Raw genomic sequence first — 116,571 nt, 5'->3', positions numbered from 1 at the left:
TAAGTTAATTCGAACTAGATTAGAGTTAGACAATAGATAGTTAGCCCTTAGGGGCTTAGGGCTCAACCAGGTTTAAGGCCCGTGTTGCCTGCGGCAAGGCTTTCCCTGTGAGCGACCCTCACGACCGCTGCCTCCGTTGTCTCGGGGAGCAGCACCGTAAGGACAAGTGCCGAATTTGCAAGGCCTTCAAGCCCCGGACTCAGAAAGAGAGGGAAGCCCGCTTGAAGGCCATGCTGATGGAGTCTGCGCTCCGGCTGGACTCCAAACCGACTCGATCCCCTGTGGCACCGAGTGTATCCTCGGTGCGGAGTGCACCACCGGCACCGGGACTGTCCCGACAGCAGTCTGCGGTACCGAAAAGGAAGAAGCGGCAGGAGGCCGCTCACAAGGACTCCCCTGTGCCACCGGGACAGCCGGGGGTTACTCAGGAGATGCCCCAGCCACGTAGCGTGGAGACTACTCTGGCACCGGCATCTCCTCGCAGGGAGCCTCCCCCGACTCCTGGGGGTGAGGGAGCGCCCCTGCAGGGGCCGTCGACACCGGAGGTGTTCGCTGCGGCACGCGCCTTGATGGGCCTGCCCGTGCTTCCGTCCCCCCCTCGGCTGAGGTGTCTCGGGGTAAACCCGCGCTGGGTTGCCCCGGTGGGTGGTCAAGGCAGGAATCCAAGTCTCCCCCCAGACGGTCACGGAGGGTGGAGAGTGTGGGCTCCCCTCTGGGCTCTGACACCGAGTTGTCGAGCTCCTTGACACCGTGACACCGAGGGCAGCCTCGAGGCTCCAGCGCGAGGCAAAGTCGCTTCAGTTCCGCCTCACGGGAGGATCGATCTTCGGGATCCCGTACCACAGCACCCAGCCCAGCATGGCACCGGTGCCAATCCCAAGCCCTCAGTCCAGCGTGGATCCCGGCAGCCGAAAAGACTGGGTACGCTCGGCGCCGGTCCCAATCCCCGGAGTGTAGTCCGGCGCAGACGCGAGCACCTGACCGGAAACATACCCAGCACCGATCCAGCTCACCAACGGCCGACAGAGTAGAGCGTCACCGGTCTCAATCCCCAGCACGCAGCCCGGTGCGTATCCTGGTGGCCGAGGACTCACGGCACGCTAGACACCGGTCACGATCCCCGGCGTGCAGCCGGCCGGCCAAAGTGACCCAACACGCTCAGCGCCGGTCCCAATCCCTGGCACGCAGCCTGGCGCGGATCCTGGCGGCTGACAAGACCGGGCAAGCCTGACGCCGATCCTGATCTCCGGTGCGCAGTCCATTGCGGATCCCGGTGGCCGAAGAGACCCAGCCCCCTCAGCACCGGTCCAGATCCCCAGCCCGCAGCCCAGCGCGGATCCCGGCTCCTATTGATACCTGGCATGCCCGGCACCGATTCTGGTCCTGGACCCACAGCCCACTTAGGGACTTGAAACGGGCTCAGCACTTGTCCAGATCCCTGGCACACAGTTCAGAATGGATCCCGGTGTCTGACGATGAACGCAGACCCCGTCGCTCTTCATCCGGGGCGGGAAAACACCAGCACCGATCCCGATCTCCAGACCGTAGCCCGGCACGGGGCCCAGAACCGAAAGACTTGGCGCCGAGGGAGCCCTCAGCACCGCGTCACCGCTCTCGGTCTTCGGAGTCGGAGTCGGAGCCGGTGCAGAGTTGTCACAGTCAGCACCGCTCCAGATCTCCACATGGCAAGTGCCGTTACAAGACCTCAGTGCCTAGAAAGCGGTCGTCCAGCTCCTCCAGCTGCTCGCCCCCCTCCCGGCACTACGGGTACTGCCGAGACCACTCCTCTTCTTCTCGGAGCAGGTCATCAGCGAGAGCCGGACAGGACCACAAGTCCAGGCGGCACCGGTCCAGTGGCTCCGGACCCCATACTCACTGGGGCGCTTCCCAGTCAGCACCAGTGCCGGTCCCAGCATGGCCTCAGGGACCATGGCAATGGCCCTACTGGAAGTCCTGGTGAACACAGACAGTCCAGGGTACAGTGTTGGTCCCCTCTTCGATGGCCCAGTCGCCGCCTCCCCCTCCGAACCGGCCAGACAAGGGCCATTCCTCCAAGGTGGAATCCAACCCTCAGGAGGGACCCTCTGCGGGGCCCCTCCCACAGTCCTTCTCGTCCTCCCCTGACGATGTGGCCGCCAGGGACCGTAGGACACCCCTGCCTGATTTTAAAGCTCACCAAGAGCTACTTAAGAGGGTGGCGAACAACTTGAACCTCAAGCTCAAAGAGCTCTCAGAGGAGGAGGACCCCCTCTTTGGAGTATCGGGGTCAGCGGGGCCATCCAGGGTCGCCCTCCCCGTGCACGAGAGGGTCTTAAAACTCGCTAAGGCCCTCTGGCAGACCCCCGCCTCGGTTGCTCCTACTTCCAAGGGCGCCGAGAGGAAATATTACATGCCAGCAGAGGGTTTTGAGTTCCTTTATAATCATCCCGCTCTGGGGATGCTAGTGGTGGATGCCGCCAACCAGCGGGACAGGCAGGAGGCTCAGGCAAATACCCCCAAAAATAAAGAGAACAAAAAATTAGACCTTTTCGGCTGCAAGGTCTACTCTACGGGGGCCCTGCAGCTGAGGATCACCAACCACCAGGCGCTCCTCGGCAGGTACAATCTGAACCTCTGGTCCTCCCCCCAGAGGTTCACGCAGGGTTTGCCTCATGACCAGGTAGCAGATTTTGCCACCCTCATTGAGGAGGGCACTACAGTGGCGGGAGCCGCCCTTCAGTCAGCCAGTAATGCAGTGGACGCCGCTAGCAGAGCGATGGTGTCGGGCATCGTAATGCGACGGTGCTCCAGGCTGCAGTCGACAGGGCTGTCGCAAGAGGTCCAGCAGTTGATCCAGGACCTACTGTTCGACGGTGGTGGCCTCTTCTCAAACCACACAGACGACAAGCTGCATGCCCTGAAAGACTCTAGGGTTACGCTCAAGTCTTTAGGGCTGTACATGCCGCAGGCCTCAAGGCGTCAGGCTTGGCCGCATCTTCAGCGACAGCCTCAGCCTGCACCCAGACCACCTCCCCAACCCGATCAACCCAGGAGGGGTCGGGATAGATGCAGGGCATCTAACCGCCGGGACCGCCAAGGCCTCTCGGCAGGTCCCCAGCAAGGGCCGCCCAAGGGGAATAACAAGTGACAGTTTTGATGATGCGCCCGAGGGTGGCACCTCCCCCATCTCCCTGGATCTAAACCTCCCATTTTCTCACAGACTGCAGCTGTACTTTGCAGAGTGGCAGAGCATTACCTCAGACCGTTGGGTGCTGGGTGTAGTTCGCAGAGGTTATGCCCTGCATCTCTCGGCCTTCCCCCCGGACTCTCCCCCTACCCCGTCCCTCTTCAGGGACCCCCCTCACAAGCGTCTCCTCATTCAAGAGGTGAATTCTCTTTTCCTCCTCGGGGTAGTGGAAGAGGTTCCTCCTTAGGAAAGGGGAAAGGGGTTCTACTCCCAATATTTCCTCATTCCCAAGGCAAAGGGGGGCCTGAGGTCCATTTTGGACCTTTGCTGTCTGAACAAATTCATCAGGCGCCTCTGGTTCCGTATGGTTTCTCTAGCCTCCATCATTCCTGCTCTAGATCCAGGGGACTGGTAGGCTGCCCTCGACCTGAAGGACGCTTATTTTCATATTACTATCCTCCCTGGTCATAGAAGATTCCTCCGGTTTGTTGTAGCTAGCTACCACTACCAGTTCTTGGCCCTGCCCTTTGGCCTCTCGTCCACCCCCAGGGTCTTTACGAAATTCATGGCGGTGGTGGCAGCCCACCTGTGCCGCAGAAGGGTTCAGATCTTCCCCTACCTGGACGACTGGCTGATCCGGGGCAGGTCCACAGCCCATGTGAGGAACAGCCTGGTACTCACCTGCGGCACATGCACCAGACTGGGGCTGCTCATCAATGAGCAGAAGTCTACTCTCACCCCAGTGCAGTGCATAGACTTCATCGGGGCCACCCTGGATGCCATCCAGGCCAAAGCCTTCCTCCCACAGCCTCGCTTCGAGGCAATGGCCACCATAATCAGCGATCTCCACAGGTCCCCCACAACGACAGCCAGGCACTGCCTTCAGCTGTTGGGACACATGGCAGCATGCATGTATGTGGTGAGGTTGGCTCGCCTTAAGCTCAGGCCTCTCCAGGGGTGGCTGGCCTCGGTTTATGTACCAGCCAGGCACTCGTTGAGCAGAGTGGTTACGCTCCCCACTAAGGTACTGTCCTCCCTGGATTGGTGGAGGGACCCAGGGGAGGTAATCAGGGGTGTTCCCTTCAGAGACTTGACACCCTCGATAACTCTCATCACGGACACCTCGGATGTGGGTTGGGGGGCCCACATCGGCAGCGACCTCATCACCCAGGGGCTCTGGTCGACGCAGGAGCAGTGTCTCCACATCAACATCTGGGAGCTCAGGGCAGTCCGTCTGGCCTGCAAGGTGTTCCTCAGATTCCTGTGGGGCAGGATGGTACAGGTCCTGACAGACAACACAGCAGCCATGTTTTACATAAACAAGCCGGGGGGGGGGGGCGGTGGAACGCTCCTCGGTCCTTTGCCAGGAGGCCATTTGACTTTGGGACCTTGCGGTGAGGCACGACTTCCACATATCTGCCTCTCACCTCCTGGGTGTCAGGAACGATGAGGCGGACCGCCTCAGCAGGTTGTTTCTATCCTGCCACGACTGGTCACTGCACCCGGAGGTGGCGACTTCCATTTTCCACAAGTGGGGTGTTCCCCAACTGGACCTGTTCGCGTCGTCCTGGAACAAGAAGTGCCCAAGGTTCTGCTTGCTCCGGGGTCGTGAGCCGGGCTCCATCTCTGACGTGTTCCTCATAGACTGGACGGGGCCCCTGATGTATGCGTTTCCCCTCATTCCGCTGATGCCCAAAGTCCTCTTGAAGACCCAGAGGGACAAAGCAGACATCATTCTGGTCGCCGCGGCCTGGCTGAGACAGCACTGGTTCAGCATGTGGCTGGACCTGTCCATCGCCACGCTGATACTGCTCCCGAGGCGTTACGACCTGCTCTCCCAGGACTGGGGTCACCTGCTGCACCTGGACCTGGACTCCCTCCACCTGACAGCATGGAGACTCTGTGGCTGATGGAGGGAGAGAGAGCCTGCTCGGTGCAGGTCCAACAGGTTCTGCTGGGCAGTGTACCGGGCCAAGTGCTTTACCTGTTGGGCGGAGTCCCGGGGTATCCCACCGAGCTGCTCGCCCATACAGGTGATCTTGGAGTATCTTCTCCATCTAAAGCTCCAGGGTCTAGCTCTGGCCTCCCTGAGGGTGCACCTGGCGGCCATCTCAGTCTTCCACAAGCTGTTGGAAGGGAGGTTGCTGTTTTTGCACCCTATGTCTCTCAGGTTCCTCAAAGGGGTAGAGAGGCTGTATCCACAGGTCCATGACCCGGAGTCTTCCTGGGATTTGAACCTGGTCCTCGCCGCACTGACAGGACCCTCCTTCGAGCCCATGGCTACATGCCCGCTGCTTGTCTCTCCTGGAAGGTAGCCTTCCTGGTGGCCATTACATCGGCTAGGAGGGTCTCTGAGATTAGGGCCTTGACCTCAGAGCCCCCCTACACTGTCTTTTATAAAGACAAGGTGCGGCTGAAACCCCACCCGGTGTTTCTGCCTAAGGTGGTGTCGCAATTTAATTATAACCAGAATATCTTCCTTCCCGTGTTCTTTCCTAAACCGCACAATTTGGAGGAGGACCAGAGATGGCACTCACTGGACGTGAGACGAGCCCTGGCCTACTACATCGAGCGGACGAGGCCATTCCAGAAGTCAACACAGCTGTTCGTGGCAGTGGCGGACCGGATGAAAGACTCACCTGTCTCCACCCAACGCATCTCCACCTGGATCACTGCCTGCATCAGGACCTGCTACGAGTGGGCGAAGGTGCTGCTTCCAGGACCCGTGTCAGCGCACTCAACCCGAGCCCAAGTCTCGTCGTCGGCCTTCCTGGAAAGAGTGCCCCTGCAAGGCAGCGACCTGGTCATCAGTCCACACCTTCATGGCCCACTACGCCATCGTGCAACAGGCAAGAGAGGATGCAGGCTTCGGCAGAGCTGTGCTCATGAGAGCTCGACGCTGACTTCTACCCACCTCCAAGGTATGGCTATTTAATCACCTATATTGGAATGGATATGAGCAATCACTCGAAGTAGAAAACAGGGTTACTTACCAGTAACTGTTGTTCTTCGAGATGTGTTGCTCATATCCATTCCACACTCACCTTCAGTCCCCGCTGTTGGAGTCGGCAGAAAGAAGGGACTGAGGGCCCTCAGGGCCGGCAGCACCTGATATACCGGGGCATGAGTGCGGCACTCCAGGGGGCGCTGGAGCCGGCCCTACGGGGCTTGCTAAGGGCAAAAAAGTTCCGGGAACCAGTGCACGGGGCACACACTCACCTATGTTGGAATGGATATGAGCAACACATCTCGAAGAACAACAGTTACTGGTAAGTAACCCTGTTTTTTGGTTGAACTGAAACTGGAATTTTTCTGGTTTCTCACCAAAGCCAGACCTCCCCTCTCCCCATTTCGTTTTGGAAACAGCATATGAAATTTACTCAATAGCACCAGCAGCTGCCTTGGATTTGCTGAAAGTTCAATGAACCCGAGATATTTCAGGTTCGATGAGTCGGCACTGCACAACTAAACTTTCTAACAAGTTCTATTAAAGTGCTCAATCTGTTTAGTTTATTACAAAGAAGACTGAGAAGGGATCGGTTACAGAATACAACTACCTTCATAGAGAGAAAATACTGGGGAATAAAGGGTTCTTTAATCTAGCAGAGAAAGGCATAAGAAGAACCTATGGCTGGAAGATGAGGCGAGACAAATTCAAATGAAAAATAAGGCAAAGCTTTTTAACACTAAGGGTAATTAACCCTTGGGACAAACTACCAAGAAGAGGTGGATCCTCTATCTCTTGATGTCTTCAGTGCAAGAATGGATACTTTCTGGAAGATACTTTAGTTGAACATAACTTAAGTTCAATACCTGGGTAAACTGGGTGAAATTCTCAGGCTTCTGGTAGACAGAATGGTCCCCGCTGGCCTTAAATTCAATTACTCAATGAATGTGCAGTGCCGGCATGTGGAGTCGGTGTGCAGTCAGTGACAAAGCGCTACGGATCCCAGTAGCACTTTTGCAGAGCTGCGTGAGAGGCACTGAAGGAAAGGGGCTGAGGAATGCCGAGAAGGGAGAGGCGACGAATGGGAGGAGAAAAAGCTAAGGAGGTGGGCTATAGCACTAGGCATGAAGGCACGAGAGAGTCAATGCTGCCTGGAGCCGGTGTCCAAGAGAAGAACTCCTAAGGGGAGGCCGGTGACGAGGGGGCCATGAAGCTAACGGGGGCAAAGGGAGTAGGGGATGGTGCCAACAGTCCCTGGCACTCAGCTGCCCTGTTGCGGTGCTGGCATGAGTTGGAGGGGAACTCCCAGCTTTGCCTGGAGCGGGCGTTTCTCCTGCCAGGCGCTCTCCTCCCTGCTTTCTGGAGCTGCTGCAGGCAGGGGCACCAGCTGAAGCTGCTGAATGAGTGGCAGCAGGAGGCAGAGGCTTAGAGGGCAGTGCTGGCACAGCAGGGCCCGGAGAGGGGCCTTGGGGACACAGGTGGGAGCAGAGACCCTGGGGAAGCGTTGCTGCAGGTGGTCACCACGGGCCTCTCTTCCCCTCCCCTGCCCACTGGCTTTCAGATAATCAGGCTCTGTTGACAAAGTAGGCGCTGTCCCCGCTGTCTGGGGCTGCTTTTCCTGGAAGTGGCTGCGGAGAGCAGGCGGAGGCTCATTTAGCTCGTTACCGCTGCTAGGGAAGTGCGTCGAGCGGACGTTTCTCCTGCAGATTAAAAAGCTCTCAGTGCAGCTCCGGGGCCGCCTTCCTCATTACTGCATTAATGTCTTCCCCGAACCCACTCCTCCCTGCAGCACATCCACTGCAGGGGCTGAAAACATCCCTAATGAGCTGGAGACAAAGGGGCCACACAGGGCAGGGCAGGAATTAGCCCAGCTCAGGACTGCAGAGAAACTGTGGAAGTCGCAGGCACTCTGTGTTCTTGGATGACACCCGGCTCTTGCTCATCGACCCACTGGTGTTAAGGCCACATCACATGGGCTGGGCCCCTACACACACAGGCCAGAGTCCACCTGGCAATTCCCACCTTGGGGAACTGGCCACCCTGCTCCCCTGGGACACTAGCAGGCCTAGTAGGTGGGGCTTGAAAGGGGAGTATCTGAACTTGAGTGGCCAGGGCTTCCCTGTGGGCATGGGGGGTTCCCAGAAGTCCCTTCTCCCTCGTGGGGATAGAACCCTTACTTCTCCTACCTACTGAATACTTTCTTTCCTCACAGAAACAGCTGCCCTGGCACATCACCTGGTTGCTACAGCAGAGCAGGGTGGCCCCTGTCATGATGCAGGGAATCTCTGTCCTCCTTAAACACAAGGAAAATAGCCACCAGCTATAAACACAAACAGGCTTTTTTCCTGCTTGGGATTTATCATTGTTTCTTCTATTTAGCAGGGTCCACACCCCCTCTGGAACTCAGTGCAGCAAACCGAGCAGTGCAGGCTGAGATTTTCCAAGCCACTGAAGGAATTCAGTTGCCTAATTTTTATTAATAGAATCATAGATGTTAAGGCCCAATGAACCCATCTAGACTGACCTCCTGCATCACCCAGGCTCGACAATTTCATCCAGTGATTCCTGCACTGTAACCTCTAATATATTAAGAGCAGATCTTATAGGGAGAGAGAGATAATCTTGATTTTAAAAGAGGTCACACGATAAAGAACCCTCTGAGTCCCAGGTCACTTGTTCTAATGGTTAATTGTTTTTACTGTTAAAACTTTGCACCCCATTTCCAGTTTGAATTTGTCTGGCATAAACTTCCAGCCACAGCTCTCATTCTGCCTTTGTCTGCTAGAGTAGAGAGCCTTCTGCTATCAGAAATTTTCTCCGACACAGGTACTACACTGTGATCAAGTCACTTCTTAAACTTCTATTACACAAGCTAAACGGATGAAACTTCTTACGTCCCTCACCATAAGGCAGGTTTTCCAGACCTCAGATCATTCTTGTAGGTCTTCCCTGAACCCTTTCTGATTTTTAACATCCTTTTTGAAGTGTGGACACCAGAAGTGTAGACACTTTTCAGTGACTGTCTCACCAATGCTGTGTGCAGCGGTAACACTACTGCTCGACTCCCACTTGACATTCCTGTTAATACATGCAAACATTGCATTTGTCCTCTTACTACAGTGTCATCTTGGGAGCTCATATTTTGGTGGTTCTGCACCATGTCCCCTTAGTCCTTGTCAGAATCACTGTGTTGCAGGACAGGATATATTGCCCCATTCTGTGATGCGTGACTGAACTACATGTTTTGCTCTTAGATGTATGACTTTGCATTTGGCTGTATTAAAATCCATATTTTGGGAATAAACCCAGTTTATCAAATGATTCCGATTGCAAACTTTACTAGCAGTGATTTTATATTTTCTTCTAGATCATTGATAAAGGTGTTGAATAGAGTTGTAGTGACCTTACTCAATCCCTCCCCGTACTTGATGGTGATTCCCATTAAACAATTACTTTCTGAGATCTACCCAATCTCTGATCCACTTCATATGGGCTACATTGATTTTGTATAGTGCTAATTTTTAAAACGGTAAAATGACATTCCCTATGTAGCTTTGAAAAGATCTACCCTACTGGCTCAGTAAAATACTGAGAGCAAAGATCTCACATCTCCCGCCTTTGTGGTTTGAAGTCACTACAGATACTATGGTGACTGATGTGCCTTAGTGAGAGAGACACTGAGGTAATATCATTTATTGGACCAACTTCTGCTGGTGGAAGATACAAAATTTCAAGCTGCACAGAGCTCTTGAAGGTGGGGAAGGAAGCAGTGTCTGAGCTAAATACAAGTTGGGAATGATGTTAAGCAGAGGGGGGGTACATGTGGGAGATGGTCATTTGACATGAACTGAGCAATTGGGAGTTAGATTGTTATACTTAAAGGATTTGAAGTGGGCAGTTAAGGGTAGCAGGGCTATGGGGTGTGTTACAAATTGTTGTCGTGAGCTATAAAACCAGTGTCTTTGTTAAGTCCATGGCTGTTGGTGTCTAGTAAAGTTATGAATTTAAGTTCCCAAGCTCTCCTTTGGAAGGTGTTATGCAGTTTCCCTTGAAGACAAGTATTGAAAAATCAGATATGGAGTGATCACTTTGTGAAAAGCGTCTGTGCATGGGTGGTATGCTGTGTTTGTCTTATCATTTTTTGGTGTGAGTTCATTCAAGAGCACGGTGATTGTCTGGTTTCACCCACATAGTTGTTGTTGGCAGTTGATACACTGGATGAGGTACACCACATGTTGTGATAAGCATCTGTAGGACCCATGAATTGGGAAAGGTGTGTTGTGGGGTGTATTGATCATTGTAGCAATGGAGATACATCTGCAGGTTTTGCATCTGATGAGCTTAACAGGGACACTGGTTTTATGGCTCATGACAACTTGTAACACACCCCACAGCCTGCTACTTTTAATTGCTCACTTCAAACCCTTTATGCATAACAATCTCACCCCCAAGTGCTCACTTCATTTCAAGTGACCGTCTCCCACGTGTTTCCCCTTCTGCTTAGCAATCGGTCCCAATGTGTGTTTAGCTCAGACAATCTGCTTGCTTCACCAGAACTGAAGAAGAGCTCTGAGTAGCTCAAAAGCTTGTATGTCTCACCAACAAAAGTTGGTCCAATAAAAGATATTACTTCACCCACTTTACTTTGTCTCTCTCATATCCTGGGACCTTCACAGCTACAACACAACTGCAAACAAGATGCCTTAGTAACAGCCTCGGATCACGCAACCCTTTTCCAGGGTTACTGTCCTGTGTGACACAGTTGCTTCTGTGCCATTCATGTTCCCGTATAGTTCTTCCACATGCAATGTCTATAGTTAGGTCAGAGGCTGCACAGCCACAAATGCTCTCTGGCTGCTGGGATCCATCTGCGCTGGGTGTAGGCACCAGGACAGCTGGCTGTCACCAGATCAGGGCCAGTTTTTGCTCATTGCTCAGTCTGGATATCTTCAGATCTCCGTGAGGAAGAAGACTTACATATCTCCAATCCTGCCTTACAGTGCTCTTGTCCCTCTCTACCCAGCGGGATCTCACTGAAATACTCTTTTCTCCCACTGCAGCTGAACTCACCCATCTTTTCAATCCTCCCACTTCAGCTTTTACTGCCTCTTCCAGATCCAGCTCCCCTTCAGTGCAGGAACTGGAGCCCTCATCTGTCTGCCCATCACCATTGAGATGGGGCGCAGTCAGAATAGCTCTGCAGCTTAATAAAGCTAAGACACAATCTTCCTGATGCAGGATTCCCTTTGCTTCCTGCACGGCTTCCAGTGTCTCCTGGTGCCCGAGGGCAGTGAGGTGAGCAGCGATGTGACTTGACTGTATCTTTTCAGGAAAGCCTCCCAAGTCTGATGTGAGGTGTGGAACAGTATCTGGGACGTGCTCCTCCTGGATCCTCCAAGGAACGAACACAGACTTTACCTTCCCAGTGACATGCTGGCAAATGTGCAGGCTCGAAGTAGGTCAAGTAATAGTCGATGGCCATGGGCTATTGGTGACTAAGCCACACAGACCGGCACCTGTCCTCTTCTGGGGCTGGTCAGGTATAAGTGCTTGCGACGTGGTGTACAGGCCCTGCATGGGCCATACCTGCAAGGCATACCAGGCCTGGAAGGCGGGACTAAGAGAGGCAAAGCCCAGCTCAGTTAGCAGCAGCCCTGGGAGGAGAACAGAGGAGAAGGAGGAGAACCTCCATTCCTCAGCGTCCAGAGGAGAGCGTGGCTGAGAACAGGGACAGCCTGGCTGAGCCCTCTGAGGGGAAGGTGGGCCAGAGTCTGGAGAATTGTTTTGGAATTCTTACCAGACCCACCAGTGTGTGCTGGGCAGGACCACAGCTTGACAGAGGCTCCGGGAAGGAATGGAGGGAGGCCCGCAGTGGACTTGCATCAGTTTGTTTGTTTTCAGGTGGACTCCTGCTGGACTCAGCTGAAGGGCTGAGTCTCCCAAGCCTGGACCTGCTCAGCTGTCTGCCCAGACACCGAGGACTGAAGGCAGAGTGAGTAGAAGGCCCTGTCCTATCACAGGCCGCTCTCCAAGGGTGCTGCAATAGGCTGGCAGGACGCAGGCAGTCCCTGCTTTCTGAGTGGCACTGCTTATTCCTGACCAGCATCCTGTCAGCCTAGCTCCTTCATTGCATTGGCAAATGCCCTGGTGACCATTGTGTGTTCTATTCAAACACTGTCTCTTGCTGCTAAACTTTGTCTTTTGGTCAGTCTTTTGGTCAGGCCCAAGTTGCAGTGAGGAGACGAGTAGCGGGGTGGGGTTGAACCGGGTAAGGAAACCAGGGAGTCAGGGTCAGGCACCAGGTTACAGACGGCAGGCAAGTAGCAGAGTCAGGGACAAGCCAGGGTCAGGAGCCGGAGTCTAGGGTCCACAGCAAGGCAAGGTCTGGGGGGAAGCAAGTACAGACGTCCATTGGGAATCGAGGCTGGCATGCACTTTGTACTCCTTGTGACCCTGAATTTCAGCTGATGGAAGTGATGGTGTGGTTCAGTCAGGGAAGGGGTTCTCAGCATAGGGCTTCAGAAGGGAAACATGAAAAGAGACAGGGGAAACTGTAGTTTGAAGATAACGGGGTTGATCTGCTGGCATATTGTATCAACAATCCAATTTCTAAGAGGGTTGACTACTTTGGAGATGCCTGGCAGTGAGCCACATCTTCTGGCCTACTGTGAACACAGAAGCTTCTTGTAACTGACGGTCTGCATGCTTCTCATAAGCCTTCTTTGCCGCTTCTAGGATCTGTTGGACCCAAGAGTGGCTGCTGGGTTTGGGGAGGCTGCTGGCAGCTGCAGGTGAAAGTTGGCATGGAACCCATAATTAGCAAAGGGGCTCTGACCTGGAGAGGCCTGTGGCAGGAGCGTGGACAAGTTACCTGGGTGATAATTTATGAAACTTAAGTCACCGCTCCAGTACTAGTGTACTTCTCTGCCTGCAGACAGGTGATTTGGTACTGCAGGTGCCAGGCCCTGGGGAGCTGTGGGTTGGAGGGTGGCCCTCCTCTTCCATCACGTGTGGAGGAGTTGGATAGGGTGGGGTGAAGGTCATCTGAGCAAACTGTCAGAGGTGGGCCATGGATGGCCTGTGTGCACCGGTCTGTTACCAAGTTGCAGTCAGACGACGAGTAGTGGGGTTGGGGTTGAGCCGTGTCCGGATACCAGGAAGTCAGGTCAGGCACCAGGTTACAGACAGCAGACAAATAGCAGGGTTGGGGACAAACGAGGGACAGAAGCTAGATTCTAGAGTCCACAGCAAGGGAAGGTCTGGAGCGGAAGCGAGCAGGCTGTCTGTGCAGAAGAAGTAGAAGCTCATGTATGATCACAGATTAATGCATGAGCTTCTCCTTCACCCTGCGGAGGGGTGTGGCAATTGCTATGTGGAAGCCGATAACTCCTGATTGTTGCAAGTTTGTTGGCAACTAGTTTGAGGTCAGTAGGGCCACTGTGGTTGACATGCTGGTGGAGATTTGTGAGGCCATAAATGCTGTACTTAGAACTGGTCAAAAAATTTTCAATGAAGCAGTTTTCTGTCAGAAAATGCAGTTTCATTGCAAATATTTTATATTATAAGACAAAATATCACACTATTTCTAAAGCCTAAACTTAATCATCTGTCTAAAAAAGCTTCTCTTGCCCAAATGTCCTTTGCAGCATTTCAACCTGGCTGCTGTCCCATTTTCAAGAATGTAAATGTACTGCTCGATTACTGCATAGGTGCATTCCTTGCCTGCTCTTTATATTCCCCTCAGTTTGTTGTCTGTACCTCAGGGTCAGGGTGACCCCCTGTAGTTTATTCTCTGGTGTGCAGTCTCCTTGCTGACTTGATATCCCCCTGCTGACTTCCTATCTACACGACTCCTTAGTGCATTATTAACTTACAATGCTTAACTTACATGCAGACCGACAGAGACAGGTGAATAAACAGCCTTTGTCTGGCAGAAACCTGGTTGTTTGCCTTGATACAGACTTAAGGAATATATTTCCAGTACATACGTAACTCCATATATGGTATTTGTTCAGTATAGTACATTTCACGACTATCAATGACCCATGTGACAGTGGCTGTCATTGAAGACCTCCCATGACATTCTTTGGTGAACCAGAATGTACAGACCAGAATGTACAGACCAGGAGATTCCTGTAACCCCCTTGCCAATTGGCACTGAGCGGTTGGTAGGGTCACAGAAGGCTTTGGTTCAGAGCCCTGACACAATAGCCTGTCCACAAACACAAGGCCTCACCATAGCTTCCTCCAGCTTGGTTACTCCTGGCAGGGTGACACTAACAGCCCTTCCAGTTCTGTGTCTCCCCAACTCTGTGCTCCCCAAGTTCTTAGCTACCAAAAGATTCAGACTGTTCCCCTCTGGTTCATTGCCCCAAAGGAGTGAAACTAGGCTGGTGGAAGCCAGGTTGAGACTTTGTGCTTGCAGGTAGTCTGTTGGTGTCAGGTATCTGAAACAACGGTGTCCAGCACAAAGATCACACGGCAGGTGGTGACAGAACCTCTTCCTGGTCTGGGTGATCAACAAAATGTCCTGGTGGTGAAGTTAGTAGGATTCTGGCATAATTCAAACCTTATCAATACAGCTTCCTTCTATTTACCATAGTTCACAGCTTCTCCCTGGTCCATGCCAGTAAAGACTTGGAAAGTTTTGTCCAACAGACATTTGTTTGCCTTTTGGGGCACCATTGGCCTGGGATATTCTTTCACAAGAAGTTAAATAGTCTTCTATACAGCCGGAGTATTTAAAACTTGGGCACAGCCTGTCCCAGATGGGTTAGCTCTGGGGGGATTTCCTGTGGGCTGAGAGACTCCTTTCTGTTGCTCCAGTACTTTGAATTCTAACGCCTTCTCCCCTCTCCATTGTTGGTGGATTTGCTCCTCTGCCGCCTTATAGGCCTTGGCTGCCTGGATCACCTTCATTCATTGTCGGCGGGCCCACACCTCTCTCTCCTCTCTGGCTTTCTTCCCTTGTATTCTCAGCTCAGCCATCTGCGCCTGGTGTTTGTGTTCATCTTTGTCCATCTCCCTCCTCCTCCTCTGCCTGCTGCTGCTCAGTGAACCAGATTCTCAAACCCTCTGCTGATTTCCCCTGGGCAGAGGGTAAACCATGCTGCACACAGAAACTCCCAAGCTGCTATCTGTGCATCATGCCCAAGTACTACCTGGCTGTAGGAAGGTGCTGTGGCCTCCCCGGAAGCCAGAACCCGAGGGAGGGCCCCAGCAGCCTGAGTGGACCAACCCAGACCCAGCAGACAAATCTGCCCGGCAACAGAGGGACTAGGCCACGATAGGACCACCTGGCCAGCCCAACCAGAGGCGGCGGGGTGGAGCCCCTACAGGAAGGGGCGGTATAAAGGACAGGCCCCAGAGCTCAGTCTGGGAGAGACCGCTGCTGGAGACAGACGTGCTGCCCTGCCGGCAGAGGCCTAGGCCAGAGCAGCGCGATAGACTACATGCTTGCTCATCCTGCCTGAGGGTCAGAATGATAGACTGCTTGCTTGCCTGCCGCCGGAGGGCTGGGCTAAGCCCACGAGAGAGCTAACAGTTCCTCTTTGTTTTGGAAGGCACTGTGGCCTCCCCTGGAGCCAGAACACGAGGGAGGGCCCCAGCGACCGGGCTGGAAAGGACAGTCTGCCACATGTGGTGGAGAATGCGGGCAACCCACCCTGATGCATAGGGACCCTGTGGGTACTGACCCTCCAGCAACCGACAGGCATCTATAGGCCCAACCATGGAGGCGGAGAAACTGATAAAGTGGTGGGCAGAAGCCCAACAGCAACAGCAAGCTGCCCAGCTGCAGCAGCAGCAGCAACTGTTGCAGACTCTGGGCACGCAGCAGCAGCAATGGATTAGGGACCTAGGGGCCCAGCAGCAGGAATTACAGAGACAGTTTGTACAGCAGCTGGGTGACCGTGCGGAGTCAGCGACCCCAGATCCTGAGGAAGCCCTGGGCCGGGACTGGACGGCAGCCAGGCCCCAGCCGGGCCTTACAAAGTTGGGGCCTGCTGACGACCCCAAATCATATCTGGTGACTTTTGAGCATGTCGCAACCACCGCTGGGTGGGACCAGACCCTATGGGCGACACTCCTAGCCCCCTACTTGACGGGGGCTCCTCAGGCGGCCTATCGGGCCTTGGGGGATGAGGAGGCCTGGGACTACCCAACCATAAAAGTGGCGATCCTGGACACACTAGAGATTTGCCCCGAGATGTTCTGCCGGTGGTTCCGGTAAAAGACGTACCCTCCCGGGGCCGGTCCACGGGCCATAGCCCAAGAGCTCCGGGACACCGGTTGGCGTTGGCTCCAACCGGAGGAAAACACTGCGGCAGCCATAGTGGAGCAGGTGATACTGGAAAAATTCCTCCAGATACTGCCGGCCCAAGGAAGAACCTGGGTGCTATGACACCACCCCACTACCTTGGCCGGGGCCCTCTGCCTGATGGAGGACTTTCTGGCCGCCGAAAGAGCCATCGGGCCCAGGTATGCCACCGCTGGATGAAGCGGGCCGGTGGGACCCGTACCACAGCCGCTGGGCCCCACGACCCGACCCCATGGGAGCTCCGGCACGGGTACTAGTTGGGCTCTGACGAGGGTGACCTACAAGCCCACCAATGAGACGTGGCCCCGAGACCCCGCTGGACAGAGCGGGCCCCGACCAGGACCCGGGAGCCCGGGCCCCTGCTTCGCCTGTGGCCAGCTGGGCTACCTCTGATGTCAGTGCCCGACCCTGTTATGCACATACGGCACTGTGCACGCCGGCAAAGGGCATGCCCGGTGCCGGTCCAGCCCCGCAATGACCATCATCGTTGCCCTCACTGGGCGACAGCATGAGGCCTTAGTGGACTCCGGGTGCGGACAGACCCTGGTCCTGTGGGGCCTAGTCCCTGAGGATGAGAGGACCCTAGGCCAGGTGGGCCTCTGCTGAACTTAAGGTTCTATCCAACCTTGGCAGTCCCTCTGATGGCTGGGGCAGAGACCCAAGTCCTGACGGTAGGCCTGGCACCACGGCTACCATACCGGTGATCCTCGGACGGGACTGGACGAACCTCGCCGGAATCATACAGCGGAGCAACAACCGATCGGACCCCGACACCGGAGACTTGGAGGACAGAACCCCAGGGGACCCAGACCAACCAGGGGGCGGGGACCCACCAACAAGCGAGGACCCACGGGGAGCCCCACCTGACCCAGCCGCCGAGATGGAGGAACCTGAGGACAAGACTCGGCCAACCGAGGGGGACACGCCAAACCCTGACGGGGCCTTGGCTGATTTTTGCCGGGAGCAACAGGAGGACCCCACCCTTGGCTGGCCCTATGAGCAGCTGGCCTCCGTGGATGGGGTGGTGATTGATCCCCAAAGTGCTGCCCAGTGGCCCCGATTCGAGGTCTGACGGGACTGGCTCTACCGACTCGAGCGGGACCCCCAGACACAGGAGCCCCACTCCCAGCTCGTGGTACCCCGGCTGCACCGGATGGCGGTCATGAAGCTGGCCCATGACATATCGGCCACCGGACAGCTTAGTGCAGATAAGACCCTTGCCTGGGTTCTCTCCCAATTCTACTGGCCAGGAGTCCACCCGGAGATCCGGGACTATTGTGCCTCCTGCCCCGAGTGCCAGCGGGTAGCCCCTGCCGGAGTTCCACATGCCCCCTGGTGCCCCTCCCGGTGGTCGGGAACCCATTCAACCGAGTGGCCATAGAGTTGGTGGGGCCGTTGGAGAGAAGCATAGCTGGCTTCCGGTACCTCCTCATCATGGTGGATTATGCCACCCGCTTCCCTGAGGCCATCCCCCTAAAGAACGCCACCGCCTGCACCGTGGCGGGCGAGCTGGCCAAAGTGTTCGCTTGCGTAGGCCTGCCCTAAGAGTTACTGACAGACCAGGGCACGAACTTTACCTCGCGACTAATGAGGGAAGTTTGTACCATCCTCGGGGATAAACAACTCTGGACCTCAGTGTACCACCCACAAACCGATAGCCTCATCGAGCGCTTCAATCGGACCCTCAAACATATGTTGTGTAAATTTCCTCCTGAGGATCTGCGGCGGTGGGACCAGCTGATCCCATCCTTGCTCCTGGCCATCTGGGAAGTCCCGCAGGCCTCCACGCAATTCTCCCCCTTCGAGTTACTGTATGGCCGACAATCCCGCAGGATCCTAGACCTGACAAGGGAGCACTGGGAGCAGGCTACATCCCCTGCCAAGGGGATGCTTCAGTACATCCTCAAGCTGCAGGAACGCCTGCGGCGGGCGGGAACCCTGGCCAAGGACCATCTTCAGACCGCTCAGAAAACCCAGGCCTGGACCTACAATCAGGGGGCCAGGGCCCGTTCCTTCGAACCCGGGGATCGGGTCTTTGTATTATTACCCTCGACTGAATCCAAGCTATTGGCTAAATGGCAGGGGCCCTACGAGGTCCTACAACCAGTGGGACCTGTGAATTACGAAATCCACCAGCCCAACTGAAGGAAGAAGAGGCAAATTTACCATGTTAACTTACTGAAGCCCTGGAAGGACCGAGAGGGGTTATTAATCAACCCACACCCACCGGACCCCGAATTAGGCCCAGGGGTCCCAGACCCAGAGGAAGAGGGGACACCCCAGCTCGGGGAGGACTTGACTGATGTCCAGCAGTGACAAGTCTGGCATCTCGTAGACACGTTCACCGCCACCTTCACCACGGCCCCCGGGAAGACCACCAAAGTCTATCATGGTATCAATACTCTACCCGGGGAGGTGGTGCGGACAGGCGCCTGCTCGCTGCCCCGCCACTTGCAAGCTGCCATAGAGGAGGAGGTCCAGGCTATGCTCCAATTGGGCATGATCGAGCCCTCAATGAGTGAGTGGCAGAGCCTGGTCGTGCTTGTTCCCAAGCCTGACAGATCGTGTCGATTCTGCATTGACTTCCGGAGGGTCAACAGCATCTCGAAGTTCGACGCTTATCCCATGCCCCGCATCGAAGAGCTGCTAGATCGGCTTGGGGAGGCCCGCTACTTCTCCACCTTAGACCTCACAAAGGGATACTGGCAGATCCCCTTGGAAGCTCGCTCCCGGGAGAAGACGGCCTTTGCCACCCCCAGCAGCTTTTTACCACTTTGTCCGCATGCCGTTCGGACTACACGGGGCCCCCGCGACCTTCCAGTGCTTCATGGACCAGCTCCTGGTGCCACACACTTGCACTACGCCGTCGCTTATCTCAACGACGTCATCATTTACAGCCAGGGCTGGGACAACCACATGAACCAGGTAGCGGTGGTGTTGTGAACACTTTGGGACGCCGGGCTCACTGCCAATCCCTGAAAATGCCGCATTGGGTGGCGAGAGACGACGTACCTGGGATACACCTTGGGCCACGGGACCCTTCGTCCTCTGATTAGTAAGGTACAGGCCTTACAAGAGTACCCCTGGCCGGCCACCAAGAAATAGGTGCGACAGTTTCTGGGCCTGGCAGGGTACTACCAACGGTTTGTTCCAAACTTCGCCTTGCTCGCCGCTCCACTGACTGATACTTTGCAGAAGGACCAGCCACTCCACATTCGATAGACCCCAGAGCGGGACCAGGTGTTCCGGACCCTGCAACAACCTTATACAGCCCAGACTTCTGCTGGCCCTTCGTAGTGCAGACTGACGCCTCGGCCATCGGACTAGGGGCCGTACTGACCCAAGTCCTCGAGGGAGAAGAACACCCCATCCTCTACCTCAGCTGCCGGCTGTTCCCCCGCGAGGAGAGATACGCCATCGTGGAAAAGGAAGCGTTGGCCATGAAATGGGCCCTGGAGGTGTTACATTATTACCTCCTAGGAAGCCCCTTTACCGTTGTCACCGACCACGCCCCCCTCCGCTGGCTCCAGACTATGAAGGACAACAACGCACGGGTCATGAGATGGTACCTCGCCCTGCAACCATTTGCATTTACCATCCAGCTCCGGGCAGGGCATGACCATGCGAATGCTGACGCCCTGTCCCGGATCGAAGGAGCGAGACCCGCTGGCCCCAGAGACTGGGAGCCGGACTTAAGTGGGGGGTGTAGGAAGGCGCTGTGGCCTCCCCTGGAGCCAGAACCTGAGGGAGGGCCCAAGCAGCCTGAGTGGACCAACCCCGGCCCAGCAGACAAATCTGCCCGGCAACAGAGGGATCAGGCTGCGATAGGACCACCTGGACAGCCCAACCAGCAGCGGCGGGGCAGAGCCCCTACAGGAAGGGGCGGTATAAAGGACAGGCCCCAGAGCTCAGTCTGGGAGAGACCGCTGCCAGAGACAGACGTGCTGCCCCGCTGGCAGAGGCCAGAGCAGAGCGATAGACTACTGGCTTCCTTGCCCTGCTTGAGGGTCAGAGCGATAGACTACTGGCTTGCTCACCCTGCCTGAGGGTCAGAGCGATAGATTGCTTGCTTGCCTGCCGCCAGAGGGCTGGGCTAAGCCCACGAGAGAGCTAACATTTCCCCTTTTTTTTGGAAGGTGCTGTGGCCTCCCCCGGAGCCAGAACCTGAGGGAGGGCCCCAGCGACCGGGCCGGAAAGGACAGTCTGCCACACTGGCTCTTTCCCCCTTTCCTTGCTGTATTCTCCTTACATGGAAACAAACAAAAGAAAATTAAAAAACCACAAGCTTGTACTTTACTCTCTCAGTTTTGAATTGGTTAAGGGCTGTTTTGCAAGTGTTTGGAACGTGAACCTCAGGTCACTGATATTGGGGTACAACTCCTCTAAGGATTATGACACCTGGAGCCCTCACACCAGTAGCCAGTCCACAAGCACAAGAGGATACACTGGGAAACTGTGCAGAGACAAGAGGGTTTATCTAATTTGCCTGTGTAAAGCCGGTAGTCGTATCTTTATGGTTATTTTCTGTGTAACTTGTATCAGTTTGCTGCCTTCCTATTTTATCTTTGAACCTGTGATTTTTCTGTGAAATAAACCTTTTATTTATTTTTACCCCAAGTGGGACTCTGTTGTGCCAACTGTATGACGTGTGTGTGCCCAACAGAACTGATAACTGGGGGCAGGCTTCATTTCTCTGGATGGTAAATCAGATGAGACAAGTCTGAGTGTCTCTTAGTTAAGGACTCAGGAAGGACAAATTTTGGGAGACTTGGGACTGGAAGTGCTGTTTGTGTTGCCCTGCAAGGAGTAACCAGGCTGATGGAAATCAGGGTGAAACCTTGTATTTGTGGGCAGGCTACTGGTGCTTGGGATCTGAACCAAAGTTGGACAGCATAAAGGTACCCAAGGTTACAGGGCAGGTGGTGAGAAACCCCTTACTGCTCTGGGAGATCCCCAAAATGTCACAGAAGGAACATAGGCCAAACTAGGGAAAGCAGAGGTTAAAGAATATTTAGATAATTGGATGTAATCAAGTCAGCATGGCCTGATGAAATTAATTCTGGACCTACTGTGCTTAAGGAACTAACTGAAGCAATCTCAGAACTGTTAGCAATTGTCTTCAAGAACTCATGGAGGACAGATGAGGTCCCAGAGGACTGGAGAAGGGCAATCATAGCAACAGTCTTTAAAAAGGGGAACAAAGAGGACCCAGCAAATTATACACCAGTCAGTCTTACTTCAGTTCCTGGAAAGATACTGGAACAAATTATTAAACAATCAATTGATGAGGGTCTTGAGGGTAATAGGGTTATAAGGAACAGCCAGTGTGGATTTGTCAAGAACAAATCATGCCAAACCAACCTAAATTCCTTCTTTCACAGGTTTTCTGACCTAGTAGCTGGGGGAAGCTGTAGACATATATAACTCATTTGGAAGGAGTGCTCCTGAAATACCACACTGATCATCTAGAGGACTTGCCTCTGGACTACAGCCGCAATAGTGCAGAGGTTCAGGACTCCATTTCCCAGATGACCTAGGGTCCAGGACAAAGATAGAACTAGCTAGCAATACTACCAGAACCAATCATAAGCTGGAACCCAGAGACAAATGGGTTTGATTTTACTTTCAGTTTTGGCTGTTTGGAGCATAACAAGGAGAGAAGAATCACAGCCAGAGAGGACCGGTCTACCCTCCACACCAGGGAGACCAAGGGAAGATTCTGGGTCCCTTGGGGATTTCTGGGACATTGAACAGTGTCATTTTAGTAGAGACCAGAAACCTGGAGGCTGAGGAGAGTAACAGTCAGGATACCAAGAACCAGCCTCACTGCATATTGAAATCCAGACCAGAGAGCCACAAGGACAATCTAACCATCTTTGGCAAGAATATTTTGTAAGAACACACTTTTTTCTTTTTTTTTTTAATTTGGTTTCAAGCCTGCCACAAACATTAGTGCTGCACCACCCAACAAAGATGGAGCCTAAGCCCACTATTTGCCTAGGCAGGTTCTAGGAGGGAGACAGCGTGGTTGGTACTGGCTGTGATTGTTGGGAGGGATAAAGTTTATGTATTGTTTTTATCTTTTGTTGTCCTGATTCTTTTTTCCCATTGTCCTCTATCCTGAATTCCCCATACCTAAAAAAGCCCTGGATACTGTTTTATTACTCTGGCAATTATGACAGCTATTTTATTCATGTGTGCTTTGCCTGCCATTTCTCTGTATGAGATTGTATGTTAAATATTTTCGCAAGGGACAAGCCCTTTGTGTCCTATGCACTAGGAGGGGTTTCCTTGGGTGGAGGCACCAGGCGCTTTTATAGGTGAACTCAGGACCCATACCCCTGAGGAGAAAAGGGGATAAGGCTGCAGCTATGCTCAGGAGTGGGGTTACATTGATATATCGTGATTTTTAGTAAGACTTTTGACACAGTCCCATATTACATTCTCATAAGCAAACTAGGGAAATGTGGTGTAGATGCTATTACTATAAGGTGAGTGCGCATCTAGTTGAAAGACTGAACACAAAGAGTGATTATCAATGGTTCAATATCAGACTGGGAGGATGAATCTAGTGGGGTGCTACAGGGGTCACTCCTGGGTCTGGTACTATTCCATATTTTCATTAATGACTTGGATAATGGAGCACAGAGTACGCTTATAAAATTTGTGGATGACATCAAGCTGGGAGGGGTTGCAAATGCTTTGGAGGATAGGATTAGAATTCAAAATGACCCTGACAAATTAAAGAATTGGTCTGAAATCAACAAGATGAAATTCAGTAAAGACAAACTGGAACAAGTGCAGAGAAGGTATACTAGAATGATCAGAAACAACAAGAGTCCTGTACCACTTTAAAGAATAACAAATTTAATTTCTGCAGGCATAAGCTTTCGTGGGCTGTAACCCACTTCGTCAGATGTCAGATGTAAGATGATCAGAGGAATGGAGACCCTGCCTTATGAGTGGAGACTTAAGGATCTTGGTTTGTTTAGCCTAACAAAATGAAGGCTGAGGGGAGACGTAACTGCGCTCTAAAAATACATCACAAAGATAAACACAAGGCAGGGAGAGGAGTTATTTAAGTTAAGGGCCAGGCTGGCACAAGAACAAATGGATATAAATTGGCCATCAACAAGGTTAGGCTTGAAATTAGATGAAGGTTTCTAACCATGAGAGGAGTGAAGTTCAGGAACAGCCTTCCAAGGGGAGTAGTGGGGGCAAAAAACCTAACTGGTTTCAAGACTGGGCTTGATAAGGTTATGGAGGGGATGGTGTGATAAGACTGCTTACAATGGCACGTAGCCGATCTGTGACTGCTAGTAGCAAATATCTCCAATGGCCAGAGATGGGACACTAGATGTGGAGGGCTCTGAGTTACTACAGAGAATCTTTTCCCAGGTGTCTGGGTCTTGCCTACATGCTCAGGGTATAACTGATCACCGTAGTTTGGATCGGGAAGGAACTTCCCCCCAAGTCAGATTGGCAGAGACTCTGGCCATTTTTCACCTTCTTCAGCATGGGGCAAGAGTCACTTTCTGGTTTGAACTAGTGTAAATGGTAGATTCCCTGTAACTTGAAGATTTGAGGACTTCAGTAACTCAGCCAGAGATTGTGGTTCTATTACAGAAGTGGGTGGGTGAAGGTCTGTGGCCTGCAATGTGCAGGAGTCAGACTAGATGATCACGATGGTTCCTTCTGGCCTTAAAGTCTTGGAGTCTCAGTGCCAGATTCCTAGCCAGTGTAAATTGGGGTCTCTCCATTGGAGTCAATGGGGCCAGTCACCATTGGAGTTAGAGGAGCGCTACTGATTATACCAGTTGAGGGTCTGGCCCATAGCTCTTTAGATGTTCCCTCCCACTGCCCATTTCTGTTGCTCTTTTATTAACTCCCCCTGGGGATCTTGTATTTCAGGGTCATGGCAGTGATAATACCTGCCTTTGGCATTGTGTAGACCTGCTTCTGAGACTGCAACATATCCATACACCACAGCACCTGGGAACTAAATGGGGCTTGTTGGAATCAATGTGTCTATAATTGAGTGTGGTGCGTATGGCAGTGAGGGAGCCAGAGCCCGGCAGGGTGTAGTGAAGCAAAGTATACAATTCTCTCTCTCCTCCCTCCCTCCCTCTCTCCCTCCCTGCAGCTGTAGAAAGATATGGACAGAGATCTATTTACAGAGAAGCTCACCTACCTGGGAGTTAGTATAGTCATGTGACTGGAGTGCTTAATTACAGAAAGCCAATATAAACCCCATTCAACTAGCAGAGGGGAAATCTAGACTCAAAGGCACAGCGTCTTTCCCAGAGAGATCAGCAGAGCGGAGTGCGGTAAGCCCCGCTGTGTTGTCCTATGTCTAGGATTTGTGGCATGTGAGAATGATGTGTGAAGGTGTATGCAAACGCATGGTGGCTGTGCTGTGGGTGCGGTGGCGTTACACTCCTGGGGAGATGGAGCGCAGGTGTGTGTTGGATTTCGCAGGGTTTGCGTACTGGCATCTGACGGTGACTTTACACAGACCAACCCTAGCGTGGAGGTTTCTAGAAGCATTTCAGGGCTCTGGGAGGTCTACAGTGAGTGGAGTGAGGAACTGGGGCTACTGGGACTGGAAACATTACAAGTGAAGAGGTGAATCTGCTCACAGGCAGCTGGACTGCAGAGAGCTGGGGGCTCCATGTGATTGACACTGCTGATTACACAGCTTTCAAAACCTTCCCAATCTGCCACAGCAACAGAGAATTAGTTCCATGACATTTGGATGCAGGCATCAAAGAACTGAACGAGAGGTGGGATGGCCCTGCTTGGGGCCTTTTAATCCTCCCAGGGGCCAGCCCAAGGTTTTGCCACCCAATGGACTTTGTGGTGTTCTCTTTGCATAGCAGTAGTGCCCAAAGGGACCAGTCTAGGAGCTGGAGCCCATTGTGCTGGGTGCAACACAGACACGCAGGGAAAAGCCAGTTCCTGCCCCAAAGAGCCCGTGCTCTAGATCACAACATAATGCAACAGGTGACTGAGATGCACCCACAGGTGGGGGACGGAGATGAGAGGAGAAGGAGGAAGGCTTTGCCTGGGCTTGTTTTAAATATGCCAAGCAACTGGACTTCCACTGCTTCCTTGAGGAGATGATTTGATGGCTTAATACGATGCCCTGTATTCATGTTTCCCCACATTCAGTGTCTATTTTGTTCATCTTCACTCCATCCCATTTCTCCCAAGTATAGCAAGTCTCACTTTCTGCCATTCTACTTCTTTCTTTTCTCACTTCCACCACAGTATATGTTAGAAATTCCTCCTCCACCCCTGGGCTGATTACCCCATCCCTAGCACTCGGTAACCCACACTGCCGATAGTTACTTGGTTTCCTCTATAAACAAATCCCTTCAGACCCCTCATCATGGCTTTACTTCCCTCAGACCTTTCTCCACATTGTTTATGACGCTCAGACACAGAGGCAAGCCCAGCCTCACCTGCACAGAGTGAATCAGACTTTTTGACCTGCTTTGCCCCAGTGTAAGTGACTATGTGAGGGGTGAGCCGTGGGGAATCAGGGACAACATGAGGGGTGAACCATGGGGAATCAGGGACAATGTTAGGGATGGGCCGCAGGGAATCAGGGATGTTGTGAGGGGCAGGCGGTGAGGAATTGGGGATAAGGTGGGGGGGCCATGGGGAATCAGGGACAACATGAGGGGTGGGCCGTGGGGAATCAGGGATGATGTGGGGGCGAGCCGCGGGGAATTGGGGATGATGTGGGCTGTGTGTGTGGGGAATGAGTTCCCGTATTCTAAGTGGGGTCTCATCTGGCACATGTGGAAAGAGACTCTCTCCTTCTCCATGACATGATGCCTCTTTGTGTGCAGCCTGAAACAACACTCATCTATCTTTGCTGCCATGCTGCGTTGCAAACTCTTATCCAGTTAGCCCCGTTTTGCCCTCCTATCCAGTTTTGTCTTACTCTCAGCACTAGCTGTTTGTCGAATTACAGCTCTCCACATTTATTCCCCACACTGAAAATCTGCATTTTGGATTCATTTTTCCTAATTTTTATTTTTCCAAACTGAATCTCATGTTATTTCCTTCCTACGTCTCTAACACTCCACGGTCCCCAGGTATCATTTCTCTGTCCTCTCTGGAGTTTTGGTCTCTGCACTGTTTAGTTGCTGATCCTGCAAACATTTGAGCACAGAAGTGATTTTATACATGATAATGGTCCCACTGAATTCAGCGAGACTATTCTTGTGTGTAAAGTTATTCCTATGCCGCAGAGTTTTAGGGTCTGGGCCTCAGAGTCCTCCAGAAATATCACTGCTGTGCTGATCACCCCTTTGCCAGATTGGTACTGAAGATCGTTACAGTGCTGACTGTGCTCTCTGTGGCAGCCCATGAAAAACTGCTTCCAACCCAATACCGTAACTTTTAAAATTAAAATCAGCCAAATGTGCCTGGCTTTCTTTGTTCTTTACAAATCCTGTGGGGGTGTTCCTCCTAGATCTGCTGTTGTCACAGCCTGCAATGGGAGCGTTACCTACATTGGGATTGCATTAGGCCCACAGAATTTGGCCTGACATATTTACAGATTTTTCTCTTGCTATGGTTCCAGCATTTTACTAGCCATAGCAATTAGACTGAGAAGGCAGGAATATTCAGAACTGCATTTCAGTTCTGTCTTGCTAATTGGTGCCACATTTGCTTCTTTTCTTTTGTTCTTTTCTTTTCTTCTGGTAATTTATCCCAGGTTCCACTGGCTTCAGTGGCTCATTATCCAGTTCTTTTAACACATTAAAATCCATGACTAACGAAGGCTAATATGCAGATTTGCTGATTTTCCAGATATTCAGTCTGAACCTGCAGTTCATCGCAGGTTATTTTTAACTATTATTTAATTTTCTGGTTAAAGATGGATGTTAAAAAGCAGTTCAGTATCTCACAGCCATTTCAGACTGTCCACCAACCTGATCCCTTTCCTGGTTTGCTGTAGGCTCTCTTTACGCTCGTATTTTTTTTCTTCTGTTACACTGATGCCTTGTGCACTCACCAGGCTGTTGTGAAATCTCCACACACGGCATCCCTGTAACCGCTGGAGTCTGACCAGAGCCCTGGTACTGGGGGTCTCTAGCCCAGTCTCAGGGTGCAGATCTTGAGTGGGAGAGTATGGCATGTAGCACATTCTGCACTGACAGCTAACCACTTTGGTTTGACAAAAGCTTCCTGATGCAGTGACATTTGGCGCATCCAAGAGCTGTGATGGTTAGAGCAGGGTTCAACTCTCATGCTCACAGCCACACATTGTCCCATATCCCCACTCAACTGCAGTCATTTAGGCCAGGGCTGAGCTCCGGAGGCCTCAGGCACAGCACAATGGGGCCTGACCGAGGCCCTCTCGTCATGCTGGGGATTAATAGGAGCTGCACTGCCCCAGGGCGAGTGCAATTCACAGCTGATCAGCAGGCAACACTCACGCTTTGTCTGGTGCCACCACACCAGGCCCCACCCTACAGCCTGCCCCATACTCCTCCCTGCCTTGCCCCCCAGCCTGCCCCTGGAAGAGGATGCGTCTGAAGGGTCAGCACTGACTTAGGGCTTGTCTTCACTTACTTCCAAGATTCGGTGGCAGTCGATCGGAGTTATGTAAGCTACGCAAAAATTCCCGTCAACTTTTCTGCTTCTCTTCTGCGCGCTGTCTTCACTGCACTGATGCAGCGCTATGCTACTTGAGGAGGTGGTCTTAATATGTCGATTTCTGGATCGACTGAGCGGGTCTTCACTGACCGCTTAGTCGATCCAGAAAAGTTGATTTGACGGTGGCGAATTTGCCGCTGTCAGTGAAGACATAGCCTCAGTCCTGAAAACACCAGCCAGGTTCTTTTTATCTGTCTTCTAGTTTCTGAGCCTCTAGGGGCAGTGGCTTCATATTTCCAAGCTGTTCTTTGCCACCAGGAAGGCTGGGAAGCTTCCTTTTGTGTTTGTTTTTTGAATGAAGGCTAATATTCTCATGCCATCAGCTGACTCCAGCAGCTGGGGCTTTAAGAAATGCACCAAAAATCACGAGACTCATGATAAATCAGGAGAGTCATCACTACTGAGTACAGGTGCTGTACCCAGCGTCCCTTCCACGAGCTCTGACCAACTCAGCTCAGGGTCTTCTCCTTTCGCTCAAGGGGATAAACATGTTGGGAGACTCTAGGCCTTGCCTGTTTGCAGTGCAGACAGACAGACAGACAGCCCAGTGCCCCTCCCCCTCAGCATGGTGTGCTCCTGAGATGATCAGTTCAGTGACCTGCTCACCAGGGAATGGTGCTTTTGTTTAATCCATGTCATGTCATTCAGCCTGCAGAGGGGACGTTTGAACTTCAGCCTTTGTGACCAGCCCTGATCTTCCTCCTGTTGGGCAGGCTCCGGGGAATCATGCTGAACATGCTATTGCTGTGCTGGGGGATGCTGCAGGGAATTCAAGCCATCCTCACCTCGGACCTCAGCAACAGTCACCTGCAAGAGATGCGCCCCAGCCTGGATGGGGCAGACAGGTCCGGCTACCCCAGCCTTCTGCAGAAGATCAAGGAGGCACCCGTGGGGCTCGCAGGTGAGTGTTTCCCTCCCACAGGCTGCTCTGTCTCCCCGAGGAGAATGATGACCAGTGAGCTAATTGGCACACCAGAGGGGCTACAAGCAGCGCCGCCAATGTGTACCAGTTCACAAGCAGGAGGTCAGACTAGATGATCGCAATGGCCCCTTCTGACTGTAAGGTCTATGAGACTGTGAAAAGAGAAACCATTTAAAGAAATGCAGCCCCTTGTTCTGGGAGCATCCAGCTTCCCCTCAAGGGTGTGATGGTCCATACCACACCCGGGGTAGGCTGTGGCAGGAGAAGGCTCACCCTCCACTCCTGCCCCAGCAAGGGCAATGTCTCACTCCCACAGAGCAGGAACACAGTCCATCCCTTGTTGGCACAGGCAGCATCCCTCACAAGTTTAGTCATTCCCATGGTAACATTGTATTCCCTAATTAGCATAGCCACGCCCAGGCATGTAACTTGATACCTGTCTGACTCTGAGCCAATTTGTTATCCTCCTATTAGATAAATACAGACCCACCTACCCTGCAGGATCTCCCTTATCTTCCGTGCACAGGGATCTGCAGGAAGCACTGGTGGTGATGGAGATCCTCTCCTGCCCTGCAGAATCTCCTCATTGTGGCTGTAACTGACAGTGTGAATGTAACAATATTGGACTCTTTCTCCCTTGTTTGGATCTGTCAGTCCTGAGCCTGGGTTCTGAGATGTTGGTCAGGAGGGGTGCCACAGGCTCCCAGCCAGCACTGGAAAAGGCATGGTACAGATCTCAGGGGCTTCTTTCTCATGGGACTCAGCCTGGAGCACTGAGATTTGCAGGCCCCACCCAGTGAAGATGGCGGGCAGATGGGAGCTGTTCTGTGTGTATTTACATGGCTTAGATTGGTGAGTCCTTTGCCCCTCTGAGGCACATCATTGTTTAGTTATATTTTGACCATTTAATCTCCCCCATCCCCCTTTACTCTGGATTGTAAAGAAGGGGGGAGAGGTGAGGAGCCGAGTGGAGCTCAGACTCAGCCAGTACCCAGGAGCCAATAAGCAGCATCCTTCACCCTGTCTGTGTTCCACAGGGACTCTACCAAGGCCTGGCTTTGACAGGATGGCTATGGAGCTCCGTGTAGCTGATGAGGACCTCATGCAGGAAGCCAGTGTACTGGAGCCAGAGGTAACTTGCTATCACCTCTGGGGGTTACTAACATCATCTCACTGACCAGACGTACTCTGAGACAGGTCACAGATTCATGGAGTCTAAGGCCAGAAGCGACCACTGTGATCATCTAGTCTGACCTGGAAAACACACGCTAGAGAAATTTCCCAAAATAATTCCTAGAGCTGAGCTTTTAGAAAAACATCCAGTCTTGATTTTAAAATTGCTAGTGATGGAGAATCCACCATGCCCTTTGGTAAATTGTTCCAGTGGTTAATTACGCTCACTGTTAAAAATTTACTCATTTCCTGTCTGAATGTGTCTAGCTTCAGCTTCCAGCCAGTGGCTCGTGTTAGACCTTTCTCTGCTAGACTGAAGAGCCCATTATTAAATACTGTTGCCCATGCAGGTACTTACAGGCTGCAGTCAAGCCACCCCTTATCCTTCTCTTTGTTAAGCTAAATAGATTGAGCTCCCTGAGTCTATCACTGTAAGGCAGGTTTTCCAATCCTTTAATGATTCATAAAGAGTCCTGACAATGGTATTGGTCCATTACTAGATGGAAATAGTGGAATTATCAATAATAATCTAGCTCTCCCACACCTGGCAGCTGCTGAGATGTGTTATAGGTTGTCAGTACAAAAATCCGCAGCATACTGAAAACTAATATGTGAGGACAGTGTAAAATAAATTGAAATCAATAACAAGTTAACCAGTCCAGAGGCTACTGCTTGAATTGTGTCACTATAGTCTGTTTACACAGTTAATTTATTACAAACCTCACTATTATCTGAAGTTACCACAGAAAGTCACCAGAAGCACCAGAGTCCAGGGACCTTGCCACAGAGGACACAGGGCCCGGACTTTCAGCCCAAACTGTCCAGGTTTGTGTACCTTCACCTGGAGATGTGGGGGCAGTGCCCTGACAGAGTGTGCCCTGGTGCAGGTGTATTTCAGACCCTCTGAAAATGGATATCATGTCAGGGCATTCTCTTCATTCACAGAGTTCTTGGGTGTGGGTCTCAAAAACACACTGCTCTTCCCTGAGTGGTTCACTGCTCATGTGCTTTGTTGTGCTGAATGAAACCCTTTTCTTGTGCTCCTCCTGCAGGTGTTGTCTGCTGCATTAGAGGCTCAGGGCCGGGAGGAGCGCTCTCCACGCAGATGCGTCCGCCTGCTGGAATCCTGCCTTGGGCACCAGCTCCCCTGCTGTGATCCTTGCGCCACCTGCTACTGCCGCTTCTTCAATGCCTTTTGCTATTGCAGGAAAATCAATGCCACATTCCCATGTGGCAAGAACTAGCTTCGTCTCTTTCCCCTTCACTCCCTTTTTTTGCTTCTTGGATTAGTAACTGGTTTTCCTTATGCCCATGTGCCCTTTAAACAATCCCTTCCAATAAACAATCTACTAGTAAATACTGTCACCAAGTTCAGTTGTTCCATCCCTGGCTTTTTCTTTGCCTCTCACAAGGGTATTCTCCTTTAGCAAGAAACAGCAACTATCTTCATGTCCGTTACCAAGACACACCTTACAGAGACCTTCCTGTGTCTGATTTAGGGAGTATTATCTCAGAGAGGTGACTGCTGGGGAAAGAAGGGGCTATCACTCTTGTGACAGTGCTGAGAGCCCTGTCGTCTGTGTCCTGTTACCACCAGATCGCCTGTGGCATGAAAGTCTATGGAATTTCACAAAGTGCTCTCCCTACATTGGAGATGGCACGGCTGGAAAGCAGAAGTGGTTCCAGTTTGGGGGGGAGCAGCAATCCTCCATGGCACACAGATGGTCTCATACAATAATGGTTGAAATCAGGTGACCCCAAGAAAATCCTCACAAGTCCACCATGGTGATATAGAGCAGACCAGTAGGGCTCATAGACTCATAGCCTTTAAAGCCAGAAGGGAACATCATGATCATCTAGTCTGAGCTCCTGCACTGTGCAGGCCATAAAACCTCCGCCCCCCTCCCCTGAAATAGACCCCTCACCTCTGGCTGAGTTACTGAAGTCTTCAAATCATGATTTAAAGATGTCAAGTTACAAGGATCCACCATTTACACTAGTGTAAACCTGCAAGTGACTTGTGCCCCATGCTGCAAAGGAAGGTGAAAACCCCCCGAGTCTTTGCCAATCTGACTCAGGGGAAAATTCCTTCTCAACCCCCAAGAGGGTGATCAGTTAGACCATGAGCATGTGGGCAAGACCCAGCAGCCAGACACCTGGAAAAGAAATCTCTGTAATAACTCAGAACCCTCCCCATCTAGTGTCCCATCACCGGCCATTGGAGATATTTGCTACTAGCAGTCACAGATCGGCTACATGCCATTGTAGGCAGTCTCATCATACCATTCCCTCCATAACCTTATCAAGCTCTGTCTTGAAACAAGTTAGGTTTTCTGTGCCCACTGTTCCCCTGGGGAGGCTGTTCCTGAACTTCATGCCTCATGGTTAGAAACCTTCATCTAATTTCAAGCCTAAACTTGCTGATGGCCAGTTTATATCCATTTGTTCTTGTGCCAGCATTGCCCCTTAACTTAAATAACTCCTCTCCCTTCCTGGTATTTATCCCTTTGATGTATTTATAGCAAGAAGTCTCATCTCCCCTCAGCCTTCTTTTGGCTGTTAAACAAGTCAAGCTCTTTGAGTCTCCTCTCTTAAGGCAGGTTTTCCATTCTGTGGATCATCCTAGTTACCCTTTTCTGCACCTGCTCCAGTTTGAATTCATCTTTCTTAAACATGAGAGACCAGAATTGCGCACACTATTCCAGATGAGATCTCACCAGTGCCTAATGTTACTAATACTCCCCTATGTCTACTGGAAGTATCTCACCTGATGCATCCAAGGAATGCATTACTCTTTTTCATGGCCATGTTGGTGGCCCATAGGCATCATGTGATCAACCAATACACCTGTCTTTCTCCTCCTCTGTCACTTCCAAATGATAAGTCCCCAGCTTATAGCAAAAATTCTTGTTGTTTGTCCCTAGGTGCATGACCTTGCACCTTCCACTATTAAATTTCATCCCATCTCTATTACTACAGTTTTCACGGTTGTCCACATCTTCTTGTACGATATTCTGGTCCTCCTCTGTATTGGCACTACCTCACAACTTTGTGTCATCTGCAGATTTTATCAGCAAAATCCCACTTTTTGTGCCAAGGTCAGTAATAAATATGTTAAATAAGTTGGTCCCAAGACCGATCCCTGAGGAACTCCACTAGCAACCTCCCTCCAGCCTGACAGTCACCTTTCAGTATAACCTGCTGTAGTTGCCCCTTTAGCCAGTTCCTTATGCACCTTTCAATTCTTATATTAATTCCCATCTTCTCCAATTTAAATAATAATTTCCCATGTGGAACTGTATCAAATGCCTTACTGAAATCCAGATAGATTAGATCTACTGCATTTCTTTTGTCTAAAAAATCAGTTATGGTCTCAAAGAAGGAGATCAGATTGGTCTGGCATGATTTACCCTTTGTAAAATCATGTTGTATTTTATCCCAGTTATTGTTCACTTCTATGTCCTTAACTACTTTCTTTTTCAAAATTTGTTCCAAGACCTTGCAAACAATTGAAGTCAAACTAATAGGCCTGTAGTTTCCCGGATCACTTTTTTTCCCTTTCTTAAGAACAGGAACTATATTAGCTTCTTGAAACTTAGCCCAGAAGCCATAAAATCAATCTACCAACAGGACTCATTATACAAAGAGAGGATACTGATGTAAGCACCTTTAGACTAGTGACTATTTCCACAGTAGGGAATTGTGCCAATTTAACTACATTGGTTTCTAAAATGATAGTTAAAGTGGTACAAATGATGTGCCAGGAACAGACCTGCTGTGAAATACCCCTCTCTCCTTCCTGCATCTGCCATTGCATCCAAGGCTAATTCTGCCAGGAAGAAAGAACTGGTTAGCATAGGTATGATATGAGCCAATGGTGCCAGGGACAAATACTAATGTGCCTAACATATTCATGCATAGATTAAGCTACAATGAAGTGAAAACGAACTTAGTGTCTTTCTCATCCTACTGCCCGTTTTTGTAGTAAAAAAAAGTCAGAGTAGGCTTAAGAGAGGACCAGACCTGGAATGGAAAGTGCAGAGTGTACTCATAGGGGCACAGAAAGGGCTACAGCATGGGAGGGAAGTCTATTTATTATTCATTGTTGTTATTATTATTAGAGCTGGTTGGAAACACTTCAGGCCAACCATTTTCCATTGGAGAAGGCAGCTCTGTTGAAACTGAAACGCTTTGTGAACCTGTGTTGATCTCATAAACATTTTGGAGAAAAACGAGGGGAAAGGGGGAGTTCTAACAATGTTGAAACATCCTCTTCTGACATTTTTGGAACAAAATGTTTTCATTTTTTGTCCGAAATCATTTTTTGTTTCAATTTTTATTTTGTTTTACATTATATAAACCCCCTCAACACAGAAACGAAACAGCTCCATTTGCCCAAACTGAATTTTTTGTTTGGCATTTTCTGTTGCAAGGGATTTCATTCAGAATGATGCCACATTGTTCTGAAATCTGGCAATCACTCGTTAGTGGGAATTTCCACCTTCTGCACAGCTCCATGAATGGGTAGCTGCAGGCCCTCCAGGATGGGAGCTAGTGTAGTCGTGCTGTACCTAGGAGTACCTGGTCCCTGCCTCAAAGTGCTTAAATACCCAGGGAACCAGACAGGGAAAGCCTCGACCCAACAGATGCAAAACAGGCAAAGTGATCAGGGAAATGGGGGGTGCAGGGAGGTTTTTCCTTTGCTTATTTATTACCAGTGCCTAGGGCACAGAGACATCCACCCCCCGCATTACACCCCTCACCCCTGCCTGCCAGCCAGCCAGCCACCGCCCAGCCCTCCTGTCCCACCAGGGCCACCACCTCAGCCTGAGCCAACCCTCCACCTAAATCCGCGCCTCCGGCCATCGACTCCCCCAGCCCAGCCCAAGCCAAGCCAAGCCAACAACAGCCGCACTCCCCCCCCCCCGCCTGCTCGGCCAATGACTCTCCCCCAACTCCCCGCTTCTCTAAGTGGTCAATAGCAACGGGGGCGGGGGAAGAAGGCCGCGCGCGGGGCGTGCCGGGATTTCCTTCCCCACGTGTCCCGCCCCTATCACGTGAGTACAACGGGTGGTCACGTGACGTGGTTCGCAGCCGGCTCGCCGGTCTCCCACCGCACAGCCCCGCTGCTCGTCGCTGTCGCCGGGAGCCAGCCGCCGCCTGCGCCCTGTGGGAGCCGGGTCCGTGCGGCCGTCGCCATGTCGTGCTTCCCCGAGCTCTACTTCAACGTGGACAGCGGCTACCTGGAGGGGCTGGTGCGGGGCTTCAAGGCGGGCGTGCTGAGCCAGGGCGACTACGTGAACCTGGTGCAGTGCGAGAGCCTGGAGGGTGAGACCCAGCCCCCCCCCGCCCCCGGCTCGGTCCGGCCCGGGCCCCGGCTGCTCCCCAACCCCCCTCAGCTCGGCCCGGCTCTGCCTGGCCTCTCCCGCAGCCCGTTCCGCGCTGCTGGTTTCCGGGCCCCGAGTCGCTGGGGCGGGGGCTCCTGGGAAAGCAGCTGCCGTCGTCCTGGCGGGTCCCGGCGGGTGGGAGGCTGTGGAGACAGGCCCGAGAGCTGCGCGACCCGGACGGGGGCTAGTTCCCAGTGAAGCTCGGGCCTGCCCCGGAGCTGTGGTTGCTTGACAGGGGAGTGACAGCGTATGGGCGATCCGGGCCGCGATCCGGACGCTACGCTAGGGCTGTTACATAAGCCAGCTGGGCTCCCTCCCTCCGTCCGTCCCCGGCACTGCAGGCGGGTCTGGCCGCCCCCTCCAAAGGCCTAGCAGAGAGGTGGGCTCAGGGATGGGTGAGGGGCACTTTGAGGCTGTCCCCTGGGGAGTGCGGGATTCAGGCTGAAAGGAGTAGGACTCAGCCTGAGAGAGGCGGTAAGCAGGGGTGGCCTTCACCCCTGCAGCAGTGACTGGGGTCGAGAAGGCGGATCAGGTGCTGCTCTTCACCTTTCTCCTAAGGGAAGAACAAGGGGGCATTAAATGAAACTGAAAGGGGCAAATTTATGACTCAGGAAAGAAAATACTTGTCTGTATGATTAACCACTGGAATTGGCTGCTCCTAGATATCAAAGACCAAGAGCTTAACAGGAGATTAAAAGCACAGGCTATTTAGATGGCTAGTGAGACTATCTACAGGAGTTAATAGTAAATAGTTTTAAAAAAACCCAAAACACGGAGAGTTTTGGGATTGATGTGAATTTGTCTAGTTCAGGGCACGAACAATATCTAAGGGCTTGTCTGAATGGGGACATTATTCTGGAATTTGGTAGCATGTGATTTCAAAGCACTATAGCTATTCCAGAAGTAGAGCAGAGTAGTTTATTGCGGTCAGTTTCTTATGTAGACAAAACCTAACTGAGAAATTAAGAAGAACCTTTCTGTGGGAGCAGGTTATCCCACAGCTGCCTTTGGCTGGATGTTTGCTGCTTCGGAGGAAGGAGTATAGTTCGGTCACTGTTGGAGGCAGAATGGAGTAGATGGACCACTGGTTGGATCTAGTCTGGCAATTCCTATGTTCATGTGAAGCTCCAAGAGCTGGAAAGAGCATTCTCTGAGTTGCTAGTATGTAGTGCTCCTCATGTTGACATCTTACTGCCTTGGGTGCTCTATAGGCCTGATCTCCCAAATATGTCTTCCAACATTTCACATGCTTCCATCCTGTTTCTTTTTCCTCGTAAGTGGGGGTTCTGTTCACTTTGTGTGCGCCTGATTTAAATGTTAAGATTAATATTAGAATTATTTAATGTAACCTTAGTTGTGATTTGCTCAGATTTTAATAAAAACGAGAGTTCTGTAGCACTTTAAAGACTAACAAATTTAATTTCAGTAGGCATAAGCTTTCATGGGCTTCAGCCCATTTCCTCAGATGCAGTTGGTAGAAATAATGCAGCAAATATTGGCAACATATATAGGAGGCAACATATACATACCCCATTGTTGTCCATGCCTTTGGGTATGTGGATTGAAGCCCTGTACTTGAGGCCTAATGACAACCATTGAGTAGGAGGTGAGAATGGGTGATCAGAGCAAATTACTTCTTGTAATGTGTCAAGTTTGCATATAATTTCTAACTCTGCAGTTTTTCTTTGAAGTCTGTTTTTGAAATTTTTTTGTAGAAGTATAGCAACTTTCAGGTCAGAGACAGAGTGTCCTGGGAGATTGAAGTGTTCTCCGACTGGTTTATGGATGTTGTTATTTTTTATGTCTGATTTGTGTCCATTTATCCTTTTGCGAAGTGATAGTCCAGTTTGGCCAATGAACGTGGCAGAGGGGCATTGCTGGCACATGATGGCATATATAACGTTAGTGGATGTGCAGGTGAATGAGCCCCTTATGGTGTGATTGATGTGGTTAGGACCAGTGATGCTGTCACTAGAGTCGATGTGTGGGCAGAGCTGGCAACGGGGTTTATTGCAGGGATAGGTTCCTGGATTGGACTTCTTGTAGGGTGTATGGTTGCTGGTGAGTATTTGCTTCAGGTTGGGGGGCTGTCTGTAAGGCAGGATGGGTCTGTCGCCCACTGCCTGAGCGAGAGACGAATCATCTGCTAGGATAGGTTGTAGATCTTTAATGATGTGTTGGAGAGATTTTAACTAGGGACTGTAGGTGGTGACCAGTGGTGTTCTGTTGTTTTCTTTGTTGTGTCTGTCCTGTAGTAGGTGACTTCTGGGTACCTGTCTGGCTCTGTCAATTTGTTTCTTCACTTCTCCAGGTGGGTATTGTATTTTTAAGAATGTTTCATAGAGATCATGTAGGTGTTTGTCTCTGTCTGAGGGATCGGAGCAAATCCAGTTGTATCTTAAGGCGTGGCTGTAGACAATGGGTTGTGGAATGTGTCCAGGGTGAAAGCTGGAGGCATGAAGATATGTATTGCGGTCAGTTGGTTTTCGGTATAGGGTGGTATTAATGTGACTATCCTTTATTTTTATTGTAGTGTCCAGAAAGTGGATTTCTTGTGTGGACTGGTCCAGGCTGAGGTTGATAGTAGGATGGAAATCATTGAAATCTCGGTGGAATTCTTCGAGAGACTCTTTCCTGTGGGTCCAAATGATGAAAATGTCATCAATGTAGCGTAGGTAAAGGAGAGGTGCTTGGGAATGAGTTTTGAGGAAGCGGTGTTCTAGGTCAGCCATAAAAATGTTGACATACCGTGGGGCCCTGCAGGTGCCCATAGCTGTGCCACTGACTTGGAGGTATAGATTGGCTCCAAATCTGAAGTATTTGTGGGTCAGGACAAAGTCACAAAGTTCAGCTGTGACATATCATCATCAGGGAAAATGTTCTTGTTGGCTTGAAGTCCATCTTTGTGTGGAATGTTGGTGTAGAGAGTGTCTACATCCATAGTGGCTAGGATGGTATTTTCTGGAAGATCATCGATGGATTGTAGTCAGTGGTATCACGAAGATAGCTAGGAGTGCTGGTGGCATAGAGCCTGAGGAGAGAGTCCATATAGCCTGACAGTCCTGCTGTGAGAGTGCCAAAGCCTGAGATGATAGGGCATCCAGGATTCCCAGGTTTGTGGATCTTGGGCAGTAAATAGAATAACCCTGGTCGGGGATCAGGGGGTGTGTTTGTGTAGATTTGTTCCTGTGTTTCTTTAGGGAGTTTATTAAGTAGATGTTTTAGATTCTTTTGGTATTCCTCAGTGGGATTGGACAGTAGTGGCTTGTAGACTGTGGTGTTTGAGAGTTGATTGATTTTACAGCCTGTGTATCCAGGAAGTCAGACTAGATGACCCTAGTGTTTTTTTTCCTGGCCTTAGGGTCTGTGAAGTTGGGAAGGAAAAGCAGAACAGAAAAGCTAGGGTGGTGCAATAAGTGTGGCTTTTTTAATAGTATTCAAATAAATCATCTGATAGACTTCCCCAGTGTCTGTTCAGTAATTCACATGGTAAATGCTGTTTGGCATTCAGTTGGCTCTCTGGCAGATTTATCTAATGGATTTATTATGCAACAAGTGTAAGAGAACTTGTCGGATGTATTCAGTTAATGTTTGTCCAACCAGTCCGTTAGTGAGATATTTGAAATGTTTAGAACTGTCTGACCTATTAGCATAGTACATTATGCAGAAAACAGTACCCAGATGTTGTTTTAAATTACAGAAGACTTGGCCTTGATCAGGGTATGACAATACAGGTATTTTTATCATGGCAAGTATGCTTACTCCTCAGGCTAGTAGGGGTCAGGTAGGCTTTTCAAGCCCTATTCATAACAGCATGAGGCATCTCTTTAGCCCATTTCTTTTCATCCTAAGGGGTTCTCTGTGGCACCCATCACTGTATGTGCCTCCCTGTGCTGTGTGCTCTCTTCTCCCCATATTATCTCACTCCTCCTTTATGGTTCTGGCGTGGGACAGAAGACAAAAGTATGTACTGTGCTCTCTTTCCTAGAGTTACTTTTGTCTATCCCTAGCAGCCAAGGTTGGCAAATGTTGCCAAACTCAAGAGCCAGAAGAATAACCCTGCTTGCTGAAAACCATTGTAAAAGATAAGGCTCCACTGTTCAAGGGAAGTGCTTGGTTCAGAAGCCCCATCTTTCTTCCTTCCCTCTCCCATTAAAGCTCCTGGGAAGATGGAGAATGCTGGGATTGCTGCTCAGGGTTTCACTCTTTTATATCCACTTCCATTTAGGATGTGTCCAGTAAACTTGAGTCCTTCCTCCCCTAGGTCCTTCTGGGTGCTGCAAGGCAGAAAGAGCATTCATTCTCTCTCCCTCCTCAGAGCCCTCTGATGCAGAAAGGAGGGTGGGCGGCTATTAGTTTACTTCTCTGGCTGCTTTGAGAAGGTTTCTCTCCTTCCACTGGCCTCTGTTTTTAGATATTCCCTATTATCTGCCTCTGGTCATGGCTTTGTGGAGCAGCAGTATAGAGTGAAACTGATGAGTCTTGTTGGTTTCACTGCTTCCTACAGGATTTTGAAAAGCAGCAGCCACAGTTGCCAGGACTATGGCCAATTCTTGCCTTACCTCACCTTGACAAAGCTGTAAGCAACAGGAGAGGCACTGTGGCTACCTGCACACTTGGGAAGATAACAGTGCATCAGTTACACTTGGATAACATTGAAAGATCTGCACGACTCTAAGCTAAAAATTAACTTTTCTTTTATTTAAAAAAAAAACAAAAAAACTTTAATTTTGTGATAGCTGAGAACATTTGCCATGGCAAACTTCCTGTTCACTTCAGGTGAGCACACATTTTAAGCCTTCAACAAAGAAACTGTCATATAGGAAGTTCCAGAGCTGGGGCGGGGGGAAGAGGGAGGGAGAAGGGCGGGAAAGCTAATGTACTACAATTTTAAAAGGGTAAATGGATGTCCTGATTAACCTTACATCAGTCCAGGACAAAAATCATAGAAAGGCTGATGGGATAGAGTCAGTAAAGAATTAAATGATAGCATAATTAACATAGATTTATGAAAAATGTCAGATGGTGGATAATAACTCTTGATATATTATACTTGGACTTCTGTTGAGCATTTGACTTAGTCCCACATGACATCTGATTAAAAGTTAGCTCTTCACAAAAATTAATATAGCACATTAGATGGATTAAAAACTAGCTCACTGGTAGTTCTTAAAGTAATTGTAAATAGGGACTCACCATTCAATGGGGGTGTTTCTAAAGGGGTCTGTGCTGGCCCAGTTCTATTCAGTGTCTTTATCAATGATCTGCAAAATTTACTGCTAATGATGTCTTTTAGAAAGACATCTAATCTCAGACTCCAAGTGATAAGTCCACCATCTCCCTGGTAATGTGTTCAATGTTTAAGTGCCCTCACTGCTGAGAAACTGCATCTTATTTCAAAATTGAAACATCCCCCAATTTCAGATCTTTTGCCATGTGTATGCACTTGTACACAGTGATCAAATCACCTCTCGACCTTCCCTTTGATAAGCAGAAGAGACTGAACTCCTTCAGGCTTACAGCGTAAGACTTGTTTTCCAACCCCTGGATCATTTGCAAGGATCATTTGAACTCTCTGCACACCCGTTTTGAAGTGCAGGCACCAGAACTGGACACAATATCCCGGTAGTGGTCTTATTGGTACTGTGTGCAGAGGCAGGTTCACTTCCCTAATTCTGCCTGATATTCCCCTTTTATACATTCGAGAATTGCATTAGCCCTTTTTGTCACAGCATTGCACTGAGAACTCACATTGAGGTGATGATCTGTGATGGCCCCAAAGTCCTTGAGTTACCGTTTCCCAAGTCATACCTACAGGATGGGAGACTAACCTGTGCTCTTGGTTCCCAGAGGTATTACCTTGCATTTGGTTACATTAGAACACATTTTGTTGGATTGTGACCATTTAACTAGGCAATTCAGATCATAAACAGTAGCCTGTCATTATTTACTTCCCACCAATTCTTGTGCCATGTGCAAACCTTATTAGCAAAGATTTTATATTTTCTAGATGATTGATAAAAATGTTAAATGTTTTAAATGCATTGAACAAAGAATCGATCCCCAGTAGACCGTGCTAGAAATGGCCCTACTCATTCATATTTTCCCATTAATAACTGCTTTTTGAGATCTGTCAGTGAGCCAGTCTTTAATCCTTCTGAAGTGTGCCCTCTTAATTCAATGCAAGATTTTTAATCAAAATGTCAATGTGATACTGAGTTAAATGCCATGGAGAAAGCTAAGCATACTGTAGTTGCCTTTATCAACTGGACCTGTAATCCTGCTCCCTCCCCAGAAAGCAGGCCTGTCTTCTGTGAAACTGTGCTGACTAGCATTTATTATATTTTTAGCCTCTAACTCTTGATAGTCTTGCATTAACTGTTCTATTATTTTACCTAGAATCAACATCAGGCTAACAAGTCTGGAACTATAGTATACTCTGGATTATCCAAATAGCATGGGGGATATGGATTTTATTTAGACAATCAACAGGGCAGGAGCTATTCAGCTGTGTGGTGGCCTTCCCTATGGCTAAGGACTCGTTGTCTTCCTCGCAGTCCTGGGGGGGAAGAAGTCTCTGCTCTGCCAGGACCACAGCCTCCTTCCATGCCTTGTGTGTGTCACTTCTGTGACAGTAGGGCTGCAGAGGGCTCCCTGCTCTGCTCCAGGAGCCATTCAGCGGCAGGATGGCCTCTTCTGCAGCTAGGAGCTCATCCTCCTCCTTGCGGTCCTGGTAGGGGGTCTCTGCTCTATTGTCTGAACCTCTGCAATATCTGAATCCTTTCTTTGTCCCCCAGTGTGAGAGAGATGCTGCAGAGGGCTTGCTGGGGGACAAGGCAGGAATTTGGATAATGCGGGCTTTGGATGATAAGGTTTCGGTTAAATGGAAGTGTGCTGTGCAATATTGGATCTGTGTTGGCAGTCCTTTCCCTAGATTTCCATGATAATTTTTAAATACCAACAGTTGTTCAGAGTTCCTCAGACAGTCCCTTTTAGACTCTTGGCTGAAAGTTTTCTTGGCCTGTTGACTTGAAAAGCTTCAGTTTAGCAGATGCTGCCTCACATCCTCCTTTGTTAGAGCTGGTAAACTCTGTTCCATCCACGCCATCATGGGTGATGGATACATCCTCCCGTTTGATTGCAGATAACAGACCAGAAATATCTATTGAACACCTGCCTTTTCTGCATCACTTTGTAATTTCACCATCTGCCTCTAGCAATAGATCTATAACTGACTTACGTTTTTTTTGTTCCTAATAGGTTTAAAAATGTCATTGTCTAGCCCTACTGACTATGGATAGTTCATTGATTTCTTTAGCTTCACTTATCAGTAGCCTACATCTTTTAACTAGTAACTTATATATTTGCCATTTACTTCCCCCCTTTTCCATTCTTTATATCTAGATTGTTTTATTGCTGTTCTGTTGAGTGATCTGGATCATGTAAGGCTGGCAAATTTGAGCAACATGTATTTGAATATAGCAACATGCAAGATTGTCCATCTAGGCGCTAAGTATGTAGGTCATAGTTACAAGATGGAAAGCAGTTGAAGGCTTCGGGGTCATTGTGGAACCAACTGAATGTGAGTTTGTAGTGCAGCACCTGAGAGAGCACATGTAATTCTTGGTTGTATAAGCATGAGAATATTGCAACGTAGAGAAGATGGTATTGCTGTTGGTATATAAGGCATAAATAAGACTATTTCTGAAATACTGTATCCACTTCTAAAAAGGATGTTGACAATTTGGAAAGGGTTCAGAAAAAGCACTACAAGAATGATTCAAAGTCTGGAAAACACAATTTACGGAAAAGCTCAATCAGCTTAAGTCTCATATTATTGAAGAGACTGTTAAAAGGAGATGTGATCATGGGATCTAAGTATTTACATGGGGAGAAGGTATCTGACGGTAAAGGCTCTTTAATCTAACAGAAAAGCATAACAAGGTCCAGCGGTTGGAAGCTGAAGTTAGACAAACTCAAACTCGAAATATGACATATTTTTAATGTGGAGGGATTTGATGGATTCTCCATCGCTTGGGGTCCTTTAGGAAGATATCTAGTCTTGCTTTAAAAACCAAAACTCCCTTTGGAGCCGCAATGTATGTGATACAGGACTCACTGGGAGACATTGTTTGGCTTGTCCCATGCATGAGATCAGATTAGATTCCAAAGCCAAAAGAGACTGCTCTGATCATCTAGTCTGACTTACTGTATATCACAGGCCAGAGAACTCCCCCAAAATAATTCCCAGAGCAGATCTTTTAGAAAAACATCCAATCTTCATTTAAAAATTGTCTGTGACTGAGAATTCATCACGTCCCTTGGTAAATTATTTCAATGCTTAATTATTCACTCTTAAAAATATGTCTTAATTCCTGAATTTGTCTACTTTCAACTTCCAGCTAATGGACTGTTATACCTTTCTCTGCTATATTGAAGATCCCGCTATTAAATACTTGTTCCCCATGTAGATACTTGTAGACTGCAACCAAGCCACTCTTAATGTTCTCTTTGTTAAGATAACTGGATAAATTCAAGGAACTCAATCACTACAAGGCAAGTTTTCTAATCCTGTAATCATGCTCATGACACTTCTCTGAACCCTCTCCAATTTATCAATATCTTTCTTGAATTGTGGGCGCTAGAATTGGACACAGGATTCCAGCAGCAGTTGCACCAGTGCCAAATGTAGAGGTAAAGCAATCTCTTACTCCTACTCTTCATTCCCCTCTTAATGCATCCCAGGATGACATTAGCTCTTTTGGCGACTCTGGGAGCTCATGTTCAGCTGTTTAACCCCCACCACTCCCAAATCTTTTTCAGAGTCTACTTCCCAGGATAGGCCTCCTACTGTAAATTTAGCCAACATTCTTTGTTTCTCGATGCATACATTCACATTTAGCCATTTTAAAACGCGTGACTAGATGATCATAATGGTCCCTCCTGCCCTTTACACCTATGCATTATTTTCTGTACTTCCATCATGTCCCTTTCCTCTCCCATATGTCTCTTTTCGAAGCTAAACAGTCCCAGCCTTTTCATTTTCTCTTCATGTAGGTGGTTTTCCAGGCCTGTAAAGGGGTTCACTCACTGCAGGAGAGCCTCCTAATGTCCAGGTGTGGTGGAGCAAATGTGTGTCTCTCTGGTGCTCCCTGCCCACAGTTGCTCTTTACTGCACTGGTCTCTTCTGTAACCTAGCACTCCAGCCAGGTCACGACCTTAATGTCCACCCCTTTCTGGGTAATGAAATCCAACACTTCGCCAGTGGCTGGTAAGGAAACTCAGGCCCTCCCACTACACAGGTTCCAGCCGAGGAACCCTATAACCGGCGACCAAGCTTTGTACAGTCCCACCCTTTGGGCTTCTTCCTATTCAGCCTCTCTCAGGCTTACTTCCCCACTACTGCTTTGGGTTGATCCTTCTTTCAGGGTTAGGATTCCAGGACTTATTCTCTCCCTGGGTTTCCTCTTGCCACCCCTCCATTCCCAGAGAGGGACTGCAGGCTGTCTCCCTACAGCCCCTTTCTGCTACAAACTTCCTCTCCTTATGCTAACTGACTGCTCCTGACCAGCTGGTCTTCATGATCAGTTAATGGTCATGATTCAGGGTCTCCGTGGGGTATACCCCCCATCACAAGGCCTCTAAACCTTGTCTCCCATTTCCCAATGCCCTATATTTTTTCAGTCTTTCTCTGAGATGGGGGTGATTACAACTAACCATAGTATTTAAAGTAAATGCACAGTAGCAGTTTAGACACAGTATTCTATTGTGTACTATTTCTGCCCTCTTCCTTTAAATCCTGGGATGCTACAAAGTTTATAACTAGAAGGACCCAAAGAAAACAGGCTCCTTGTTTAAATTTTAAAAAGGACCCGTTTTTAACTCTAAGTCCCAAATTTCAGAACAGATTTACTTCATTTTTCCAGAAAACTTAAAACTGGCTTCATTTTATTGGTAGGAATAAAAATGCATTGCACCAAAGGGATTAATCCTTGCCACATCTGCAAATCTCAGTGTAATGCTAATGGTGCAGCTGCTAATGTTTCCACAATTCTCTTCACTTAGCTCCACCATCTTCCTCTCTAAACAGGTCTGCTTCTTCCTGACTCGACTCCTTGTCATCCATGGACCTTTGCCATTCTCCTTCACCTCCTTCTCTGCCAATTTCTACCTCAAATCCAAATAAAACTGACACTATCTGAATTAATTTTCTTCCTTCCTATCCTACCACTAACTTGCCAACTGCACTTTCACTCAGTGTCAAGTCCTTAAGTCTGTTTCATCTGTCCCTTCTCCCTAACCTTCATCAGCAACTCCTTATCCCCCAGTCACCCACACTGTAACCTGAGGGTCACTTCCAGTTCTTTTTCATCTCTCCATGGTCTGGCACTTCACTCCTAGAGCTCTAGTCCTAACCCCCCTTTGTGACCCATACCTAAAATGGATCATCACTGAGAATGCTACACTCAGGGCAGACTGCAAGAAACAGGGCAGACACCCCCCGAAAACTGGTGATTTATTCTGTAATTAGAATCACCAAACCAGTAGCGTCTGTAGCACCACACTGGTTAACAAGACCAAAACACTGTCCTTTCTAGGCATTCCAGCCCCTGATTCACCATCCAGACAACTGGTCTTTATGATGAGAGGTTCCTGAAAACCCTATTCACCAGACATAAGGTTCTACCAATCCCAAAAGCTCAGACATTTACACACTGACCTGAGGGTATCTCCGATCTTACCCAAATATCAGGCTGTCAGCCAATCCTTAGTAACCGAAAGATATTTATTAATAAAAAAAAGTTATTAAATGGTTAAAAGAATCATATACATTAGAAGTGACTGCAAAGTCCTTAGGTCAGAATTGTAGCAGTGATGGCGAGTCTGCTGGCTTGCACAAAAGTCTCTCTGGAATCATCCCAAAAGGTTAGAATCCAAATGGCAGCTTAGATGTAAAGTATGTTAGTCTTTCCATGCATTTTCCAGGGTATTCCAAGTAACTACTTGGAGATCTCAGTCCCATGGCTTAAAATTACCCTGTTTAAAGTTCAGCAGACTAGAGATGGCAGTATCAGGTCCGGGGTTTCTCTTTCATAGCTGAAACAGGCTGTCAGGTGTTTGGAGCACAGCGTGTGACTATGGGCTCTTCTTTGTTGAGCACCCACTGACCCATCACTTTGAAGTTAACATTCTATTTCCTGTGCATACACGGGTGATCCAGTTACACTGCATGAAACTAATACTATTACCTCTGTTATAATATTACATCTATCCCTGTTGTAATGAATGACAGTTAATTGCTTTCTGTAAATCAGTGTATCACACCTTTGATCTTAAGATTGATTGAACACAGTTGAATACGTAATATAAAGGCGATCAAGGCATGAAAGGGACTTGTCACCTACAGGCTAATTTGGTTACTTGTAACAGGACATAGGTAAACACAGACCAATGCATTTAGCATCTCTCCTTTGTTTCTTTATCAGTACAAGGGAGTGGGTTAGAGGTTGCTAGCCTCATTAACATTTCTTTGATATCCACATACAAGTGAAGTGTCCTCATTATAGTTGCAATGCCTCTTGTTAAGTTGTTATGGGTTAGACACAGGTTAGCTGGTTTGCCAGCATCACACCCTCTACCTTTTTTCCTGGGCTACTGTACCTCTCTGCCCCAGTCCAAACATGCTGCGGCTAACTGCCTGCTACTTAGATCATGTTGCCACCTCCAACATGTTCTGGTTTCCCCACTGTTCTGCATCTTCACTTCCTAGGCTCTGTGCAGGGCTGGCTTTCCTTACTGCTCAGGGCTCCCATGCTGCTGCTTGCACTGTGGTTCTGCCACCTTGCCAGTCCCCTTCTCCACTTGCGGTTTGTCACACTGACCCTTATGTCCGAAAGAGCTTCCTGGACATGGTGTGTGTCGCTACCCTGTGCTCATTTATCCTTTTACTTCAACTCACGTGACAGGCTAAGCCAGGGGTCCCCAAACTGTCAGCTGCGCGGGCCACACCACTCAGTCTTGCTCTTCTGGTGGGCTGGAGCAGCTGGGCCCAAGTCACGTGGGAGAGGGATGGGTCTGGGAGGGGGGAGCGGCCGCTGTGCAGTGCTGCTTGGGGCTGGGAGTGGCGCCTGGCCAGGGCGCTGAGCCCACATCACGTGGGGGGGAGGGGCGGAACAGCTGCCGCATGGCACTGCTTCAGGCTGGGAGCAGTGCACTGGGCTCACGTGGGGGAGAGGTGGGAAGGGGCAGGGCCGGGAGGGAGGTGGGGCTACTGCACGGTGTTGCTTGGGGTTGGGAGCAATGTGGCTCTGGCCAGGTCACTGCTACACCCACATGAGGGAGAGGCAGGGTCAAGGGGGGAGCGGCCGCTGCACAGCGCTGCTTGGGGCTGCGAGCAGTGCGCTAGGTCCACGTGGGAGAGGGATGGGGGGAAGGGGCAGGAGCGGGAGTGGGGAGCGGGCTGTCAAAAGGTGTCGATGGGCCAGATGTGGCCCACAGGCCGTAGTTTGGGGATCCCTGGGCTAAGCTCTTCTGATGCCTTTCCTTCTAGTCTCCCTTAGCCTCTAGAACAAGTTCCTTACACTCATCTTAATTTAGTGTCTCTCCTAGCTCCACTCCCCTTTGTTTGCAATCATCTAGCCTAGGCTATGAGCCTATGGCAATTGCTTACATAGGAAAGCAGCATCAGGAAAGGACTGGCAAATGTTTAGCTGTCTCCAGTGCAATAAATGTGGTGTCTCTTGAGGAAAGTTTATATCTCTATCCTTTTTCTCTTCACTCCATCTCTGCTCATCTGAGAATGGAAGGGGGTTGGGGTTAGGGTTAGGGACCTAGTGTTGGAACCTCTGCTCATAGTCAAGGACAAATTTTAACCTCCTTCTCCCTGAGCTATTGCAGCTTGAGCTGGAGAAGACCTATTAGATCGGGCAGCTCATCTCATTTAATGAAAAAAGGTAACAGGATGCAAAGGGGAAGAGTGAGTGCATATAATTAAGTCACTGATATGTAGATCTTCCATATGTAAATAGATACTATTGTACCTTTTCCTAGGCACTAGTTAGTTGTTTTCTCCATGGGTGCTATAGTAGGTAATTCTTTAAGCCGTTCAGCACAGAAAGTGTCCAGTCTCCATCTCTGACCTTCTCAATGCTAAAAGTGAGACTGCAGCCCATTTCTTGATGTTGATTGTGAGACTCTTAGATTCATAGACTTTAAGGTCAGAAGGGACCAATATGATCATCTAGTCTGATCTCCTGCACAACGCAGGCTACAGAACCTCACCCACCCACTCCTGTAATAAACCTCTAACCTATGACTGAGTTATTCAAGTCCTCAAATCATGGTTTAAAGACTTCAGGTTACAGAGAATCTACCAACAAGTGACCCATGCCCCTTGCTACAGAGGAAGGCGAAATGAGCATCAATGCATCTTATCCCCAAAGTGCACACAGACCTGGTGAGCTTCTTGTATGCTCTCCTAGTACCTATGCAGCCTTCTGCAGGTGTGCTGAATCAGAGAGAGGCTGGAAATCCCTGCTGTGCACCTCCAACACTGGGGCTGTTACAAGACTAGCCTGTAATAAGCATCTCGGTTCCATCGGTGTCTGTTTATAATGGTGAGAACCTCTTAGCAGAGGTATCTGTGACTGTCCCATTTCACTAGCTTCAGGACTAGACCCAGCAGTATCTGCTTCAATATTTTGGCAGCAGGTCAGGTTTTAAGTCCCAAGCAAGTAGTGCTTTTGGCCCTGTTCAGGAAATGGCTCCACAGCCTGATGCATCTTGCTGTTAGGCAATGTTTCCTGATACTTGGCCTAAATTGTCCATTTCTTACCCTAATCCCTGTGAATCATGCTAAATTCTTCTCTTTTTGGTGTTTACATCCAGCCTGTATTTGTACCTTCTTATCCATTTTTCCACACTTAATTATTGCTTAGTCAAGCTCTTTAAATTAGAGTGGTGCCTCCCTCCAAAGTGACTAGCCAGAGCCAATAACAGATGACGTTAGGTGTTTAGTGCCTGTTTTGCTTCAGTCTTTGAAAAGGTTAATGATGATCAGATACTCAACACAATTAATATAAACAGCAAGAGGAAAGGCAAACGCGAAAAAATAGCTTAAAAAGCTAAAATAGGGAAAGAACATGTTAAAGGATATTTAGATAAGTTACACATATTAAAGTCATCAGGGCCCAGTGAAATTCACCCCATAATACTTAAGAAACTAGCTGAATCAATTTTGGAACCGTTAGCGGTGATCTTCGAGAAATTATGGACAATGGGTAAGGTCCCAGAAGACTGGAGAAGGATAAACACAGCACCTGTCTTTAAAAAGGGAACGAAGAGGATCTGAGGAATTATAGATGGTCAGCTAAACTTTAATACCTAGAAAGATATTGGAACAAATTATAAACAATTTATTTGTAAGCACTGAAAGAGTAATAGGGTAATAAGTTATAGCCAACATGGATTTGTCAAAACACATCTTGCCAAACTAACCTAATTTTCTTCTGGCCAAGTGGATGTGGGGGTACGACAATCCAGATCAGTGAGGCGCTGTCACCCCTGCTTTGCAAACTGGGCTTTCTTCACAGTACTTTGCTGTTGTAGCTCCCACCTGGGCTTCTCACAAACAGCGGGACAGCATGCTGGTCACACCCTGAGTGTCTGTATAGTCAGTCCTGGTCCAGCAACTCTGACCCCAGCAGCCTATTAGCAAACACCAGCCACACACTGGCTTCCAACAGCCTTGGTTACTACTTGCAGTGTGATCCCAACACACTCCTAGTCCTGAATGCCCCCCATTCCCCCAAAGTGAGTGTTCTGCACTGTCCAGCCCTCTCCTGGACAGTCCATATATATTAGATCTATTGCCCCTCTAAGGGGATCAATGTACAGCAGTCTACTACCTTAAATGGAGTAACTCAAACAATTCCCAACATTGGATTAGTTTTAATTAAAGAGTAAAACATGTTTAGTTAATTACAAAGATAGATTTTAGGTGAATACAAGTATAAGGCATTAAAGTCAGAAATGATTACAAGAGAAATAAAGATAAAGCATGTTCTAAACTTAACAAACTAGACTTGGTTCAAGAAGATGTTCTTACCACAGGTTCGCAGTAACATTGCTGATCCGATTCTCAGGCCAGGGTTTACTCCAAAAGTCCATAGCTGTTTGTTTTGTCTTCTTAGGTGGAGAAGAGAGAGGTGGATAGGGAGAAATCACTTGGGGGTTTTTTTGCCCCTCACTTTTATAGTTTTGTCACCCATTGAAATGCATTTTCCTGAAGGTTACCCCTAGTTAAAGTTCATTCCTGCAGTGAGGACAGAGACAAGAAGTCTGATGAGAGGTTTCATGCTGTTGCATGGTAAAATGCAGATTTGCCTTGTTTCCCTCTTGCTGTGTCAAGGACCTTGTTACTACTTATATACATTCAGGTAAACGGCAAGTTTTTTGTTTAAGATAGACCTGCTTGACCTGTTCGTTCTACCTAAATTGTGGTTACATGGGTTTGAACATGTGCCTGGTAGCTCATCATTCATGGGGAATTCATATCTTTACGTATATTGCTACACATGTTTTAGCATGATATTATTGACCAGCAAGTTACTAGTTTTCAAATGATATCTCAAGGCATATTTTGTACAAAGATTAATACAATGGTTTTGTAGGGTGTGAATACAGAGGGACATTTGGTCACAGAGGGAAGATGTAGATATGATATATTTTGATTTTTAGTAACGCTTTTGACATAGTCCCATAATAGTCTCTTAAATAAGGGAAAGTGGACAAAGTTGGGGCGGTTTAGGTATATTTTGGTCCTGCTGCAGTGCAGGGGCTGGACTGGATTATAGTTTCTGAACCTGTGGTACGTGTACCCCTGTGGGTATGCGAGACACAAGGAGGGGGTACCCGGAGGAAAACAGAGTGACGGGGAGGCGGGCGGCAGCAGCCCACTTCCCACCCGGTCACAGCTCCCAGTTGGAAGGCAGGCGGCAGCCACTAGCTTTTGGGGGAGGTGGGCAGCAGCCCCCCACTTCCTGCTGGGTCCCAGCTCCAGGTGGGAGCCCAGTAGCAGACTTGGGCATCTTGTAAGCTGAGCTCGCAGCTGGGTGGTAGCCACCCGTGCCCAGGCTCTGAGCCAAGGGACAGCCTCCAGTGACCCGGCTTGAAGACAGGCAGCAGCCGCTTGCCCACATCCCCGGGTCCCAGCCGGTGCGGAAGCCTCCTCTTCCCCAGCTCGGATTGAGTGGCAGTCGCCCACCTCCTGAGCTGGCAGCCAGGTGGCAGCCGCCTGCAACTTGCCCAGGTGGCAGCCCCCCCCCCACCCCAAGCCCAGTGCCCAGAAAACTTGTCAGTTTCACTGCTCTAGCTGAGCAGTGAAATTGACAACTGACAGCCCCAGATTTCACCAATTAACCTCCCCCCCTCCCCCCTCCTTCCCTGTCGCTCTCTCACCCCTTCCTCCTCTCAAATCTATGGCAAAACATTTGGCACGGTGCTTTATATTCCCCAGCATTGGCATGCCGCTCAAAGCCTCCTAGCTTTGGCCAACATCACCTCTAGCCGGGGTACCCTACCCACACTAGATCTGACATCTGTCCTATCACGGCCTTATATACTCAGCCCTTCTTCCAACATATGGATCACATTAGTCTGTAAATATAAAATCCCATGGAAAATTGAGTGTTGGGTACTTATTAAAATTGTCAGAAGTTAGGGGGTACTTGCTACTTAAAAGGTTGAGAAACACTGGACTAGATGATCTCTCAAGGTCCTTTTCAGCCCTACATTTCTGTTATGCTATGATTCCCTGCTGATCTTGACGCCTCACTCTCAAATCCCATTATCCTTTTGTACTTCAGAGTTATCTCTTCACCTTCAGAGGAACATTGCTGCTGCTGTTCTGAGTGCCTCTTCAGGAAGTGACTGTATCTGCTTCTTCATCTGCCCCTTCTTCCTTCATCCCTGCTCTCTGTCCCTGGCCCACCAATCTCACTTCTCTCATCTCTCTAATCTTCAGCAGCTCTCCTCCATCATGCACAAAATTTAAAGACTCTTCTGTTCCTCCCCTATTTACATAAAATCTGGCTAGCTTCTCTAAAGTCAAAACAACCATGGTCTGGCAAGTACTCCATGCTCTGCTCTCCCCTTCTCCTGTTATTTGTCTCAACCTTTTGTTTTCTCTCCTTCAGCGCTTCCCCCTCCTACTGCCTCTGTCTCCTGCCTGCATTCAGACACCACATTTGTAGTACCTGAAGCCCTGTGGCATTATATATACTCAGTCACATTGCCAAACATTCAGAACAGAATGTGTTGTCCCAACGGCATGCAGGCTGCGCGATCTGTGGGCTCCTTGGTGATGGCATTGGAAGTCGAGGAGTTCGCTTTAGTTCACTGCTCTTAGTCAGATTGCTAAAGGAGGAGGGAGGCTTAGTTCCTGCTGCTCTGCTGCTGGGATTGAATGCTGCCAGTTTCAAATGCGGTGCCTTCTTGCATATTCAGACTGGGTGTGTGGTCCAGTGATCCCAGAGTGTTTTCCAGTCTTCTAAAAGAGGCAACTGATCGTTCTCTTCTCCTCCTAAGAATTCCCTGCCTAGGAAGACTTCCTCACCTTTGATGAAAAAGCAAATGAAGACTATTTTTATGTCTTCAGGTTAATCTTCTTAGTTTCAGCATCAAACTCTTGGGGTATGCTCTGGGAAAACTTGTTACTGTTCCTTGATTTATTGCAAGGGCAGGGGCTTGGCCATCCCCCTGAGAGTGGTTTTATTGGAACCCTCACTACTCACCAGAAAAGTTTAAGTTCTTTCTTGTGTCCAACACAAGGTGGCACTCATGTCCTTATTATCAGGCTCTGCCCGGCTCTCCTGTGTGCTTGAACCAAGCCTACAAGAGAGATCCCGGATAAGGGCTCCTGAATCTACTTTGTTTCCTCTGCTGTCAGCCTCCATCCTTTCACCTGAGGGTTCCCTTTAGGGCTACTAAAAGCTGCTGTTGATAAATTTGCACCTGTAACGTGCTCCCTTTGCATGCCCAGTTTCTGCTGCTCTAGAACTAAAAACACGGGGCATGATTACATAGCACTGTCCCCAAACTGTTGGACTGCTCTCCGCTATGCTGCGTTGAGCTGGCAGAGAGGGAATTTCTTCAGGGAGAACTTCAGAAATTCTCCAACCTACCTCGAGGTCAGTTGTCAACAGAAACATTGCTTTGCTCATTTGGGGAGGTGCGATACACTGTATAATCGATGCTGCAGCATTAGTGATCTAATGACCCTAACGCCCAGTGAAGAACATTTTATAAAAGCAGGACTGTTGGGGAAATCTGATTTTAAGCAGCATTTCTCTGCTTATTCAATATGCAAAGTCTTCCTTGCCCCCATGGCTTCTCATGTGTGCCTCTTCGCTACCTCAGATTCCCAAAAGAGGGGATGTTGCATGCACAAACTTGGTTAGGGTTGCTCAGCATTGCCCCGTGCTGCTTGTGCCCATCCAGACTGAGAGATGCAAATCCCAGAGCTGAAATGCTGGCAAGCCAGGCCCTGTTGAGGTAATGTGACCCTTCCCACACAGCCATAACTCTGCTTCTGTGCTCCCCGGGGAGTCCCTCTGGGACATCATAGCTCCTTACCTCTCCCTCAGCCTCTGCCAGCCAGCAGTGCTGCCCAGAGCCCAGCATGTGTCTGGTGGTGAATAGGAGAGCTGACTGGGAATTGGGATGGGCATGGACAGTGGCAGGCTGCGTTGGGGAGGGGTGAAGTATGATATTCCCAGTTCCTATTGTCATCCCCAGGGCAGCAGAGTTAAGGCTGGGTTGTGTGGGAAACATCACCCCACTCAGTTTTCCTGGTTTTCGTATGTGTGCTGAATCAAATGCTCCACTCTGTGAGGGCACGGGATGGTGTGAGGTGCCATCCCTCTGAACTCAAGTCACAAGGGGGGAAATAGCCTAGTCGTTGCAATCGCCTCAGTCGTGCGTCTGACCTCTCTAAGCCATGCCCAGGGCACTACTGGATACAGCGGAGTCTCTGTCATAGGGCCTGAGCCCTTGCAGGGACTGCAGCTTGTCCGAAGGAGCTGTTTCCATGAATAGGGAAGGGCTGGAGTAGCAAAAGAGTGGAGATGGGATCAGGCCGCAAATACAAGTGTGTTCCCTGCAGAGACCCCAGGAGCCTGACGTGCAGTGCTTCACCTTGCACAAGTAGGCTTCACCTGTTAAAGGCGCAGTGTCACCATGACTTGCTCTAATACACATTTGTGGTGCTTCCTAGGGATTTTTCAATGCAGCCATTGTGGGAGGATGTATGGGACAATACACTGTCCTGTTGCTGTAGAGTGAGGGGATGTGTTCATCTGTAAAGGTCTCTCATTCTCCCTTACTCTAGTGCTGTTGTGGTGATTGTGTCCCCTGATGGCTTCCAGCAAAGGGAAGGTCCTGTAGCTGTTGAACTTGCTATGGGATTAATGCACTGGGTGACACCGGGCTGCAGGCCCTGCTTTTCAACCAGCCGTTTTAGTCATTTCCACTTCTGGCAAATAGGCCCTGCTCTGCACTGGAATTGCTTCTGGCTTTGATTTTGGACCTATAATCCTTGATTGTATTCTTTTAAGTTAAAACGTTGCTGTGGATTGCCAATCTTGTGTATTAGTTTTTACTGACGTTCTGACGATCTGAAGTTGGGTTTTTGGTTTTTTTTACTGACATCACTAAAAATACCATAAACAATACGTCACAAGTGTTTACTCGCTCACGATATTCTGTACCCAGGACTTTGGAATCACGCACTTGTTTTAGCTACAGGCATTTGATCAATCAGGTTCTTTGGGTGTGTGCAATAATAGAAAACAGGAAATTGATTTAATCATGAATCAGTATAGTGTTATGATACAAGAAGTGATTCTGAATGACGACAATCAGTGTCAAAATACAATGTTTTATTTCTACCCAATTTTATGGACATTTTCATTTATTTACGGATTTACTGACTGTGTTAAAATTGTGCATTTTTTTTACTGACTGTCCATAAATGTATGGATGGTTGGCAACACTACGTATCTTCCTCAGGGACGTTCCATGCGATTCTTGATACATGGTATCCACTTCCATTCTCAGATGTGCAGTGGTGCTATTAAATCCTTGTCACAGAGGTTGTTGCTTTTTAGATGAATGAAGATCTTACATTTATTAACTACCCCCAACTTTATCATACAGTGAAGATTGCTCAGTGGTGCCTTCTTACTAGTCCGGAACACTGAGTTCAGTGACACCCAAACCTCTGAACCAGGAAGTAGTTAAGATACGCACCACCTCTTAATACAACATTAACTCTGCTCCCTGGAGCTGGCAATAGTCACTGGGAATGGTTCAGTGAGGGTGGGAGCAGTAATAAGTAGCGGTGAAGAATGGCTTAAAATGTACTGTTTGGTTTGGTTTGGTTTTTTTGTTCCACATTTGAATTGCAGCACTTAGCTGCCTGCACTCCAGCTGTGTCAGGTATAGTTGAATTGAACAGTGGAAGGGTTAGCTGGAACAGGTTGGCTGACCTCTTGCTGTGATATGATGAGGGACCAAGTATGCATGGTTTTGATGCGGAGTTCTCTAGGTTGTCAGGTGTGCACTGACTTTTTCTTGCCTTGGGGATGAATTGTCAGCAGTCTGCGGCACACATGGCAGTGTGTTCGGGGCTCAGTGAAGATGATGTCTCCGAAGGAATCCAGGAACCCTCAGGAAAAGGGGTGGTAACACTGGGCAAGTCTGGAGAGGTTTGTGTGGAGTAGGTTCAGTGTTTGAATGGAGGCCGGATGTAGCTCCTGCTTGCTACACCTGACCTAAACCTGAGTTTTGCCTTAGCAAAGAGGTGATGCTCTGTCCTACAGGGTTCTGTGGCCCCTGTGCTAGCCTGTGTGGGGTTGGTATGTTGGGCCATCCTTCAGAGGGCAGAGTTACTGTGGAGTGGGCCTGGCGTTGCCCTTAACTCTTTGTTTGCTGGCTTTCAGAGATTTGCGTGTTGCTGAAGTCAACATTCCGGAAGGACGCACGGCACCACCAGGCAACCTTATCACTGCATTAATGAAGCTTTTTGGGCAGTTAATTGCTTGGTTTAAAAAAAAAAAAAAGTCTCCGCACCCACCCCCCATATTCAATAGCTCATCTCACAATCTCCACTGCCTGTAGCTCTGTGGCAATGAATGAACTGGCTGCATGTTAGCCCTTCACTGCCCCTGTGTCATCCATGTCTTTCTGGTGATCTAGCACACCCCAGTCCTTCCTCCTGCCCACAGGGGGAGGCACAGGTATTGGTGAGAGAATTGCAGGTTAAGGAGCCTGGCAGAGGGTGCAGGAACAGCACAGGGATTGGTATGGAGTCAGTAGGGGGGACAGAAATGGGGGTATGGATATGGGAAGTTTGGGGGGTAGAATTTAAGTCCTCCATACATTTTCCCTCCCCCACCAGCAGTGCACAGCTGACCCTCCTTTCCTTCCCACACTCCCCTGCACTGCTCTGACCTCCTCCTTCCCCTGGAAGCAGCAGCCCTGGGGGGAAGGGTGAGTGTGGTGTCACTTGAGGTATTTGGGGAAGGAGGAGAAGTCTAGGTTCCTTCCCTGGAGCAGTGAAGGGAAGGGGAACCCATTAGCTCCCCCTCCCTCACCCGGTGGAGCTGCCATGGAGCGACATTGTTGGGCATTGGGGGTATTCATAGGGGAAATGGAGCCATCTATGTCCTTCCCCATTACCACTCACACCCTCTCCCCGCAAGATGTCACTTTGAGGGTGGCGGCTGTATTTTGGAAATCCCTTGCTCAAATGGCTCCAAATTTAATCCTATCCCATGTCCCCATGAGGCACAGCAAATTTCAAGACCGTCTGAATCAGCATGTGGCTTTTAAAGCTTTTGGAACAGGTTGTCTTTTAAACTCAACCTTAACGATAGCCGAGCTGCTACTCTGCTATAATTTAGTGTATTTTATCCTGAATGGTTCCAAGATGTATAAGAATCTTGTTATCTGAATGAATCAGTCAGTGCATTTACAACATGAGCCCACTTAATGTGTGTGTGCAGCAAACAGCATATGAGAAGAGTTCGGAAATTCAAAAAACAAACTAAACTATGAAGCTGCATTTTGGGGAGGTTTGGCTCATTCTAAATTCCCTTGCAGTGCAGTTCCAGTGCTGCTCTAGAGCAGGGATCTTCACGATTTTTCAAGCGGGGCCATTTTGGCAAAAAACCTTCAATGTGAGAGCCACATCAACTACTAAATTAACATATTGGTTGCTCTGGTAATATTACGGTTATTATACAACGGATATACTTAGATTTACTTATCGGCGCACATCGTACCATGGGGTCAACGTGACGTGTGAAGAAGGTGGACTTTGATAGGCTTGGTGCATATTCTAATGTTAAAAATAAAATAAAATGGAATATAAACAACTAGTCAGGCAGCCGCACTTAGGGTCGATGGGAGCTGCCAGTGGCTCCTGGGCCTTGCAGTGAAGAACACTGCTCTAGAGGCTAGTGTGGGCTTTTCAAAGCTTGGTAGCCATGTCTATTAATGGAACATAGATCACTTTGAATCTAGTCCGATTAAAAAAGAAAAGGGAAAATAGCATCCCCTGAGTCTCTCTTCCCCTCTTTCTGTGTGAAAGAGCCACATAAGTGAGGGAAGTGTTGAAACAAGCTCTACATTACACCCAGCATTGTCAACTGTAAACTGAAATAACAGATGACGACTACACTTCTCTGGTGTGTCTCAGTTCCAGTAAGTGTAGGGGTTACTTGGAACAATACGTGGTAAACTGTAGGCAGAAGTGTGCCTTTTTATAAAAGCTGATAGTATCCAGATGCTCAGGGTGTGTCTGAACAGCGATAAAAGCCTGTGGTACCGAGTCAGTTGACATGGGCTTGTGGGTCTCAGGCTGCATGGCTAAAAACTGTAGGGTAGACTTTTGGTGCTCAGGTTGAAGCCCAGGCTGAGACCCTGCCCAAGAGTCTTTTATTGCAGTGTAGACTTACCCTTATAGGGTGAGCGACTGAATATCCCTGCCCTCAGGCCCTGCTACTTGGCTTACCCCATCACTTACCCACAAGTGCAGAGAACATGTATCTGCAAGTAAGCAAAGTGCTGCTGGCCGTGGGTTGGTTGTGAAAGGCAATCAGTCATTATATGTCCCAATCTGGCAGGGGACTACAAGTGACCAAAAGAACAGCTGTGTGTTAAGCTCAAAAGCTTGTCTCTTTCATCAACAGAAGCTGGTCCAATAGCAGATATTACCTCACCTACCTTGTCTCTCTAGCAGGTGATTATACAAATACAAAGGCCTGGCTGTGCAGTGAATGAACATGACGCATTCAGGTTCTAACAAAAGAATGAAGTCAGTCACTTCTGAGAAGTAAGTGCCCTGGAGGGCTCTGTCTGGAGAATGTGCTGCTGCTTTATGGTCCTCTCAGTGCTTCCGTTTTGCTGGAGTGCTGGATCCTGTGATTGTCTAGAGAGTCTGGGTTCCGGTGACTAATTTTCCTGTCACTGTGGTCTCTAGCACCCTGTGGCATGGCACTCTGAGTGCTCTCTACCTCTGAGGGGGACTGGAAGAGGTAAGCATCTCCTTTATCCAGCCACTTATTTTGTGCTGCTTCTTTGTCCCTGCAGTTCTGGAGTTCATGCACTTCTACTGAGGGCGGTTCTATTTTTGTAACCCACTCAGTGTGGTGCTTCCCAAAGCCCTTCTCCATAGCTAGCATGTTGTTTGGTTGATCAGAGGTGTAAAGTGGTTCTGTTCTGTGCAGGGGCGAGCTAGTATCAGAGTTGTTCCAGCTGCCCCTTTCATAACTCAAATAGTCATCTTCTACATCATAGAATCATAGAAGATTAGAGTTGGAAGGGACCTCAGGAGGCATCTAGTCCAACCTCCCTGCTCAAAGCAGGACTAACCTCAGCTGAATCATCCCAGCCAGGGCTTTGTCAAGCCGCAGTTTAAAAACCTCTAAAGATGGAGATTCCACCACCTCACTGGGTAACCCATTCCAGTGCTTCACCACCCTCCTAGTGACAAACTTTTTCCTAATATCCAATCTAGACCTCTCCCACTGCAACTTGAGACCATTGCTCTTTGTTCTGTCATCTGCTGCCACGGAGAACAGCCTAGCTCCATCCTCCCTGGAACTCCCTTTCAGGTAGTTAAAGGCTGCTATCAAATCCCCCCTCATTCTGCTCTTTTGCAGACTAAACAAGCCTAGTTCCCTCAGGCCTGGTCTACAGTGGTGGCTTAATTTGAATTAAAGTCACTTAATTCGAATTAATTACTCCCGCATCTACACTTGTGCATTGTTAATTCGAATTAAGGAGCCTTTAAAGTCAAATTAATAAAACCACCTCTGCAAGTGGGTTAGTGCCTGAAGCGCATCAGTTAATTTGCATTAGTGTGAGTGTGGACACAATGGGACTTAATTCGAATTAATTGGCCTCCAGATTGTATCCCATGATGCCCCATTTCAGTACCCTCCCCCAAAGCAGCCCTGGGAAGATTTAAATCTTCATTTCCTGCGGTGAATGGGTTAAAAATCCAAGCTGCGATCACCTCCCCACACACACACAAGCAGCCCTTTGCAGTTTGTCTCTTTAAGGGTTTGAAAATTTCACCCCCCCCCCCCTCTCCCCGTGTGGTGAATGCGTTTTAATTGCCCAGCAAGCCCTTTGCAGTTTGTCCCTTTAAGATTTGTCCCTTTGAAAGTTTAGCCCTTTAAAGTTTGTCCCTTTGAAAGATTTCACCACCCTCCCTGCGTGGTGAATGCGTTTTAAATGCCAGCAGTGAGAGGAAATTTTTTGCTATATTGTTTCAGTGGCCAATCATGGAAATTGATACTTTCTTAAGAGTTTATTCACAGTGCTACATGTGGATACATTATATCATGCTTTCCATCAGTGAAATGGAAACATTTGTATCACTGTATTAATATACTGACTCCCTTGTTATTTATCTTACATTCTACAGACACCTGTAGAATCAAAATCAAAGGCAAGCAATATACAGGGGGAGGTAGGGGGAGCATAAAAGGCAAACAGCATACAGTTCTAAAGTAATCCGGGATAAGCTGTGTTGTATTTGTCACAGTCAAAATGAGAGCATAGTTCAGCTGGCTCCATGTGCCATTGCAAGGCCCAGGAGCCACTGGCAGCTTCCATCGACCCTAAGTGCGGCTGCCTGACTAGTTGTTTATATTCCATTTTATTTTATTTTTAACATTAGAATATGCACCAAGCCTATCAAAGTCCACCTTCTTCACACGTCACGTTGACCCCATGGTACGATGTGCGCCGATAAGTAAATCTAAGTATATCCGTTGTATAATAACCGTAATATTACCAGAGCAACCAATATGTTAATTTAGTAGTTGATGTGGCTCTCACATTGAAGGTTTTTTGCCAAAATGGCCCCGCTTGAAAAATCGTGAAGATCCCTGCTCTAGAGCAGCACTGGAACTGCACTGCAAGGGAATTTAGAATGAGCCAAACCTCCCCAAAATGCAGGAAAACAGCATGAAAATCATTTTCCTGTTTGTTTGGGGGTGGGGGAATAGGGTGGGCGAAGCAGCGCTGCATCCTGGGATGACGACACTCGTCACAACAGCCTCTGTGGTTAGTTGTATTGTGGGATAGCTTCCCACATTACACTGCTTTCTAATTTGAATTAAGGCTGGCCAGTGTGGATGCAAGAAACCAGCACAAACACTGTAGTGTGGGCAGTCTGCAGCGCTTTCTATAAATCGCTTTCTGTAATTCAAATTAAGCTAATTCGAATTAGTGCTGCAGTGTAGACATAGCCTTAGTCTCTGCTCATAAGTCCTGTGCTCCAGCCCCCTAATAATTTTTGTTGCCCTCCGCTGGACTCTCTCCAACTTGTCCACATCCCTTTTGTAGTGGGGGGCCCAAAACTGGACACAATACTCCAAATGCGGCCTCACCAATGCCGAATAGAAGGGAATAATCACTTCCCTTGATCTGCTGGCAATGCTCCTACTAATGCAGCCCAATATGCTATTAGCCTTCTTGGTAACCAGGGCACACTGCTGACTCATATTCAGCTGCTTATCCATTGTAACCCCCAACTCCTTTTCTGCCGAACTGCTGCCTAGCTCGTCAGTCCCCCGTCTGTAGCTGTGTATGGGATTCTTCCATCCTAAGTGGAGGATTCTGCACTTGTCCTTGTTGAACCTCATCAGATTTCTTTTGCCCAATCCTCCAATTTGTCTAGGTCACTCTGTATCCTATCCCTATCTTCCAGGGTATCTACCACTCCCCCTATCTTTGTGTCATCTGCAAACTTGCTGAGAGTGCAATCTACCCCATCCTCCTATCATTAATGAAGATGTTGAACAAAACCGGCCCCAAGGCCGACCCCTGGAGCACTCCTCTTGTGACCTGCTGCCAGCTAGACATGGAGCCATTGATCACTACCTGTTGAGCCCAATGTTCTAGCCAACTCTCTAGCTGTTTTATAGTCCATTCATTGAACCTATACTTTTTTAACTTGCTGATAAGAATACTGTGGGAGACTGTATCAAAAGCTTCATCGGCCAGATTGGTATCCTGCCAGAGGGCACCAAAAAGGGGAACCTTGACTCCTTTCCCGCTCCACATGTCATTGCCAATAAAACAGCCTTGAGGAGAGTGGCTTGGGTTGCTGGGGGTCAGAGTAGCTACTTCCCTGGTGTAAATGCAAGTGTGAGAGTGCTTTACCGCATGAGGGGAAGGCTCCAGAGGGACAAGAAAAGCGATACTCAGACTTCAGTTGTTCAGGAGCCAAATTAGCGATCATGGTTACCCAAAAGAGCCACAGTAATGTGAATTAATTTACTTTCTATATATAATATAATATAATACAATATATAACATACTATAATATATAAAAAATTCTCACAGCAAAATGATTGAACAAGTATTATTATTTTATCAACTACAATTGGTCAATAACCTAGTAAAAGCATTCTGATTGGCTAATAACTTAAATTGGTTAATAATTAAATCACACTGTGCTTTAATATCATGTGCTGCAAAGAGCTGCAGGAGACATATCGGAAGCCTCAGTCTGAGTATTGCTGGGTTAGAGAAACTCCCTCTTCCAGTAAATAATCAGAACAGGCTGGTCCAGATCCCCTTTTCTGTTGGGGACAGGCTGAAACCTTACTGCTAAGTCTGGGTCAGAGTCTTCCAGGAGTAATGTGAATTGGACCTAGTGCAACATGACTGCCTCACAGTTTGTATCCTCTTCACTAATGTCTTATGTCCTTTCCTCACTTCCAGTCAACCGAGCCATGGGGGCAGTGCTTTAGGATGGCATTCAATGCCTTTTGCGTCTGATGGCAATTTTAACTCTCACCCCAGGAAAAGGGCTTCACAAAGAATGGGGAATTAAGCCTGGTTCTGGGCCTGTCTCCTTTAAACCTGGCAGTAAGAGGTGTCCGTTCACAGATGGAGGCAATTCATGTGATCTACAGACCTCAAAGAACATCCTGTGCACATGTGTCCATCCATTACTCTCTCAAGACTTGCAGTCCATAGCGGAGGAGAGCACCGCATTCATTATGTAACTCTCCCCTCTGCCATTCATTGCCCCTACAGAGCTTCTCTAAGATCTCAGCAGTGGCTACCTGCGCAGCTCCCTTGCTGGGCCATGGTGCAAACAGGAGCTGGGCTGGCCCTCCCAGTCTGTTGCAGAACTTGAATTGCTTTTTGGATTTGTGATTAACTTGGAACAAGCCCATCACAAAACCTGACACTGTGGGAGCCTTAACTTCCGCACATCTCGACAGGGGCCACTTTGGGCACTGTAATGAGTCAGGGGGTTCTTGTTTGTTTGTATTACAGCAGGTTGCCGAGGAGCCCTGGGCACAGACCAGGACTGCGCTGTGCTCAGTGCTGTACAAACACAGAACAGAAAGATGGTCCCTGCTCCAAAGGGCTGGCACAGATGACAGATGGGTACAGACAGACGTGGAGGGTAGGGAGAAAGGGTAGTACAAAGAAAATGAGACTGTCAGCATGGTAAGCAGTGGTCTCAGTGCACCAGCAGCTTAATGTTTTTGTAGGCCTCGTAGCAAAGGAGTCTTAAGGAGGGAGTGAAGGAGGATAGAGACGGAGCTTTGTGGATATTTATGGGAAGCTCCTCCCCAGCGTGAGGGGCAGCGTGGGAGAAGGCACAAAGGTGCTTGTTTGAAAACACAAGTAGGCAGTGGAGGCTGGCGTCGTGGTGGTGGTCTGATGGGAGCCAGGAGTTGATGTCTCCGCAGTGAATGAGAGGTGCTAGGCGGGGTGGGGATAGGCTGTGAAGGGCCTTGAAAGTAGAAGACCAGTAGCTTATGTTTGAAGTGTTAGAGAAGGAGGAGCTAGTGGAGAGAATACAAAGAGACGGGGTGACATGGTCAGAATGGAAAATGATGGCATAGACTTTACATTGATACCTGGTACAGAGGTTTGGCAGGCCCAGCATCTCCTAAGCTGGATGGTGTGCTGCCTCCATGTAGTTCAGAGCGCTGCTTTGCATCCACTCTTCTGGCTGGGTGGGTCACAGTCTGTAGGCTTAGCATAGTCAGATCACCCTCACCGTTCTGGTTCTTGGGTCCCTGAGAGAGCAGAACAAATCTAGGAACTTGGCCTAGGGCAAGGTCTGTGCAAGATCCTGACAGGCTCATGCCAGATCCCTGCTTGGCCAACTGGGACGCTTCAAAGGGGAAATGGAGGCAGTGGCCATTCCAGCATCGAAGAGCTAAGCAAACTCCACCATGCCCACATATGGGGCAGGGAGTTCACCTCCTAGAATCATTGCTTCAGAGTATGTGAAGATTTGGGAAGGCAACACAATGGCATAGATTTGGGTCACATTTGGAAGGGTAACTGCACAACCACAAGGGCTAAAAACTTAAATGAAGGAGAAGATTCAGCAGAAAATGAATGGCATGTGGCCACAACTCCTCCCGTGGGCTGGGTATTTAACAGCTTGGCTCTAAAATAGCTGTCTCCTGGTGGGTTCAGGAAGCAATGACTGAATCTTATAGGAAGGCTGGTAAGTCTCTTCCTAGTCTCTTAAGCATATTTTTCAAGATCTTTTTCCACACCAAGGGTAGAAAGAAGTCATACATCTGGTGAGGAAATCAGCAAAACAGCCTCTCCTTTGCTCTTCAATGAAACTGCAGCCTACAATCCTTCCTTAACTTTTATGAAATGTTGAGAAAAAATTAATTCTCCTCCCTCTGAGTTGCAAAGGCCTTGCTAATTGCCAGTAGACTTTCGGATTGATGTTACCTGTGCATGAGAAGACAGTTTTGTACTTAGCCGGAAGGTTCTTAAACAGAGACACTTTGAAGCCCTCAAACACTGACACCTGTTGAGGAGTAAAAATCCAAACAGTGGCAGTTATGTGGGGTGGGTAGTACAAGTTGAGAGCATATGTTTGGGTAGCAGCTGGGTACCAAGCTTTAACCCAGCTTTGATCCATGAGCACCTGTGAAAGTGGCTACCCAATAGTCTCCTTCAGACTGATGAGTGACTGACTATGACAAGACAATCCTACAGGTAAGAACAAAATACTTGCTGTAGATTGTAAGCGCCTCATGGCAAGGGCTGGGTCCTCTGTTTTCTAACAGCACTGAGCATGCTGTTAGCACAATTTGTTTTAAGTTGTATATAAATAACTACAGGATTGTACGATCAAACCTGTGAAAGTTAAGAAATGAGTAGTTGAAAGCAAGCATCATTCAGCCCTCTTGTGTGCACATTATGGCAGTCTTTAATTACATGTTCACTACTCTCTGCATGGGATGATCAGCAAACAAAAGAGCAGGTTTCTGACAAGTTGTTGAACTCTTACACATGGCAATTTTCTCACAATTATGACCCTGCCATAGCTGGCCATGCTCAGGGGAAGAGCAAAGGCACTGCTCTGACCCAAATGGATGCCCTGGCCAAAATTCAGGTCCTGCTCCCCAAACCCTTTAAGTGCTAGAGCCATTCAGAGTCTCAGGCCAGTCTGATTTGGTGAAAGTGCCTCATAGACTCTAAGGTCAGAAGGGACCAATATGATCATCTCGTCTGACCTCCTGCACAATGCAGGCCACAGAACCTCACCCACCTACTCCTGTAATAAACCTCTAACCTATGACTGAGTTATTAGTCCTCAAATCATGGTTTAAAGACTTCAAGATACAGAGAATCCACCAGCAAATGAGCTGTGCCCCACGCTACAGATGAAGGTGAAAATCCCCCAGAGCTTTTGCCAATCTGCCCTGGGGGAAAATTCCTTTGCGACCCCAAATACGACGGTCAGTAAAACTCTGAGCATGTGTGCAAGACTCACCAGTCAGACACTCAAGAAAGAATTCTCCGTGATAACTCAGAACCCACCCCATCTAACATCTCTTCACAGGCCACTGACAAATCTATCACCAGTAGTCAAAGATCAGTCAATTGCCAAACTAGGCTGTCCAATCATACCATCCCCTCCATAAATTCATCAAGCTCAGTTTTGAAGCCAGCTAGATTTTTTTGCCCCCACTGCTCCCCTTGGAAGGCTATTCTAGAACTTCACGCCTCTGATGGTTAGAAACCTGCGTCTAATTTCAAGTCTAAACTTACTGGCGGCCAGTTTATATTCATTAGTTCTTGTATCCACATTGGCACTGAACTTAAATAATTCCTCTCCCTCCCTGGTGTTTATCCCTCTGATGTATTTATAGAGAGCAATCATATCTCCCCTCAACTTCCTTTTGGTTAGGCTAAACAAGCCAAGCTCTTTGAGTCTCCTCTCAGAAGGCAGATTTTCCATTCTGCAGATCATCCTAGTAGCCCTTCTCTGTACCTGTTCCAATTTGAATTCATTTTTCTTAAACATGGGGGACCAGAACTGCACACAATATTCCAGAAGAAGTCTCACGAGCGCCTTGTATAACAGTACTAACACTTCCTTATTGCTACTGGAAATACCTCGTCTGACGCATCTAAGGACCACATTAGCTTTTTTCATGGCCACATCACATTGGCGGCTCATAGTCATTCTGTGATCAACTAATATGCCCAGGTCCTTCTCCTCCTCTGTCATTTCCAACTGATCATCCCCAGCTTATAGCAGAAATTCTTTTTAGTCCCTAAATGCATGACCTTGCACTTTCCACTATTAAATTTCATCCTATTTTTATTACTCCAGTCTACAAGCTCATCCAGATCTTCCTGTATGATATCCCAATCCTTCTCTGTATTGGCACTATCTCCCAACTTTGTGTCATCTGCAAACTATTAGCGCATTCCCACTTTTTGTGCCAAGGTCAGTAATAAAGAGGTTAAATAAGATTGGTCCCAAGACTGATCCTTGAGGAACTCCACTAGTAACCTCCCTCCAACCTGACAGTCACCTTTCAGTATGACTCATTGTAGTCTTCCCTTTAACCAGTTCCTTATCCACCTTTCAATTTTCATTTTAATCCCTATCTTTGCCATTTTAACTAATAATTCCCCATGTGGAACCATAACAAATGCCTTACTGAAATCTAGGTAAATTAGATCCACTGCATTCCCTTTGTCTAAAAAATCTGTTATCTTCTCAAAAAAGGCCATCAGGTTGGTCTGGCATGTTCTACCTTTTGTAAAGCCATGTTGTATTGTATCCCAATTACCGTTAACCTCAATGTCCTTAACTACTTTCTCTTTCAAAATTTTTCCAAGACCTTGCATGCTAATGAGGTCAAATTAACAGGCCGATAGTTACCCAGATCACTTTTTTCCCCTTTCGTAAAAATAGGAACTATGTTATCAGTTCTCCAGGCATATGGTACAGCCCCTGAGTTTTTACAAATTCATTAAAAATCCTTGCTAACGGGCTTGCAATTTCATTTGATCGTTCCTTTAATATTCTTGAATGGAGATTATCCGGCCCCCCTGATTTAGTCCCATTAAGCTGTTCAAGTTTCATTTCTACCTCGGATGTGGTAATTTCTGTCTCCATATCCTCATTCCCATTAACCACCTTACCACTATCCCCAAGCTCATCATTAGCTTCATTAAAAACAGAGGCAAAGTATTTGTTTAGATATTCAGCCATGCCTAGTTTTTCCTTAACCTCCACCCCATCCTCAGTGCTTAGCGGTTCCACTTCTTCGTTCTTTTTCTTCCTATTTATATGGCTATAGAACCTTTTACTATTGTTTTAATTTCCTTTGCAAGGTCCAACTCTACTTGGCTTTTGGCCTTCCGCACTTTATCACTACATGTTCTGACCTCCAAGAGGTAGCTTTCCTTGCTGATCCCTCCCATTTTCCACTCCTTGTAGGCTTTCTGCTTTCTCTTAATCACCTGTCTGAGATGCTTAGTTATCCAGCTTGGTCTACAACTCTTGTCTATGAATTTTTTCCCCTTCCTTGGGATGCAGGCTTCAGATAGTTCTTGCAACTTTGACTTGAAGTAATTCCAAGCCTCCTTCACATTTAAATCCATGAGTTCTTCAGTCCAGTCCACTTCCCCAACTAATTCCCTTAATTTTTAAAAGTTAGCCCTTTTGAAGTCAAAGACCCTAGTTACAGATCTATTTTTGTTTATCCTTCCATTTAGTTTGAACTGAAATTAGCTTATGGTCGCTTGAACTAAGGTTGTCCCCTACAACCAGTTCTTTTATGAGGTCCTCACTGCTCACCAATACCAAATCTAAAATGGCATTCCCTCTTGTTGGTTTGTTAACTATTTGGTGAAGGAATCTGTCTGCTATCACATCCAGGAAAATTTGGGCCCTATTATTATTATTATTACTATTATTATTATTATTTATCACTTGTCCTCCAGTCTATATCTGGGAAGTTAGTCTCCCATAATCACACAGTTCTGAGTAGTTTTTACTTCATTAAAAGCCTCCTTCCCCTAATCTTGTTTTCAGAAATGGCTGAACTGTTTTTTCTGAAACTTCAATTTCTGGAGGCAGAGACCAAGTATGAAAATGAATGCTCAATGTTTGGCAAAGTTACAAGCAGCTGAAAAGGAAGGATTATAATGGAAGTGTGAGGAAGTCAAAGAACAAGGGGCATTGTCAGTGCCTCCTATAATGGCTAGTCATCTCCCCAGGTATCCCCCATTTCTCTGCTGCTTTATTGTGGCAGCTAACATCAGGTAGGATGCTCTTGCTGTTGCTCATCTTCTGCTGAAAACTCATTCCCACTTAGCCAGAGTTTGGCGCAATTGAGACTTGTTCAGCATTTGGCTCTTGGTTTAGTTTGCTAGCCATAATGATGGCGGGGCAGGTTTTCTCACCTTTTCCTTCCTGGTTGTGTGCTGTAAAATACTAGATTGTAGTGAATAGTGACTGGTGATCAGCATTATAAAATGAGTGGCTGGGAGCAGGAGCAAAAGTCCATTTGGAGACGGCAGCCACGTCTACACTTACTTGGAAATTCGGTGGCAGTCGATGGGAGTTACGCAAGCTACGCAGAGTAGCTTGTGTAACTCCTGTCGACTTTGTAACTCCTCTTCTACACTGCGCTGTGCCGACGGGAAATGCGTTCCCATTGATGCAGCGTTACGCCACTTGAGGGGGTGCTTTTAACTTGTTAACTTCCGGATTGATTGAGCGGGTCTTCACTGACCGCTCAATCCATCTGGATAAATAGATCTGACGGCGGTGAATTTGCCACCATCAGTGAAGACCGTCTGCGTACATCTGTCTTGAGGCATCTGGGACAGGGAGTTCGAAAGCAGAGTTAATCCAGTCTCTGGGAGAGTGTTCAATCTGATCAGATGGTAATTTGTAGAGAGGAGCCCAATTGAAATTAAGATTCCTAGTTTCCAGAGTTCTTGGACTGGCTCCCCTCTCACAGAAATCCATTCCAGTGTTTACATAATGTGTTTACAACTCCAGCTGTGCAAAACTTTGAGTTGGCTTTCACTCTACTGAAATGAGTGCTTCTGAGCACCTCCCAGTGCTCAGTGCAGAGGGGTCCAAACAAATGGCCAATGGAAGCTTCCTCGAAGCCTTCCAGTTGAGAGGTTGCTATGCAGCGCTTGCTGTTTGCCGCTTCTTAGTCCGTTATCTTGGATTCGAGTGAAGCACCTCTGGGAATTGGGCCACGTATTCATGTACTTTTAACATGGAATTCAGGGGCCTGATTCTAGCTCCCAGCTTTGAAAATGTTAGCTTCAATTAAACAAAATCTTACATTCTGCAGAACCTAACCCTGTGAGATAAATACCCCAGGTGAGCAGATCAAGATCCTCTTGATGGAGTCTGACCTTCCTGATGAATCATCTGTGAAGTGCTGTGTGAATGTAAGACTATGAAGTAGTACATGAATCCTGATGCTGTCCTGTTGAGACTTCTCTGTGCATCACCTAATGTGCAGCTGGAGCCATCTAGGTTTGTTTGTGCTTAGCTCACTAGAATAACTTTCATAGCACAATAATGCCCACAATGTGCTAGGCACTTCCCAGAGACCCAGGACAGCATTGTCCCTGTCCTGAAGGTCTGGCAGACAGAAAACACAGGCAGAGGTTGAGGCTTAGCAGCCAAGTGACCAGCATGCTGGCAGGCTAGGCTGTATGAGTTCTATCTGGGGCACTTGCTGGTACTGAAGTGGGGGAGGAATAAAAGCTGTTGAAGGGAGAGAGTGGAAGGGAACTGAAGAGGGAGGAGAGCTGGGTGAGAAGCACAATAGGCTGAGGAGGGAATGAGGCTGATCAACTGAGAGGGCACAGTGTGGGGAGAGGGAAGGGGTGGGAGCCAGGAACTGATGGCAGTACAGCAACTGGAGGAAAATATCCAGGCTCCAAATGTCAGAGGTGAGTGAATGTCCATGCCCGGGAGGTATGGGAGGAGGCGATTCCTCTGCTTTATAGGGGTCAAAAGGTTTGGAAAGGCCCTGCTTTTCCTCTGCACACTCATATCTATATCTGGCTGCTTAGGGAAGGAGCCTTGAGTGTGTGCACAGCCATACTGGTAACATTTGAGACAGGCAGCTGTATCCCCAGAGACCAGAGTGCTTAGACCCAATTGCTCTAGAAGCCAAGAGGCAGTAGCTGCTACCACCCTCGCGATCTCTTCTACTTTGTATGCTGCACTCCCCTCCTCTGCTGTACCTTGGTATGGCCCAGTGACCATGGGACAGTCACTTAGTGTGTCTGTGCCTCAGTTCCCATCTGTGTGGTCGGGATAGAGCGTGCTCTGCCCTCTGCAGGGTGTGAGGGTAAATACACGAAGATTGTGACGTGCTCGGATATTATGTTGATGGGGGGCCTTAGAAGTACTATGGATAAGTGCCTTCAAGGCTAACTGCTGGGTCTTGCTCTCCTAAAGGTGGTGGCAGTGCAGAGATGCTTCATTCGGGACCCGGTGTTGGGCAGAGAGGGAGAGTGCTTTTGAGCAGCTGTGCAGCCACAGGCTCTGTTCTGGATGTGGCTTGACTCTGTCGATCAGAGCAGGGCTATGGGCATAGTTTGATCTCTGTGTTTGGGGGGGCAGCTCCAGTCAGTCCAACAGGGCCGTGTGTAGGGAGGGGGAAATTCCGCACCTGCCTGAGGCTGCAGTTTGGGAGGGGGGAAATGCCCTCCTGCCCCTCCAAACTATGCCCAGGAGCAAGGCCTAGCAATGTGATCTGTTGCTGGACTCAGGGATGTGGGGACAGGGAAAAGTTTCTGACAGGGCCATGAGGAAAGAACTAAGTATCTGTGGATCTGTTTAGGGACCCTCTGAAAAGGGTTGAAAGGGGCATCAGTGTGTCAACAGCATAGCTAAGCAGCGATAAGTGTCTGGTCTCTAGCCTGTTTGTTTCTACAACTTGGACTCCTGCGTGAAGCATCTGGGAGGCTGAGCAGAGGCAACAAGTCCTTCCTGTGGGAAGTGGAAAAGAAGGGGGGTGCCCAAGACTCATTAGCTTGTGACTGAGACGAAGACTAGCCGACTTGTGAGGAGTTCACGGTGTGTGTTTGCTGCATTCTCCAGGGGGAAAAGTTACCAAGTACTTGGAAACCAATTAAAATTAAAAAAATGTGACCTTCTGAAATCCCCCCTTCTCTCTCTCTCGTGGTGCATTTGCTCTATGCCCTGCCAAGTGAAACATAGACGAGGTGCCAAGTTAGGCTTCCAGGCTTGCCCAAGGATGTCAAGGCTCAAGACAGCACTTACTTGGGCTTCAAACCAAGCAAGTGTTGTCCCTGATGGACCAGTGCCACAGTTCACTTGCTGGCACTGGACTGGGAGCCAGTGGGGGAAGTCAGGGTGGGGACTGGGAGGCAGTTTGCTGGGATGGAGGGAATGCCGAGATTGGATGAGAAGCTGGGGGAAGGGGAGGAGACAAACTAGGAACCAGGATGGGGCGTTGGGTAGCAGATCTACCCCTTGCACCCCAGCTCCTTGTCAGAACTGAGTCTGCCTGGGCAAAGAGACTGGGATAAAAAGTGAGGGAGATTGTATGAAGAGCCTGGACAAGGGAACTGGGACAAGCTTCCTGAGTGGAGACTGGGACTAACTTATCACATACTGTTTTCACAGGACCCCACCTCATTCAGAGCACAGGATGGGGATGAATCAGGGCTGTGTAGTAAAAGGAGGGTGTCATCTATAAGATCCTTGCTTCATTTGTTGCAAAACTGGAAGGTGTGCAGTCAATGGGGCTGGGGTTACAGGAAGAAAGGATGGTGTCTCAACCTGAATGATGCCCTGGAGAATTAGGTTCTATCCCTGCCTCTGATGCAGAGTTCCTGTGTGATGATAACAAATCACTTCACTTAAACTTTTTGCAGGAAGTTGTTCCTAATTGTGTGTGCCTCATTTTGTGGGTGACTGATTTAACACCCTGGTTTCTTGTGAAGTGCTGAGCACTCACAGCTGCAACTGAAATCACCTGGAGTTGTGCTTTGAACAGAGTAAGTGCTACATGATGCTCATTGCTCTGAAAAATCAGTTATTTTAAGCATCTCAAATTGGGCACCAAAATTAGTGGAAATTGTTTACCTTAATCTGCCTCCATTCCCCATGTGTAAAATGGGGATAATACCACTCCCTCATCTCACAGAGGTTGTGAAGGTAGGTTAATGTTTTGCAAAGCACTCTGATACTATAGTGACAAGTGCCACAGAAAACCCAGGAGGCAAGGACTGATTCTCTTCCAAATAGACCAGGGTATGTCGATTATGCAGTAAATAAGGCCTGGGGCTGCACAGGTACAATGAGTGCACTATACCACATACTACACTTAAAATACGTTCCTTACAGAGCAGCTCGCAGCCCTAGAGCCCACAGGAGTGGCACCTGCGGGCGTTGGTGTTTGAGCTGATCTCCAAGTGAAACCTACAATCCACAGGTATTGAAGAAAGACCTGCTGCTCCCCACCCTTGAGGGCCACAGCAGTGACCCTACTGAATGTTCTACACTGTGCATGTGCAGTTACCGTAATTGGGTAACTGGGTAATTGCATATGCTAATGGATAGTTAGATTAATAGATTTTAGGGCCTGAAGGGACCATTACAGTACAGGCCATAGAATTTCACCCAGTGCTCTGAGTGTCCCTAAACCTCTGACTGCCAGAAGCTGGCATTGGACTGAGATGGATCCTGCTAGAAATTGCTCTTTTCTGTTCGTTCACTCAGAGCACCTGGCAGTGGCCACTGCTGAAGGCAGGGAACTGAGCTAGCTGGACCATTGGTCTGACCCAGTTTGGCCTTTCTTACGATTTCTGCATCAGACCTGTACCTTTAACGTTAGATCTCTTTCTAGAAGATTGTCATGTGGAATCCACCACATCCCTAGTTAAATTGTACCTTATTTTAGCTGAATTTCTGTCTACCTTCAGCTTCCAGTCATTGGCTCTTGTTCTGTCTGCTAGCTGAGAGCCCTTTACTATCCAAAATCTTCACCTCATGTAAGTACTTGCAGGTGATGGTCAAGCACCTCTTATCCCGATCTTGGATAATAAACAGATCGACTCAAGGAGCTCAGTCACTGTAAAGTAGGTTTTCCCGACCGCCATCATTCTTATGGCTCTTGTCTGACCCCTTTTTTCCAATTTAATATTCTCTTTGAAGTGTGGACACTGGACAGCATCAATGCTGTATGTAAAGGTGATACCACCTCCTCATTACCTTACTCAGTATTCCCCTGCTAATATGTCCAAGGACTGATCATTCTTTTAGCACTCAGTGAGGCTGTGGCTCAAGTTTGGTTGGTTTCCACTGTAACCCCCAAGTCCCTTTGAATCTTTGCTTTCCAGAATATAGTCCCCTTTCCTGTATGTGAGATCTACATTCTCGGGTCTTAAATTTTGCATTTTGCTCTATTCAAATGAACCCATTTTACCAGGACATCCAGATTGCTCTGTAGAACTGACCTGTCCATATTTACTGCTCCACCAATTTGCAATCTGCAAATTTTACTAGCAAAGACTTTGTATTTTCTTCAGTGTCTTTACCAATGATGTGGAATAGCATTTGGACAATGGATCCCTGCCAGACCCCTACTTGAAATGCTCTCAGTGGATTAGGATTCGCCTTTAAAAATTGCTTTGAGCTCCATCAACTGTTTTTTAAATCCACTTGATGTATACAGCATTGAATGATGTATAGTGATAACTTTACTCTGAATGTTGTGTAGCTGTGTAACTGCATGTGCAGATACTATTCATATTGCATGTGCAGTTGGCTGTAACTATGCATACAGGTTAAAGGCACAGTTGTGAAAAATCAGTCCCATAGACATACCTCGCTCATTTCTGAGTCTGTCCAGTGGCGATGGGTATGCACCCAGCCTTGGTAACTACACTTGTTCCTGTTGTAAAGCTGAGTTGCTGCACAATTCAGTGGGAAGGCAAGAGTGGCTCAAACACTTCCAAGGAATCAGGAAAGGGTTTTTGGATAGCCAGTCGGCTACTTATCTCAAGTGCCTGTACACAAATGCAAGAAGCCTGGGAAACAAGCAAGAGGAACTGGAAGTCCTGGCACAGTCAAGAAACTACGACATGATTGGAATAACTGAGACTTGGTAATAACTCTCACGATTGGAGCGCTGTCATGGATGGGTATAAACTGTTCAGGAAGGACAGGCAGGGGCGAAAGGGGGAGGAGTTGCACTGTATGTAAGAGAGCACTATGACTGCTCTGAGCTCCAGTATGAAACTGGAGATAAGTCAGTTGAGTGTCTCTGGGTTAAGCTTAGAAGCAAGAACAATAAGCGTGATGTCGTGGTGGGTGTCTGTTACAGACCACCAGACCAGGAGGATGAGGTAGATGAGGCTTTCTTTACTCAACTGGGGAAAGTTTCCAGTTCACAGGGCCTGATTCTCATGGGAGACTTCAATCACCCTGATATCTGCTGGAAGAGCAATACAGCAGAGCACAAACAATCCAGGAAGTTTTTGGAGAGTGTCGCTGACAATTTCCTGGTGCACGTGCTGGAGCAACCAACTAGGGGCCGTGCTTCTCTTGACCTGCTGCTCACAAACAGGGAAGATTTGGTAGGGGAAGTAGAAGTGGGTGGCAACCTAGGCAGCAGTGACCATGAGATGGTCGAGTTCAGGATCCTGATGAAAGGAAGAAAGGGGAACAGCAGGATACGGACCATGGACTTCAGAAAAGCGGACTTTGATTCCCTCAGGGAACTGATGGGCAGGATTCCCTGGGAGGCTAATATGAGGGGGAAAGGAACCCAAGAGAGCTGGCTGTATTTTAAGGAGACCTTATTGAGGGCACAAGAGCAAACCATCCCGATGTGCAGAAAGAATAGCAAATATGGTAGGCGTCCAGCTTGGCTTAACAAAGAAGTCTTTGGCGAACTTAAACGCAAAAAAGAAGCTTACAAGAAGTGGAAGCTTGGTCAGATGACTAGGGAGGATTATATAAACACTGCTCGAACGTGCAGGAATGAAATGAGGAAGGCCAAAGCGCAATTGGAGTTGCAGCTAGCAAGGGACGTGAAGGGGAACAAAAAGGGTTTCTACAGGCATGTTGCCAACAAGAGGAAGATTCGGGAAAGTGTAGGCCCCTTAAAGAAAGAGGGAGGCGACCTAGTGACGGAGGATGTGGAGAAAGCTGAGGTACTCAATGCCTTTTTTGCCTCTGTCTTCACAGACAAGATCAGCTCCCAGACTGCTGTACTGGGTGGCACAGAATGGGAAGGAGGCGAACATCCCACAGTGCTGAAGGAACAGGTTCAAGACTATTTAGAAGGATTGGACATTCACAAGTCCATGGGGCCGGATGCAATGCACCCGAGGGTGCTGAGGGAGTTGGCTGAGGTGATTTCAGAGCCATTGGCTATTATCTTTGAAAGCTCATGGCAACAGGGGGAGGTCCCTGAGGACTGGAAAAAAGCAAATATAGTGCCCATCTTCAAAAAAGGGAGGAAAGAGGATCCGGGGAACTACAGACCGGTCAGCCTCACCTCAATCCCTGGAAAGATCATGGAGCAGGTCCTTAAGGAATCCATTTTAAGGCACTTGGAAGAGAGGAAGGTGATCAGGAACAGTCAACACGGATTCACCAAGGGAAAGTCATGCCTGACCAACCTGATTGCTTTCTATGATGAGGTGACTGGCTCTGTGGATGTAGGGAAGGCGGTGGATGTGATATACCTTGACTTTAGCAAAGCTTTTGATACGGTTTCTCACAGTATTCTTATCAGCAAGTTAAAGAAATATGGGTCGGATGAAAGGACTATAAAATGGATAGTGAACTGGCTAGAGCATAGGGCTCAACGAGTAGTGATCAATGGCTCCATGTCTAGCTGGCAACCGGTCACAAGCGGAGTTCCCCAGGGGTCGGTCCTGGGGCCGGTTTTGTTCAACATCTTTATTAATGATCTGGAGGATGGGGTAGATTGCACCCTCAGCAAGTTTGCGGACGACACTAAGCTGGGGGGAGTGGTAGATACCCTGCAAGGTAGGGATAGGATACAGAGTGACCTAAACAAACTGGAGGATTGGGCCAAAAGAAATCTAATGAGGTTCAACAAAGAAAAGTGCAGAGTCCTCCACTTAGGAAGAAAGAATCCCATGCACAGCTATAGACTGGGGACCGACGAGCTGGGCAGCAGCTCTGCAGAAAAGGACCTGGGGGTAACGGTGGATAAAAAGCTGGATATGAGTCAGCAGTGTGCCCTGGTTGGCAAGAAGGCCAATGGCATATTGGGCTGCATTAGGAGGGGCATTGCTAGCAGGTCACGGGAAGTGATTATTCCCCTCTATTCGGCATTGGTGAGGCCGCATTTAGAATATTGTGTCCAGTTTTGGGCCCCCCAATACAAAAAGGATGTGGACAAGTTGGAGAGAGTCCAGCGGAGGGCAACAAAAATGATTAGGGGGCTGGAGCACAGGACTTATGAGGAGAGGCTGAGGGAACTGGGCTTGTTTAGTCTGCAAAAGAGAAGAGTGAGGGGGATTTGATAGCGGCCTTTAACTACCTGAAAGGGGGTTCTAGGGAGGATGGGGCTAGGCTGTTCTCGGTGGTGGCAGATGACAGAACAAGGAGCAACGGTCTCAAGTTGCAGGGAGGGAGGTCTAGGTTGGACATTAGGAAAAAGTTTTTTACTAGGAGGGTGGTGAAGCACTGGAATGGGTTACCTAGGGAGGTGGTGGAATCTCCATCCTTAGAGGTTTTTAAGCTGCGGCTTGACAAAGCCCTGGTTGGGATGATATAGCAGAGGTTAGTCCTGCTTTGAGCAGGGGGTTGGACTAGATGACCTCCTGAGGTCCCTTCCAACTCTAATATTCTATGATTCTATGATTCTATGATAGTGTGTTCACATCTGGCTCAACTTAACTTCCTGCCTATCCCTTTCCCTCTCAAGCCCCTTGAATCCCTAGGAGAATGTGCTTGCCTCACTAACGCTCTGACAAGATGAAGCTAAAGGCAGAGAAGAACACTGTGTGCTAGTGCAGCTAGTAACACTTTGAGCAATGATTTATTCTAAATGACCTTTTTAAAAACATTTTTTGGATTCAGGTACAGCCCCTGCAGATGCATCAAAAATCTTGCTTGAGCCAAAAGTGTTTGTTGTGCCAAAGGAGAGAGTTTGGCACGTTGGGGTTATCTGATTGCCAGCCGTGCAGCTTGCAGTGGGTCAGATGGCATTGCAGGGGGAGCTGAAGTTAGGGAGTCGACTAGTGCGCCTGCTTTATCATTCAGATTTTCTCGACTCTCTCGTATTAGGCATTCCTGCCCCAAGGAAACACGTTCTGTTCCTCCTCCTCTGCACGAGTCTCATCTCTGAACCTTGACATAACACACTACACGATATTCTAGTATTACTCAGATGCAGTTGATGACCAGTACTTGCTTGCAAAACCAAACTGGCTTTGCTGCCGCTTCATCAGATTCTGAAACTCCAAGGTGGTGGGTTGGGTCCCCCTGGTTTCTGAAATTGATGTCTTGATCTGTACCATACACAGAGCAAACACGTGCCTGCCTCTTTACAAATGTATCCGTTTCATTATAACTGTGTGTTAGCCACACAAAGTCCTGACTACTACTTTCTCCTTATTAAAAACCCACTGAGAAAGGTGCCTGCAGTGAACCCTGAGACCAAAGCATTTCTGGGCAGAGTAAAGAGCTTGGTTTTCACATGTGAAATGTGCTTGTAGATACATCTCTAATGATAGTAAGCATCAAACTCAGGCAGATCATCTGCGCACAGGTCTATAAACATAGGGGTGCAAATTTAAAGGGTTAAGGCGAGAGAAGACAGATATATTTGAGACACCTGAATTTGTTTCTAGGGTACAGGGGAGGGCATTGCTTGAGGAAAGCAAGGTTGGAACTAAGATAAATGGTTGGCCTTCTCCTGCGCTTGGATTTGCGCTTGGACTTACACTTGGTAGGAACTACAGTGAGCTGAATTGGACAATAGAAAAGCAGAGCTACCTCTCTGAACAGCAGGTGTCACTGTGTGCCAATGAAAAGGGGAGGGAACACTCGGATCAAAGCACAGTGCTTGCTGGACCTTTTCCTTTTCGTAATAGTTTTTTAAAAATAACCTGCACTACTGTAATATCCTGAGCAGTGGTTTCTGCTTTTTAGATTTGAAGCTGCACCTCCAGAGCACAGATTATGGGAACTTCCTGGCCAATGAAGCCTCTCCCCTTACTGTGTCCGTCATAGACGACAAGCTGAAGGAAAAGATGGTGGTGGAGTTTCGTCACATGAGGAACCATGCATATGAGCCATTGGCGAGTTTCCTGGACTTCATCACGTGAGTACAACCTACTCCACAACAGCACTTGGAAGCAAATTTTGCTGAGCTTCCTAACTCGAAAGGGCATTTCTCACCTAATGGGCATAACAGCTGCGGTCTCGCAAGTTTGAGAGTGAAATTGTCAGGGGATCCTGCTGGTAGTGTCCTCGTCAGCTGTACAGTGCATTGGGTAGATGTGTATTCAAAAGGCTTCCACTCCAAAGATCCTGCTAATGCAAATGCTGAGATCTGCTTCAGTACAGATTGACTTAATCTTCCTTTTGGAAGCTTTCCATGGGCATTGAAATCTTCCTGTTTCATATAAACCCCATTAGCTGCCATGCTACTGTGGTCACACCAAAAAACAGTCTTGTGTGCATGGGGTGTTTGGGTGGCTCTGACCCTTAACAAACAATAAGTCAGAGTGCAAGTCTGACTATTTGCTTGCACTAAGGTTCATCAGAGGCCATCTGCAAAGCTTAAAATAGTCCAAGACTTCTTGCAACCCCCCCCATTGTATTCTCTAACCTCACAGGCACCTTCCACTTCATCTACAGCCATTCCAAAATAAATCTCTAGGAAATCTTTGCTGGAAGGGGAGTGGGCTGTTGTGGTGTGGTTTTGTGAGTGGATTTGTAGATTTTAAGACCAGCAGAGGCCATTATGATCTATTCTAAAATCTTGATCTTTCTCTGATACCGCCTCATGAACATTAGGCTGTTACCTTCAGCTCCACATGGCAGACACAGAGCTCTTAATCTTCCCATGAGCACACCACATCTAAATCATCTCTTGGGTAAACTAGATAAAACTTCTCTAGTGTCACTGTAGAACTGGGTTTTCTTTGATTCATTCTTGTGGCTCTTCTCTGAACCCTTCCAACTTTGGACACCAGCACTGGACACAGTGTCCAGTATGCAGAGGTAATATCTCCTCCTTGCTCCTTCTCAGACATCCTCTGTCTATGCATCAAAGGTCACGATAGCTGCCTTAGCGCAGCCTCACGCAAGAAGCTCATGTTCGGTTAGCTTCCACCATGACCCAAGTTCTTTTCAGAGTCACTGCCTTCCAGCATGCAGTCCCCATAGCTGGTAAGTGTGACCTGCATTCTGTGCTCCTAGATTTACAACTCCAAATTTAGCTGTAATACAATACACACATTTCTGTACTTATTTTACCATGTAGTCCAGATTGTGCTGTGTATGTGACCAGTCCTTATTATTTATTACCACACCAGTCTGTCCCTATGAACTATATCAAGAATTTATTTTTTTCCTGAATGTTTGATAGAGCTTTTGAATTGAGATTGGCCAAGACAGATCTTGGCAAGACTCCCCTTGAAACAGCCCCATTGACATTCCCTTTAATATGTGCTACATTGATTTTATGTAGTGCTAGTTTTTGATCAGTTTTTGTGCTAAATCAAAGTATATTTCATTACCTTAATAAACCCAAATTGTAATCTCTTCAAATACTAAGGTCATTTGAAAAGCTCTATTTTTCATACAATCCTATTGATTGATACAGATTACACTTCCATTCTTTGATAGTCCTGTATCACCCACTTTGTTTTACTTAGGCTGGATGTCAGATCAATAACTGCTTGGCTTATCCCATTTGTCATTGGGATTGGATTTCTCCCTATCCCCGGAAGCTAACCCCAGTTCTTGAAGATTTATTAAAAATTATCTAGATCCATAGAGCTCCTTGGTAAACTTCAAAAACTCATGTGTGCAAGTTTTCCGTGTTTGCTGATTTTGAATGATCTGTTGGAATAAGCTGTTGGAATAGAAAGTACCTTCTTATTGTGATACATTATCCAGTTTTTTGAGCATTTCTGCCTTCTCTGCTTTATTACTGAGAACTTACTATCTATAAGTAGGTATAACCAGTGGTAAGATTATTTTTGTTCTGGTATTTTTTTTGACCTTACAGGCCAAATATTTTTCACAGAAACCTTTTCAGTGTCCTTTATTAGTTGTCTGCACTTCTTAATTTATATTCACTGCCATCAGCTGCCCCTAATTTCCATTTTTGATGGCACTTTGTAAGCGTGGGGGGGGGGGGAAAGAGTGTCAAATTTATAAATTTGCCAAAATACCAATTAGATTTTAAAGCTGAAATCTAATTGGATAGTGTTATAGCCAATATTAGACTGAATCTAATAGGATAACCCCTTCTTACTGAATCCTGGAAGCATTAGTTTACTAACTATAACACTAGATTATTTTCAGGTCACCTTTTAACTAGAACAGTATTTCTTGAATCAGAACACTTGGTTATTCTTAACCAATCAATAATTTGTAAATTCACCCAGAACCACATCAACATACCATCAACAGTTCACCAATCAAGTGTAGACAAAACCAATGTTCTAGGTGCGTGCTGATCACATTAATATAGTCTTGCAAGCAATTGTCACAGATTTGTAAGAGGCTCTGCAGTTATACCAAAGAACAATGCAAATCACCAAGATTTTTTAGTATAGTTATAATAATCATCAATTCTTTAGTACCAAACACACTTATCCCACTTCCAGTATTTATCCAAGGAGTAAGAATGTGCTTGTCTTTAAGGCACTTGTGGGAATGTCTGGGTCCTGCACTTTGAACACATTGATCAAAAAAGGGACAAATTGAGGCTATTAAAAGGAATTGCTTAAAGTTATTGTTCAATTCTCTCTTAGGCCAATTTGCTTGGACTTGCAAAGGAGGGAATGCATATGGCATTAGTTAAAATCTAAAATGTGGTTATGTGAGATCTCACTAAAGTGTGTGCACTCAGTAAGATATCCCTCAGCTACATATGTTAAAGAACAAAAGGGGAAATAGTCTTTAAAATGAAATCTGACTACTTCTTCTGATCTTGTTAACCTGTGGGTGAGAGTAGAGTCCTTTGCATGTAGCTGGTCCAGGAGTCCGTCACACTGGGGATTCTGCAGCTTTGTGGGTCAACGCTGAGATGCTGGACAAGGAGAGAGGCCATCCATGGGGGTTCAGTGGGCTCTGGGGTCCCACACTTTGACCTCAGGTTAATGCATCTGGCTTCAAAGCTTCTTGGAGGGGACCTGTTGATTTCTGTTGGCTGTTTACCATCTCAGTGCTCAGATTTCAGCTCTCTGTTTCTCTGCTGCTTCTGCTGGCATCCAAAAGATGGCATCAGTGTGTAACCAATGTATTCAGTTCTTTTCTGATCGGAGGCTTTTTATATTTGATTCATTTTAAGGATTATATTTTAGTATTCGCTCATGTTATTAATTGGAATTAAGCAATGTCGTTTAATAAATCAAAATGATACCCTGGCTTGGTGATTATCTTCATCCTTCCTTGTTGTGCTATACAATGCCTATCTCTTCTAAAATGCAACAATCATTTGTATTCCATGCATTTTGACTGTATAGGAGCTTTTCACATTATTTAGGGCTTACAAGAGAACAATAAACATTATCCACTTATAGCGGGAGTTTGTCTGATTACAGGGCAGTCAAATGTGCAGCTTCTAATTTGGGGTGAAGGACATGAGGAGAGAAAACATGAGGAGAGAAAACAGATGTATAGTTTGTCACTTGGGGTGAAAACGTGATTTGCATTTCTTGTGTTGACAGTGCCTGTTTGACCTCCAATCTCACAAATTATTTCTAGAAGGTTTAACTCAGCTTCACATTCCACCCCTCCTGCCCCTCCACCCTTGCTTGATCCACTTGTAGTGGGCCACAAAGCAGAATGTTTGGTCATTTTTTTGGAGTTCTTTCTAGCTAGGTTGGGAGGGTGAAAGAGATTTTATCCACATACAATTATGAGAAATTCTTGCCAGGGCAGTTAACAATACTCAGCCATTTTAGTTTCTGTTCTTGGGAAGTGGAATTTCTAATCTTAGCTGATCTGTAAGTCCTTAGACAGAGTGTCTCACATGAGATGAATTATTTTTCTATTGTCTTTACTTACTTGGTAGATCCTATTTTGGGATAAACAGAGGTGGATAGCTTTTCTGATTTTTAAGGGCCGGGGGAATTAATAATTATTAATCACCCAAGTTCTCTGTACCTCTTAGAGCTTTTTTTGGAAGCAACATTTTTTGTGGCTGAGGAATTGTGGATTTTTAGGCATCTCACAAAGTGTTCTTACACAACTCCTGATTTTTCATTCACATCTCTGATTAAACTTTTCTTTCCAATCAATTTTTGTCATTTTTTGTTCGGGAAATTGGCTGTTTTAAAGTACCAAAAATTGTGGCGGCACTTAGTAGCAACTCCATAGTTAGGGTTCAAAAACAGGCTTAATATGATGCATTGATTCTGGTTTTTCTGTTAGCACGGCCTTTCGGTCTGAAACACCACATTATTCGTTTTATGCCCTTTGAATTGTCTGTGCAGTCTTCTGTTTTCAAATACTTCTAAAAGGAAGTCTTTAAAGTGGGCCCTGGCTGAAATTTGTTCTTGGTAGTCCCATCTTTCATTGGTGACATTCTTTTAAAAAACATTGTCTGCACACAACATCACTGAGGTGACTCTGGAGGCAATCTGGTGCAATGGGTTCTTAAAGGGATTTGGGATGATATTTTAGCTGTTGTTGGTCATGACCAGAAGCTTGTGAACTGTAGACTGAAGGCCAGTCCTGTGAAACCACACTGTCTGTCATTTTTCCCCACAGCAGAGGAGGGCAGTCCTCCAATAGGATAGCTGCATTTCTTGCCCCTAACTTAAGCAATAAAAAAAATCGCTGGGAAACTAAAACCCAGACTTGGCTGTGACAGAGTTAGGGCTGTATAATGTACCTGTTGCAAACCCACAAAACGAGGGCCATGTAGGTAAGCCACCTAACAAACAGCACATTCCTTCTGCTGCCCGTTCAGACACTCCTTACTATTAACACAATTACTGTACCCCACAGTACCACATGCCATAACCTTACCCTTGCCCCAGTAGGGGGGCCAGCTTTCCAGCACTGCTCTAACTGCCGTCAGCCCTCTCCCAACACAGCCCAGTACTGAACCAAACATCCACCACTGCTTGTGTTGGGGAAGAGTAATGCAATAAAGGGTGGATCGAAGTAGGCAGAGTTAATAGATTGATAGTTTAAGACAGAAGGGATCATTAGATCATCTGACCTCCTGTCCTTCACAGGCCAGAGAGCTTCACCCACTTACCTCTGCATTGAGCCCAATAACTTGCATTTGACTCAAGTGTCTTCCAGAAAGGCCATCCCAGGTGGATTTGAAGATTTCATGAGATGCAGAATCCACCATTTCCCTCGGTAGTGTGTTGCAGTGGTTGACACCCTCACTGTTAAAAATGTGCGCCTTATTTCGATTTTGAATGTCTGGTGTAAAGTTGCAGTGCGTGGGCTGTGGCTATGACCAGGGAAAGAGGTGGAGAAGTAGGGGGATGTCTTCTGAGATGGCTTAAATGTACACTTCCATGCGTCTGTGAGTGTCTCAGCTATATTGCCTAGCAGCCCGAGCTGCTTCATCGGAGTGTTGTCCTATATATGTATTACTGGCTGGGGTTCTGTTGACACAAAACAAATATAACCACCTCTTAGTCACTCATGCAGAGGTGACCACGGATACTTAGTTTAGCAGTCAGTGTATCTAGATGTCAGAATGACGTGGAATGTGTAATGTGGAATCACCCCACGCTTGGAATAGTATTACTTCTGTTAGAAAACTCATTTGGAATTCGCAGACATCAGAAGGGCATTGTGCTACAGGCAGCCTTAAGTCTCCAGTGTGTGACTCTGGCTGAAGGCCCCTGTGATTCACCATTCATCTTTAATCATAAAAGATGGTGAGCTCCCCAAAGATGGCAGTGTAATAACTTGTACTGGTATTTTTCCATCTCTAAGTTCCACTTAGGTCAACAGAGAAATCTTACCATCAGACATGTCAGACCTGGCAGTGAGAGGGACCTGGCAGACATTCTTCCCTTGGGCCTCTTGTGAAGTGCAGCTGTGCATGCATCCCAGTGCCAGAGCGGGAGTACTGCCGTGTCCCCCCTCGGAAGGCTCAGCCAGCACTGTGATAGGCCTGTGTCATGTAGTTCCCAGTTAGATGCAGGTGGTGGTACACTGGCCCGGTGTGTGTGTGTGTGTGTGCGCCTCTGGCAGCTGGCTTCAGTACTGTGACTAGAGTTGAAGATGGGGATGGCTTTCTCCATAGCATGGGGCAACCATAAAATCACATAGATGTGGGGCTGAAAGGGCCCTCTAGAAGTCATCTAGTCCAGTCCCCTCCTTTGAGTCTGGACCACTTACAACCAGGTCATACCTGACAGGTGTTTGTCCAACCTGTTCTTAAAAACTTCCAGTGTTGGGGATTCCACAGCCTCCCTTGGAAGCCTGTTCCAGAGCTTAACTAGTCTTAGAGTTCAAAAGATTTTCCAAATATCTAACCTAAATCTCTCTTGCTGCAGATTGAGTCCATCACTTCTTGTCCTACCTTCAGTGGATCACTGTCCGCTTCACATATGTCAAGGGCTGTTATAAAGTCTGTTATCAGGTTCTTTTCCCCCCCACCCACCTCCAAATCTTTTCCCCCCCAAGACTAAAAACAGGCCCTGTTTAGAATCATAGAATACTAGAATTGGAAGGGACCTCAGGAGGTCAGCTAGGATGTCCAACCCCCTGCTCAAAGCAGGACTAACCTCAGCTAAATCATCCCAGCTAGGGCTTTGTCAAGCCGCAGCTTAAAAACCTCTAAAGATGGAGATTCTACCACCCCCTGGGTAACCCATTCCAGTGCTTCACCACCCTCCTAGTGACAAACTTTTTCCTAATATCCAACCTAGACCTCCCCCACTGCAACTTGAGACCATTGCTCCTTGTTCTGTCATCTACTACCATTGATAACAGCCTAGCTTCATCCTCCCTGGAACCCCTCTTCAGGTAGTTAAAGGCTGCTATCAAATCCCCCCTCATTCTTCTCTTCTGCAGACTAAACAAGCCTAGTTCCCTCAGTCTCTCTTCATAAGTCTTGTGCTCCAGCTCCCTAATCATTTTTGTTGCCCTCCGCTGGACTCTCTCCAACTTGTCCACATCCTTTTTGTAGAGGGGGGCCCAAAACTGGACACAATACTCCAAATGCGGCCTCACAAATGCCAAATAGAGGGGAATAATCACTTCCCTTGTTTGTTTGAATTCTAATCTTGTCCTCCAAAGTGCTTGCAACCACTCACTTTGGTGTCGCCTGCAAATTTTATAAGCGTACTTTCTCCACACAATTATCCAAGTCCTTAATGAAAATATTGAATAGGACCAGAACCAGGACTGACCCCTCTGGGATGTGGTTCAATTTGACAGTGAACCATTAACAACACTTTGAGTACAGTCTTTCAACCACTTGTGCACCTACCTTACAGTGATTTCATTTAGACCGCATTTCCCTAGCTTGCTTATGAGAATATCATGTAAGGACTACGTCAAAAGCTTTACGAAAATCAAGATATATCACATTTACTGCTTCCCCCATCGACCAAGCCAGTAAGCCCATCACAGATGGAAATTAGGTTGGTTTGGTGTAATTTATTCTTGACTAATGCATGCTGCCTATTCCTTATAAATCCTATTATCCTCTAGGTGCTTACAGATGGTTTAATAATTTGTTCCATTATCTTTCTAGGTAGTGAGGTTAGGCTGATTGGGTTGTAATTCCCTGGATACTCTTTTAAAAAAAAAAAAAAAAAAAAAAAAAAAAAAAAAAGGGGGGGGGGGGGGGGTGGGGGGGAGAAGGGAGGGGAAAAAAAAGACAGGTTTGCTCTTCCCTAGTCCTCTGGGACCTCACCAATCCTGCACGAGTTTTCAAGGATAATAGCTAACTGTTCTGAGACCTGATCTTTCCCTGTTTTGGCTTGCATACCTTCCCCCTGGTGGTTGGCATTGTTTTGAGTATCTGGTCATCATTAATGTTTATAGTGAAGCAAAACAGGTATTAAACACCTCACCTTTCATGTTGTCGTCCGTCATTAACTCTCCTTCCCTGCTAACTAAAGTATCTACACTTCCTTGTCTTTCTCTTGCTCCTAAGGTATTTCCAAACCCTCTTACTGCCTTTTATGTCCTTTGCTAAGTGTAAGCTCATTTTGTGCCTTGCCTTTTCTGAACTTAGCCTGGTGCAGTCCTGATCTTGCCTGATCATTCCAGATTTTATTTGCCAAAGTCATTACGGTGTGTTCCTTTGCCCGGTCATTGGTTTTTTATAGTTGCTTTGCCAGGGAATGAATGCACTAAAACAAACATCTCCTACAGTGAAAACATTTTATGACTGATTGCAAACTGATCCGAAGAGCATACAACCGATCTCTCTTGAAAGTGACATTGCTTTCTAGCCCTGTCTTTAGTGTTTGTTTTCTGTGCCCTCATGTTGGCCTTCCGCGTTGCTAGAAAGTGCTGCTGCCTTAGTATTATTCCCAGCCCTGCCAGCTGGGGAGCTTGGGAATGAGTTTGGACATGAATTCTGCTCCCCTGAGCTGGCTTCCTATTTTTTACAGGTTTCTATCCTGCCCTTGTCATCATGGCATTGAGGTGCCTTTCAGGTGTGCATTAAGTGAGGCGACTCTCGCCTGTCGTATGGGTCTTCCTCTCCCTTCCTGAGAGGGAGATTGGGTGCACACAGGAAGGTTTGTTTTGGTAGTTCTTTGCGGGATTTCTTTCAGTGTCACACTGCTGAGTGTCTTTCAGTTGGAGACTTGAGCCTGGCACTTACCGCAGAAGCTGGGGAGGTCTGGGATGAACCTTAATTCCTGGGATTGTTTGTTTCACAGACTCTCACTGGCTCCCGAGAAAGCTCTGTCTCTGGCCTAGACAGGTTTTGCCCTGATGGTCAGTGGGTTCCATGGTGCCTGAGGAGCAGAGATGTCAACCATGTTCCTCATCTCAGAGCTTTGATTTCTAAAGGAGACAACCAGCGAAGCAGGGTTACTTATTAATGTATCAGTCCAGCCAGTGGAGCTGTGTGTAGTCTGTGTGCTGCAAAGCCAGCCAGGGAAGTTGCCATGGTCTCCTGTGTGGACTCAGCACTATGCAGAAGCATGGGGAGGGGGAGAAGTTTCTCGGACACAGAACATTGCAACATGATCTTGCAGAGGATTTTTCTTATCAGCTGATATTAAGATACTTCATCAGTGCTAGTGACCTGTTAACCCAGTGTAAAAGAGAGGTTTATGTGCACTTCACATCAGCCACTTTTCAGTCAACATTTGTATGGCTCCATCACTCAGCATATAGCACTTGAGAATTGAGACCTGGTGGGCCTGGCTGAAAGAGATGACCAATCTGAATAGAGAAACACGGCACACAAAGGTAACAGGCACTGGAGTGGGTGGGAAGGAAGGAATCTGTCATGTTATTCTGGAAGGGACTCCTAAGAGTGGTGAGCTGAAGGAGAGATGGGGATGTGATCCGGGAGAGGTGCAGACAGCATGGGATTGTGATGAGCATTGGGAATAAAGTGGGGTTTGAGAGCACTGGAAGAGGGACAGGAGCAGCATGACACACACACATGATGGGAAGAGAAGGCAAGATTTTGAAAGACACAAAGTGCAGTTTGTCAACAGGTGGTGCCCAGCTCTCATGTGCCTTTGAAAATCTACCTCAAAAGGAGCATGGAGCATGAAGAATGAGCAGAGTGCAGGGCTGAGGTGGGGAGTCTGCAGAGCCCCTAGTGTGAGGACATGAGGATTCAGTTTAACTGCCAAAGAGGTGGGGAGATGGTTGAACTCTCTCCATAGTGAAAAGCATCCAGTGAAGGTCACACTGGAAATGTCCTTATTCAATAGTGACTTTAGACAAAAAGTCTAAACTTCGGGAGTCTCTTGGTGTCACTTCCAGATCCTTGCTTTTCCCCATCCAGCAGTAGTTCTCCTCTCCCCCTAGTTAGGGGAGTAGCAATGATTTGGTTGCATCTCAGTAGGAAGTGCCTATCTCAGCTAGAAGCTTCCGTGTGGTGGGTGGGTGGTGGTTAGTTGTGATAGCCTTTCAACACATGGCATAGTGGACACTTGTCTGATGTAACCACTCTGAACTCGTATGTTATTTCCTTAGTGAATGTCATTTGCCATCCTTCTGTAGTGCTTGGGAGAAGATGATTTCTGACTCCAGAGATCGTTTTTATACTGTTCTTATACTGGCTGCAATCTCTGATAATACCCCTGCCACCTCCAGGTTAGTGACCTTGTTATAGAACTCTTCTGTGGTCAATAATCAATCTCTCTTATTGCAAGGAGTGTCTCTTCCTGATTCTTTTTTGCCTTTGTAATAATTTTCAGACTCATAGGCACAAGCTGGCTGTCAAAATCCCAGCTCTCACAAATAGCTGACTGTTTGGCTCAGAGTATTTATAGAGTCATGTTGTAGGGCAGCAACAGCAGGTATTAAGTGTACTTGAAGCAGCAAAACCACTTCCTGAATTCAACAAATATATATTGACTTGTGGGATGGAAGTGTTTTTAGGCGGTTCTCAGTGTTCTGCTGCACTGACTTCATGTAAGGGCTTTGTTCTTTGTATTAGCCTGACGGAATTCACTGTCCTGTTTCTTTTCTATGTTCCTTCATAAATTTTGGATAGAATCTTTATTTCTGTGTTTGGGATAGCTCCCAAATAGTCAGTCTTAACCTGATCAGATTATCTCTGGGGTAAAGCTTTTCTGTGAAGTGGATTACACTTAGTATACTGCTGTAACGTAGGATTGTCATCGGTGGCCTCCCTCAGATATTACTGATGCTACGGATGCTAAGGTTAACTCTCACGAGCTGCCTTCTGCATTTGCATAGCTTAATGTCTTTATCGAAGCAGACACACCTGGTGGGGTCAAACTCCCTGTAATATACAGGTCCCTTACTTTGTGTCCTCAGTCAATGGACCTTCCATCTTTGTTTTGAACTCCTATTGTGTGTCTTCTGTCAATGCCTTGCTTGTGGCCAGAGATATTTATATCTGTGTCTCCTTGGCAGACCCGTGTGTTGTGGAATCCCCTTGCTCTAGCTGGTCCTACATCCCCCTAGGCCTGGGCATTATCTTTTACCGAGGAGCCACGCTTAATATAGTAAAGATCTGAAAAAGGAGGGTAGGCAGTGAGGTGGCAAAATTGGTAAATCATAGTCATTTGGGTTAGTCAATTCTGGAGAAGACTGAGGGAGCTACCCAGGCTGGGTTAAAAGGGCAACCCCTTACTGGGTTCTAAATAACAATGACTATCCAGAGAAGAACCTGGGCATTGCTGCACAGTGAGTTGCAGTGGTTGCAAAGAGCAAGTAATCTCACTTGTGCATAAGAAATGGGGTGGAGAATACAGAAAAAGCATTGCTATGCAACACCTGGAAGGCTGTTAGGTTCCAGTCACCGTACCTCAGAAATGGAAAGGGTAGAAATAGGTAAATGAGATGCCTGGAAGGCTTCTTGTGAGGGGACAGAATGGTGTCCAAACTAATGAGTGGTGTAGAACTCCTCACCTTTTCTCACAATATATGAACAAAGACATTAACTGAAAAGTGGAACATGTTAAGACGTGTAATGGGGAACAATGAGCCCATGGAACTCATGGCCACAAAATACAGTTGTGGCTGAGCTTAGCTGCATTAAACAATGAAATTGGTAGTAAAATCCACAATCGTTTTATACAGGACTCAGGCGAAGACCTAGCTCCTCACTGGAGCTGCTATGGAGAAATTTCCACTCTGTGCAGGCCATGGCAAATTGCCCACCGTGGTGTTTCTTGCACCCCCTTCCGCTGGCCACTGTTGGAGATGGGACAGGTGCGCCCTGGCCTGGGAGTTCTGTGCTTATAGGTCCCTGGTTTTTCTCCTCTTTTCTCTGCCGCAGGTGTGTACTGCCGGAGTAGCTTGCATAACTCCCGTTGACTTTGTAACTCCTCTTCTTGTGTTCCCGTTGACACAGTGCTACACTACTTGAGGGGGGTGGTTTTAACGTGTCGACTTCTGGATCGATTGAGCAGATCTTCACTGACTGCTCAATGAATCTGGATAGATGGATCTGATGGCGGTGAATTTGCCACCATCAGTGAAGACATACCCTGAGTGGTGGCTGTTAGAGCCAAGTGGACTGTCTCTGGTCAGTGAATGACAGCTACTTTCTAAGAGGCTCCCACTCTGCAGAAACTTTTTTTTGGCTGGCACTACTCTCCCCTGCTCCCTCCCCAACCTACTTCTGCTCCTCCACTTCACTGGGCAGACCTGGATTCTGCTTCTCAACTTTGAATTGAAATTAGTCTTACAACAATGCTATTTGATGGAACAAAAATCTTTCCATTGCTGCCTGGAAATGTAGAGTCAAGAAGTGGGTAGTGTTCTCTGAGAGGCAGACCTTTCTTGACACTACAGGTGCTAAACTGCACATCCCAGCTATTTTCAAGAACTCCGCACAAGTGTGAGCATACAGTGCGGGAAACCATGTTGTCGCTAACGTAGCAAGGAATCCCAAATCCTTGGCACAAATGGAAAAGGTTCACGTGGACCCATGCAATTCTTAGAACGCTTTTTTAGTGGCACTATAATTAAGGCTGCCTTAAGGCTTTTCAGTTTAGAGGTATTTGAATCTTTGTTTGGGGATGAAAACAAACATTATTCTAGGAGCTCTGCAGACTTCCCAATAAAAGCTTTACAAGCCCCTTTGGCAGAAATGACAAGTTTGGTTTAGCTGGCTGAAGAAGGTTGTTCAGGAGAACTGCGGAAGATGATCCAAGGACTTTGAAGGAAGCAGTAACAACACTGTGTAAAAACCATTTGCATACAGCTTCGGTTTGAAAATGCTCATGGGACCAGCGGTTCTCGGACAATACCATCCTGAATTGCAGCCACCCCCTCTACTTCCCACATCTGTCCAACGAAAACCACGTTTTCATGCACATTAGGAGTGAGCGTCCACATTATTTGCTGGAAATTATTATACAACCCAGCTACCTCTAGACTAAAGGAGCTATTTCTTCCAATGGGTGTGAAAGCAGGCATCCCAGTTTGATATTACAGAAGCTGTTAGTTCTTTAGAAAGGGCCATGTTGAGGGTTCACTTCCCTTCTAGGAGAGAGGGCTCTATAACAAGTGCACGAGAGAGGGATGCTTTTCACTACCAAACTGTCAGCACATGAATGGCAAATTGGATGGAGAATATTAGCTTAACCTTCAGTCAACACTCTTGCACTGCTGCTTTCCTAGATACACACAGCATTGGTGATGTTTACTTTTACCAAGGTACGGTGGACAATAAAATTACATAATTCAGTTCAATAAAAGCTTTGAGAGCATTATTGTGATAGTAAGTACGGAATAAAACACTGCCCAATAGTTCAAGCTATTTCTTTAGCAAACAACACTGCGCCTTGGCAACGAGCAATTGAGAACAGGGTTTGGTGAGTTAACTGCAAGTCATCTGAGAGCGCTAAGGTGCGTCACTCTCCCTGGATTGCCTGTTCACCTCAGCATCTGGCTCTTGATATGGGGCAATGGTGTGTCCAGCTTTTCTCTGCCAGGCATGTTTATCATGCGTGAAGGTCAGGCTCTTGGACACCTTCCTTTTGTTCCTTAAATCTGTTCTGCTTCTTTAAAGCCACATCACATGACTGCTTTTTGGGTTTACAGCACCAGTTCAAGCATCTTTTACAGAAACACTTGTAAAATGCTGTCCGTCCATGCTTGTAAAATATCATGAACATCCCAAGTGCCTGCATGAGGGTGCCAGCTCTGAGCAGGTCAAATACCTTGCTCTACCTGGACCCCTTTAGACTATCCCAATTCAGTGCTAGCATAGACAGGAGAAGTTCTGCCAATAGCTCTTTGGGCAGAATGTTCACATGTGGCTGCCTTTGCCAATGCAACATATCCTCGCAGAGCCAGTAGCATCAGCAGAAGACATGTAGCACTCTGGGTAGGTCTCCCAGTGTCTCAAGCACCACCATCTGATGCATTACCCTGTGGGAAATTTTTGTGGCGTATGGTGCGGTAACATTCTGCTCAGAATTGTGGCTATTTGAGTTAAAATTCCCACACTTCTCTCTGGCCCATCCCCAAATCTGTTCTTTTGTGCTAGTTTTCTATTTGCCCTCTTGCTGTCAAAAAGGGAAGGGGCAGTAATGGGGCATTGAAGTTCACCCTGGTCGCAGTTTCTTTTGCTTCCTCTGTGTCTGTTGAGATGATAGTGTACAGAGAACACATTGACCCTGCAATGCAGAACTCCTGGGTTCATTAAGGGATTGCTCTGAAACCAGAAGTGCAGCTGGTTTCCAAGCACGCTCCCTCTGCAATGATATTGTTTACTTGAATGAATAGTGTGTGGGGGCACATGTTGTATTCTTGAATGGGATGTGCCGGGGCACAGAAGTCTGAGCCAAAGCTGAGATAGTACACGCAGAATTTCAGCCTTTCCCTAGGCCAGTTCCAGCTGGCAGAACTGCAGTTTGTTAGCTTACTTAGCTGGCTAGCAAGCTGCATCTGTGCCATGTCAAGAAAGGGTGTTCAAGGCTCTTAAGCAAAGTAAGCAATCATGGGATAAGAGGGAAGGTCCTTTTGTGGATCGAAAGCTGGTTAAAAGACAGGAAGCAAAGGGTAGGAATAAATGGTCAGTTTTCAGAATGGAGAGAGGTAAATAGCAGGGCCCCTCAGGGATCTGTACTGGGACCAGTGCTGTTCAACATATTCATAAATGATCTGGAAAAAGGGGCAAACAGTGAGGTTGCACAGTCTGCAGATGATACAAAATTATTCAAGATAATTAAGTCCAAAGTTGAGTGTGAAGAGTTACAAAGGGTGACTGTGCAAGAAAATGTTGATAAATGCAAAGTAATGCACATTAGAAAACAATCCCAGCTACACACAAAATGATGGGTCTAAATTAGCTGTTCGCACTTAAGAAAGATCTTGGAGTCGTGGATAGTTTTCTGAAAACATCTGTTCAATGTGCAGTGACAGGCAAAAAAATTAACAATGTTAGGAACCATTGGGAAAGGGATAGATAATAAGACAGAAAATGTCATAATGCTGCACTATAAATCCGTGGTACACCCATACCTTCAATTCTGTATCCAATTCTGTTCACCCCATCTCAAAAAAGGAATACTAGAATTGGGAAAAGTACAGAGAAGGGCGACAAAAATTATTAGGGGTATGGAACAACTTCCATATGAGGAGTGATTAAAAAGACTGGGACTTGTCCGTTTGGAAAAGAGATGACTGGGGAGGGGTGGGGAAGTATGATGGATGTCTATAAAGTCATGAATGGTGTGGAGAAAGTGAATAAAGAAGTATTATTTACCCCTTCACATAACAGAAGAACCAGGAGTCACCAAATGAAATTAATAGACAGCAAATTTAAAACAAACATAAGTAAGTACTTCACACAATGCACAGTCAACCTGTGGAACTCATTGCTAGGGGATGTTGTGAAGGACAAAAGAATAGGTTCATGGAGGATCGGTCCACCAATAGCTGTTAGCCAGAATAGTTAGGGATGCAACCCCATGCTCTGGGTGTCCCGAAGCCTGACTGCCAGGTGCTGGGACTGGACGACGGGATGGATCACTTGATAAATTGCCCTGTTCTGTTCATTCCCTCTGAAGTATTTGACATTGACCACTGTCAGAAGACAGGATACTGGGCTAGCTGGACCATTGGTCTGACCTAGTATGGACATTCTTATGTTCTTATACCTTGATTCCTGCCCCCAGGCTTAGGTCTCCTCCTTGCAGACTTTCTAGTCTGCAAAATCTGCTGTAGATCTAATAGTCCCCATCAAACCCATCATCCCTGCTAAATTTGCAACAGGTCCTGTGGATTTATTCTTGCTTTCCTTCCAGCTTTGCCTCCTTTCTAAAGTTATAGAGCAAAGAAGGCTGGAGATTGAGTAGTTGGCTTTCAAAGTCTGCTGGGGGAATCAAGGATCATGTTAAGCTCCTAAATTCCTCAGGGTTTCCTGTTCAGTTTCCTACCAGGGCATGTCAAACCATTTAGAAAAGGTTAAAAAGCCTCATTTAGTTCAAATGTTTCCCAGGACAGGAGTTAAGGTTGGTTGAACAGATTGGTAACTGAAGGGTGAAAATCCCTCTGAATGCATTACTGAAATGTACCAGATGTGTGATTGTCCTGCCTTCCAATGGCCCAGGTGATAAAAGATAAAAGGCCCTATTACTACTAGTAGTGGGAAATCTGAAATTCAAGAGGCAGAGGTCTGTGGTTTTTGTAGCTGTAGGAGCAAGACTCTGCACATCTTGCGGCTTTTGGACAAAAGCTGCTATATAAATATTTACCACCATGAGAGAACAATTACATGCAGTGGAGTGCACGCTTCGGTATGCAATCTCCTATAAAATGCAGGTGCCGGACTCCAGGTTTATTATATGTAAGCATCACATGCATAGGGCCCTGCATCTTTTAAACTGCACGTCATTGCAGCAGTATTGAAACGTATTAAAACGTATGGCTTCTGCCTAGCACCTATGTTAAGGGGTTCGTGTTAACACCAGCTGTAGTAGTAAAGATCCTGCTGTCCTGCAAGAGAAACGGTGCCTTGGCACCATGAGCCTGAATCATTTTAATTCTTACGTGTGTAACATCTCATCATTGACCTTTCACTTGTGGACTGCATTTAATTGGTTCTGTAGAATTCAAGCTGACTCAGTTACTTGTCCCACATTTCTGTACAAAAATGTTAGCAGACTACCTCAGAGCCTGCTATCTGATATGCTGTCCTCTCTTCCTTTCTTGCATGCACACAACTCCAGGTGGGGGGTGATAGGTTGAACGAGCCAGTCTGTTTCAAGAACAAAGGGCTCCCTCATGCCAAGGGCAAGATCTGGAAAGAGCCCTTCCAGTCGTTGCTGTGAATCTCCAAGATTTCTGCAATTTTGGGCGCTTTTCTTGTTCTACTAACATTGGTGTCTGAGAATTTTCATTTCTCAAAAATGTGACCTTTTCTCAAGGAATTCCAAAAAAATATTTCTAAGTTTGAGACTAATTACAGGTCTGTGGGTGCAGATAATCTACATCTGCCATTTTATGTGCTGGAAGGCAAAGGGCTATATTCCTCTGGATGTGCGGGTGACTCTGTGTCCAGAACTTTGTGTCTCTGGCCAAGCTCACAGTCTATTGACAACTGCTTTCACAGTTCCAGGCAGGCTGACTCCTATTCTGTGCCACTGGAAATCTCATTAGACGCTCAGTGAAGGTTTGATCCTGACTTCAGAAAGGGAAGCAAATAAGTGAAGAGCTTTTCTCAGATCCTGATTCCCATTCTTCAGTCATCCTACCTCCCCACGACCTTATCCGCTTTACAAATTTCCCATTGCCAAATGTGCTACAGTATGACATCAGAGTTTAGCTATTGTCTAATGTCATCTTTCCCATTTCCTGCTGCTTACCTTCTCCCTTTTCTTATTTAGGTCTCCCTAAACCTCTTTTGCTAGCTCTTGACACAGCTTTCTTGGTGTTTATATTCCCTAGTCTTTACATTCCCTAATTAACTCCCTGTGCCTGTAATCATTTCTCTGGAGGTGAGTTTCTGTCCTGCCAGCTGTCACCACGTCCCCCTCTTCCACAGCTGCTTTCGTGATTCATGTCACAGTTCTTTAGGGAATCCCTCCAACGTGTGGTCTACTTCCCAGCACAAGTGGCAATGTGGGCATCTTCCCTCCCAGCCCCTGCATTATCCTTGCTGGTTTGGAACCTTGATGTTCCTGAACTGTTACTCTTATGTGGTGCCGCAGAACCTGACTTGCTGAAGGGAGCAGTCCCGTGCAGTCTCTGCTAACATGCCGCTCGCATTGTTCTTCACCTAATAAAACCAGGGAAGTGATTATCGTCCTGTGTCGCCTTTTCTGTGTGAGCGCTGATCAGCTCCTTGAAGCTGCTGGGGAATTCTGTAACATCTGACAATGTGATTGTACCTGTGTCTGCTTCTCACCAGACTAGTGGCATTGCCAGTTGGAAATCCTCACATTCCCAAGGGGTGATTTGAGCACGACCTAAACATGACACCCATGCAGGTGCTGAAGCACTCGACGCCCCGAGGAAGCTGTGGGGAGGGAGAGAGGGGTGGATAAACATGTTAGATTTGGGGATCACTAGGGAAACCTTCACTAGTATCCTGCCCCTTTGTAATAAATCAAACCAACCAAACCCCTTAGGGCAGGGAGAAGAGACGATAGCAGAGGCGAAGGAGGTGTTGCTGCTTTGCTCCCTGTGCTCTAACGTCGGGTATAAAAGAAGGCAGCTGCATTCTTACTGGACCCCTGCACAGGAAAGCGGGTGGATCCAGGCACGGCTGGGGAGAGGCTTTTCTGGCTGCATCCCAACAGTGGGTGAGTGTTATGTGCTGGCTTAACTTACTTGTTTAGTCATAACTTTGATTGTCACCTGGAAAAGGAAACACTAAGATCTGAGTCTTGTGTTTGTTTGATCTGGAATGAGCTGGAGAGAGCTGGCATAACACAGCCAGGGCTGGCTAGGAAGTAGAACAGCAGCTCCTATTTAGCCAGCTGTATTGCTAAGGCTTAACTCAGGCATGCCGCTGGATGGCTGGCCTCTTCCAGACAGTTACGTTAGGTCCCATACAGTACATGTCCTGTCTTATCTGGGTTTATGTTCTCCTCAATGAGAACTGCAGACAGACAAAAGACGAGTAATTCCTTTTCCTGTGGCACTGCTTTCACCCCCCTGGGTTGATATCTGCACTAGGATTATAGTGGTGAGTTGGAACCGTCAGAGCATTGCCTTGTTTGCGTGAGCCTGATCTGTATCTCCTCTGCTCTTTCCCTGCGTCACGTTGTATTTGGCATAGATTATAAGCACCACACCTATGGATCTGTGCATGTACCCAGGACCTGTGGATACACTGTCCCCTTGTGAAACAGGTTCCCAGGCTGATTTCACTTGGGACTCGTAGTAATGGGCAGACTTGTTAGTCTGAGACACTGGATTTGGTGTAGAACTTGTGTAGTGAATTTTTGTCTTCATCAGCGACTGGTACAGGAAATTAAGAGCAAGTCAAGGGACACTATCAAAGTAGAGTGGAAGGAAGTGTAAGTCTGCGCTCTCACACTTGTGCTCCTCCCCCAGCAGTGTGTGTGAAGGATGGCCTATCAGCCCAGCTCTGCATTGCTTAGTGCTTGTTGGTGTCCAACACAGCCTCAGTTTGTTTCTAGCAAAGCTGGGTCAGAGCGCGTGGTTCTGGAGCCATTCTGTGTTCACAAATGGCTGTAGAAGTGTTACCATTCCCATGTCTGGGTGGCTTTGGTCTAACTCCCTGCAGGCTGCCATTGTCATGCTGACAGCAGGATCCAGGTGAGCTAGGACAGGGAAAGAGCTATTCTGCGTGTAAGTGGCCGGGTGCCTGTACGGGCAGTATCGGCATGCTCTATTCTCCTTTCCCATCCCTGTTCCTAGTGGCAGGTTAAGCTCAGACTGAGGTTCAGGCTTCTGACTGAATGGGTCTTATGCCTTGCCTGCTCTCTGTGAGGTTCAGCGTGCTTCACCTTGCTGTGCATGGGTGGTGTCCTAAAGCAGTCCATGCATCCTTTGCAAGGTAGGGGGGAGTTGCAGATGGGCCCATGACCCACCCATCAGGGATTTTCCTGAAAACCAGGGCCTGCAGTTTTGACGTAAGTTGCATTTGTTTGTAAGCAGACAGTAGAGCCTGGAAATTGGTAACTTTGAGCCCCTGGCATGGTGCTGGTCCTAGCTGTGCATGCTTCAGCCAGGGCTTGGTCTGAGTGTAAATGAGATGCATCTTGATGGCCTGTGGACTCTCCTCTTGCACTAATGGCACTCCTGTGTTAACAGCTGTCTCTGCTCTCTTCTTTTACAGACAAGCTGGGGGGAGGGGTTCCTACCCTTCCTTGTTTAGGAGAGTCAGTACTGCCTAGACCATGTTCTAATCTTCACAGCAGGGAGGAGGGCTCTGGTGTTGGGTACTATGGTAGCAGGAGAGGGGTCCCCTTTAATCTGGAAGATGGTTAACAAAGTTGTGCAGTTGTGCTGATCTGGAGCCTGGTAAAGTGAGCCAAATCTTAACTGACACTGATGCCAACAGCAAAATCCTTTGTCATAAGGGGAAAGCAAAGGCAGAAGCACATAGGGAAGCAGAGGGCAATTGGAGGGGCACTTACCCAGGCCATCTGGTGCTTGATCCATAGCAGACAACACCCGGTTTGATTTTGCTTTCTGCTTGTTATCTGGGAAATGGCAGCTCCCAGCGTCAGCAGCACTTGAAAAATTCACCCAGTGCCTACTAGCCATGCTGAAGTAAGTGCATGAGCAGAGCCAGGCCCTGTCTTCCCTGCTTTGTTCCTCAAACCCCATTCTGCCTCCCCTCCTCCACTTCTCACTCTTCTCAAGTCCCTTCCCTTCAATAATTTACCCTCCTGTTATCAAGAGAACGGCCTGGACCCCTGCTCCTTGCCAGGCTGTGCCTCTGTTGCTCTTCTCCACTTATCTCCAGACGTGCTCAGGATGCCGTTCACACCTGCGCTCCGGGGTTCCATTCTAGACCCAATCTGATCCACCTTCTGTTCTCTGGACTCCCCCAGAACAGCTCTCACCAAGGGCTCCGATGACCTCTTTCCAGTCAAATCCCTGCACACCTCCTCCTGGACCTACCAACATCCTTGGAGACTGTCACGCATGCCCACCCCAGTCTTGTGATTGTTTGGCTCCACCTTCTCCTGGTTCTCCTCCTGCCCCTTCAGGACACCCCCATCTTTCCTGCTCACTGAGCTCCATCAGGGCACCATGCCTGACCCCTTCCTCATCTCCCTGACGTGCTCTGGGTGTGTCTGAGCAATGTTCGCTGATAGACTCCTGCTATCTCTCAAATCTGCCTCTGCTTTGCACCCGTCTCCCTAAACTGAAACTTCAGCCCTTCTTCCAGACAACTCCTTGTGTACGTCCAGCTCTCGCCTGAAATGTAACATGGCCACAACTGAGCTACTGATCTTCCCTCAAAGCCCTTCCCCATGCCTGCCTCTGTCATGGGTGGGCAGCACCAACCCACATTCTTGGCTTTGCCTTTGTCTGCCCTCTGGGCCCAGCATCCAGGCAGCGTCCAAATCTCTTCACTGCTCAGTGCCTCAGTTCCCCTCTGTGCAGTGGGAATGATGATACTGACCTCCTTGGTAAAGCGCTCAGATCTGCTGATAAGCACTATAGAAGAGCAAAATAATAAACTGTTGATGTTGTTCGTATTGCTTTTGTTACCCCTTCCTCCTACTTCTTTGCCTCACCCACCCCGTCTGTCTTGTCTCTCAGGCTGGAATCTTTGTAGGGAGAGGCTGTTCTAGCACAGTGCAGCCCCTCTCAGATATGGTCTCTGCCTCTGCTGCAGTATAAAAGATTCAAGGGTTAAGGACAGAAGTGTCCGTTATGATCGTCCAGTCTGACCTCCTGTAATAACACAGGCCATAGACCCTCACCCAGGGATTTCTGCATCCAACCCCTAACTTCCAGTGGAGCTAGAGCAGATCTTCTGGAAACCTCCAGTCTGGAGTTAAAGGCTTCAAAGTGGTGGTTATTAATAACACACAGGTTTCCTCTTACTGGGTTTTTAATAAGGCTGCACAGTGTATGTGCTCCCAGGTAAGTAGCCACAAGATACAGGGGTCATATGTGGCATGGGGCTGCAGGAGCGCTGTGTTCTCCCCATAGCACCTGTATGATGGTAGCAGTGCTGCTGCTGCACCATGCTCCCCCAGATGCAGCAACAGCAGAGCACAGCCAGAGGGATGAAGACCTGTCATCCTCATCCCCATCCATTTCCCTGACTCCTGCTGGCCTTGCTGACTCATTGCTTTGTGTAGCCACAAAAGGAGGAGTCTTCACTGGGGTATGTGACGTGAGAAGGTCCCAGTGGCTTGGGAAAAGAAGAGGAGTTGTGGGAAGCTTGAGGGAAGAGAGGCATGGATAGCAGGGGTCTAGCTGGAGTGGATCTAAAGTTGGGGCAAAGCTGGGTTCCTCTCCCCCCATGCTGGTAGATCTGTGTGTGTTGAAAAAGCGATCATCTGGTTCCTGGAGGAGGAGGGGGCACCTGGCATCTTTCTAGAGAGACTTCAGGTTGACTGAAAAGGCAACTCTGCTTTGTTCCAGAAGGTGTGGTATCTTCCATGAGCCAACACTTGCACCTATCCTGCTGCTCTGATGCCCGTATCTGTAACATGCTCCCCCTCTCCCGTTCCTCCTAGGTACAGCTACATGATCGATAACGTCATCCTGCTGATCACCGGGACGCTGCACCAGCGCTCCATCGCTGAGCTGGTGCCTAAGTGCCACCCTCTAGGGAGCTTTGAGCAGATGGAAGCGGTGAATATTGCTCAGACCCCTGCGGAGCTCTACAATGCAATCTTGGTGGACACGCCCCTGGGTGAGCAATGTTTTATTCAAAGCACCTTGCAGCTATTCTTGGAACCTATCTGCCCAGTCACACACTAGGATGGGCAAACATCCTTGTGTATCTGAATTCAGGACTATAAAACTATCTAACCACTGAGACAGGCATGGTAGATTTTTCTGCTTTGTATATGATACTTGAACTATCTGGTGTATCTACAACTCAGTGATCACATCGTGACCCCCTTAGTTCCCCTGCTAGAATGGCTCTGCCCATCAGCTATTCTGCAAACCATCCAATGCTGAAACATGAAGGTGGAAAGTTGAGGCTTTAAGAAACGTAACCTTCTTTTAATACTAGTTGTCTTGACTGACCCATGTAATGCAGAGTAGTTAAGGAAATAATTTGAAGTCCCTCTGAGGGAGTGAGGTAATTTTACTTAATTTAGAAAGTTTGTAGCATAGATTTACTATTTCCATTGGAACACTGAGCAGTTTGCTATGGGCATCTTTCCTGATAGCTACCACTTCTTTTCCTCTCTGCCTTGTACTGACACAGGCATTAAGTAGAAGTAGTCGCTCCATAAATCATGGGTGCTGTAAACCAGGAGTTCAGGACTTACTTTATACCTGTAGAACGTGTATGTATATCGGTAGAACGTGGAATTGAGCAGAAATGTTCCTGTTCTGCATCACAAGTCGGCTGGAAGAATGATCAGTAGGAGCATTCTCTCTCCAGCAGTGAGATGTAGAATAGTAGAAGGGAAAAGTAACTCTCCAAGTGGGAAATGCCAACATGTAACAAAATGTGTGGCAATTGCTGTGGTCTGGAAAGCCAGATTTGTTGGTGTCCCACTATGGAACAAGTACTTTAAACAAGTACCTTATCCCAGCAAGAGAGAGAGCCAGTTCACCAACAGGGTTAGAGTCCTGAAGACACAGTCGGTAGCAGCCTAAATTTTCATAGCTGGGAAAGAGAGTGTTTCCCATAAACACAACCTGGGACAATTAGGCAGAGAAATAGTTGATGGACAAATGACTCATTAGCCAAGAACCCAAGGAATTGGACAAAAGCTAAACAAAAATAGCCAGAGCTTGTGTTCCCATTTGAGTTTTCAGATAGGGAAGGATCAGGATCACCTGCAGCAAAGCCAAAGCATTGCCATACGTTCCCTGAATATGGACGGTAAGCATGGGAAACCAGAAGTGAACCCTAGCATAAAAGGAGCAGTAAGATGGGAGCAGAATGAAAACCAGGACCCTTAATGCAAATAGTGACCACAAGCGTAACGGAGGGTACTGCCAACCGTAGCACATGGGAACTTACTGGTGTCCTGTTTCACATGACATAACATTCCCAAAACTGAAATGCATTTTTAAAAAACATCTTATCAGATGTGCAGTGTCTCCCTCTTCTAGGCTCTAGGTGTCCAGAGTTTACACTGAATGAAAATGACCATCTCTTGCTGAGATAGGAGGCAGTATAGGACGTTCCTGTAGGCCAGAGACTTCAATCCAACCTTCTTAAAAGCTGAACATCCTCTGCCCCTGTGACTGTCCCGCACCATTCCGTGCGTAAGGACTTCCCCCGTCCCTGTTGGATTGCATATGCCTTCATTTTGTCTACTTCACTGTTGGTTCACCACCACACCTGGTGCTGGCCCGGTTCTGGGGAATAGGATAGTGCTGACTAACAAACAAGCACTCTAACTGCTACTGCAGTCTGACTTGCACCCGCGTCTGGCACCTAATAGCCTTGCAACTCAAGTAGCCGTAGGAAATTAGGTTTCTAAGTGGCACTGTTGTGACAGCCATAAAACTACTGGTAAGACGCTGCCCCTTTCTACAGAGCTCTGTCGGACGCTGTGGTCGTTCCCTGGCCTGTCACCCTAACTCTCGGTGACTAGAAAAGGCACAGCCAGTCTCTTTCCAAGACTTCAACTCCTATCTAGGCACCAGAATACAGGCCTGATTATTCAGAGCTCAGCACCCAATCTGAGCGCTTCTGAACATCCAGCCATAAGTGTCAGTAGGAGCTGCTGGGTGCTGTGCCTTTAGAAACCTGGCCTCCCATGTGCAAAGGTCTCAAACTACAGTCCCTCTCCGGGAAGCACTGTGTGCAACTCAGAGCAGCAGGAACACACTCTGACTTTGCTCTTGGCTTTGTGTCTGTTTCAGCTGCCTTCTTCCAGGATTGCATATCTGAGCAGGATCTCGATGAAATGAACATTGAAATAATTCGAAACACGCTGTATAAGGTAAATGTGGCCCCTCTCTGGGAGGGAAGGAGCTAACAGAACAGCTTCCTGGGGTAACAAACCTCAGCCACTAGTACTGCGAGGGGTGGGGTATTGCTGTCTGCTTGGGCGTTCTGCTGTGGAGGGAGCCGAGCCAGGGTGGTGCTCATGGACCTCTGTCCTAGTTGGCTGTTTCTGAGGACGGCTTCTCCAGGCTGGGTAGGGAGGGGTTTGTTAGTGTTGTTTTTGCTGTGTATTGTAAAATAGGCCAAAAACGTCTCCCACAGGGAGCAAAAACGCAGTTAACAAGGGACCGAGAGCAGGGTCTGTGTTCAGGATGGAATGGAGCAGTGTGCCGGCCTGGGTGTGGGGGGGGCCTGGAAGTTAGGGCACCCAGTGCTGTTCTATCAAGCCTGCTAGTGCCAGCTGCTTTCCATCTTTGCTGCGGTGTCAGCAAGCTGGCAGCAGGGTGTCCTCACAGTACTTCTTGACCTTGCCTGTCTGTTGCATAACCTTGCATCAGTTGTGCAGGCTGCAGTGCAGGGCTGGGCTACTCCTTGGCTGACAAAGGTGGCCACAGAATCCCTGTGATGTGGGGGTTTGCCCTAGCAAATGTGGGGAGACTTTTCCCTCGGGCCTAGCTCTGAGGTCATGGACCAGTAACACGCTGTCTTAAAAAGTAAAGGTTTGCTTGGGAAAGGCTTCAGAAGCCCCAGCTGAGCTGCTTGGAACAGGGGATACCCCAACAATGGGGCAGCATAGAGGAATAAGGAGCTGGCATGTGACTTTGAACCCAGAATCCCCCTCCTTGGAGGGCAAAGAGGTCTTTACTCAGAATCAGTTTCCCTCACGGAGGCCTGGGATAGGAGAGGGGGCTGCAGGGTCTTGATTGAAGGCATTGGCAGAGAAAGCTGTGTGTGAGGAGCCAGGAAGGGAATAGCTGTGGGTGCAGTGGGTCAGGACTGAAGGGCACCAGCAGAGCTGTGTGCGCAGTGCTAGCCACAGCTCCTACCTGTACGAGGCTGGCCAGAACTACCAGGAAATTCTCATTAATTTGATCCCGTGCTTGTCACAACAGTGCTGCCATGTGGCTATCATTCCATCTTGAGTGTCTGGATAAAGGGCGGGATACAGATTATATTTGTCTTCCTTGGTTAGATTGATTGTAACTAGCCAACAGCTGGTGTATGACCTCTGCTTCTGATGGATGGTGACGAAGGTCAGTTTCAGAGGGGAGGAGCAGGCCAGTTAGGGAAAAAAGTACGTGTCCTTGTCTTGCAGTGCCTGCTAGGCTGAGCGTGGTCTCTTGGGTGCAGGACATGCACACGTGTGTGTATGTGCCTGATGTAGTTATGTAGACTTGCTGCTACAAACCACTCGGGGCAGCGTGTTTGTGTAAAAGCGCACACATCTCTGCATGTGCCCTGGTCCTTCTCATTGCTTTTCTCTGAACCCCTCTACTTCTGCAATATCCTGGGTGATGTGGTGACCAGCACTGCACACAGTATCCAGATGTGGCTGCTCCACTGATTGACAGACAACATTCTAATACCTTTAGATTATTCTCTGTCCTGTGTCACAGCTGCACATTGAGCAGAGATCTCTGTTGAGCTGCCCACAGCAACACTTTCCTGAGCTGGTAGTTGGTTAAAACCCTGTGAAATGTCTGAGTAGTTCACGTTTTCCCTTCAATATGAATTACTTTGCATGTATCAACACTGAATTTCACCTGCCATTGTGTTGCCCATTCCCCCAGCTTGGTCAGGTGTCTCTGAAGTTCCTCGCAGTGCACAATTATCCCGATAATTAATAAATATATTAAACAACGCGGGACCTATGGCAGAGTCTTGAGGCCCTGCTGTTCTCCATTCAATCCTGCTTGTTGCTTTCCATCTCCTAGACTGTTTTTGATCTGTGACCATACTTTGCCTCTCGCCCCATGATGATATCAGTTCAGTTTGTCAGGTAGAGAAGGCGCACAGGTGTATAATTCCCTAGATCACCCCATGAACTGCTTAAATATGGATACAAGATTTGCCACCCTCCAGTTCTCTGAAACAGTCGCTGTTATTAATAGATGAGTTTCATTCCCCCACGTTTCCCTAATGCCTGTGATGTCAAGGACCTCAGTCACTTGCCAAACGTTCTGTCACCTATTTTTGCTTTTAAACTTCTTACATTTGTATAGAAGCTATTTTAGCTTTTGTTCTTGACTAATAACAATACCTAGCTCCCATGTAGGGCTTTTTTACGACTTTGGTTTTTATTTAACTCCTTTATATGAAATACTGCTGATTTTACAGACATTGTCTGTTCTTGCCTCTTGTCCCTGCTGTAGTTCAGCTGCAACTTTTGCCCTGCCCCTACTGGAGGCAGCAGTCCTCAGCGCAGGGACTGTCTCTTGCTGCATGTGCAGTGCTCAGCGGGATGGTCCCTCTGTATCCTACGATATTTAATTCAATAACCCTTCCACGGGGCTGGCTGTTTGCTCTGGGTCCCTTAATGTGCAGCAGCTGGCTAGCAAAAAGCTCTAAAATGCTGCAGGTTCATCTGGCTCGTGTAACTCAAAATAGCGGGAAGGATTTTCCTCATTTTTTTCTCCCCAGATTTGCTTTCAGGCTGTGGCCAAACATGGACCAGGGAGAGAGCGCTGTCAGGGAGCTGGTCAGAAAGCTCTGTGTAGGGAAGATCTGGGGCTGTAATGAAAGCCCTGGCCCGAGTGAATGAGTGTTGGAATCCGATGCCAGCACCCTATCGTGGTGCACGTCACATTTTTAATTTCCTGTCCAAAAGCCCTTGCGTTCCTCATTGCGCCAGGGCAACAATCCCCACTGCCTGCCTGTGGCGTACCATCCTTGCCCTCTTCCTGCGTAGGTTTCCTGACACGTTCCTTCCCACCAGTAGCGAACGAGCAGTGAGGAAACTCATTGTGTGAGCGCATCTCCCTAGGAAGAGTTTCACTTTAAGGGCACTACTCTGTCCTCTCCTGGGAGGATGAAGCACCAGCCTGGTGTCTCCGAGAATGTGTCTAACCCCAGAGGCACTTCAGTCTCTCCAGTTGGCATTCCAAAATGACCCCGCCCCCGCTGCTCCCTGGGGGAGAGGGGTGCAGGAAGCTTGCCTTTTTACAAAGTGTGGGGTGAAGGTGTCGTGCATTTTCTGTTAGCAGCACAAACATAGATGGCACTTCATGGAACAAATGAGCCTACAGTCAGAGCAGAGAGCAGGCTGGAGCAATGCTCAGCTACAGCAATGAAACTGATTCCTTTGGTTATCCTGCGGACAACAGGCAGTCAGCGGGGGACTTCTTAGTAGTGACCCAGCAGTTTGTCACTAGTCCTGCATGTGGTTGGTGTTGCAGTCCTAGGGCAGGTGTAGCTTTGTATCTCTTGTACCATGTTAGATAGCCTGTCCCCGGGGAGCAAGACGGTAGGCAGAGGGCCTTCAGCAGGAAGTGCCGTCTGATCTGGAAGTGCCATGCTATGAAATATGTTAGCACAAATTCTGGGCAGCCTGTTACTGGCTAGCTGGGGAGACAGAGTGAGTCACCCCACAAAAGTACTCCAGCGCACCCCACATCATTGCCTATGTGTTTGATTCATAGACTCGAAGGGACCAATTAAAGGAGCCATAGATGTATTCACAGCTGTCAGGGTGGGAGGGGGCACCCCTTGGATTTGAACCCATGACCTCTGGCAACCCCAGTGAGGCCCATGCTCCCAGGCTACCTAGCTACTTCTAACAGCATGTGAACAAACCAAACTGCAGCCTTTCACCTCTTCAGCCTGCCTTCACATCCATGGAAGCATGGTCATTGGGGTGGGCGGAGCTTAATGGGGACCCACCAGATGAGCGGTAGTGGCGTGAGGCGTATGCCATGGTGCTGGGCTCATGTTTTGTGGCCATTCGCCGCGTTAGGAAATGCTTGGGGCTCACATGGGCTGTAGATAAGTGTCACACTTTCTCTTGTCTGCTTGGCTTTCTCCTCAGGCATACCTCGAATCCTTCTACAAGTTCTGCAAAATCCTGGGAGGCACAACTGCAGATGCCATGTGTCCAATCCTGGAGGTAGGGCTAGATCCGGGACAGCCTGGCACATTTTGCACAGCGTCCTGTAACAATAATCACATTGTGTGCTGCTCAACACTCTCCAGCCTGAGCGGATCAAAGCTGCCTATTGATTGCAGAATATGTTGGTTTCTGAAATACCTTTGCATCTCAGTTCAGGTGGCTAGCTCGCTTGGTTGGGGACCCAGGATAAGCTGTTGTTAGCACTGGGAGGCAGGTGATGTCGTCGCAGCAGGCCCACAAATGCCTTCCCATTCTGCCCTCTGCCATAAATGCCAAACAGAAAAGGCCTGGGAGGAGGCACGTTCTGGCTCAGAGAGGAGCCCAGTTGTGGTGCTGGCGGCAGAGCAAGCTATGAAGCAGCTGGAAGGGCAGTGGGTGGTATGGGGATCTCCCCCCATTCCTGCCAGCCAATCCCATGAGTGTTCCTTCCACAGGCCTTTGCTCACGTGGCCCAGTGCATACCTGTCCTTGAGCGCACACTGCCCCTCAGCCAGAGAGGTCAGTGGACACCACCTGTGGCCACAGCTTTCACATGCCCTGTGTCTGGTGCTAACTCCTAGGAATGGAGTGCCACGGTGGGCATCTTGCAGAGCTGTCTCCACCAGTTCAGCCTTGTACCCAGTGATTATTGTACATTGGTGCAGCGGATCCAGAAAATGCATTAACCTGCACGCTGCACAAATTTACACCTGGCTTTAGAACATCGAACCTGGGGCAGTGACAGCACGTGAGCTCCTGAGTGCTGTGGTGGGACTTGCAGTTAACCAAACCTGATGCCCAGGTTTTCAAACTATCACTCTCTATTACTGAGCACCCACAGCCCGGCTCTGAAGGCATGCCACTCATTAGGAGCGGTGACTCTCCTCTGTCAGCTGCCTTTCTGCCCCACAAACAGCAGCTGACTGGGGCCTTTGGTCGCATGAGAGTAGCTCAGAGTACTTGAGTAGCACAGAGTCCTTGCTGAGAGTAGCGCTCTGCTGGCAGAACCGTAATTGATGTGTGCCCTCTCCAGTGCTCTCTCATGCCCTTAGCGTAGCAGACAAATCTGTCCTGGCATTGCTCCATTTGTGAGCCTGCAGCTGGAGCGCTGTCTTTGCCAACTCCCAGCAAAAGGTTTACGCTTTATCCAAGGGGATGGGCACAGTACTGCCTAACGGGACTTGTCTTTCTCTTAGTTTGAAGCCGACAGGAGAGCCTTCATCATCACCATTAATTCATTCGGCACAGAGCTCTCCAAAGAGGACCGAGCTAAGCTGTTCCCTCATTGTGGGAAGCTCTATCCCGAGGGGCTGGCCCAGCTAGCCAGAGCAGATGACTACGAGCAAGTCAAAACAGTGGCAGACTACTACCCTGTAAGTACCATCCGGGGCCCAGGAGTTAACTCTGAACCCGTGTTGCAGGTCAGACTGCTCCCTGTGGAATGATGAGCGAGCTTGTGGCATAACATCCATGGAAAAGGAGGACAGGAACAGAGATGGGGGCGGGATACACAGCAACACTTTCTTTGGCTGAGAGAGGGCTGGACCAGGCTCCCTCCAGCATCAGTCAGTGCCTTGTTGGTTGGAGAGTAGGTCACAAGGTGCTATTTATTTTTTTCCCCTGCTGAAGGGCCTGAATCATCTGCTCAGCAGGGGCATCCAGACCCAATTCTGACCAGCCAGCTCAACTCTACAGCCAGTGTCTCCATCCATGCCAAGAGACGCTGCCAGGCTGTTTTCCCAGACCTGGCTGGGGCCACGGAGCAATGGGGGCACTCGTGGAGGTGATGGCTGAAGGGACCCTCAGCCATAATTGGGCCTGGGGTTAGAATGCTGCATGTCGATTGCCTGGAAACCTGAAGGGAACCTCTTCAAATGGCATGAAAGCTGTTGGGAGCCTGAGGCTGGAGACCCATCCCATCTAGAATGATGCACCCCATGGCAGGAATCTGTAGCCAAAGGCTTGTGTAACACATGCTGCACTGGTCTATCTCCAAGGTGCAAGTGTACGTGGAATTGCTGGTGTGCCCCCCTCTGCATGGGTTACCTCACTGTATAACTAGGGGCCAGGTTAAACCAGTGAGTGTGCATGGAGTAGCCCTGGTTTATTCATGGATTCCAAGGCCAAAGGGACAACTGGGGTCATCTCATCTGCCCTCCTGTGCCTCCCGGGCCAGGGAACTTCCCTGAAACAATTCCTGTTTGAACAAGAGCAATGAAATGAGTTTAACATTTGTATTTGTCTACACACAAACTAGACCCAACATCTGCTTGTCATTCACACCTGTAGTTGTTTAAATGCAGGCCTATGTGGATGCTCTCAATCCAGATGAAGTGCCTTATTTCGATTTAATTTGAGTTAGTGGTAACTGGTAAATCACCAGTGCTTACTGCAGAGAATCTTGTCCTTCCTCCAGGAGCCAGCCCAGTGCCCTGCTGCTGGCAGCCCGGAGGAATGACGAGTCTGCCTCCCACCGTACTGTCGCTTTTTGCCATCTGCTGCTGTGAGAAATTGCTTGGAGTGAAAGAGTTTGTCTGGAGCTGGCACTTAGCTCCTCTCTGCAGTGTGGGAAGGAGGGCTGACAACCCGCCCCCACCACCACCCACCTTTCCCCCTTCCCCCCATGGCAGTGAGGGCTAGCTGATGGGTAAGCGCCCTGAGGGCACTTGGGGAGCGTGTCCCTAGTGCTGGACTGGAAGGATGATGCTACTGCTGTGACAGACTCTTGGTTTGATGCATTCCGTGACCCCTTCCTCTTGCCGTAGGAATACAAACTGCTGTTTGAAGGAGCCGGCAGCAACCCTGGAGACAAAACCCTGGAGGACCGATTTTTTGAGCATGAGGTGAGGGAAGGACCCTGTGTGCTGAGCTTTGTGAGCTGCAGCAGTGCTCAGCGGACGTCTCCAGAGCATCTGCAAAGGGCTGTCAGCAGCAGAAGTGCAGTCAGATGGTGGGATGGAGACGAGGGTGGGATGTTCTGTGCCATGCCATCTGCTGCAGGTGTCTAGGGCTGGCTTGGCAGCCACGGAGAGCCCTACTTTTCTTCCTGGTCCCTTGCTCCCTGCCAGATGATTCACTGTAGAATCTAGGGAGCAACAGTGAGGCTTACAAAGGGCCCTTGATGCTTCCCTGGAAAGATGGTGGCAAACCCAGCCCTTGTGGGTCCTTGTTCTCCGGTCCACACACAACCCTTCTGCCCTGGCAGCTATAGCAGCTGCAGCCTCTAGGACAGGCTTCTCCCAAGGACCTCAGGTATCCCTGAGAGGTGGCAACAGGAACATGGTCAGCCTTTCTCTTCTCTCTGCCTGGGGAGCTTGTCCAGAGCCAGCTGGGGCCCTTCACCCCACCAGCAAATACCCAGGAACCCCATTCTCCGGTGCTCTGGGCTGCTTAGCTGTGGGGCTGGGAATGGACGTCTCCCAGCCTCAGGGGGTCCTCTGAGGGGCATGGCTGGGAGGGAATTGACTCTGGCGCTTTCTGCTCTCCAAAGGTGAAGCTGAACAAGCTGGCTTTCCTCAACCAGTTCCACTTCGGCGTCTTCTACGCCTTTGTCAAGCTGAAGGAGCAGGAGTGTCGCAACATCGTGTGGATTGCTGAGTGCATTGCGCAGCGGCACCGCGCCAAGATCGACAACTACATCCCCATCTTCTAACTCTGCCCTCGGCCCTCCTGCTACTGTGTGGAGTTCAGTGGAACTGCCCTTTTCCCCCAGCACACACTGAATTATCGCTATCCCTGGCTCTGTGGACGCCTCCTCTCTGGAACTGGACAGTCAGTTGTTCCCAGGCTGCCGTTGTTTGTGTGGGTTCTGTGTGCTGTGAGGGTCCAGCGGGACCCGGGCCAGGTGCTTGGCCTGTGCCGTGCTGAGCAGGAGGGTTGCAGGTCATGTATTATAGTTGTACCTGTGTCACTGTACTGATCAGCTGTATGTGCTTACACAGAGAGAGCCAGTGCTGAGCCCTGCGGGAACTGGCATCTCTCTGCAATTAACTTTTTGCTCTAGAGTGACTCATTAGATATGTGTTGCCTGAGTTTAAATGTCCCCTTTATCAAGGCTGAGACGCACGCCGTCTGCCTCCAATAAGTGTTGTCCCTCACAGGCTTCGTGTGTGTGTTTCTCTTGCCTCTCCTAGTGTAGCACATGCTGCTGTGTAATTCCTGCATTCTCTTGTGTCTGAATCCTCCGAGGGCAGGAGGCTGAGCAGCCCCTTCCCGGGCCTTGTCCGAATAGTCAGTGGGGCGGGGGGGAGCTGAGGCAGACGCCGAGGTTCCTGCTGGCTACTGCAGGACTCTGAGCAGCCTGCAGTGACTGCATCCTTCCCCCTGCCGCCATGTGGACCTGCTCAGGAGGCCCGTCACTGGCAGGGCGGAGGAACTGGTGTGGAAATGCCTTTGCCCAGAAAGATTCTTGCTAACCTGCCCTCAACCTGGGAATGGGTGTAGAGCGAGGCTGGCCAGGCAGCTGGCAGTGGCTGTGGAGGCAGCATGGGCCTAGCTGCCGAGTGCAGGTGCCAGCCAGTCCATCCAGTCCCCATGGCAACCCAAGGTCCCCTCTGCACAGCTCACCTGGCAGCTGCTGCCACCCCTCCTCTAGGAGCCCTCGGCCTCTGCCCATTCCTGCAGGCTCTGCGCTGGCTGTCCTGCCAGGCTGGCTGGATACACTCCCCCATTTCCTATACAAGCTGCCGTGCCAGAGCAGTCTGCAAGCACGTCTCTGTGTGTGTGACAGGCACCAGGGCCCCTCTGCTCCATGGTTAGGAGCAAGTGTCCCCAGAGCAACTGCAGGCTCATTTCCAGGCTCGGGGCAGGGGCTTGGCTGGTGCTGTGTTGTCCCAGGCACTAAGATGGTCATTTAAAGGGAGTCCAGTAAAGTGACCTGCTGCTCTTTCTGGGCCAGGGCTTATGGGAAGCTACCAAAGCCTGCCCCACATCTGGGGGGTTCGTTAGGGGTCAGTGTGGGTCGCTCCCTTGGGCTGCTTGCCCGCCGAGCGCGCCTGCCCTCGGTGGCAGGGTTTTGTAGCCTGGCAGTGGATGTTTACATGGGGGATGCGGCTGGCATGAGGAGTGTGGACTTTGGGCCACTGCTGCTGTCACGTGGAGGGGTGGATAGTGTGACTTCCGGTGCCCTTAGCTACCACCACACAGACTCTCCCTCTCTGCTCAGAGCCCCCTTGACCCACGCTGAGCTCCACCCTCCTGCTCCCTCGAGCACCCTTCTTTTCCATCTCTGCAGCCCAGCTGTGGATATTCTGGTCCCCGGAGGCAGGTTCCACTGTCTGTTTCCTTGGCTTACATACAACCGCCGCAGATGAAGGTTGCTGGAATTGCCCTGGCCCCAAGGCAAGGCGGTTATCAGGCTGGGGGCGGTCCTCAGTCCTGGCCAGCCCTGTTCCGCTGCTTTGCCCTCATGCTCTAAGCTGAGAGGTGGGAACCTTGTGATCTCAGAGCACCCTTGCCCAGAGGAGTAGCTGTGCCGTGGTCCAGACTCACCCATGACTGAGTTGTTAACTAGTTCCATGTCCTTTCCAGCTGGGCTCACCCTGGGTCCCCAGCTGCTTCCCTGTGGCACTAGAAGGCTGTATTCTCCCAGCCAGCTCATGCTGCTCCCATGTACATGTGTAGGAGAGCAGCACGGGAAGAGCAGTCCTGCCCCAGCCCCAGGCCCTCTGCAGAATGGTTTGCTGTCCTGGCTCCCCTCCCCCTGTGACAATAAATATCTGCCTAAAACACCATGCTGCCTTGCCTGGTTTCTCGCCTGCAGCAGAGAGAGGGGTGGCGCAGCCAGCCTGTTACAGAGCAAGGGCCTGTTCTGGAATGGCTGGGGCCAGGCCAGCGCTCAGAGCCTGCAGCACGGCACTGAGCCCCTGCTTCCCCCAGGGGCACCACTTGGGCTTTGAGCCATGTGGCCATGCATCAGGACCTTACACGTGGGACCGTATACCCAAGGATTGCCGGGGCTGTGGTTAGTGCTCTACCAGTGCACCCCTGCTGCCTGGGCGAGCTCTCCCCCTGCACTGCAGGCTACATGGAAGGGACAGCCAGCCTGCTGACGTGATCCTCTCTGTCAAAAGGGCTGTGGCTGCAGCTGCGGGGCCAAAGGATAGTGGTCACTGCCATAACTAGGGACAGGACCACGGCTGGGGTGAGTTTCCCCAGGATCTGAATTCAGTGCCATCCAAGGGGGGTAGCTGTGCTGCAGCTGCCAAGCCAGGGAAGAATAGCTGCTGCTGTTTACCCTATGGCATTTGCAGGAGCTGGTGCTACCAGTGTAGATCAGACACCTGGGGCCACAAGAAGGATTATCTCCATTTCACAGCTGAGGGACTTGCCTGGAGGCCTAAGAAACTCGCTCCTCTAGGCCTGCCAGTCCCCACAAGCCTGCTCTGACCTTCGTGTCCCACCGCAGGAACCCTGCAGCAGTCATTGGTCGTGCAGTGGCATCGATGCTGTTTCCTACATCAGTAATGACCTAGTCCCTTGGCACATGCTGTGCTGCCTCACTGGGCCACAGAGATATGGCCTGGGACCATGCAGGGAGACTGGCAAGACAGGGTGCAGCTCCTGGAGCCTAGACCAGCACATCAGCCACACCCATAGACCCCTCACTCGCTCTGCTTTGGCTTAGCAGCAGTTGCACCATGTGCCTGCTGATTGTGTGGGGTCCTGAAGCTGCAGCTGTATGTCCAGCTGTTAACCCTTGGAGGTGGTGCATGGGATGGAGTGGGAGCAGTGGGCTCTTGTTGAATGGGTGGTGGAAGTGGAATGGTGTGGTGGTAATTCTTGTGCCTCAGTTGGTAAGGTCACAGGCCATTCTCATTAAACAATTAGTGCTTCACAGTATCACTAGACCACCCCTTAAATGGATTAAGAGATCTCAGAGCTGTGGTTGTTGATGGGGGTGTTTCTAGTGGGGTTTTGCAGAGCTTGGAGCTGTTTCTTCAACATTTTCATTGTGATCTGGAAGAAAATATAAAGTCACATCTGATGAAAGTGGGGGATGACCCAGATTAGTGGGTTGGTAAATAACAATAAGGCTAGGTTGGTCATACAGAATGTTGATAATCAATTATCAGTAGTTTGTCCATCACTAACCAATGAGTAGTGAGAGGTATTCTCTCTGGTTTGAATAGTTTAGTTTAAATAATAGGTCTCTCATAAATCACGTTTGATTGGATTTATTAATCAAACTGTAAAGACAGTACATAGAGAGACATACAATTACCAACAGCTGTGGAAGCCTCTCTGCCCACCTGTGTCAAGTCTGCCAATCGTCTTACTTCCTCTAGGATTTAGCAGCAATTATAACCTCATTACCCTTATTGTGCAGCATTCTGGTTTGTGTCTGTTTCCTCTTTTTGGTACACACTTTTGTTTATCTTAGGCTATTTTCAAGGCTCCCTGTTCCACTGCAACTTTCCAACTGTCTCAACACCAACACCTGGTGGTTAGTCAGTGTTTCTGCCCTCTTTTTGGATGATTTCATTTGTTTTACAGCCTGCGGTTAGTACCTTTATAAAATTACATCTTAAAACAACTTTCAAACTAGGTTGAGGGTTAGCGCACAGTAAAATTCCCTTCTTTGTTCCCCATCTTTATCGTAACTGTAGAGCATCCTAGGCGTCTTGCTGCCAGGCAAGCCTTAAACAACTTTCTTGGCTTACTTTAAGCATCAGCGAGAGTGATCTGGTTCATGCAGGAAGCTGGGCCCATTTTAAACACAACGTGTTTTAATGCAACTGAATGCAAGGTTGTACAGTAGGAACAAGAAGTACAGGCCAAAGTTGCAGCTTGGGGGGTGGAGGCACTGACTGCTGGAAAACAATTACTGGAAAGGATTTAGGGGCTATAGGGGCCAGGTGTTGCTTGCCAAAATGGCTAATGCTGTCATTAGAAGTGTAAAGAGGAGATTAGTGAGTAGGGCAGGGAAGTGATTTTACCTCCGCAGGCGCGGCAGATTGTGAGATGCTGCCTACAGGGTTGGCCGAGCTACCTTTTAAAAAGGGCACTGAGAAAATTGGAGAGGGTGCAGAAAAGAGCCACAAAAATGAGTTGCGGGCTGAATGAAATACCTCCACTCAAGACACTTAAGGCACTCCATCAGTGCAGCTCCTCAGAACGCAGATTGATGGGTGGGTTGAGGACGGGGTAAGTACCCTTCTGTGGAGAAACAAGGGCGTCCAAAAGGGCACTTTAGTCTAGTGGAGAAAGGCAGCCAATACCCAAGGGCTGGAAATTGAAACCAGACAAATGGAAATTGGAAAGTGGGCCCAAAGTTTGACATGATGGTGATTAGCTGTGGGCAGGGGTGAATTTGCCAAGGCTTCAGCTCACAGCAGGAGGCCTTGCTGGAGACGCTTTCCCCAAACACGTTACACTTCAGTCAGATGTGAGCGTCTGGGCCCAGTCCAGGGCTAACGGGGTGAAATGTAAGGGCCGCCCTGCGCTCTACGGGTGCTCACACTAGCTGAGCTGCTGGGCTCCAATGACCATGACCTCCATCAGGCTGGGAACGTGCTGACGCTTTTTGCACACTGGGCACTACATCTCTGTCGACACAAGCCCCTGAGTGGGCCCATATACACCCTCCCAGGGGCTAGGGCGTGGCACTGACTGGCACTCCCATGCATGGGAGCATGGGCTGCTACATCGTCTGCAGATGCAGAATGGCCCTGGCTGCTACATGGTAGTTGTGCTGCAACCTCACGTTTGGCCTGTGCCCAGAAGCAGAGGGTGTGTGTGGGCTGGCACCCGTGGCACCCTGCCACCCTCCCCTGCTCACGCTGCTGCGCCTCCCCTGGGGGGGTGTGATGGCAGTGGTGTGACATGGGCCCTGGGGAGTGGACTTGTTACCACATGGTGGTGTTGGCGTTCTCACTGTGCAGGTGTTCGTCTTGTTCCCACAGGGAGGATTACACAGCGCTTTGCTGTGTAGAGCTGGCCTGTTGCCTGCAATTCCTTCCCCCGCTCCCCAGCACAGCTCCCCAAGGAGGGATGGGCAGTGCTGAGCCGAGCTCCATCCAGCCTGCTGAGGAATCGTGGTTGGCACAGGGAGGCCATGGCCTGGCCTGAGAGTGGGTGAATGAGGGGCTCCCAGCCGAGGAGGAGCAGGGCCTGGCAGTGGCGGGTACGCAGGCAGCGACCAGCGTGGGAGGCTGAACCATGTGGCCTGACTCCTTACCCCCACGCTGCTAGAAGAAGGGC

At 48.4% G+C, this 116,571-nt stretch overlaps 2 protein-coding genes across 2 annotated transcripts; both read left to right on the top strand.

Moving 5' to 3' along the window:
* The first annotated feature begins 28,833 nt into the window (after nucleotides 1-28,833).
* Nucleotides 28,834-31,517, top strand: AGRP (agouti related neuropeptide). Its single transcript, XM_067550172.1, has 3 exons — nucleotides 28,834-29,008; nucleotides 30,067-30,161; nucleotides 31,255-31,517. Exons 1-3 carry the CDS (start codon nucleotides 28,834-28,836, stop codon nucleotides 31,444-31,446), a joined length of 462 nt encoding a protein of 153 aa, XP_067406273.1. The 3' UTR covers nucleotides 31,447-31,517.
* Nucleotides 31,518-35,271: 3,754 nt separating this feature from the next.
* On the top strand, nucleotides 35,272-113,100 carry ATP6V0D1 (ATPase H+ transporting V0 subunit d1). The gene is made up of 8 exons (XM_067552892.1): nucleotides 35,272-35,530; nucleotides 78,620-78,791; nucleotides 100,939-101,117; nucleotides 103,262-103,341; nucleotides 107,311-107,388; nucleotides 108,567-108,743; nucleotides 110,136-110,213; nucleotides 110,861-113,100. The coding sequence occupies exons 1-8, from the start codon at nucleotides 35,401-35,403 to the stop codon at nucleotides 111,020-111,022; spliced, it is 1,056 nt and encodes a 351-aa protein (XP_067408993.1). The 5' UTR covers nucleotides 35,272-35,400; the 3' UTR covers nucleotides 111,023-113,100.
* Nucleotides 113,101-116,571: the final 3,471 nt, after the last annotated feature.

Source organism: Emydura macquarii, unplaced genomic scaffold, assembly GCF_026122565.2.
Source record: "Emydura macquarii macquarii isolate MOO-44397 ecotype Brisbane River unplaced genomic scaffold, CSIRO-AGI_Emac_v2 contig_295, whole genome shotgun sequence".
NCBI lineage: Eukaryota > Metazoa > Chordata > Testudines > Chelidae > Emydura > Emydura macquarii.
Note: the sequence above shows the minus strand (reverse complement) of the source record. Positions and strands in the feature narration are given on the sequence as shown.

Coding starts and splice junctions, on each gene's coding strand:
- AGRP (XM_067550172.1), top strand. CDS start 28,834: ATGCTGAACATGCTATTGCTGTGCTGGGGGATGCTGCAGGGAATTCAA. Junction 29,009..30,066: donor GGCACCCGTGGGGCTCGCAG/GTGAGTGTTTCC, acceptor TGTGTTCCACAG/GGACTCTACCAAGGCCTGGC. Junction 30,162..31,254: donor CCAGTGTACTGGAGCCAGAG/GTAACTTGCTAT, acceptor CTCCTCCTGCAG/GTGTTGTCTGCTGCATTAGA.
- ATP6V0D1 (XM_067552892.1), top strand. CDS start 35,401: ATGTCGTGCTTCCCCGAGCTCTACTTCAACGTGGACAGCGGCTACCTG. Junction 101,118..103,261: donor CTTGGTGGACACGCCCCTGG/GTGAGCAATGTT, acceptor TGTCTGTTTCAG/CTGCCTTCTTCCAGGATTGC. Junction 103,342..107,310: donor TTCGAAACACGCTGTATAAG/GTAAATGTGGCC, acceptor CTTTCTCCTCAG/GCATACCTCGAATCCTTCTA.